The sequence below is a fragment of the Conger conger genome, chromosome 9, assembly GCF_963514075.1.
Source record: "Conger conger chromosome 9, fConCon1.1, whole genome shotgun sequence".
Lineage (NCBI taxonomy): Eukaryota > Metazoa > Chordata > Actinopteri > Anguilliformes > Congridae > Conger > Conger conger.
Window position 1 is genome coordinate 17,339,505 of NC_083768.1, and position 144,179 is coordinate 17,483,683.

Here is a 144,179-nt window from a genome sequence, read left to right on the forward strand (position 1 = left end):
ATTTTTACCTATGGCCTTGACTGTACACTCCCTTAGTTGGAAATGTTGTACACTGCTGTACGTTGGAGCCCTAGCAGAAAAATATGCTTACTCAGTTTGCCATTAAAGCTGGTCACGTTTTGTACTGTCTGTACTGTCAAGGCTCTTTCTGAAGGGGTTTTTGCATTTTCTGTGCGGCAAATCGATGACGCCGCAGGAACACTGCGTGCTGACGGGGGAACTGCACGCGCACTGGTCATGCACAATTTGTCCAAGCTACTTTTCGGTAAAGGTACGCCCCGTCCAGGATTAGCTGTACTGTACATTATGGAAAAAGCCTTTGTCCCCGCAAACTTTTTTTTTTAGTTCCTGAGTGTCTGAATTGGTGCTTGTTGTGTTGTGTTGTCTGAGTGTGGCACTCTGGTGGAAAGAGTGGCATCCATCACTGCCATGGAGAGTCTCTCTTGTCCCCCCTCTTCACTGCTATTGTCAACCCTACATTAACACCCCATTGCAACATACAAACTCGAAAATAAAATGTAATACATTTCAATAAAATATCAAATAACTAAGGGTTTATTATGCCGCATAAGACACATGACTCCGTGGATGGCTGGCAGTACAGATTCTGAAAAATTAAAAACGAATTGTTCTGCTTCAAAGTAAAAAAGCTACTGGGAGGATATATGTGACTATCAGCGGTGAAGCGCTGGTTTCTGTGCCCCACTGACACGTGACTTTTCACCCGACTGCGGGTTTGAACAGCAGATCATTAGAAGGGGGAACAACAGAACACGTCATTGTACCTGTGAGGAGGGGTCACAGCACCCGCGCACCGAAGGGACGGCATATTCATCAATAGGATTCTTACCTGCGTTCAACAAAAAAGGGAAACGTTATAATCTTGCTGCTTTCGCTTAATGACGCCCCCCCCCCAGCTTGCACAGAGAGAGAGAGAGAGAGATGTTAGCACATATTCATTAAATCATGTGGCCTCTGTGCTTTCAGACTACTCTTTGAAATGTTCGGTGCAGATTTGTAAAGGTTAATGAGGATGGCACAGAACATTCTGCGGTCCTCAGAAACTTGAAACTGCTCCGAGAGTTCACCTGTCAGGCGGTTGCTGTGAAACTGCCGGATGTGCTCACTGCTTTCTGAAGCAGTGGCTGGAGCGCTTTCTTAGCCAAACGGGAACGGTCTAAATCTGGGGATTCCATCTTCTGAACAGCTGCAGGCTTGGCCCTGTTCTAGTATTCCTCTTTCAGAATGAGATACTTCCTGTGAAGACAATTTACTCAAAAATCTGAGTCTAAACTCGTAGTAGTATCTGTATTATATTCCACCACAAATAACAATGGGTGCATTGGCCTCTTGCTGAGCTTAATTTATTAAAGTACACAAATTAAGTCAATAGCCAGTGTGATTGTCAGGATTAACTCCTGTCCTAATGGAATTGCAAAGCGTAGCCTGGTTTACCTCTTCAACCATGAAGAGGTCCTCTGCTCAGTGTCTGTGGACATTATCTTCCCAGTGGGGAGGGCAGAGGTCATTGAATGAAGGATAAATCCTAGTTGGCTACGACCTCAGAAAGACAAGAGATTTCTCTTGGGTCTGGTCAGAGTGCACGCAGACACCTGGAATTGACTTTGATCTGAAAAGTGAACTCTGAAGCTTGCATTTGACCTCTTCAGAACTCTTCTCTATCTAATGTTAATTAGCCAGCTTGGAAAAGGAGGCACGGCCAGGTCGTGCATAGATTTAAGCCTTTATTTATTTATTTCACAACCTTAGAAAGTTAAAAATAAAAAAAACTATTTAGATTAAGGTGAGAAACAAGAGGATTACTGAAAGATCACATCAGAGAGGAACCTTAGCAAATATCCTCCTGTCATGGAAAGAATAAATAATAAGAAATGTATCTGAAAAAGATTTTCTTTTGTACAGTGGGTTGTGTAAATTATAGAGAATTCTTCCTCTGGTGCCTAAGAGTCCAGGTGAGGCTATTGTGAGTGGCACCTGGGTAATAAAGAGAGACAGTCCAATATGTTCTTTCTAATTGGAAAGCCAGTGCTGCCTGCATGAGGTAGATGAGAACAGATTTCTTGTGGCAGCGTCATGTAAGGAGGATGCGGATTTACATACTAGCCTACTGTCCCTGCTTTATAGCAGCATGCAGCTGCTGAATTACAGAAGGAAGAAACAGCCAGAAGAAACTTCCTACTATCTCTAGTTTACACAGAAGGCTTATACTCTTTCTGACTTTCTGAGAAGAAGCGGTTCTCTTGTCCCTATGGTGCGGAGGAGTAGGAGTGATATCGTAGGGCCAGATTCACAGACACAGATTATGCTTACTGTACTCCTGGACTAAATTGAACTGGACTAAGAATTTAGTCTCTGACTAGGCTTAATCTGCATCTGTGAAACTGGCTCTCCTAGACTAAGTCAGAAAAAGTAGCAGTTCTTCTGTGCCTGACTTATCGAGAAGGAGCACTCAAAGCAGAGGGTCAGGAGAATGTTCTGGATGTTTGCGAGCCTGTATGCGTGTCCCTGGGCATGAGACATATTTCCAACTGTGTGCATGTTTCTGTGCATACACGTAATGTATGTGTAGGTGTTTGGGTAACATGTCCCTCTCAGTACTGCCTGTGGACTTCTCACTGAAGCAGGGGGCTGGTCACACCCCTCCCCTGATCAATGCACACTTTATCCGTGGTGACCTTTAAGATATTGAGCTTTAGTCCCATGAAACATCTCTTCTCTTTATTCTACTGCAACTGCCTCCTCTCCCCCCGTTCCCCACACCCACCCCCCAAAACCACCCCCCTCGCACACACCCTCTTCACTCCCACACACCGCACACAGCCCATGCATGTGCACAGAAAGAGAAGTCATTTAAACACATCTGTTCAAATATGCATTTCAGATCAGGCTGTACTTGGTGGCTGTAATGTGTTTCATGGGTATTACGTCCCTAAAATGTGCAGCAGATGGTATTTATTAAGGGAAATGGAGTTCTGAGCTTGTGAGATTTTTGGCTTGAATATTCAGTAGTTTTTTTTTTTCTCCTAAAATGTTATTTCTAATTGCAGGACTGCAGGCAATTTAGACATTTTAAAATAAATAACTTGTATTATGTTTATAGTTTAGTATTTAGTGGTGCACTGCAGTTCAGAATGAATTTCAGATTTCATCAAATGAGTTATCTGTGGCACATGTGGATACGGAGCGAGGCTTTTTGATTTGGCACCTGTTGAACAGTTTCTCGCTGTTTTCTGTTAAATCCCACCATTCTAGCTGTTTTTTTAGTGCCTTTGTGAATGCATTACCTTAGATCACGCGTTCTCGGAACCCCTTCCCCTCCTCCTCCGCAGAAACGCTTTGCGACAATAATAGTAAATAAAACATGTATTTTCATATGCGTTGCGTTTAAGAACACGTTAGCGATGGAGACCTCTCGGCGTACGAGACGGCGGCGCTTGAAGTGCGCTGCCGGCGACTGAGGCCTGCGGGAGGCGATCCGCTCTCGTGATGTGATGTTTGGGGAGGAGCGTGTAATTACAGGCCTTGAGACGGGGATTGGTGCAGCGGACCTGGCACTCTCTCTCTCTCCTCCTGGGGATTAGCTCCGAAGGCCCTTGAGTGCCTCTATCAGAGCAGGAAGTCAGAGAGGCGGCGTGCTCATTGGCACCTTATTACCGTCTGAAAGCATCGCGCCTCAGTGTATCTGTTACTATAGTGACAGGATCCCTGAGAGAAGTGTGTAAAAATAAGTTGTTGCCATTTTATGACTGGAGAAGACATTTTATGTGTGTTTTTTGGGGGGAGGGGGCGGGGATTTTTACTGTTAACCGTTCGAGCCCCAAGGATATTTTGATGGATTTTTTTATTCTTTTTTTTTTCATACATGTAACTATAATCCATTTTCTAAATGCTCATATATTGTTTGCTTTAAAGAAAAAAAAGAAAAAAGAAAAAAAGAAAAGCAGAACCCATATGTTATTATCAATAAAAGACAATGTACCCGCTAGTTTTTACAGTGAGTAAAATAAAATGAAAATGAAACAATATAGAGCTATGCTTATTCACACAACAGTAGTGCTCATAAAATACAAAATAATGTCATGTCATGAGAGCATATTGTTTTGAGAATAATTGGGAAGGTCTGAAATGTGTACTGTCCATGTATGGTCAGTTACCTTTTAGTCCATCTGCTACGTGCAATTACATTTTGTCCACATTTTCTATCGTACATTGGATTATTTACTCTGTGTCTGTTTGTGTGTTTGCGCAAGATTACATTCCTGTTCACAATAAAATAAAAATATGTAGTCTCATGTGGCGGGGAAATGTATGTGAGCTATTATATTCTCCATGCTTAATACTGCCGTTTGCTCGCACACATAGACTAATATAGGATTAATTGTTTAATTCACTGATTTATTCATTCAATCTGTCCATTTCCATTCATGTAATTAAATTTATCCTTACTTTACAATGATTCTCTTAAAATGAGATTATGACAGTATGAAAATGTTGAAAAATAAAGGTTGCGGGGACATGCTGACTAGTTTATGTCAGCTCCATATACTAATTGCAAGTATTGTACTCTCCCTCACGATCCAGATATATCTATTTTTCTGAACTCTTTAATGTCTCATACCTGTTCATTACCCCTGGTCTCCAGCGGTGGTCTGAAGTCCTACTCTAAGGACCCTGCAGCACATTTCCACCGGAGATGCTGTGAGTTTATGGCAGTTGTGACAGATTGCCTCTTTCCCTCCTGTATCTTCTTCCTCTTATCACACCACACTTCCCAGCATGCATCAGGGGGTTTACTTCTTCATCATATCTCTCATTATTCTGTGCCTGGGTTTTATACTGTACATCTGTTGTGCAAATACTCACCTCCGGCAGCTGTTCTAAGCAAGGTGAATATTGCATGGTTCCCCAGGCACCGTGGCAAACAAAGCAATGAAGTCTTCCAGCCCAGACAACACTGAAGCTGCCTGCTTCTTTCACACACACCTAAACCTCACTGCTGCACTCAGCAGTGTGAACATGGTACTGTTCCTATGTAAAATATTCAGTACCTGATGATTCCTGCATTCCTCGAGCACAGGGAGATATTCGATCTGAATGCTAGTTACACTGCGTGCAAAAAGTAATTTGCTCGAATTACTAAAACACTACGACAACAAAACACTAGAACTTTGTATCTCAACATATGAGCTGCATCTGTAGAATTTAAATGTTACATTTCAAAGTGTGTGTGTGCGTGTGTGTCTTTGTGCGTGTGTGTGTGTGTGTGTGTGTGCGTGTGTGTTTTTAAGGGAGTTTACTGAAATTAAGAGGATGTTTTAATGCAAGGGCAGCCCATGTGCTCGAGATATCAGTCATAACTCCTACCACTCACTCAGAACTGTCAGGTTTTCTCACTGGGTAAGTCTGTAACACCGGCTGATGTATGTTCTACAGGACTCATTAGCTCTATGCCTTCGCAGAAGAGCCATGGATTACTGCCAGGCATGCTGGCACAGTCTCAGCTGTCCGGCAGCCTGCATATGTGATTGTGAGTGTGTTTGGGTGTGTGGGTTCAGGTTTATGATAAATCTTTTAGAATCGATGAATTTATATATTGTTCATTTATGTATTTATTATTATTTATATACACTGACCGAGCACTTTACTTGGAACATTTTCATTACACTTACTTATTCATGTGATTATCTAATCAGCCAATTGTGTGGCAGCAGTGCAATGGATACAATCATGTAGATACGGGTCAGGAGCTTCAGTTAATGTTCACATCAACCATCAAAATGGGGAAAAATGTGATCTAATTTACTTTGACCATGGAATCCAGTGAGCAGCAGTTCTGCAGACAGAAACGGCTTGAGAGACGTCAGAGGAGACTAGCCAGACTGGTAAAAGCTGACAGGAAGGTGACAGTAACGCAAATAACCACACATTACAACAGTGGTATGCAGAACAGCCTCTCTAAACACACAATGCATCATAACACCAAGTGGATAGGCCACAGCAGTCAAAGTCTAAAAAATAAGTCTAATAAATACCTTAGAAAGTGCACACTGAGTGCATCTATTATTAATATTATGCAGTATCAGTTTTAGATTGTACTTAAGTACTACTGTGCAGTACTCAAGTATTATTTTTGCTCTAATTTCTGATATTTCATGTATAATTCTTTGGGAAATAATGACCCTTCTGATCGTTACTCATTACTTTGATTGTGAACTTGAAGTGGAAGCACGCCTGATTTTTAAACGAAACCTTATCACTTATCGCTGTCAAACTGCCGCTATCTCACAAAGCCTGCAATGTCAGCAATGCTTTTGTTTAAGAGGCTAATTTTAGTGAGCGCATATTTCTCCCAGCTGGAGCTCATCAGGGTTTTAAATGGAGCTGGCCCTCTCAGGTCACCCAGGCAACCGTAAGGCAGCAGGAGATACACTGTGCTGTTTCAGTGACACCCATAATCATATACAAGTCTATAAGATGACCTGATTCTACCACATTCTGACCTGTTCCTTCACAGAACATTCCTACACAGGGCATCTGCTGGATTAACCCCATCCTGTGTTTATCTTTGGCATTGTCCCCTTGAACCACCTTGGAGGCACCTGGGCGATCTGTTCTCCGATCTACGCTCCCTGTGCGGTGAGACGCTTTCGGGGAGGGCGGGAGAGGGTTGACGAGGCCCGGGCCTTGGCGACATTTCGCATTCCTAGGGCACACAGCACGGAACAGCACAAAGGTTACCTCCTGCAGGAAAAGGAGAACCGGGCCTCGCTTATCCGGGGGGCTGACGCAGGGGCCCTCCGCTACCGCCATTCCTGCGCCTGGGCAGATTCGTTGCACGCACGGTGAAAAAAACCAAGGAGAGGCTGACTGTGACAGACGCAGAAGGAGCGCGTTTCCACACAGGCGGAGATCTGACCCGCTCACAACGGGGTCCCCGCAGGCTCCTGAAAACCACTCCTCACCCGGACTGCACCTCTCTTCGTCCAATTATCCTCTTTTTATTCTGTCCTTCTGTTTGTTTCGGCTGGCAGTCGGAGTCCTGATTCGGTGCAAAAGTCATTCCGTCTCCCGAGAAGCGGTCTCTCTGACATGTACATTGTCAGCCGTGAGCTAATTATGCTTCTTTGTGTCCGTGGTGTGCTGATCTCGTTACGCATTTGATATCTTTGTAGTTTGGGAGGCTCTTCTATTCAAGCCTGTATGCCACAAATTCTCTCATAGTTCATCAAAAAAACACACAACTCTTTGATACAATACAATACAATTAATTGCAAGTATGATAAATTAACAAGTAAGACTACAGCATGCAGGCTTGTTTGGTGTTAGTAAGTGGTGTTAACACCTTGTGAAAATTTAACTGTCATAATATTTACATAGTTACATAGTTACATAGTTGCCTGTATAAAAATGCCTTGTCCAATCATATTTGCTGGATGGATCATTCAGTGCAGAATCAGTTTGGTAGAGCACACTAGCCATAAGCCAGGAGGAGAAAGGAATAGCTATCGTATGATGAGGTTGTGAATACCCCAGTGACTAAAACCCTCCCTCCTTTTGTGATGTGATTGCGCATCAGTCAGCACCACACAGTGGCTCCATCAGAATTCCTTTCTCCAGCATAAGTTATCCAGTAGCTTAGTTTCTGCATTCATGAAATCAGATCCATGTTTCTCAATAATCAACTAAGTCATAACCATTCCCTTAAAACCGATCCATAATTAAATTTTATGTATACTGCATATTTTCTTTGCTTCAACATACATGCGTTTTGTTTGAAATGACTGTGATAGATAGATTTCTTGTCTTTGAACATTCTCTCCCAATCCAGCACCTGCGAAGCATTTATACGATCCGGGTCTTAAAAGTCCTGGCGTTGTTGATGCAAGCATTTTCCAAACGGAACAGCACTGAGGGTTGAGAGAGAGAGAGAGCGAGAGAGATCAGGAGCAGGGGGTTTTGAGTGCGGCATCCCTTGAAATTGCTTCCAAACTCCCTTGTACTGTATGAAATCTGCTCGCCAGCTTCTCTTAAATGCCCAAGTCTCTCGGGGGCCGCGAGCGATATTGCGCAGCGAAATCCAATATTTACACTAAAGCTGGCCCACTTTCATCTGTCTTTACCATTTGTGTTTCCCCCCACAAGAAAGGCCGGGCTTTGGCGCATGGGCGGGGTGCTGCTCCGCCGACAGCTCGTCTCTGAAGGAGGGAGCCATGCCCAAACCCTAAACTCCGTAATTGTGCTGGTCCACAAGGAAACCAGATGCACGCGACCTTGTAGAGCAGGCTGTATACCAGAAAGGCTCCTGGTTTGTGAGATGAATCGGCAACACTTTACAATAAGGTTACATGCATTGGCATGAAACTAATGTAGTTGTTAACTATCTAACTACTGAAACTTTTAGCTGTTTAGCTTTGTTTATGTATTTGTACGTCATTAATACATGCTAACAACTACAGTACTTCAGGCCAATTCATATTGGAATGAGAAATCCAGTTAACGTAACTGTTAATTATACGTTTATCCTATAGTTCGCTAATGTGTAAATATTCATGTAACTAATACATTAGTTAGCTGTTAAAAAATACATTAACTAATGAAAAGTTAATTACATGTTTAATTAATGCATTTGTAAATCATTAATTCATGTTAACAACTACATTAGTTAACGCCAATTCATGTGACCTTATTGTAAAGTGGTACCGATAAATCCTTCTTCGCTCCTGCTATAAGCTAGTCACGTAATAAGATAATTTTTAGTTTTTTGTTAGTTATCATGATTTAAACGGTTCCATAACTCCCTATGGTGCAACAAGGAATTGAAATGGTTGCAGTTGAACAGAATATGTCAGAAAGGTCAAAGTCTGGAAACTCAGAAAATCATATGCCTCTTGTAAATAAAGAATGCCTTCCCTGTTCAGTTTGTTTTCAGTTGGTAAAGATATGCAGGAATGCGATTGAAGCAGTGCTAATTATGCATACAATGTTTTAACATGGAGGTGGCAAAGCCTTGTATATTTATAGTCAAATCATATTTGCTTGTTCAGATGTGATAACCATAATATGAGCTTAGTTGCAAGGTTATCTATCTATAGTATTATATTAAATTCAAATCTTCTGAAGAAATGATTTGATAAGGCATAAGAGAGAGCCCCTCAGTGTCCGACTTACTGTAAAAGTAGGTAAAAACATGTTGTTTATGTGACATACGCCTTCTCCTTTTCTTATTTTGAACTATTAGAACAAGTTTCCTTCAAAGCCTACCTATTTTTGTGTGGTTAGTATATTGTGGCTGTATTGCAATGTGTATGTACAATACAGTGTATCTAAATGGATAATTACAGCGTTCACACATTTTATTTGTGTGTCTAATTTATTTGACCCTGTACAGTACAGAGGTCATGCATTCGTTTGGTTTGTTTACTGAGTGCTATGTTTTAGCTGTATACCTTCCATGGAATGTAAATGATAGCAAATTATTACCAAGCAAACACCCCATTGATTATTTCAAATCAGATCTTTGCTTAATTTAGCACTGGTGTCAAAGAATAAATATTCACAGAGCGTACAGTACCTCCTTATGGAAACAAAAATAATGCAAAATAATGGTCAATAAAAACAAGAAATGGAACAGACAAAACAGAACAGTGAAATGGAGACAAACAGAACAATCACATAGGGTCAACTGCAGTGTGCTTAGCTGGCGTTTCAACCTCAGGTTTAAACCCCTAGACCGCAGAACTGCATTACAACTGGAACAGCTATCCAAATCTGTGAAATAAGGATTAGTTGTTCCGGTTGTAATGCAGTTCTGTTACATGGGGGTTTAAACCTGAGGGTTAAACTCCAGCTAAGCATACTGCCATTGACCCATATAGTATTTTAAATGTTCACATTTTTTAACAATATAATGATGATGCATTTTGGGATTTTATTGGACAATATACAGTACTGTAGGGCCAGGTTCACAGATTAAGCTTTAGTTAATTCTAAATTAAGAATCATTCAAATTTGAATTAGTCTTGGACTAGACTTAATCTGTATCAGTGAAACTGGCCCTTGGAGTTTGTAAAACTATCATTGAAAATGTTCACCACTATAACTAATAAAATAAATGTAATACCCAAGAGCATACTGATTACTAAAACAACTTTGTTCATCTGTATGGTCTGTATCTGTATTCTTGAGGTCAATTGTTTCATAAACAGAAAGCGACTGGTTCTCCAAATTGGTACATTCATTCAGTTGAAACAAGATCATACATCTGGAAAATTCTTTGTATAATAAGCATAATATTAATTCTGACAAATTCATGTGTTGTCTAAACATAACAGGCATGACGGTAATTACTGTGTGTGTTGTTTACAGACATATGTGTTGTGTGCAAATTGTGTAGCTTATGAATTTATGAATTGTCTTGCTCAAGGCAATTGAGTTAAGGAGAAGAATAATTAGAAAATAATCTACTTTTTTCTCTCTTCTTTGCCAGGTCATAGGCATAGGTGTTCAGCATAGGCATGATGTTGGGTTGTTACCTGGTGGTTTTGGACTGATAAATGCATGGACAATCAATAAAACCATGTCTCTGCAGGCCTTTAATTCAATCAGTACTAAGGCTAATAATCAATCGCTACTAAGGAGACTAATCAGGTTCTGCAGTATGCACCACAGTGTCAAAACAACACAAAGCAAGGTAAAGAAAAAAGAAAAAAGAAAAAGAAACTTCAAATTATAGCACAGACCCAATGCAATATGTTTTTTTTTTGCACTGTACACAGTGATAATGAAAAAATGCAGTATGTGCTCTTTGACTACATCTGGAAACTTCTTCTTCTGGTTCTGTTGGTTTAGGGCTTGTTGTAATGACCACCTTAGAGTATTGTATTTGTTTGTGAGTGTGTGATTGTGTTCATATATGTGTGTACAAGTCTGCATGCATGCAGAATACATGGACAGGAGTGCATTCTTTGTGTGAGGGTAAGAGCCTGTCTTAGTGGATACTCAACGCATTTCGACATTTCTGTCGAGTATCATATGACATAGACCAGGATAACATGTGATGGACCCACAGTCCTTGCTTGATATAATAACAGCTTTCTGTCAATAACAGCTTATTTTCCCAATGTTTTATGTTCTCTCTCTTTCTTTGATCCTTTTTGATGGTCAAAGAAATACATAAATCAAGTAATAATACTTTACTTACAGATGCCATAAGGCACTCATCCAATTTGTTGGCACTCTGTAATAGAAACTGTCGTGCTGGATAAATATGACTGAAGCTGGCATGCTAGCAACACCACAGCTGACCTGCGTGTGATTTCTGGTTTCTAGAGAGAATGGGGCCGCCTCTTGCCACCTCTCTGCGGTGCGAGGGCAACTCAAGAAAAAAACGAAAAAAGCAGAATCTAAAGGCGAGCAGGACTTTTGTGGGTTTTGGTTGTGCTCATTGCATCTGCCCACTGCTCCTGGCCATCTGCAGTGCAGATGTTAATAAATTACCCAAATTGGGTTTCCCAATAGACAGAGAAAAGGGGATTTAAGGCAGAGCAGGGAGGTTTGGCAACCGAGCAGGCCAACTTGTGACTGTTTATGTGCATCAGGTCTTGCTAAATGGAAATATTTCAGTGGTGTTTGTGCAGCAATTACCGCCATTCAGGCTACACCGTAGGATAGACATAAGGGAAGCTTTATTCAGGCAGGGTCCAAGTCACAGGAGGCAGTGACTGCTAACTGATAGTTCAGTAGGACTCTCCCTCTCTCTCTCTCTGTCCCTCCCTCTCTCTATCCCCTTCTCACCCTCTCTCTCCCTTTCTCTCTCCATCCCCCTCTCCATTGTGGGCAAAGAAACCACATAAATAAATGCAGCTTTGTTATAAAAGATTTGGGGAGCTTTAGAATCTATGGGTCTCGGTATTAAGCCTTCAAGCCAAGATCTGACAGATCTTTGAACTCATCCCATGCAGGCTTTTAAGGTTGTGCATGTAATGCAGTGGAAAAGGAGACACGCAGCAGGGAGACGATTATTCCAATGTCGTTTTATTCGGGAGGAGTTTTTACTGTTTCTGGCCAAAAGGGAAACGCTCCAAAAATAATCCAGAGCAGGAGAGGTGGAAAGTGGTGGAATATAAAACATAACAGTGAAATAAACAGATGGTACACAAATAGAGGTGTGCCCTTATGAGGTGCGTTTGTACATCTCTCCAACATTTCTGTTGAACCACAGCATCACAGATTAATCCCAATGCCCCAATTAGATTTTGGTTGCTAATAAAAAGTTTAAGAATTGATCGTTTTTAGACATTAATTACATGTGCTCTTTTGCAGCTTAATTAACAGTGAAACAAATGAATCTGAGATCATATGCTAAATATACTGTAGGTTATTCTCTGTGTGCGAGTCAGTTGTATCCTTGACAGCTGAGGAGAAAAACTTGATTTGTTTGTAAGATTTTGCCTGTATTGTGCCATACAAAGAACAGATCAATTCAGTGTTGGTTAGTACTCAGCAGGTCTTTCCCATAGGAAAAGGAAAATGAAAAAGGAGTCAATTTCACTGGATTTCTTTTACTTACATCAGGTGTCATTCATATCAGGTGCATGTGTCTAAATTTTTACACTTGTATTGCGGGATATTTATGACACTGCTAAAACATTACAAGATACAAAACATTCTTTCCCCAGCAACAGAAAGCAAAAAACATACAGTACACTGTTTCACTGCTCCAGTTATGTCAAAAATTGTCCCCAGAATATGGCCTCATACAACTTCAGTGCTTTTTAGGAATTAATGCCTTCAAAGATGCTGCACTGCTATATATTGGACTGTACTACAGTTTGAGCAATGAATACACATTTCTACATTGAAACTTGAATATAAGTTACCAGGACCTGGAATTAATTTATTTAATCTCAGAAGTCAAGGGGTCCTTTTACAGTAGTTTAGTGTTTCATTTGGCACTCCCCCCTCAGGAGATCTGCCAAATGAGCATATATTTCATGTTGTTCCTATAGTAACTACTTGTCGTTCGCACAACTGCCACCACGTGGCAAATATGAGCATTCTAATCCATAGCCATCTGAAATGCTTCCAACAGTACGGGGGCAGCAGCGCCAATCTTGCTACAAATGACAAATGACTGCTCAGCCTGTTGGAAAGAAAGAGAATAGTCAACCAGGAATTTCATTATTTGCTCTACTTAAATTGCGATAACAATGATTATGAATCAAGAGGCATGACAACTAATATTTCCTGAGTGAAGGCTAAAAAATACAAATGATATCTCCAAACCGGAGTTAAGTATTCCTCTGTATATGACAGAGTGCAACATGGCTGCCCCCTCCTGTTGGAACCTCACAAGTATTTTTTCCCAGCCGACGGAATTCTTGCCACAGAGGCAAAATTTAAAATGAAGCAAAAAACCACTGTATATTCTTTGAAACAATATTATTTGTCTGCTAATATTAAACAATAATATAATCTACTACAACTGGAAAGTGTGTGTGTGTGTGTGTGTGTGTGCGTGTGTGTGTACGTGTGTGTGTGTGTTTGTGTGTGCATGCATGTGAGAGATTGAAAAAGGTGGTAAATTCACCATCCTGTAAAAGAGATGTGAGAGAAGAAGTGAGTAATTAGCAATTTCTCATCGCAATACCTGTTGACACCTGCTGTATTATTTTAGTGAATAAAAAAAACAACAACATGCAGAACATAACATCAGACACGGTACACTGCCAGTGTGGGGCTCACAATTGAGATGTGATGGGAATAGTCTAATAAAGATCAGTAGGAGTATCCTCTTTTTATCACCTCATGATGTCCAGATCATGTGGCTGAATCAGTCCAGGCATTGACAAGTAATTTAAATTTTTATGTAAAACAGCTGCCACACAGATGTGATGCCATTACTGCATTTCAGAGACTGGGCACAACTGGAACAATGACATTGATTAATGAAACTCCCATTACTCAAGGAAGATAAAAAGGAGGTAAAAAACGCTTAGTGAAATGTCAATTTCAAGTGAAATAAGCAATAAATAAGCAATAAATGAAGGAAATCACAAAGACAACAACAGCAACGAAACACTCACATAGTATTACAGCAGAAATAAGAGGTCATATCTTAGTGGCATAATGGTAATAAGAAAATATTTCAAAACAGATGTACAAACAAAAATGTGCAGTGTTTTGCATACTGTATGTGCAATGGATTGGCCGTGTTAAGGGATGTCAACACTGCCATGTGTGGGTGCAATCACCCCTTTTGTTGTTTTTGTGCCAGCTTTCATACTCCCAACTACGTTGATCCCCTTGGCTTCCTGCTATGATTATGCCAGGAAAGTAAATACCTGTTAATCTTTCCCTTCTAACTACAAGTGATGAGCACCCCACTCAAATTTCACTGTTCAAGAAGAAATTGAAAAGGCGTTTTCTCTGCTTTCTTTCTTCAATGGGCACCTTGGATCCAGTGACTGCCTTGCATTTGGGGGACAATATTTGATAATTAAGCAAACGCTCACATTTCCATGGCAAAAAGCCTTAGGTTTCTGTGTGAGTGCATTTCCTCTTTTGTTTCAGCTTTTCCACATCTTGACTGTAAAACCACTGCACACTTGTTTGTATGGGTATGCACATACTACTATAAGAAATAAAGAATATCAATGTATAGGAAAGAGCTGAAGGGAAATGGTGTCTCCAATGCTAATGTTTAGCTGACTTCACCTATTCAATTCCTCCATTCTCTGCAAACTGTGTGTGAAAATCCCAAGAGATACTCAAAACACCCTGTCTGGCACCAACAACCATTCCACAGCCAAAGTCACTTAGATCACATTTCTTCCACATTCTGACATTTGGTCTGAAAAACAGCTGAACCTCTTGATGGGGTCTGCATGCTTTTATGCATTTAGTTGCTGCCATCTGATTGGCTGATTTAATATTTGCATAAACAAGCTGGTGTACAGGTAGGGCCAGCAAATCTAAAAAAAATAACAACAATACAATGGCACCTCCGTACCAACAAAGTCAAGGGTGGCAGGAAGACAACCCTTACTGAGCACAATAAACTAAACCAAGCATTTGGAGTTTGCCAAACATCATTGCAATTATGACTGGAAGAGTGCTCTATGGTCAGATGAGACCATCTGGATCGTCCAGAAAATTGTAAATCAACAGTATGCCTGCATGCAACTTACCAGATGCCGGCTGGAAAATATGGCCCTTGGGGTCACTAAGTCTAAAAAAGAAAACATAAAATGGCACCTCCAAACTCCTTGGAAGGGTGGAGAAGCTCCGCAGTTAGGACAAGCGAGAGCCATTCACATGGCTGGCAGGATGAGCAAGTCGGCCTGTAGCAGCAGACGGAGTGGTCAAGCTGGTGCATAGAATTATGTCCTGTATGTAGGGAGGGGCCATCTTGTTGGCTGCAGCATAGGCCAGAGTCAGCTCTTTGAATCTGATCCTAGCAGCAACCTGGTAGCCAGTGGAGCGACTTTAGCATTCACGGTTGGGGCTCAATGAGTGCAATGTCTTTTTATGGATTTCTTATTAATACAATGGGGCACTGTACTAATTAATTACTAATTAACCAATTGACAATGACATGTACTATCCTCCAAAGCTCATGCTGCTAGCTGCCAGTTCACCCCACACCACAGTCCACTAGCTAAGCTACATACAGTCATTGTGTAGGAGGGATATTCTTCATGGGAAGTAGTGCTGGCAGTCTAAAGCCACCCAGTCTGTGATCAGTCAGAGAAAACCCTTCAGGCTGGAGTCACACTTCCCCAAGTGATCCCGCAACCAATCACATGCCTCCCTGACAGTGAGGGTCTGTGCCACACATCGGAGTGTATCACACATTGGAATAATGTTTTAGCAGGAGAAGCCACAGCGCCAGCCTAAATGTTTGATAGAAGATGCCAAAAGCTACAAAAAAGGCCTCGGTTTTCACATTTATGCATCGCTAAGCAACAGTATGTACATTTCTGTCACTTTTAGTGTCGTAATAAACATTTATGTCTACGCTACTTTATGTCTACAGATGCCGTTTTATGCCGGCATCACGCACTTGTGCCAAAAGCACAATTAAACGAACATGTCATGTGTACAATCTACGCCGAGCCATATGTGTGCTGTGTACACTCGTTCCGTAACGATTGCGTTAGACCCCGGCGTATCGCCGTCCCATATGCGGAGTGCCTTTATTTCGGACCCTGCGGGCTATTGTTTCATCATCATCATTCAGGTGCTATGTCCCCAGGACACAGTCTTCCACCACCCTCACCTTCTGTGTCATTCTCTCCACTAAATAATGCAGCAGCCAATATAGCAGGCTGGTTACTGCTCAATGGCTCTCCGGAGAGTGCTGGGCCCTCTCTCTCTGGGTCCCCGTCGGTGCCTGGGAAGGGACCCGGCTGTTTGGTTCCTGTTCTGTTCTCTCTTCGTAGGGGACATCGTGTACCCTGCTCCTTCTCCTGCTCGGAGCCATGGCATGGCTCTCATGGTTAGCCCGCTGCCAGTCAGCACCCATGGGACCTGAATCTACAACGGCCCCATCTGTCAGTCATTAAAGGTCGCATGCTGGGGGAGAGGATGACATCAGACGCCATAACCTTCCTGTCAGCTGCTCACGTGCACCAGCCCTCTGATTGGGAGGGGTCTCGGTGTGAGACCCACTGATTGGCCATCGGTCTCATTAGCCTCTCGTGACAAGGTACTGGTCACAGGGCTGGACAAACTGACTACGGACAGATTGACATCAACATCAACTGCCGGCTGCCTTGTGACTATCGGTGAGGAACTAATACTTCCATGCTATTTTTAAGTAGCAGGAGATCACCATACAGCTGTTCCAAGTAGCATGGATGTTGTGAAGCATAAATTGCGAATTGTGACGTTGTTTGGATATGACTGCGGAACATGTGTGTGTGTGTGTGTGTGTGTGTGTGTGTTTATGTGTGTGTGTTTTGCAGCAGATGGGCAAATTGCAAGGTGCAATCGCTCATCATCGCCACAGTGACAGACACATGTGGTGTGGGGATATCGAGAATTGCGTCTCTCTTCACAGGATGAACCCCTCGTGTTGATGACTTTGTCCCTCATACGCACACCAGCAGTCACACGCGCGTGCCTGAACGCTGTGCGCTCGACTCATTCCGCGTCTTACTCAGCTCTGTTTTCAAGGTAACACTATGTCAGCCTTACAATGTGTTGCACTTGGCAGCAAAGCTGGAATATGCAAATGAGACCCCTGAAAAGACTTGCTCTAGAATTTCTCTTCTCACAGGAAGACAGCAATGGCAAATTACCATTGGTTGAGTCAACTAACTCCTGTCATTATGTACTATACAGCGAGACAGATATTCTTTTTCCTCCAAAAGGAAATATTATGTATCATATATTATACATTTGAAACAAAACAATGATTTGCCGTTTACTCTTTTGTACTTACTTACTGCGCTTCTGCGGTCAATTCAGACAAATGAATACTGGAAGTGAGTCCTGTACTTGTGCGAGTGATTTAGCGGCGTGGAGCTTCCTGAATCCAGAGCAGACAGTCACGGTACAACTATAACAGCCAACTAATGGCGGTAACCTCCACAGGCACCCGCCCAGCACGACTGCCTCCCTCACCCCTGCCAGCCCGGAGACCCCCCCTCCCTCCCTCCCTCCCTCCCTCCTTCCTTCCCCAGCCCTGCCATTTATTATGCAAATGAAGTGCGGAAAAAGGTGAAATTGCCCTTCTCCAATCACACGAACCGACCCGTCGCCGTTGCGGGGGTGAGAGGCGGGGAGGCGGGCTCAATCAGCGAGCTCTGCCTGGAGACGGCGCCCCGCAGAGAGAATAAATACAGCCAGGGCCCCCGCACACGGGCCCCCATTGTTTCTGCGCTTCTAATCAGAGGGGCCTAGCTCCTTCTCGGGGGCCCTAAGATGGCTGCCTCCCCCCCCCACCCCTCTTCAGTGCCCTGTGTGGAGATATCACAGGCGCAAACCCGTGCGTGTCATGGCGGCCAAGCACAGTGCCAGGGAACCCGCGCCTATGGGGAGGTGTGGCGGAGGTGTGTAAAGTGCCACCAAGACAAGCTCTCGTTCGCGTGCTCATTGTTATTGATGCGTGGGCCTGGCGGCTGTCTGCTGATGATAGCGCGGTACGGAGAGCGCTACGTGAGCGAGCGAGCAGGGTTTCTTAGTTGTGTTTCGGGGACCATGTCTGCTTTTATTTGACAAATGTGCCCTGCTGATGTTGCAAGTGACACCGAAAATAAATCAGCACGCAGCCCTTGCCAGCTGTACCGTATGGCTCTCACGTTGCTCAAATAATATACATTTATTCACCATCCCGTACACTCCACGTTGTACGCCACTGATCAAATGCTGTGGTATTACCTTTTTCAAGGAGGCATAATTCTCAGTAGGTCTCCTTGCAATGAGACACACGTATGATATGGCGAAACCAACCCATTTCTTATTGAAATTTACATTTAATAATCCCTTTGATTGCCCACAGATCTGAATAATTTTGATAATGTCCCCTTTCTCTTTAGTCTCCCAGTGGCCCCCTGTTACCGTGGTAATTACATAAACTAGCATGGGCTGTGCATGGCCATTAGTGCCCACATACCTCCTAATGCGAGCCTACAGGAACTCTGACTATAAATAAGAACTGAGCCGGCTGCTCACTGGAGCAGCATGATTGCTTATACCTCTCAGGCGCATTCACAGAGAAAAACATCACATTTCTAACATTATATTACTCTCTCACCGTTTATTGTCAATCTAATGTCACCAATTATGCATGTTTAAAATATCTAGAATCAATGTGGAAATGATTAAAGAACAATTGTGAATGTGCTACTTTGTAAGCCATATAAATTAGCTTCATTATCAGTAAAAAGAATTATAAGGAATTTGGGTGTGATTTCCCCCAGACATTCTTAGCATCACATACTTTTGTTGGAACACCCTGCTAGGCTTCAACTTCAAGGCTTCAAGGCTGCTATTTTTTTAAATTACTGGAAGCAGATTTCGTACAGTGTAAGGGTACACGTGAGACTGATTTCTACAAAGAATGAACTTCATCAGTGAGCTGTGACTTGAATATTATAAACCACAAGAATAAAAAAATTTTCTTTTGCAGGTGATACTTTTCTGTCTTTTCTTCCTAATCTGGACTTGTTAATTGAACTTCACGAGTCAACAGTCTGTCAACTACACCCACACGTAAGGGTCACCGCAGCTAATGCAAGCCCACCTGCAGGATTGTTACTTTTTTACACATTACAGTCCCCAGCATAGGAGAGTTAGCACCATCGCTAACTGGTGACAAGTTTGTAGATGCCTGTGAGGAGCAAGTGCATCTGTGATGACCCGAGGGCTTGTTAACTTCATCCTTACTCTACTCCTGGAAGGAGAAAAGCTCATTGAATACTCATAATAATGAGCACCATAGAGTCAAAGTTATGGTAATGTGAAGTCATGGTGATGGTGGAGATCGCTGTCCCTGATACTTGTGAGATCCATACTTTACTCACAGAAAAGGCAAGTAAAGGCTCATGTCAAAGTAAATGTCATTACGCTGTATTATTTCCGCGGAAGACGGCGCGACATGGAGCGGCTTTCATCGGCTTGCTTTATGTGTTTTCTGATAAATTCACCATTTATATTTACTGAAGCAATTCAGGTTAAGCGCTTCACTCAAGGGCACATCGGTGTCCTATCGAAATTCGAAGTTCACGCAACCAATACTTCACACCGCCGCTCTGGTATTATGTCTGTGATAAAAAAAAAAGATACTGTAGTCCGTTACTTTGTCCCCAGCAGCTCCGGAGTTTATCGGAGGTGGTCTTTTGATATGTAGCCGTGCCAGTGATCTGATAGTCTGGCCGCGTAGCTAATCAAGCAGCGAACAGGAAGCAGCTGAGTGGTGCTAAACCCCAGAAGAGACACTGAGTCTGGAGGCCTTCTATTGATTACCTGGTAGGCAGCAGAGATTCACATACAGGCTCGAGCGTTAGCCGGCTCAGTGGTGCATGTCCTCACCAGATTGTGCAATTCATATTCCTTCTGGTCGCCTGTACTCTTTTTTTTCCAGCCCATTTGAATTAGCCGCAGCTTTCAGTCTGGGAAATGTTTTCCGCGAGAGGTTTCGCGTACTTGCGTGTCCAGTACACGACGGTGACAGTGATTTAGATGACCGCGCTTCATTGGTCACGTTTTTTTTTTTTGTCACAATATTCTGTTACCGGGTAGCTATGGAGTTATGGGAATGACGGGGCTGCATGTTGCCAACATGTTTTGGAGGCTCTGAATCATTTTGCATTCATGCCCCACACGCTTCATCCATCCGGATGCCTCAGCTTTCATACGGAACTCCCTTCCCAACTGTCTCTGTCTGCAGAGACAACCATGGCTGGCTGTGACCATAGCACGTTCCAGCTCAGTACATTTGCTCAGTACATTTGCCGTGCTATGACTTACAGATTCAGAATTCAGGCTTTCCAGTACAACCCTTTTTCTGACATTAATGCATTCCTTGTCTTTGTCCATTATTATGACTCCATGTGCATGCGAGTGTGTGTGTTTTCAAAAAATACTTGATGCTAGCAGTCTTAAAAGCACTAAATAGTTTAAACAGTAGAAATACCCTATACTCTATATTTTGATTGTACTGCTGCTGGCAGTCGTTTAGCAGGTGCCCAGTTGTATAAAGGCTTAATAATAATTAACAGTGCTCACTGTTACTCAGCGAAATATCAATGTTGGTCCATGAATAAATAAACACATAAGTAAATTCATTACTAAATATTTTCCCATTTCCAGGTTGACATTGAAGGAGAAATAGGCGATGAGTGTTCAGCGCAGCACTCGGCCATCTTGCCGGTTCTTTCTTCCTCAGCTGCGGCACGGTGCACGGAAAGAGAGAGAGGGGGATTTTTTGGGCTCGCTGCTGCACCCCTGGCAACCAGCTGTCCCTCCGCCCGCCCCAGCCACGCTAGTCCTGTTTCAAGCACCCGCGCCGAGCGGTGCGTCGCAGATGGCCGGCGTAGAGCCACACCAAAACACACAAAGAAGAGCTGGCACACACCGAGGGGGGTCACTGTCTGAAGAACTGCCAGCTTCAAACTGCGTGTTATTTCTTTGGGACGAATGCGAGGAAACCACGGCAACGAAGAGGTCTCACCAGGAAATTTGTAATTCATAGTAAGTGACATCGTTTTTACCCGGCAGATTATCTGCAGATGCATGAAGGCACACAATGAAAGCTTCCCTGCTCTGCAAACTGTGTGACCAACCGGACATGCATAAATATTTACACTTCTCTCTGAACACAAGAAATGGAAGAAAGCAAGCAAATCCAATTTTGAATCTCACTACACACCTTAGCCCTCATTGCCAGCCACAGAAATGCGTGCACGCACACACTTACTCACACCCTCACACTAACACACACGTGCACACACACACACGCACGCTCACATACACACAAACGCATACTACACCTACCCGCTATAGCCATTACTGTAGCTGGAAGAGCAATATCCTTTTAAGCTCTAATTATTTTCCCCAATTGTTTACACTTTGGGGATCAGTCAAGTTTATTGCAGTAACACAACCACTGGTTGTAGAATGAATTGCACAAACATTTAGTTTTCTCCTCTTTTTGTCGCAGGTATTCTGGAGCTTAAATTAGCATTCCTGGCACTGCTGTTACCCCCTCATGCTGCTACTTTATATTTGAACCCTCTGTCTCTCCTTCTCTCGCTCTCTCTCACTCTCCCCTTCTCACTCTGTCTGTCTGACAGCCATGCTGAATGTTGTGCAGATAGAGACATTATTCATTCACATATCCCTACATAAAAATACTACACGGCTCCAGTAGTTATTTGATCCTCTGTATGAACATTTTTAATCCTTTTGACAATATGAAAGAATGCCCTTTTCAAAGCTTCTGTTTCTTCTCTCCTCTTTTTTTTAATTCTTCAGTGGCTGTTATTGATTTAGTGTTTGGTTCGACATGTAGCTATGTCTGAAATCTCGAATCCCTTCCCAGCAGCCTGAGTTCTTTGACACAGCTATCTGACAGAGAACGATAAACCTTGATGTTGCTTCAAGCTGTGACATTAGAACATTTATGTTAAGAGGACTGTAAACAACTCCATCTTACAAATCTGCTAATGATGAATATACAACCGAACATGTCTTTTTTCTTGAAAAAAACTGCATTCCTGGAAGCCATAATCCAGACATTTTTTCTAAAAACATATATTTTTTTAATGATTACTTCTCTTGAGCCAAAGGCCATGCAAGCACTGTGCAATACTATACCTCGTGCGGAGAGAATGTCTGAACACCTACGGTATACCTGTATAGTCTGAAATGCAAATGAAAATAACAGAGAGAGAAAAGAAAACAGATTTATGAAAAAGGCTGAGGTGTTTCGACTTTTCTAACAAGGTCTCCATGCCAAATGCAGCAGAAATAACTCATCTTCACAATTACATAAAGACATGTCCACTGCAGTTACAAATAAATTGCTCTCTCAGCAATGCTAATGTCGTGTGTGCTGAATGAAGTAATTGCACTTCCCCACAATACACAGAGTGGAATAATTACAATTATTCTGGAAAGAGGAGGCCTTTTTCCATTATGGATTTTGAAATGTTAATGTTTCTTTTTTTTTTGGCTCTTAATTTCAGCAATCAGTAGTTTGTGCCTGCACTGTCTAATCAAAAGGGACACTGGCTGGCAAGAGGAGCCCTTGTTCATTGTTTGCTATGACAGTCTGGTGGTTTTAAATCTTATAGCACCATCACAGTAAAAGCAAAGAGGAGAAACAAAATATGTAATTACCTCAAATTGAGCCTCTCTGCAATATGTAACTACCTCACATGCGGAGGACCGTTTGCATTAGCCGGGTCTGAGCGTGCCCGTTTCCCCTCCACTGACACTTCCTGTGCGGACGGAGAGGGGGTGACGTAATGTACACAGATGCATATTAAGCAGAGGGTCCCCAGGACTCTGATTAATGTGATTTATCCTTGACCAGATGGTGTAGAACAAGACCCATCCATCAAAATGAAAAGACCAATGAGCAATCCTCATGATGGTCCGTGTGGAACCAGAGGGGCACAGCCAGCGACTCCAGGTGCACGGTACTACAGGAGCCCCCCGACAGGCAAGCCAATGGCTGCCCTGGATTCTCCAGGTGGCACTGCATGTGTTGCCCGGACGACACGCGCACAATTGCCTTTATGTCGCTCCTGGATAAAATACACAGTTGCGTTTTTTATCGACATCCATGCCTGTGCCAGTGTGCTATTTGCTGTTTCCCCGGTTGGAGGTTGCAGTGAAATTCGGCCCTACTCATGAACAAAGCGTGAGCAGGCATTGTGTGAGCACCTCTTGGGCTCCCAGCCTATAAAAGAATGCATGTTGCGATCGCTCCAGGATTTGAAAGAATAGAATTGGGCCTATGCCCACAGCCCATTATCTTTATTGTGGCTCCTCATACGGTCATTTGTGAAGGCACCACGGGTTGTTACGTGAGAAAACTAAAATTCACTGATTTGCACAGTCACGTGTACATTCTGACTGTACTGCAGCAAGACCTGAACGACGGTATGTAGTGTAACACTAGAGAAATTGTGAAAACTATATAGTGATAATTTCTGTTCAAGTATTGGTAAATCATTCATTTTGTTATTCACTTCTTCAAGCTGTCGGTGCTCCTGTATTTTTGCTGTAAGGTGTTACCCTTTTTCAAAGAGTATTGCATATCATTCAGAGGGTATTGCATATTGTGGCTGTGTCACTACTTACTCTGGAGGGAAAGATATTGCCTTTTTGAAATTTTTGCATTGGTTATGTTGCTCCTGTGACAAAAAGGTAGTTTTATCAGTAGTCATTAGTCATTTTTAAATATTAGTATGAATATTAAGTAATTCTCCTATTGAAAAGACTACAAGCAATTACCTGGTGTTTGTATGCAGTAAAAGCTTCTTACCTCTACTGTATATAATTTAAGTGCTACATTTGTCCCTGAATGCTAAGCCTGTTTTGTACGATATAGTGTTTTTCTCACTTCTTATTAGAGAGGACTTTTATTTTTGTACAACATAAACCAAACTGGTGGAAAGTCAAGATAAGATATAGGAATAAACTGTCTTTTCTGCAATGACTTTAAACTCAAGCTCAGGGAGAACTTTTTTTTACTGTTGTTCTGGTGACTGTTTGTCCTGTTCAGCAACAACTGTCTTCAGCTGTTGGAAATGCATGGCAAAGAGTGCCCAGAAACACTCGAACGCAGGCGCTGTGGCAACCTTTCAGAGACCTTGTGACAAAACATTTGTGGCTGGCTGCTGCCAGACTCTCTCTACGCTTGGGTTCAGAACAGACGGGTAACAAGCTCTGCTAGTCATTTGAAGTTGCTCATTTATTATGAAGCCTCTGGAATTCAATGACTCGACAAAGGGAGAGAGATCTGACACGGCCGGATACACAGCTGTTCATTACGGAAGACTTCTCCCCATAATCTTGGCAACTCAAAGATAATGTATTCTAATGAACAAAATGAAGAAAAGCAGTTTCAGAATTATATGGATGAAAATTCACGTTTGTGCCAGGGAAAGTCTTGGCTGAGGTAGTCTTGTTATAAAACGTCTAAATGTTTTTTATCCATTTATCATTCTTCAGTCAGCACTCCAATGCATGAGCTTTCGTTGAGTATACAAATCTAATTTCAACAGTTCTTTCCAGGCCCTCTGTAATGATTTATATCTGCCTCAGCGGTTCATGTGGGTTTCCTTCTCTCACACTTAATCCTATTTGCAGCTGTGGTGAAAATATTCCCATAGCAAACTATAGGATCCCAGAAAGTTTTGCTTCACAGTACATTTAGTTAATGAACTTCATAGTTAATTAATGAATTTCATAATTACTAAAAGTACTGTATTCCATAAACTATTACCAGAGACCAAAGAAGTTGGGATTGGTTACGTAAGGAGACTCAAGTTCCACAATGTAATTTGTTCCAAAAAAGTTGCTATTCAGCACAAACTGAGAGGCCTGTTAGGCTTTTCTTTGAAGTAGGCTAATGGAATAAGAAGGCAAGTTTTTCTCTAATGTGAGGAGAATACAAAAATGGTGGAAGCGCATGCATGATGAATCAGTATGGTCTTTGCGTCTATAGGTGACAGCAGCTCTTGTGATGACACAACTGAACAGCAGAGGCTGGGTATTTTATGAGTGTACTGCAGTTGCTTTCATCTTTGAGGTGTCCTTAGTTTTCCTTTCCTTGAGAATTTTGAAGTGCCTGATTTGCATACCTTTCCTACGTGCATTAAAGCAAGCAAGGTATAAAGAGTACAGCCTCAGAAACTACAGTTGAGGCACACATTATTCTTGGAGCATAAATTAGTATGTTTGGGGAGGACAAAGTCTCCCTTTTTGGATGTAAATGACCATGTTTGAGGTGTAAATAATTTCTTTTGGTTTGTTCCATTCCTCCAGATGAAATGGTTTTCCACTCTTAAAGGAGTTTCATGGTGGTTGAATGTGACACTTGCCAGTTGTCTTCAGGCAACAATAAAACCATTTTTTTTTACTATAAAAGTTCACCCAAACTATCCGGGCGTGGTAATGAGAACTGTCAATTAACTATGCTGTGCCCCCACTTTCCTGTAGGCCAGCGGTGTAAACTGTGGGTCATGAGTCATAGGGGAGGAATAAGGGGAGTGGTTATCCTTGTGTGACATACTACTAGGAGAACATTCTCAACCGGTTGAAAATATGATGATAAATTTAAAACGCATACTACTCCAAAACTAAAGAATGGGCATATTTAATACTTTCATCGTGTTTCTTCAATGCCCTCTTGTGCAAATTACATATAAAAAGCAAGAAAGTGTGACCAAGCGCCATGTTACTCCTTTAAAGACCAGGGGTGTGCCTGCCTTTCTGAGGGGAGCGGACAGTGGCCACCTGCTCAGTCTGTCTCCATCTGGTGAGTGTGCTGCCCTGGAGATCCCCAATGGGGAGGTGGGTAGTGCGATGTAATTGTGTGCACATCTGTAGGAGGGCAAGCAGGGTGGAACTGAAGTAGGCCTCCCTCTGTCAAACACATCAAACCAAGACCTGATCCTGATGGGTCCGAAGCCTCACTCTTTGGACCACCAGAGACATCCATGGCTGTGTTAGAACTGCGGTGATACTGGTGGCAGTAAGCATGCAGATAGATTACATATAAGCAAATTAAGTTAAACAATTCATCATTTTGAATTCAACTTTGCTTGAAAACATTTTTTTGAAGGGACAACGCACAATAATCAACATTTGTACAGATGAATGTACTCTATATGAAAGTGCCAGGCAAGGAAGATTTATTCACAATTTAGGGAGCCACAGCTCTGAATCCAGCCCAGCCAACAATGAATTATTGCCGTTTATCTGGCTAGACAAGGTAGACAGTCCAAGGAACCAAGCAACCAAAGGCTACTAAATGTACTAGCATTGAGAACATTCTCGTTTAACAATCTGGAGAAAAGGGTACATTTACTTCTACCCTTGACAATAGAGGTGGTGTTTGTAAATAATAATCGTTAAGTCCACTCAGTAGGTATAATCTGAGAAAGGATATTGTTACAGTGCAATGAGGCCAGCTGTGAAACATGGACCTCCACTTTATCTGATGTAGCCTAGAAAATATCAACTCTCAACTGAAGAGCTTCACCAACTGTTACTTAACTGGAAATAAAAATATTCCAAATGTCCGTCACCAAAAGGAAATAGTGACCAAGGGGAATGGCATGCCCATGCCAGACTCAAATAAACACCTGACATTTATATACATGTCTTTTAGTTGCTCATGGAATCCCCTTTTTATGTTTGTGGATGGGCAAGGGTTGCCACTTTTCATGAATGTGACATTCTATAATGGATACTCATATCTGGCCCTCCTATCCAAATCCAGCCCTGATTTTATTTTCTCCCAGGTAATTCACTGAACCAGTAGTGCTACTAATTGGCCAGGTAAAGGGAGGGTGTAAAACTATCATTTCTCAGTTCCTGAGGATAGTGATTTGAGAAATGGGGCTATAGACCGTGAAAACACTTGATTCATCTTGCCTTTGTGCCAACCAAGAAGACCAGAAGGCAGGGTTTACACTTGTTGAAAGTGTTTCATAGCATCCATTACGCAAGACAAGCTCTGTGAAGGGTTGGAAAGCACTGTATGTGAATCCAAAACGATTACGTGTTTGACCCAGGTCTAATCCAAACTATGTGCCAGATTGAGGTAAAAAGCTCACTTTCATCTGTAATGACAAACAGGCATAATTAAGTTGCACGTATGAGCGCAGTATCACAACAGCAGCACAGCACGCAACAGAGGAGCACGCAGCCCAAGAGACTGGAGCCCAGTCCATTCCTGGAACGCAATGGCCTACAGCGGACATGATCTGGTCTGACGCAGGTTGTCGGACACCACACTGCACCACAGTGCTGTGGCTGAAACTATTTCAGTATGCTGAGGGAGGTACACTCTGTCTGTATCCCTTTATTCCCGCTCATAGTTCTGGGCCAACTGCGATTAGCAGGGCTCAGATGCAGCGCCTGCCAAATTCAGTACACTGTGAAATCTGTTTCTACTTTTTCTGAAGAAAAAAAAAACATTGATAATATTTGATTTAACACATTGCTTTCTGTACTGAATTCATATTCGCAGGCTTAGCCCCCTCCAAAGATGATGTGCAGTACAGTATGTGCAGTTCCCATGGACACGTCTCCAAAAACACTCCCTTTATCTTTCCGGTGGCGTAGCGAATCGGTGACTACCCAGGCCAGTGATGCCGTGACAGGGGGTGTGGCAGCGGTGAAACTCATACAATATAAGTCTGCTGAGTCGCCTTTGAAGTCCCAGGGTGCACTGGGGTTATTGGCAGTGGAAGTATGAAGGTTTAGTTGGTCTGTTCAAAGCTCCCACTTGACAGAGGCTCCAACCGCATGGACGTGACACAGTCTGACGCGATCTATCATGTGACTTCTGGAACCACACCCCTTTCATTCTCTCTCCCTCTCTCTGTCTCTCCCCCTTCTCCTATGAACTGAAATGAATTAATGTATTGTACCAGATGAAGAGTAATGCTTAAAAGTATTGAAGAAATGTTCAACCTTTGCACCTGGTAAAATGCTGTACGCAATTAACATAGGCTGAGAAAAGCCAAAAACCTGTTTTATTTTAATTCATCGGTGGTTATTTTCCATCAAGTATTTGTGTCCACATTTTTCCTTTCACCTCTTCTGACCTTCATACATTTTAAATCAATTACACCCATTTGAAACTCATTAAATTATGAAGTATCAAGTGTTGGAATACATTTTTCTCAAAAGAATGACCTCATTCATATTGAACATAAAAGAGCCTGACCTCACCCACTGGACTTTCTGGCAACATCCACACCAAGTTCAGCTTTGTCTAGTCGGTCTGATATGATAATGGTAGACTGCTATTACAGTATACTGTATGACCTGCCTATATCGGTCCTTAGGAATGGATCAGATGCAAGAAATATGTCTGAAACCACAAGTGCTTGGCTTGAAGTTCAGTGGTGCAGCATTTGCGACCAGGCCCTCCTACTATGAAGGGACGTGCTTTCTGCACTGAATTGCCTGTACAAACCCTTTGTCATGAATATGAGATGGACCAAGAGAGGTCAGGTCATGGATCTCTGCCTCTCACTGTTGCATTGTTCATTTCTGCCACAGGGTTCAGTGTTATGGAAACAGAGACAAGAGAGAATTTAGATAAAATAAAAACCCCTATGAGTTTATTACTTAGGTACGTTAGGTCTGCTAAAAGTCTACTAAAATGTAAGGACTGGCATGTATTACAGCACTTGACTACGAGAACAAAGAGTGGGCAGCACTGCAAGAGTACAGTAAGCCCTGCAAGAGTACAGTACAGTACAGTATGTACATGAAAAATATACCTTGTGGGTTTTAGTTTTTTCCACATACTGTGTGAGGTTGCCATGGACACAATGGATAGATAGAGGCTTCCTTATTTGGGGATTCTGCAGATGCTTCCAGAAAATAAACAAAATGCAGAGGTAACTGCACATCTTTCTACTGTGGGTATAATTACAGTTCTGTTTCAGCCTAAACCAGCAACCAGCAGTTGTGAAAATACGTTTATAACGATCTGTTCTTAAGGGCAGGCATAATGTAAATTGGTTGATATTTTTTTTGGTGGTGGGTGAGAGAGATGATCTTACATTGGCTCACTGCGGCAATATGTCTCCCCTTCTCAGAGGAGATAGGGTGTCTGAACGGCTATGTTTCCTTCACTAGAACCCAATGGAGATGCTGTGGCAGGACCTAAAACAAGCAAGTTCATGCTCAGAAATCTTCAATTTATTTCTGCTACCAGTTATATAAAGTACTTTTCTGACAGGGGTGATAGTGGTGTTTGATAATGAAATTGTAATTTTTTAAAATGTGTCCTGTGTTTACACAGGTTCTCTTTGCCTAATATTATATTTTGTCTAAAGATATGGAACCATTCCCAAGCCAAGGAGAAAAGAAAAAGTCAAAAGGTACGATTGAAAAGTTCCTCACCCCTGGCTAACGGTAACGTTAACTTTTATGTCCTTTGCTGTGGAAAGGCAATCCACGAGAGAACGAAGCCTCTCTGACTGCTATAAATGTGAATTCCTGCGTTTCTATTTCCAAAGCACGATTGGGCTAGAATTGCATTGTGATGATCCAATGAATTATCATGTTTGTGTAGGCAGCTAGAACAGTTTTTACAGTCATTAAATCAGGTAGTCAATGCACTTTCTCTTTTAGAATACATGGGTGAGTGCCCTAGCCTTTCTCTCAATGTTTTTTTCTTTTCTCTGAAGAAGTGGTCCCTGGATAAACTTCGGCTGATATCTCTATACGTCCTGACGGAATGGGAAAAGTAATTTCTCAGGCCTATTCTAGTCTGGCTTATGTTAGCAGAACACTCCTGTTAACAGTCACAACTGACAACTGTCAGGTTATTTCCAGTTACTTTACAAAACATTTGTTTTACAAAATATGAAATAGTTAAAAATGTGTGTAATTTTTTACTTTAAAAAATGTTATTCTCTAATAGGCTATACCAAAACAATGTTATGTGGTGGTAGGCTATTTTGTCAGACAGTTACACTGTTTACAGTGGGCCAAGATATGTTCATGTGCAGGTGCATTTGGTGGGGATGGCTTGGAAAATAATGTTTGCCTAGTGTCACCTGACCATTTAACCTGGCCGTATCCACAAGTCACTTGTTCAGGAGGAAGCTGCCTCATCTGAATTACCTGAAGGTTATGGGAAGATATAAAAAAACAAAATGTAAATACATCCTCAAGCCATGAGCATGGTTACCCAAATTTTATATGTTTGCTCATTCTATGTTTAAAAATGCAACCCTGACAACCTGTTAATACATTTTATTGAAGGGGCTTTTAAAAATGCTATTCAAACAAATTGCTTAAGCTTTGGTAACAGCATTGAGCAAAATCCAGTCATCGTCAGCAAAGAAACTGATTGGGATATTATTACCTGAGAAGGGTAAACACATTTTTTTGAATGGCTAAATACATAAAAATGCAAAAAAATAATAATAACATTTAATATTTAACAAGAGTTACAAGGACAAAATGGCACCCTAATCACCAAAATGCATATATTATATATCAACTGCAATTGTCTTCTCATAACGCAAAATCTGGATCTCAAAAAGGCCTTGCTTTGAAAATCAGATAACAACATTGCTAAATATTAACACTGAAACAGGAAATTAGATTTTTTTTCTTCTTTTCTGGGGTAAACTGTTCATTGTGATTCAAAATGGTAAATGCTCATGTGTATTCACTCTTCCCCTCTACTATGCTTTTGTGTCGTTGCAAAGAATAGGGACTTCTCATACAGAAAAGCTTAAAAGAGGCTGCCCCTGTGAATTGTGTGGTTTAAAAAGCATCGAATTCAAGATGCTGTATTGCGGTCAACTCAAAATTACTTAAACTCATCCTTCAAGCACCCTAACATTTTGCACTGTACCTCGAACACAGTTAGGAATACTGAATTATTGTTTATAAACATGTGACAATCCTCTTCTCATGCAAAATGAATGTGTCACATACATATGTTATCTATACTCTTTCAACTCCCATGATTATGATTATCCTTTTGTGACACAAAAAATATAATTCGTAGAACATGTGACAATGGATTCAGTAAGTTCCCCTCAAGTCACCCCATCTTCAGTTTAAATCTGACTCAGGTTTTAATCCCCCTGCACCAATCTACTTCAAAGGAGGGATTTAGGAGAGAGCGCAGTCACCAATGACTTCATCTGCATCACAAGATGCTTTGGCTTCCAAATGCTGCAGACATGCACTGGATCCCTGCTGCCCACCTCAGATGCCTTTTTTATTCTTTGCACATGTTTTGGAGGCCTGTATTTGTGTGTGTGTGAATGTGTATGTGTGTGTGTGTACATGTGCGTGTGTGTGTATGTATGTGTATGGGTGCGTGTATGCCTGTACCCCAATATGTGTGTCTGTGCATGCGTGTGTATTCCAAGTGGCTTCCAAGTGCTGCAGACATGCACTGGATCCCTGCTGCCCACTTCAGATGCCTTTTTTATTCTTTGCACATGTTTTGGAGGCCTGTGTTTGTGTGTGTGTGTGTGTACATGTGTGTGTGTATGTATGTGTATGGGTGCGTGTATGCCTGTACCCCGATATGTGTGTCTGTGCATGTGTGTGTATTATTTATGCCTGTGTGTGCCTGTGTGTATGTGCACCTTCATGTGTGCGTGTGTGTGTGTGTGTGTGTGCACCGGTGTACATGTGTGTGTGTATCTATGTGTATTGGTGTGTGCATGCGTGTAGCCCAATATGTGTGTGTGTGTGCATGCGTGTTTATTATGTATGCATGTGTGTGCCTGTATGTGCATGTGCGCCCCCATGAGTGTGTGTGTGTGTTTGTGTGTGTGCATCCACATGTGAGTGTGTGTGCGCGTATGTGTATGTAAGCAGCAGGTAATCTCCCCTGCACTTCAGGCAGGATGTGACAGTGTGTCAGAGTGTCTCTTTCTGCTGTCAGTGTGGGGGCCTTTAGGGATTGGTCAGGGCAGATTTTAGGTGATAGGTGACCTGTGTTCAGGTGAGGGGGAGGTGCTGAGATTCATCCACAATCTGTCACTCTCAGGCTGAAACTTAATTTACCTGACATGAGAAAGGTACTAAGGTGTGTAAAATAATACAATACCCCAGAGTATCACTTGCACTAGAAATGCCGATTTCATTTCAATTCATGTTATTTTATTTTGTTATCTACAACCAGCTTTCTCTCCCGGTAAATTATGTGAATTAATCTTAAATAAAGATGTTTTTAATGATGTTTTCAGGAGTGTGGGTTGAAATGTGCGTTTTGCTATTTATGGATTTGACTGATTTGATGCTTCCCTTATTGATGAACTTAGGCACTTGTAAGTGGCTTTGGATTAAAAGCGTCTGCTAAATTAGTAAAATGTAAAATAGTACACGATGTAAAAAAAAACAAAAAAAAACCTTTACGTGCTTGTGCCGTCTGCTTTGTGAATTGAGCAGTCCCCATCCATGCATGAGTAACCGCCCTCACATTCACACCTTATCCCACAATGTCACCGGGACTGACGGACTGAGGAACGATGTCCTCCACAAAACCCGCTACCGCAAGGGAAATGCTCGTGTGACAACCAGGGCCCCTCAAAGTCAAACTGGAAAGAGAAAAAAGAGGAAAAATCTCACTTGTGCTGAACTCATTTCATGTGAGAACACTGAATAGGATGTGCAGGGCTGCAGACTCGCTGTCCTTGGAACTGTATTTCAGTCAGATAAATGTTTTTTTTTTACTGTGATTGTAGTATTTGTGAGGTTAAGATGAGAGAGGGGGTAATTTCTGCACAAATGCGATGCTTCAAGGGTTGGAATGGAAAGCAAAGATCCTTTTTAGCATTTGTCAGTATTTTTGAAAAGCCCCTATGAAACAATGGCAATGTCCTGTGACCTTCAAACGATAAAAGGGCTGGGGGGAAAAGAAAACAAAGTCTTCCATTCAAATCCTCTGCCACAAGTGTACATCTTCTTTTCTGTGTTGTGTTTTCATTTTTCAATGTGGTTTGTATAGATTAGTCTATTAGGATGTTTTCTTGAAGTGTACTTAATTGCGAGCTTTGCAGCTCATAAATAGCTGTAATTAAATGGGATTTGGGTTACCGTGCCTGAGTCTCCTTGCCCTGTAATCAAGGGAGCCTGAAAGGCTTTCGTGAATGGCGAAGCGATGCATGATGGCTTATCGAGAAAAAAAAAAGCACACAAAGCCTATCTCCACGAAAATTATTGTGCAGGTCTCCGAACAAAAGGCATTACATTTTGATATTAAACAATGAGCCATGAAGAATGTCTCAGGCTTTTTGAGATTTAGTTGGCTGGGGCGAGCCGAGGGATTCTTGAAAGTGCATGAAACAAACATGTCTGGCCCCGGCTGTGGAGGAGTGTGTTGCAGATGCAGAAGGTGCACAATCAAAAGGAGTTCAATCAGCAGAGATAAGCCGTGACAGCGGCCTCCAGGAGAGCAGCTTGACCCAGAGGTACGCGTCGCCCCTCCCCATCCGCTCGCCTCTACCCTTTCATCCCCTCTCTTCAAACGGAAATTGTTTTATTTAAAAGTAGAGACACGGAACATGAAACCATTTATTTTCAACAACATCTTTTCGGAGTTGCACTTTTTGTGTTTGTAAGGCATATAGGCTATGCTTAGTAGAAGCCAGGACTTTTCTTTATTCTCTTCTTCCTCTATTCTATATTATCACATAATGACACTTGACATTGGACAACAATATTTCCCGGCAATCTCTGCATTTCAGAAAATAATTCAAGTCCCACCAGACCACAAATTTTTTAAGCAATATGTTTTCTGTAGCATGGACATAAAGGCTCAGTCTTACATTATCACTGACTATTGTACAAGGATAATAGCCATAGTCAAGATGAGTTTGCTTATTGAACAACATATAAAACATACAGCACTAAGAGAATAAGCATATATATTTTTCAATGTTGAGCGAGTGTCTTGAATGGAAAGGCCTGTGTATGAGTCTTTTTTGTGTAGGGAAGAGGGTCACAGCTCCTCCCAGACCACGAGCCCAGTGCAGCTGCACGTCCTATAGCTTCACCACTGGACTCATTTCACAACATCCTGACATCCATAGCAATTTACGACTCAAGATTCAAATTTGGATGCTAGCATTATAGCTACCCGTTATCAATTAAGTCAAATTAAAATGATACTGTTTGGCCACAAGCCAGTCCTGGGTGTTATAAAAGTATAATTGTAAGTTGTTGCTTATTACAAAATGTCAGCTAAAGAGGTCTGTTACTGCTACCAAATGTTATCTTAATTGTTAAAAATCTCTATCTTGGTATCATATTGAGATTGTGATAATAGTGCAAAATATCATGATGGGCATTTCAGGCCATGTTGCTCACCCCTACCGCATGCACTTACACATTTAGCTTTCACTTCAAACATGTTCTAATCAAATTCCAACAGTGCAGATAAAAAAACCAGCCAAATCAGTATATAACTGACTTTGACTTGATGTAATGATGAAATGACTTGTCATGGCTTTGTACTCGCCAGTAGGCAACTGTGGTCTGAGCATGATTAAAATTTGAAGTGTATAAAACATGATACTGTACCTTCATTAGGCTTTTAAATGGTTGCTTATTTTTATTTTCTAGTATTCATGCTTTTGTTCTTCATTTCATAGATGTAGACCAGAGGATGTAGAAGCAAGGTAGCCACATTGATTAAAGTGTAATACTGTAAGGAGAGTGAATTGTTGGGTGAATCTATTTTGGAGACAGACAGGATAACATTTCCAGAATGTACCATCATTATTTATAAATAGCACAAATTTCTTTCAAATCTTTTCTTCTTCTGCATATTAGAACATTACAGATGCCATCCCAAGGGATCGTCCTTTTTTCTCATTTTGTTCATGTTCTGGTCCTCCGTGGTGTGCCCGTCTCCCGGGTGTTCAGAACTGCTCAAACGGCGGGATCTTTGTTATCGGGGAGATGAGCGGCAGTGTTCTGATGAAGTTTCCTCCCAGCCCCTCTCTCTCTCCCTCTCTCTCTATCTCTTGCTCTCTATCTCTATCCCTCTCTCTCTCTTTCTCTCTCTCTATCTCTCTATCTCTATCCCTCTCTCTCTCTACCCCCTCTCTCTATCCCTCTCTCCCTCTTTCTCTCTCCCCCTTTCTCTATCTCTCTCCCCCTTTCTCTATCTCTCTCTCCCTCTTTCTCTCTCTCACCCTCTCCGGCACTCCAGGGCTGTCTGCAAATTAGCGGCAGAGCACACCTCCTCTGTCACCTCTGGGGAGAGGAGCCGCACTTGGCCCCAGGGCCCACACCTCAGCATCGGCGATGGGAAATTACTGCCAGCAGACACAGACAAAGAGCGCAGAGGCGGACCGCCGCGCCGCTTTTCTGCAGCGCCGCCGCCCGTGAATTTCGGCAGCTAATGCGGCTAATTGCGCGCGCGTCGGGGGAGAGGAGAGGGGCTTAAACGACAGAGCGGGCTGCCTTTGTCGCGCTCTGTAAAGCCACACAAGGTAAAAAGGCTTAAAAGCCACTCTTAGGCAACAAAACCTGACGTGTATTGTGGGTGAATGGTGCCATGAATGCTTTTATCCATACAGGGTGCTTCACTTGTCCCCCCCCCCCACTTATTTCTGTTTTCATAACCAAGGAACCTACGAAAATTTCTTCCCGATCACAACAGAAGCTCACACTGTTCTCTTTGTGTAATGCACCTAGTGTACGGTTTTATTTTTCTTTGTTTCTGTCTTTTGCATCATTTATTGCCAAGCCAAAAATCCCTGTGAAATGGTCGTGATCAGAGCATGGTTTCAGCGAATGAGAACCATCTCAAGAAATGTAATCAAAACGCATTTGCGCAATTGTTATCTTCAGAGCTGTATCTCTCCATGGTGCAAACTACAGAAAGGGAATCAAAGCTGAGCAGATTCTCCCAAAGTTAGCTCCTCTCCAGTGTCAACAAACAGGCATTAAAAAAAACATGTAAAGAGAGGAGGAATGAAAGCCATCGTTTGCAACGAGCTGTGCAGTGCGCTCTTTGGAAGCCTTGAGATTAATGGAGGAACTGCCAGAGACCTTGGCCAAACACTTTGGTCAGCTAAATCCCCACCACTGCACTTATACTACCTCTGATTTAGCTCTGCTGCCAGCGCAGTTATGTCCTATGTAAATTAACGTATAGCTGCAGACATTAGAAACGAGACCACAGAATAAACAGTGCAGCTGAGAATGCTGGGATACACTGAGGAGGGCTGCAGGCTGCTTAACTCAGAGAACAGTGAAGAAGTGGTCTGAGAGGTCTCCTCCTGGTGGGGTCTACGATGGAGACCTCAGTAGATAATGCAGGCCAGGGTCAGAGGGTCCTGTTTGTCTTCATCCTGCTCCCGGATGGGGCCTCCACCCCTTTAGGCTGTGATAGCATTCGATGTTTCCATTCCCTGTTGCTTTATTTTGCGCTGATAGGCGATGCCTACATCTCCACACCAGAGGGGGAGGGGGATGGAAACATACATGGCCTGATCCACTGAAGGCCAGAAGGGAATGGGGGTTGGTAAAGTGAGGCTGAATAACGATGAAAAGCATTCGCAACACATGTATTAATTTGGCAGATAATCTTATCCATAACATCTGACCAGCACAGAGCATACAAAGAGGTTGGATGAATATAGATATAAGAACTGACTGCATCTACAGTACAATAAAGTAGTATTGTAAAAAAAATTAAGAATAAACTGTAGTGAACATTGACTATATGGATACAGTACGTGCCACATTCTTGCTGTATTCCCAGGGCTGCGTACCTGAAACATTACGTTTCTGAACCATTCATAGAACATCTGAACACGTCCATGCATGACTTGTATATCCTTTTTATAACCTCCGTTTTCAGACAGGAAGGAGAAAATGACTCCCTCTTTCAATCCCACTGAAGGATCAAAGCGAAGAAAAAAAGAGAGACTTTCACTGTCGGGGGAAGAAAGAGGAAACGAGGCTGAAAAAAGTCTGGTGGCGGTTTTTTTAAGGGCCTTTGTTAAATGGAAGTCATCTGCTGATGAGCTGGAAAGGGCTGGATTCCGCGCATGTCTGGGTCAGACTCAGCACTGCCCTCAGCCTGACAGCCAAGCTATGAGTCATCCCGCGGAGTGTGAGAACAGTGAGTCTGGAGAGACAGCTGGGGGCAGAGGCTGTGCGGGGCCAGCCCTGTGCGGGGCCACAACAGGCCGCCCAGGAACCCGGAGCTGGGGACGCCAGCCTGGAAACGGCTGGGAGTGGGAAGAGGAAAGGAGAGGATAACGGAAGACAGGGAGAGTCAAAAAGAGACACTCTCCCAGCTTGGCACCGTGAGCCCCGGCGCACAGGCCCATTGTTCACAGTTTTGCCTGAGAGAGGTGAATTTAACGGCGGAGCGATTGCTCCAGCGTCGCCTTTCCCACCCTGTAGCCATGTTTGGTCCGGGGTCCAACTCGCTCCCCATGGGGTTGCATCGCCCGAGAGGCAATTCCGCTCGCGAAATTGCTCAAAGCACGAAAACGTGAAGCGAGAAAATGCATTTTTTTCTCATCTCTCTGTGACGATTCTCAGACAGGAGTGTGGATGTCGAGAGGAATATTCAGCAGGGGTTGTTCGCGCGGGAGTGGCGAGCTGTGAAAGCGTAGCCGCCGCACCGCTGAAGTGGAGAGAATCGTAAACGTCACCATAGGCCCCCTTGTCAGACGCCTCTCAGCATTGGGACTATATTGTCGAATGGCAGTGACATGGAAAATCCTCTCATCAACAAGCAGACAGCGTCAGGGGCTGGATGTGCTTTTCAATGAACGGGTCGCTTTCTCCACTCATTGCCGGTTCGCGTATCCCAGAATGCACCACGCAGGGCACAGTCCTTGACTCGATTCTGAACGCCACTTACTGGCTAACATGGAGATTTAATTACCAGTTGTAAATCATATCCCAGTGTGGTGCAGATTATATACCAGAGGAGACAAAAAACACATGATTTTCTTTCTACACAGGCTTTTGCACCTTTTACTTTGCAGTCTACTTTCAGTGGCTGTGAATTTGACTGTGTTAACAGATAATTAGAAATTCTCAAAACAGACTTAGTCATGTGTGATTATATTTAATGAGGAAGGGAAAATGTGGTTTTACGATTTCACAAGCCTGCAATACTGTATGTCCATTTTGGCAGGCTTTGAACAATTCCCCTTGTGCTCTGAATCTGTGTTATTCATTCACGCCAAACACGATGCATTCAAACAAGTACAGCAAATGTAAACATTTCAATGTAGTAAACAGCTAATATTTTATTGCAAATGCATACAATTTCACCAGTGCTCTTTTTGATAATTATTGTGTTAGAAAGGTTTATTCAATTTATGAATAAAGGATAACAAACTGAGGGGAAAAAAGACAACCTTACCTTGAAATAGCTGTTGTAAACATGAAATAGATGGTGTAAACTCTGCTGGGCAAAAAAAAATAAAAAGAGAGCGAGAGAGAGGATCAAACAGCAAATTATAACCTTTGGAAAGAGGTCCTCCGGCATATTCTTCTTGGCACATCAATAACTAATAAAAAAATGAAAGGCTTGTCCACTGGGGGGAGGATTCTTGACCCCATAGTGTTATCTGGCTCAGGCTACACCCGTCCTGTCTCTATGACAGCATCTACGGAGAAAAAGAGGAAGCTCCTCACCCCCTCCCTCTACCTCCAGGCCCCAGGAGGCTCACTGCTCTGTTTGCCCGATAGGCCCTCGGGGTTCTGGCAAGTTCTCCTGCTGTCTGCAGATTAGAGCACTTTTTAGCAAACATTTGAAAAGATGGTTACCAGTTTGAGCCTATTATTAAAGAATGCTGGCCTATGGTACAGTACCGACAAGACTGGCTCTCCTTAGACTTGATAAGACTCCATCTGTTTTAATGGAATTATTCCGGCCTGAGGTGGTTTTAGCATAGAATGTGCATCAGGCAGCAAAATGTCAGTTTCATATTCGCCAATTATAGGAGGATTGGGGGATTAATTTAACGAGTTTAGACACCAGTCTTATCGTTGCCACTCTAATCTTCTTACCTCAGTCACAGCAGCTGACTTGGGTATTAGGAAGAGAGAAGGAGAGAGAAAGGGAAAAAAGAGGGAGAGGGAGGAAGAAAATTGATCAATCCTTGCTCGGAATGGCATCATCTACCGATAATGCGAAGGGATCAGCAGCCCCCCTCATATTGTGCTCACAGTGTGATGTTTAAGAGCTGGGCTTGGGTTCCTTCGGAGAATTTTAACAAGGCTAGAATGACAAACAAAATATATGCCCTTTCTCCCTGATGAATTTCCAACTACTCTTTCATTCCGCATACAGGGCTACGAGGCAGTAAATCCTTTTATCAGTATTGTTTCCACTGCGCTGCGCCCGTCTCTCCTTTCCCTTCCCAGATGTTTTTCCTCGTCTCTCTTGATGTGTCCCACACGCAGTTTGATTTGATCAGCGGCGAGCTGCGGGAGATGGGGAGTGATGGGGTCAGTTCATATGTGGGACAGAGCTGTCACGAGCTCGCAGGGCCAGGCCGCAGACGTGTGCCGCCGGCCACCCGGCACTCCCGCTACCCCGCTCCCGACCGCCCCTCCCCCCCCCACCTCACACTCCCTGTCCCCTCTCCCCAGACATTCATGCGAAAGTGCAGCGGTCAGCCCTTTGCGCTGAAGCTCCTCCGGGGATCCCTCGTGGCCAGTCGTGTGTGTTTTTTACGCCCGTCGTGAAACAGCCAGAGTGCCGCGTGGAGGACGTCTGAAGCCGTGCCAACGAGTCCCTGAGGAAGTTTCGCGGGTGTTCGGCTCCGCTCTCGCCTTTACGTGAGCATTGTCTTCCCTTGCTGTTGCGTGATGTGTTTATCAAAGGGGTTACATTTTAATAGAATGCGTTAAATCACTTGATATCTTCTGGGGTTTGATGAGCAGAAGCAAAAGGCAGCTGGGATACTACAAAAGCTGACGAGGCTGAATAAGTTAACTTGCCCCTAAAATTTTAAAATAAATAGTAGCTAGTCAATGACCCATTTGACAAGTATGTATAGAGAATGGACACTAGACTCCATCCAGACAGGTCATTTGGAATGCCATATTAACATAAAACATTTTGATTTGTCTACATTTATAAATTATTGATACGATGTAGTTTACTGGTGCATGTACACTCTCTGTCACCAGTTCATATTTGAAGTTCAAAAATTATCCCCTCTTTAACCCTATCCACTTTGCCCCTTTGTGGTTGACGTCCCAAATTATGGTTGTGTTCATATTTATAGAATACAAAAAATTGTGACAAAATAACTTGCTGGCGATGCCAGATCCGCTAGTGAAAACAGCATTTTAGATGCTTATCAGCCTCTTATTTGAAAAACTCCAGCCTCCCCCTCGCCATGCTCACAGTTTACAAGCCTCACCTCAACAAGAAAATACATATTCTAACAATCCTTGAGACCATTTTTCTATGTAAAAAAATCATGTTCCAATATAAGGACAAAAATATAATAATATAAATATAAAAAGCATAATTTTTTTCTTACCTCTCTATTATTGCATGTCCAGTCAACATCTCTGGTTTGGTAGAAGTCTGTTTAGCTAATTATTCGATATAGACATATTTATGGAACCAATTGTCCCACCTGGTTGTGAAGCTACAACTGTATTCTGACATTGAAGTTTATTTAATAATCCGTTAAGCCATTTTAGAAAAAACTATATATTTGCTGGGACTATACCTAAGCGGATGGCTTCCTGAACTACTTTTTATTGTCACATAGCTAATTTCAGTACTAAACTAATGTAAAACATGGTAAGCTTCTACAGGGTTTCCTACCCTTTCCAACAACATATAATGTGTCATATTCAGGTGATGGACAGTTTACGAATATCACTGCATCTGCATAGCAGAATGAATATACAGACATGCGTAATTACAGAATTTGGACTTGCTGTAGATAAACCTGTAAATTAAACTGGCTAACGGGGGTCTGGTTAACCTAATTTTGAAATAAAGTACCATTTTATATGTGATTCAGGTTGGTTAGAAAAGCATTAGTGTTAGTAATCCTTTTTGGAGAGCTTTTTGGACACTTTGGGCATACTTCATGAAAACATACTGAAGTATGCCCAAATAGTGAATAATTTAAGTAATCAAAAAGCATATAGGTTTGCTGTGCAAGATAAATCCAGTGGCAATCTGCACACAATCTACACAGCACTTTTTTAGGAATTTATTAGACTTCTTTTTTAGACTTATTATGTCTTCTGCTGCTGTAGCCTATCCACTTACAGGTTTGGCGCATTGTGTGTTCTGAGCATTACTGTCACCTACCTGTCAGCTTCGACCAGTCTGGCCCTTCTCCTCTGGCATCTTTCATTAACAACACATTTCCGTCTGCTGCTCATTGTGGGTTTTTTGGGGGTTTTTTTCGCACCATTCTCAGCAAATTTCGAGACTGTTGTGCGTGGAATACCAGGAGATCAGCAGTTTCTCAGCATTTTGTCTGAAAAACAGCTGAACCTATTGACCACGTCTGCATGCTTATATGCATTTAGTTGAAGCCACATGATTGGCTGATTAAATATTTCCATTAACAAGCTGGTGTACAGGGCTACCTAATAACGAGTGTATAATGCAGTAAGCAGTGAGCAGTCCTCACATTTCTTGAATATAGCTTGAATATTTTCATATATGTCTTAGTGGTCTGGCTGGCAGTGTCATATGTCATGATACTTCAGGAGAAAAACCCTGCACTCATATTTAGCAGTTAATAGAGTGTATTAACACTACTGTTTCTAAGTCTCATGTGAGTGAGCTGTTTAATGTTTGTGGGGGAAAAAAACATAATCAAACCCTAGTTTACTGATTTGTGGTCATTGTCCAGGGCATCATCTGTGCTTGCATAATACATCACACATTTCACACTTGTATGAAATCCTTGTGCTAGCGACACCTGCTAACAGCAGCAGAGATTAGGCACATAGCGGGTCTCACTGGAAGTGATCCGCCCTCTGACAGCTGTTGACTTTGACTGAATGAGAAGGCTGGATCTCCAATGACCTTGAGAAGCTGGAAGTGTTAACTGGCCTTTCTGTGCTCTGACCAGCTTCCACATTTACACTAGCTTGTATGGAAAGAATATGCCTCTCCGGGTCAGTTCACTCAAGGCAATGCCAAAGGAATGATGCAAAACATCAGTGATAGTGAACAAAATGAGAAGAAAATGGACTTCTAATAAACTGTAGTTTATTATTTATCTGAAGAAGCTTTTTCTGAAAAATACAAGATGACAAGTAATAGGCTCTAAACATAATTTCTTCTGAAAATATGTTTATCCTGGAATGTATTCTTAATATACCACACAAGTATATTTAATAAAAGCCACCACTTGGCTTCAGCATGCAACCTACTTTTGATTTCCACCCCCCACCCGGAGCAACCATGCTCTTAAGTTGTCAGCCCGATGCCAAGATCTACACTTTAACTGCAGTGGCTTGGCTATTTCATGTGATTCTGGCAACACTGTTATCACTGCTACACTTGTCAGAAATGCTTTTACCTTCCAGCCAATTTGACTTGACTTCCTGGTGCATATAGCAAAAAATATAGAACAAGGTGCATACATCCATGTGAAAACTTTCACAGGCTACCCAGGAGATAAATTGTTTTTCGCAATTCATAGTTTATTAAATATTTGACAGGTAATCTAACCTTTGTGAAAATGCTACAGCAACCAGCTGTATAATTCTATCCTATATAATTCTGTTCTATTGATGGCGGTTAATGTATTTATACCGATAGTTTATGTGATGAAGGTCTAAGGTGAGTTCCCAGTGTCTTTGGAGCAACAGAGTGAAAGCAGTTATATTGCTACACAAATGGATATCACATGCTACACTTGCACTTTGCACATTTAATTCTGAGGATAAGTCCATTTTCACAGAGTTTGAGTTTGGCATAGTTACTGTATGGTGTATACAAGCTTTAAAATGTAAAATCAGGTTATGAGTTTGAGTGGAGTGCCAAAGCTGGTTACGCTTGCATAACTGCTGGCTGTCTTTTTCAGAATCACCCCCCGCATGTTGAGGCCTTGGATAAATCTCACAGGTTTCTTACATATCACATGGCTTACCAGTGTATATATTTCATATGACAGCCCTTCAGCTTTTCTGCAAAAGCTCTTGTGTGCTCAGCCACAAAGCAGCTGTAGCTTCTACAGCAATGGACACCCCTCTTTGTTCATGTCATCTACTCTTGTATTTTTAAACGAGGTTTCAGAAATTCTGTGGTGAATGCCATGTCTGTCACTGGCACTTATTCCAAATATCTGCTCATGGCTTCTTTGCTTTAAAACATTTCAATAGTCTCCAACCAAGTTGCAAAGAAATACCTGATAGTCATGAAGCTTGATATTAGAAAATTCCATGAATTCAGTTTGCTGAGCCAGACCTAGGCATTACGATTCCGTTCTCAGCACAGGCATGAATTAATGTATCCCAAGGTATAATGTATTTCTGTCACTTGTGTAACAATTTTTATATTAAACAAGGACTGTGATTATTGATTTGCACTGATTTTAAATGATTCACAGATTATCAGTTTTACATTTATGCATACAGTATGCTGTTTCTAAGTGTATGTATTGGTGTCTCGATAATTCCTTTGACGTAATTCAGGAAACTGCAAGCAGCAGACTGTGGGCCCTTCTAATAATGCTCCATATATGTTTCCGAATGCCAAATGAAATGTGTAATAATGGTGACTGATTGTTGTTTCAGTTTTGTTCTCCTGCTAAGGTGGTGATAGTCTGTAATGGTAGCTGTTCACAGAGCAGCTTGCTTACTCATACTAACACAGACCAGAACAGCACAGACTGTACAATCACTGAGGATACAGCCACCGTTTGCCTCATGAGTCATCGCAGTGCCATTTACTGTTAGAAGGGTATGTTCTAGACAGAAAAGCTGGTACAGTGTGAGTGGGCATTAATTTATTTAATTGTGTAGCTTTTTAAAATAATTTTCTATCCTGATGAACTTAAATAAACTCTTTCCCCAAGTCAAATTATCTGAACAGTACAAACTGTATCTTCATATCTGCTTTCATAAGTTATGTAAAAAGTATGCCTCATTCCAATTCCTTTGGTATTTGAAGCAGACTGTGAGCACCATAATGTTTGTGACAAAGACATATTTCTTCTTGATTTGGCCTTGGAATTAAACCATTCACTTGTGGTTAAAGTGAATTTTATTTATTTAAGTTATTTTTACGATTGGTTTCATCATGTAGAAATCAATATAATTTTTATACACCCCCCTATTTCAGGCCACTACAAGGTATAAGTATTAATGTTATCTAAATGGAAGTAGTCATTTTTAGTTCTTTGTTGCAGGAAATAGGCTGTCATACCTGTTTACCTGTTACCTATTTATCTCCAATGATATTCCATAACCACTCATTATTATATTGTGGTGGTTATCTGTATATGTAATAATGTGCATTCAGCTTTATGAAACACATAATTTGCACAGTGAAAAAAAAAGGTGAAATTTCATGAGATAATGTGCCAGTTTCCATGTTCAGAAGTTAGTTTATACTCCTTCAGAAGACTCCTTTAAATACTGTTTGAGTGGGTATTTATTTATAAAAAATTATTTATGTTGCTGCTAAAAATTCTATTCTGTCGATTTTGATGTCTTATCCCTAATATATCCTCAAAGTTACGAAGTACAAGAATGAAACAGTTTCAGATTTTTCCCCCATCCAAATTAGGCCCTATGTTCCCTCAGCCCCAAGTGTCAATATATTTTATCACAGTTTTTGTCATCATGAATTAGTTTTTATTTAGTTCTCTCATTTTCGTCAGTTAAAAAAATGTAGCTGGCGAAACTATGCTGAAAATTATCAACAAAATTCATTATTGTCAACTAAATTAACACTGCTGAACACGGTCTTTATGTTGGGTCAATTTGAAAAAATAGTGATTATCTATTTTCACATCAACTGTATTAATCAATGAGGGGAAACAAGGTGGGTAAATTCTGCACTCGACAGAGTTTACCCACCTCTCTCTCACCACTACATGCCTGGGTGGAGGTACTGATCTGAGGGAACATAGGGCTGAGGGAACATAGGCACGCTCCCGATTTGAAAGAGCACAGACACAAATATAATTTCCTCCAATGTACACAATGTCAGCGGCCATGTCCTGTCATACCACAGCTCACAAGTCAGACTTATACTGATATGAGTTGATGGCAGACATTTGATGTGAACTTGCAGGCAACGGATCAAGCAGCGGAATCACAGGTGTGTGATGAGGCTCTTTCAGTCCAGTTGACAGTTGCCAACTACATGGTCTGGATTCAGTAGTAGACTGTGGAGCTCATATGCACTAGAACAGTGGCTTAACCAGATAAGCTACACAATAACCCCCGACTAGCTCACTATTAGCTATTTGACCCACATCTTTTAGGTAGCTTGTTGTCTCCAGATAAATCCAACCACGTTCACGTGTCTATGGTCTGGTGAATATCTGTTGTCTCTTCTTGGGGATATAAAAACAAAAGATACACTAAAGATACACTAAAATACAGATTTCTGTTGTTTAGCATGGATTATCTCAATTTCAAGGAGCAACCCAGGACTACTTTGTATTTGAATATATTTCAATGCTTTCAAATTCCCCAGATGTCATCAAGTGTCCCAAATTCTCTCCAAATAAAATAAATCTGCATATCTATTTGTCCAGACACATCAATGATCAGAAAAGCTTATTTTCCTATTTAAACAGATTACAAAATAGAAAGAAAATTCATCTTCACGTGTGTTTTATTCACATATGCATTTGAGAGTATGTTTTTTCTAAAGCATGCCCAAAGCTCTCTTAAAATAATTACCCACCCAAAATGCTTTCTAACCAAGCTGCATCACAAGGCATTTATGCAATACAAAGAAGAAGTTCAAGACGACATTCCCTTAGGTATAGTCCCGGGATTTATTGCCCTGCTTTGCAAATAAGAGGCTGATAAGCATCTAAACTGCTTTTCTCTCTAGCGGAGAGTCTTTTTTAACAATCTAGCATCGTGGCTTTGCACTTTTATTACGGCACAGTTTTTTGTATTCTAATGTATGAATGCAACAATAATTTGAGACGTCAATGACGGGGGTGAAGTGGATAGGGTTAATGTGTTTTTCATTCACATACATGCATTTTCAAAGCCATAAGCACTGAAATAAATTTGGAATGGTCCTGTTTGTATCACTAACAACAGTAAATATGTCATTTACTGTACGTACATCAGTGGCTACAAACAACTCATGCACCCCTAACTCATTTACCCATTAGAATGAGGCACAATAACTCATCTGGATTCCTCTGCACTCTTCTGTGCTTCTAAATAATTGGGCAGCACAGTTAATCTTTTTTGAACTGGAGTTGCAATGCTATATATATAATTTCACTCACTGTGTGGTGGTTGGGGGGCGTATGGTACTGGAGATAAATTCTCCATGACCAAAGTAAATGAACCACTATCACACATTTCCAAAGCAGCAGGCACAACAATGATGCCATTTATACACAATGCCCAGTGCTTTGGGGAGTTTTTGGGTCAATAAACAGTGAGGAGTCCCAACTGAAACACAGAAATTAATTTTGGAAACACAGAAATTGCCAAATAGCAATATGGTGGCTGATTACATGACCAGTGTTGGCTAGAGGGAAGACTTGCATTTTAATTTTATTTTTAACAATCTCCCTATTGTATTCTTTCTTTCTCTCTCTCTCTCGCTCTCCCTCACACACACATCAATAATGAAACACATTTAGCACCAACGAAAAGTGGAATAAATTAACAATAATATTGTATTATTCTAAAAAACCAACATGCAACTTTAAAACAGGTTCCACAATTATTATTATTATTATATACATTCCTCCATGCAGAACCTTTCAGAATCATTGACAAGACTCAGCTTCCTAGCAGGGGCAACCAGATTTTCTGCCAAGACTTCCTGGTACTTTGTTGAATTTACTGTGTCATTGATCTTAAATGGTGCCCCTGGACCACTGGCAGCAAAACATCACCAAAACAATCACCCACCAACATTCAATTTTGGTCTCATCTGACCATAGCACTCATCTTCCAGTCATAATTCCAGTGAGGTTTAGCAACTTAAGATGCTTGGTTTTGTTTATTTTGCTCAGTAAGGGCTGTCTTTGTGCTACCCATCCAAAGAGTTTGCTGGTATGGAGGTGCCATTGTATGTTTTTTTTAGACTAGGACATAAAGCCATTTAGACTTTGGGAGGATTTGCAGGATTTGCAGCTATAAGTAGACCATAATTTAACAAATGAAAAATATTCACATCGGTTGAACAGTATACGCTCACCAAGCACTTTATTAGGTATTTATGACTTATTTTTTAGAGTTCTACTGCTATAGCCTATCCACTTAGAGTTATGAGTTATATATGCTCTTCTGAATAGCGCTGTTGTAATGTATGGTTATTTGCATTACTGTCACCTTCCTGTCAGCTTTGACCAGTCTGCCCATTCTCCTCTGACACCTCTCATTAACAAGGCATTGTTATGTCATCATTCTGTCTGCAGAACTGTTTTTGCACCACTCTAGAGACTAGTGTGAGTGAGAATCCCATGAAATCACCAGTTTCTGAGATATTTAAACCACCCTTTCTGCGACCAAAAATCATTCCATGGTCACTTAGATAAAAGATTTTCCCCATTCTGATGGTTGACGTGAACATTAACCGAAGCTCCTGACCCGTACATGATTGTATGCATTGCACTGCTGCCACACAATTGGCTGATTAGATAATCGCATGAATAAGTAGGTGTAATAAAGTAAAAATGTTCCTAATAACATGCTTGGTGAGTGTACATACACAATTTTAGAATCATTTAATTACCTTGTTTCAATACTTAGTTTTTGCTATTTCTGCATTTTAGCAGTCTTCAATATGATAATATTGTGCAGGGGAATAAGAACAATAGGTTGACTTATTTTTCTCAACAATAAAGACAAACCATGATGTGGGTGGGATAGAAACTTCACCTATGGCAAACCTATGGCATCTTAATAACAAATGCATCATACTGAATAACTGAAGCCAGTCCTGCCCAGGGCACTCTCCCAGTTCTAAATACAGAAACAAACACAAAGCATTTGGAATTTTGAATCTCTAACCACCCCTAGCATCCAGTGGAGAAAAGGTGTATCCTTCGCCACAAGTTCATACAAATGTCGTTGGTTTGAACATTATATCCCACTGTAGTGCTCTTTAACAACTCACATTGTCAGGTACTATTTTAACCAGTCATATACTTTAACTGGAGAATGTTCATGGTAATGGTTGCTGAATCAAATAGGTATTTAATGGCTATTGAGCTAGTAACAGAAGACTGAGTTAAGCATATGATAAAATGCTACTGCCTGCAGAAGTACTTTTCCTTTGTTTGACTTTCTAAGCTTATAACAGTGGTACCGCCTTCAAGACCATGCCTTCCTTCTCTATACGAGTTATTTGGTAATGGGTGTTTAATGATTCTTTTAAGCAGTTTCTAACAGGGATTAATGCCACTGGAGCCAACAGGATGATTCTGAATTCAAATTAGATGAGAAATTAGACTCCATATATGCAAATAGCAATCAGAAGCTGTTACTCTCAAGATCATATTTAGCACCTTAAGTTCCATTACAGATTTGTTAGCATAATAGAACTCCCTCTTTTCATCAAAGAACACATGCCAAATCATGCTGCACAACAAAACGAGATAAACAGCAAACATTGCGGCAGGGTGACGTGGGCAGGACCTGAGCCGTTGTGGCTGTGCGCTCAGATTCAATCGGAGAGGTTCTGATTTCGCGAGATGGAGTGCACTGGACAGGGTCTGCGGACAGTAATGCAGGGTGGCATTCGGGATAACAGCCTGACCATCACCTCCTTGGCTTTCTCCCAACCCTCACTTCTTTTCTGGAGATTTGTTTTGCTGCAGGAAACTCTACCTGACTCCCTCTTGTCGCACTGCTTTACGCTGAAGCGGGTCGTGGGCTCACAGCGACCATGCCCCGCCACAGGGCGAAATTACATCAACTCTCCACTAATCACAAATTACTGGCCCACTGCTGACGGGCCGCTAGCCCATCCCCCCAGGCGGGAAAGTGCCAGTAGACAGTTCAAAATAGGCTTTGTTAATGCAGCAGGGCTAGCTCGGCTAGTTTGCTAGTAAGCAAGGAAGTGCAGGAAAAGCGAAGGCTCAAAGCAGGTTACCGTGACAATGCTCCCTGATGACATAACCCTCAAATTCAAAAGAGCTAAAATGAATGTGTGGTGACAATTTCTGGGAGAAAGGTGCACTTACTCATATGAGCATACAGTATAACAATTCTCAGCAATCACCAGATCTTTCAGGAACATTTTTTTTTTTTGCACTTGTCTCGAGTGGAGAAAGGCCTGAGATCAACAGTCTCTGAGAAACACAAGGTACTTTCTCTCCCCAGCTCATCAAGCTCCAGATATACTGAATGCATAGAGGTGCTTCCTTATCCACACTTTCAACTGTGTGTGAAAATCACTATTTCAACAATACAAAACAACTAATTTCCATAAACAGCTTTACCATATCATGAATAATTAAATAAAACTTGATAAAGTGCACTATTAACATGGTTTGCTATATGAACACACCATCACACAGCAGTTGACAACAGCATACTGAAAGGCTTCTGTCTATGCTAAATAATCGCAAGCCATACATTTTACTTTATCATGACATCTTTTTATCCAAGTTTTATTCTACAATCTTACTTCATGACTCTTTAATACAAGCCCTTTCCATTTTAGCACAGATTTTTGTTCCAGGGCTAGTTCCAGTGTTTGGTTTTGTTCATTTAGTGTACTTCATCTCATGAATGTTTAATGTGTGAATGTGTTTTTGTTTGTTTATATTGTATATATATTCTTCTTTTTCTGTTTCTTTCTGTTTAGTTTCTACTTTACTTCATTACATTAGTTTACCAGGAAACGGGTGTTGGAAATTAGCCTTTGGCTACAAACATTTATTGCAGAGCATCTTATGCTTGTACTGTATTTAACATTTTAACAATACTTTTGCCATGCTCCTAAAAATGAACAAACACAAAATAAAATAAATATAGATACATACGGAATTGTCTTTATATAAGGCATTGTGTTACATCTTTTGTTTTCTGGTGAACATTTACAAGAATATCAGTTCTGTTTTATTCTTCATAACTTTGATTGTGTTCAGATATTTGCATTCAGTGTCTAGAATTACTGCATCATGCAATCAAAAGGGGCCACAGGTAATCAGAACACACCAGTCAGATTGATGGAGCAATCAAAAGGCACAAAGCACCTCATTACCATTTGACACACTGTTGCTAACAAGCAATCATGAATACATATGGGTTAATGAAGTTATGCATTTTAAAGGTTTGGCTTAGAACAGTGCTAGTTGTCACAAAGTTATCCAAAATTATGCACAGTATGTTCAGTTATTCAGCCACTTCATTAGGTACACCTATCTAGGGTAGGAACCACTTTTGCTGCCAGAACAGTCTGACATCTTCACTTGGATTCAGCAACGGATTTTTGTCTGTGTTGACTCAATAGCATCGCACAGTTTATCCTGATTTCTTGGCCACTCATTCATGTAATGAACTTTTGGTTTCACCTCATCCCAAAAGGGCTTAACTGGATTGAGATCCTGGGACAGTACGGGCCATTGGAGTAAACATTCTCAACAGTTCCCATAGATGATTTGCTGATCACGTTCTGTTCTTAGCTGTCAGGAGTGGAGCCTGAAACTGAAACTGAAGCCGGGCAAGTCATCAGGTCGAGACAATATCCACCCAGAGTTTGTCATACACCAAAGTGAAAGAACATCTTTCTGGCTATGCTCGTTCTTCTCATCATGCTTCCGGAGGTCCAAGCTCCCAAAGACCTGGCGCCGTGCTTCTGTCATAGCCTTGCCAAAGCCGAACAAACCCGCCGAAGACCTGAAGTCCTACAGGCCCATCTCTCTGCTCTGTGTCCCACATAAGATCCTGGAGAGGCTGATTCACAGCCGCATCGAGCCAGTGGTGGACCCACAACTCCCACCGGAACAAGCCGGCTTCCGCCGAGGCAGGTCAACAGTGGATCAGGTAACACTACTCACTCAGGACATCGAGGACAGCTTTCAGGATAACGAAAAAGCTGGAGTAGTATTCCTGGACCTGACAGCCGCCTATGACACCGTGTGGCACCGTGGACTACATCTGAAACTGTAGAGGACAATCCCGGACCGGCACATGGTGAGGTTCATTATGGAGATGCTATCGAACCGTAGCTTCATCCTACAGACCAGCGATGGCCAGACCAGCAGGCTCAGAAAGTTGAAGAACGGTGTCCCGCAAGGCTCCGTCCTCTCACCAATGTTGTTCAACATATACATTCACGGCCTGCCAGATACAACATCTACCAAGTATGGCTATGCGGACGACTTGGCCATCATGCTTCGACGCCCAACATGGAAGGCGATGGAAGATGGCCTCAACCGAGACATGGGCATCCTGGCAGACTACCTCCAGAAGTGGCACCTTCAGCTCAGCATGGGCAAGACAGTGTCTGCAGCTTACCACCTTAGCAATCGGGAAGCAAGAAGGGAACTGGATGTGCATGTTGGCAACAACCGCCTGGAGTTCCAGCAAGCCCCCAAGTACCTCGGCGTATGCTTGGACCGGACACTGTCCTACAAGCAACACCTGGATGAAGTGAAGGCCAAGACAACAGCAAGGGTCTCGCTCATCCACCGCCTGGCGGGTTCGACTTGGGGAGCTTCCCCCCAGACCCTACGCATATCCACACAAGCCCTGGTCTTACCCGTAGCAGAATACTGTGCCCCAGCCTGGAGCAGAAGTCCACATGTGAACAAGGTAGATACGGTCATCAACAGCGCCCTCCGTATAGTTACTGGTCGTCTGAAACCCACCCCTGTGTCCTACCTGCCAGTCCTAGCTGGAATCGCCCCAGCCAGTCTCCGACGGGATGCGGCTACCCTCGCCCTGGCAAGAAAAGCCCAGAAGCACGACTGGCACATCCTACACAAAGCCACAACAACACCGGCACCACCATGCAGGCTTAAGTCTCGCCATCCCTACAACAAGGCAGCACAAGAGATGCTACAGTCTATCCCTGAGGACTTGTCCAGAGACGCCTGGCTGGCAGCATCCTGGAAACAGACGTGGGAGACGGCTGGGTCCTCCCGCATTCAACGATACATCCGGGACCCAGGAGGCGGTGTAAAAGGAGAAGACATGCCACGCCATCTATGGACCTCACTGAACCGTCTGCGCTCTGGCGTCGGACGATTCAAGTCATCTCTGAAGAAGTGGGGCCTATCGGACAGTGCGGCATGCGAGTGTGGCGAGCCTGAACAGACTGCCGAGCACATAATCACCGGCTGCCCCCTATACAGCCCACCCTCAGAAGCTGGCCTTTTCGACTTAGGACCAGAGACGAGGGCGTGGCTGCATGACACTGAGTTGGCCATCTGACGATATACGAAAGAAGAAGAAGGAGTGGAGCCTGGCATGGTCTTCTGCTGCTGAAGCCCATCTGCTACAAGGTTTGTTGCATTGTGCATTAGCGATGCCCTTTGGTACACCACTGTTGTAAACTTTTTATTTGCACATTTCTGGCATTTCTGTTTTCATTTTCTGTAAACTTTAGGACTGAGACACTATCAACAACTGTTTATGTATATTATACATTCAGTGACCACTCCATTAGGTAGACCCGTAATGCAAAAATTTTTATCAGCCAATCATGTGCCAGGAAATAAATGCATACAAACATGCAGTAGTGGTCAAGAGGTTCAGCTGTTTTCCAGACCAAATGTCAGAATGGGGAAGAAATGTGATCTTTGACCATGGAATTATTGTTGGTGCCAGGTTTGAGAAACTCAGAAACTGCTGATCTCCTGGGATTTTCATGCACAACAGTCACTAGAGTTTGTAGAGAATGGTGCAGAAAAACAACAAAAAGCAGCAGTTCTGCAGGCAAAACACACAACGCATAAAACTTCTAAGTGGATAGGCAACAGCAGCTGAAGACTTAATAAGTCTAAAAAATAACTATAATAAATACCTAATATAGTGCTCACTGGGTGTATATAATCAGTTTAGTAAGCACGTGTATTTGTATGTGGCTAGCTCTCATTTTAATGAAGTGTCTCATTCCCAAGTTCCCATGTTGCAAGTTGTTTATGTTATTAGTTGAACAAATCAATGTATCCTCTTAAGTAATCATAATCTCCTCTCTTCCTCATAGTGATTTTTCTAGTTTTTTTTTCCGCAATAAAGCGGCTCCACAATGAAGTCATTTTAATGGATTTTTCACTGTGACAATTTCATGAAGTTCTTCATACAGTATTTCATTTGATGTTAGGCAGCTAAACGTACAAAGGTTCAGAAGTGGATGGCATGCTTATAATTTGGCAGGTTTCATCATTGTGTAGACAGCTGCATGCTACATGAAGTGTCATGGCATTCATCTTTAATGATAATACTCTGACTTCTTCTTGCCCATCCCCTCATTTGCATCCCTGCATGTGGGGACTCTTACCAGCGATTGTAAATAATTAAAGCGGTTGTATTTCGACAGCCTGGGGGCACCCAACAGGAGGGGCTGGGGGGATAGGGGGGTGAGGGGGGGGGCTGTAAAGTGGGAACACACCAGACACAGGTGCACAATATCACGGATGAAAAAAAAAAAGAATAAAAAAACAGAAAAAAACAAGAACTCTTCATCAAACCGACCCACCCCCTTGGCTCGTGTGTAAGAGAAAGGAAGGCAAAAAAAAGTAAAAAATAAATAAACAACCACAAAGTGCATTAGCAAGCTGGCAGGGTCCGAGGCTGGGCCCACACTCTGGCCTGCCAAGCGCTATTTACAGGATGGACGTGATAATTGTGATCCAGCTTGTCTTTAATGAGATGCGCTGCCCAGCGGTGAGTGACCCAAGCACTCCTCCTCTTTTGTTATGCTAATTAGCCGCCATTAAAGGCTGGCTGTGCGTCTGCTCCGTCAAATCTCGGCCCGCTTTCCCCCTCTCGGATTGCGGCGTAGATGGAGAACAGGGCGTGGTGACCACCATAACGGGGTGCACGGGGTCTCTCGTCTTGCCCTGTTCCTGCCCTGTGAACTTTAAAACTCCCTTCGGGGAATACCGGAGCCAGAAACAAACCGCCAGAGCTATTCACACACAAACGCATTCTGGAAAGTGATGCAGGGCTGCTTTTTATAATTGCGGTGGGTTGCTTAAGCGAGACTCACAATGTTCTGCCAAAGTCAACTTGACCCAGTGCGTTGTGGAGCCAGTCAACCAGTGGAAGAGGAGAGGCCTGGCTTTAACCCATTGAATAAATCTCTAGAAAACACTGGCTTGTGTAATGAGAAATGGCTGCTGTTGATTTGTTTTATTTTTCATGAGGCTCACATGTTATCTCAATTTTCTGTCATTCAAACGAGCTGCCTGTTTTCTATTCCACCTGGGATATTCATATAGAAATTATTATTTCATTTATGTATTGAAAAACTGATCAAACACGCATGTGAAAAAGCTATTACCCCCTTAAACCTAATAACATCTTTAACCTTCAGCAGCAATAGTCACAAACAAAGTTAGTAAATCAGTCTTTCACATTATTGTGTAGGAATTTTATCCTTTGAATAATTGTTATCCCTCTCATATTTGCAGAACTGCTTTAATTCAGACAAGCTGACAGAACTGCTTATTTCAGGGCCTTCTACAGCATCTCTATTGGGTTCAAATAAGGACTTGTTTACTTGTAAGTCAAAGTAAAGAAAAAAATCTTGATTTATGCTTTACTGTAAAGCATAACTTTGAATAGAGGGAAACACAGTACTAACATTTTAAGTAATTTTGCTGTCACTTTCCATATTTTTCATTAGGACACCTTCGTGGTTTAAAAAAATGTTTATAAATGTGTTATTCTAGCAAGCAAATGTTGTTTCTTGCCCATTAAATGCATGATGTCAGAAGATTGTCATTTGTGCAACACAATCTCTACCGTATTCTTAATGATGCTTTGATTTGTAAATAACTACTTGAAACAGTCTCAGTACTAATATGTGTTTTCCCTTTTGTTGGAATTAGATCCCTCTAATTGGTTTAAAAATTACACCACGGTAATTGCAATGTGTATCATAATTTTCATTTAATCTGAGCATCTGTTAATTGTAAGGTGTTGCTGTAGTCTAATTTAAATTGTCTTGGTGGCTTGGTGATAATAGTCAGACAATAGTAGTCAGACAGCCTGTTCAAACTTTAGATGATGTGTTTAATGAAACTCACTTGAAAAACAAACACTCTGTTAGATTGTAATCAACCGTGTTAGAAAGCAGCTTGCAAACTATCCAGCAAACACAAAATGTTCTCAGTAAGCTGAAAGTTTTGCCAGTGTTATAATATCGGCAGTACATGGCAGCTACACTGTGAGAATGTTTTGTTAGCTGGGGAGAATCCTGGAGATTGTGCCAGTATGAGTGCATTGACAGACCCGGCGCTTATCTCTGGGGAAACACACCCCTAGCTTCAACCAAATGCAATTAGCATGCAATTCAATCAAGCCAGATGTTGATTGAAGTTTTTTTTTTTCAGATACAATAAAACAAACTTTCTTTTAATATATATATATATATATACATTTGTCCCTTTTTCTCCCAATTTTGTAGCCAATATTACCCTATCTATTCTACGAGCCCGTCCCTCAGTGGTCTGGGGAGACAACCTCTCGTGTAGTCGCAGAGCCCGTGACCATGATTCTGAGCCTACTGGGGCGCTGTTGTATATGGCGATCCTACTAACCCCTGACGAGTCCCTCCCTCGGAACGGCAAGCCAATTATGCTCCGCGTGGGCTGGCCAAACTCAGCTTTGGCAGGACCAGGACGCGAACCCCGGTCCTTGGTGTGCAACTGTAATGAACGAAAGAGCATTACTTTAGCCGTGCTCCACCGTGCGCACCCAATAAAACAAACTTTAAGGGTGATTAAAAATGAAAAGCCGGGTGTCTCAGTGGCGCAGCCTGTAGAGCACTGACCGCATGCTCATTGCGAGCCGCGACGTCGGCGGTTCGAATCCGACCGTCCGACATTTGTTGCATGTCTTCCCCTCTCTCTCGCTCCCATTCTTCCTGTCTCTCTATACTATATACTGTCCAATAAAGCTGAAAAAGGCCTAAAAAAATAAATAAATAAATGAAAAGCTGAAGCAACAGAAACAGGTGTGGTCTGAGAAGTGTAGTGCCTGGATACATGCGTCACCAGTGAACAGCATCTGTTTGGCTGTTTTGAGCTTTAGATTCCGCAGAGTTTTAATAACACTAAAAAACTATATATAATCAAAGAAAAAATATACAAACTGCCACATACAGTGGTGTGAAAAAGTGTTTGCATGTTTGTCACAAATGTTTCAGATCATCAAACAAATTTAAATATTAGTCAAAGACAACACAAGTAAACACAAAATGCAGTTTTTAAATGAAGGTTTTTATTGTTAAGGGCGAAAAAAAATCCAAACCTACCTGGCCCTGTGTGAAAAAGTGATTGCCCCCTAAACCTAATAACTGATTGGGCCACCCTTAGCAGCAACAACTGCAATCAAGCGTTTGCAATAACTTGCAATGAATCTCTCACAGTGCTGTGGAGGAATTTTGGCCCACTCATCTTTGCAGAATTGTTGTAATTCAGCCACATTGGATGGTTTTCGAGCATGAACCGCCTTTTTAAGGTCATGCCACAGCATCTCAATAGGATTCAGGTCAGGACTTTGACTAGGTCACTCCAAAGTCTTCATTTTGTTTTTCTTCAGCCATTGAGAGGTGGACTTGCTGGTGTGTTTTGGATCATTGTCCTGCTGCAGAACCCAAGTTCGTTTCAGCTTGAGGTCACAAACAGATGGCCGGACATTCTCCTTCAGGATTTTTTGGTAGACAGCAGAATTCATGGTTCCATTTATCACAGCAAGTCTTCCAGGTCCTGAAGCAGCAAAACAGCCCCAGACCATCACACTACCACCACCATATTTTACTGTTGGTATGACGTTCTTTTTCTGAAATGCGGTGTTACTTTTACGCCAGATGTAATGGGACACACACCTTCCAAAAAGTTCAACTTTTGTCTCGTCAGACCACAGCGTATTTTCCCAAAAGTCTTGGGGAACATCAAGATGTTTTCTGGCAAAATTGAGACGAGCCTTAATGTTCTTTTTGCTCAGCAGTGGTTTTCGTCTTGGAACTCTGCCATGCAGGCCATTTTTGCCCAGTCTCTTTCTTATGGTGGAGTCATGAACACTGACCTTAACTGAGGCAAGTGAGGCCTGCAGTTCTTTGGATGTTGTTGTGGGGTCTTGTGACCTCTTGGATGAGTCGTCGCTGCGCTCTTGGGGTAATTTTGGTCGGCCGGCCACTCCTGGGAAGGTTCACCACTGTTCCATGTTTTTGCCATTTGTGTATAATGGCTCTCACTGTGGTTCGCTGGAGTCCCAAAGCTTTAGAAATGGCTTTATAACCTTTTCCAGACTGATAGATCTCAATTACTTTCTTTCTCATTTGTTCCTGAATTTCTTTAGATCTCGGCATGATGTCTAGCTTTTGAGGATCATTTGGTCTACTTCACTTTGTCAGGCAGGTCCTATTTAAGTGATTTCTTGATTGAGAACAGGCCTGGGTGTGGCTAGAGAAATTGAACCACAGTTAAGTTATGTTTTATCAGGGGGGGCAATCACTTTTTCACACAGGGCCATGTAGGTTTGGATTTGTTTTCTCCCTTAATAATAAAAACCTTCATTTAAAAACTGCATTTTGTGTTTACTTGTGTTGTCTTTGACTAATATTTAAATTTGTTTGATGATCTGAAACAATTAAGTGTGACAAACATGCAAAAAAAAAAAAAGAAATCAGAAATCACTTTTTCACACCACTGTGCACCATGTGCACCATGCTGATTGTAAATTATGAAAATTAAAAGTAAGTAAAAGTATGTTTCCAAATTCTTTATATGATTTATAAAATATCATACATCTCTCCAGTTCAACCTCATGTGCATGGGACAATCTGTGAATAAAAAATAACTTCCTGGAATTAAATAAAACCTGTACAAACCTGTACTCATGTACTAGTAATGAATGTAATGAAAATGCATTCAAGTCAAATTAGCACTCCTGAAAAAACACATTCACAATGTGTTCCTGAAGAAGGATAAAATGCTGCATTGATAATGTTCAAGAAATTTCGAAATTCAGACCATGAATTCAGTTCTGTGAGTTTGAGAAGAATCCAGACTTTACACTGTCAGTCTAGCCAGTGTCAACTTCCGAAGCTCACCCCTGTGTGTGCCTTATCTGTGCCATGCGTCTGTCTGACATTATTCCAATAAAAATGAATGACTGTCCCCATGCAACACCATCACTTAGATTAGATTACAGTATTGTCCTTGAGTATGCATTTCTCCTCAGCTTGCACAGAGCAGTAAGGCAGTAAAAGTTAAGACTACACAGGTCATAACGGCAGGGTCAGATTAAAAGTATGTTTTCCCCTAATGTTACAACAACATTAGCGAGCATTTACATTTGAAAACAGTTGTTCATTCACAATCGAATTGGAAATTACATTTGATTGTGAAACTCCAACAGAAGTAGCAGAACAAGCAGCACTATTCAAAACTGGAAGAAATTTCTGCTCAAACCTTTGCTCCCATACAATCTTTAAGCCATAAAGTCTGCAGATTACATATGGAAATATTCAGTGCTGGGAGTCCCATGATTTTCAACTAAGACTCAATGTTTTTATTTAAATCTAACGCGGAACCTCTTCTGAATCTGAACATCACTGAAAACGATTTTGCTTAGTTTGTATTTTCCTTTGCTAAAACATCAGCAAGAACTGATTTCAGCTTGATTTTCATGTCATATCTTATTGGTGTCGCTTTCTCTTTTCCTCTCTATCTAAATCATTGTTCTGCAACACGGACTGCATGTCTATGTACTTACGTCTGCATACATTAGTGCATTTAACATGTTTGAGTGTGACTTATCTTCAACAGTAGCTGGTTAACAGGGTAAAATGCATCTTGGTTGAAAATTGGTGCTGACCTTCTGCCTGCAAGATCTAAAGAATCTTCCACTAATCTTTCACTGTCTGAAGGGCAGAGTATGAGTTTATCAGAAAAGAGGTTAATATTATATTAGCCCAAAGACACATCAAAATCTTCCTTCAGTTGTGCATTGGAATGAGAAGGGGTGGGGTTCACTGCTTGTCATAATTAATCACTCTTAAGGCTAGTTAGACTGAGCAGTTAAAAACATAGACATGGCGTCTGAAATTTATAAAATGTAAGGCAATTATGGTAGATGTTATGGAGAGAGACACATTTATCTTTTAAAGTGTATTAACAATTAACATCTCAGAGACATACAGTATTCTGCCATTTGATAGATGTCATAAGAAGCTCTTAAGATCATAAGATGTCATAAGAATTGTGTTCAGAAAACCGCATTAAGTACATATGGATTACTTTCTCAGACACTGATAAGCCTCCCGGACAAGGAGTGGCATTTAATTTATTTATATTTATTTTTTAAAGTTTATTATGTTCTTTACCCAGGGAGTCCCTTTGATGCCTCTTTTACAAGAGAGTGCTGATCACAAGTTCAAAGAACAAGAATAATGAACAATTAACATTTTTATTTGTTATTTTGGTTATTTATGACTCTTATCCAAAGATTATTACAAATGTACCATGGTATTAGAGATCTGTTCACTGAAGGTATGGCAACAGTCTCCAACCTTGGATTAAAACCTGCTTCCTTCATCACTTCTCTATATCAGCTCCAGTGTTTTCTTCAAGTTGAATGGCAGATGAACTCAAAAATATATTTCATGAGATTTCCTGAACATCTCTTTATTTAGAGAATATGTCATGCCAGGTCAGTGTCATTAGTAAAATAAAGACAAGTAAACAATTAGCTAGAAACCTGTTTTATCATCTGAAGATATCTCCTTTTAAGATAAATATTCCACCCTGTAGCCTGTTTGCTGATAAAGCAAGAGCTTTTGAGGTCTTTTTTTTCATGTTCTGTGCCAGTAATCATTTTGCAGTGTTGCAGTGTTGAAGCATGCCCAAGAACATACAAAATTTCATTTTGAACATCACACCAGCAGAATGCTTATGCTATTCCGTTGAGATAATATATTCCTATTCCAGCAGAAAGTTGAACAATGGACAATTCAAAGGGAAGAGTCATTTTTCATGGGCTCAACATTGCAGATCCTCCACTGGGCATCATAATACAAACAGTGGAGGATGGACTGTAGTGTGTGGCTGGTAAATATTTAAATTGAGCCTCCAAGTTCCATTGAAATACTACATGCTGTAACGCTATAAAACTGAACTCCAGAAACAATACTGTCAAAGATCCTCAGCATGCTGAAATGTCAGTCACCTGCAGAGGGAGTTCATGCAAAAGGTGAGTTAAGAGCATATATTTTCACCCAGTCTCTATCTCCATGCAGAAAGGCAATGTGCACTTGAGGTGTTTAACACCTCTTGAGAAACAGGTTGTTGTTTTGCTTTTGGGTGCGATTAGAGGTGCAGTTTTCCACTAACCTGAAGGCTGTCATTGGCATTGCCGCTGACTTGGTTGCCACACACTGTCTGCAGTAAACAGGATGTACATGTTGTAATTAGTGTTTATGATGCATATACTGTCTTCTATGTCACACATACAGTAAAGGGCCTGTGGGCTGTTTTCGCAGAGCAGCTGAAGGTTGTGGCAGGTGGGCTTTGAGGGAGGGAGCGTGATGCTGAGGCTCTGAACCACATGACTCCTCTTTGCTTACACACCACTTCCTTTTTTATCTTTCTGAACAGAGGAGGGTTTAAAAAAAGCATCCCATTTCACCAAGGAGAACGCCTTGGCAGTGCACATTAAGTTGGTAGCCATTTCAATAGGCCAGATGCTACCTTCCCCGGAAAGCAATTTGGATTCACAGAGCTTTTTTTCTCTTCATCTGAGGATGAGTTCTTCGCTTTCAATTAGGAGTGCTGCACTGAAGCCCTTGTTAAAAATGTACACAGGCATTGAAGGCCTCTGCTGCAAGCTCAGAATGCCGTTTCAGGCTCCTCCTGTACTCTTTGTCAGGCCCCCATCATTCCCCATCTAGGACTTGAGAGCAATTTCAAAGAACCTGACACAGAAGAGACTTTATTTGACCCAGGCTACAGCCAGAGACCTCAGGCACTAACAACAAGATTAATATGCGAATTGTCCACACAACAGAAAGAAAACAGTTGGACTACCTACATGCCCATATTTATATGCACATTATAAGGACACAGTGGCAGATGGATTCTATGTGAAATACAATTTAGAATGGTAAGTTTTCGCAGCTGTGTCTAGGTAAAAATGGTCAACATTTTGCATGGCTTGTCTGTGTGCAACATATAATTTTTTCTTCAAGTTTTAAAATAACAACTTGAAAAAACTAATACACTTGTGCAATTAATTTTTTTTTTAACTATTTTTTAAATAAGAAGAGTACATGACACAATTTTAGAGACTGCATGAGTTTTGTTGAGTCTATGTGACAGCTGTTTTTCTGTTTTCTGGACTTGGTAAAGTTAGCTAGCTAGCTATGACTGTATGGATTTAACTATGGCCAGTAAACATTTAATATACAGCTTTAGAACAAACTGGCATGTAGGGTTGCCAGATGCCCAGTTTTAGACTAGAATATCAGGTTTTCACATTTTTCCAGTTTGGGGTCCCAACCAGACAATATAAGTGATATAATATAATATCAAAACGTGTTTCACGACAATGTATTGCTCGCAAATAAAACTGCAACCAGTACTGACCTCTTTCCTCCAAAATACGACATTTCTGCTTATAGTGCTGAAAGCGGGGCAGGTTCCAGAAAGAAGACTTTTTTGATATGAACTAGGCCTGTGTGGTTTTGATCACCGCCTTGCCAAATCTGCAAAGAAGTTGGTAAGTACTGCAGGATGTAGCAAGGTTTTGTTTGAAGTTATTATTGGCAGTGATGTAAACTCCGTGTTTGGTTATATGCTGTCTGTCTCTCTTGCTCACGCAATTCTTCCTCTGTAAATTCCGGTTCAAAACTGTAAGATTGTATTTCTTCGTCAAAATTGAAAAGTTTGTCCTCAAACTCAGCAAAGTCAGAGCTGGCCGTTATATCGTTCAGGCTAGCCAAGGTAGGTTCTGTGATATTTGTATGCTAACGTTACCATATTGTGATCACCTCGATCGGTGGCCGTCAATCTGCATAAATAGGTCCAATACATAAAAACGACATACAAATGATTTATTAAAAATATTATTAACAGTATAAATTCACAAAATGTCCTGAAAATTGACATTTTGGGGATGCACAATGTGATTTATAGCCGGCTAGCTTTTTTCTGATCACGTAACAATTGACCCTGTGTCACAACTGACCCTGATCTCCCCTATATAGAGAAATATCTGGAAAACCTGGGCAATGATCTACCTTCATTGACTGTCTGGCTGTATTCGATCTAGTTTACGGCAATTATCACATTCACATTTAAGCCACAATGACTGCATAGTTTTCCAGGCTTTTGGTGTTGATGGTCAAAGATGCAGATATAAATAATGGTGTTATGCCTGGAAAAGGTGTAGTTTGTCCTCGGAAGCCCAATGTGTAATAAACACTTTACTGCACATTCCTGTGCTTTAAATCCAATATAAATCCATTACAGCACTGTTTAATCCAATTCAGTGTTTACTTTGAGTTGAATCCATTTCACCAAAGAATGTTACATCGTGGATAGCCTGGGTGAGTCAGTAATCTCACAGAGCAGCCAGGAATGTTTGAGACAGGCAGACTATCAGTGTCCTGGGAATACCCCAGCAAGCAACGGGCCAGGAATGCAAAGACAAGCCTCTCATCTGTGGGCATCAAGCTGCGCTGCAGAATCTGTGGCCTTCAGTAAATATCACTGTGAGTCACGCCTGGAGGACTCTTTAAAATGCTTATTAGCAGGAAGCTCGTTCTCTGGCAGTCTTCACTTTTATGAAATAATCTAACTGCTCAACCCATTTTAATGTAGTTCCAAATGTCAGGAATCATATAGTAATATCTTCCAAAAAATGCAGTGTTGTCTGCGAAGTTAGCCTTCACTTAGCATTGCCTTGGCATCGATGATTTTGTGAAAGTCTTTCTGTTACCTGTGGTTCCAAGTTCTGTTTTCAAGGGGACAACAGTGTTAAGACTTATTTTCTGGCTCAAAAAATCTAATTTCAACGTGTGCAAAATTTGGTTGTGTAATGAATGGTAAAATTTGAAATTTCATATTTAAATATGATTTATTATATGTTGTCAATTTTATCCTCGCCAATGAACTGTAAATTAAGCTGGCTGGCAGTGTTTGTTTTTTCCCCCAAGAAATTATACTCTTTACTATTGACCCCTGCTGACTTAAGAGGTGCACCCTGTGGAGCAAGTGGAAATTGATGTTTTTCATAATTCACATTCCATTTTTTTTCTCAGCACCATTCTCCTTAATGTTATATATTCAGCCAGCTTATCAGTAGCTATATCAGATACTATACAGTACTCATTGTATTTGTGGGATTTTTCATTATACATATATTACATGACATTATAGACATTATATGATATTAGTTCCAGATTATTTAAATGATAGCAGGCCGAAAACCCAATTTATATGTATTGCTATGGGATAGCCAATTTTGCATGTCCTGTCTATTTGTCAAATACTTTTATCCAATAAAAATGACAAAAATAAACTCAACATACTCTTGTACACAAATTTGCAAAGTTTAGTGTGGTTTAAATGGCTGCTTACTTCTAAAAACACAATATTCTGCAGATAGTATTATATGTGAATTCATTCAGGATCCCTGTATCTGTTCCTGCTAATGTCTCATAATTTGAGTCATGCTTTCTTTGGTATATGCTATGTACCAACAGTACAGCACATAGAGTATCAGCTGGTGATAGCATAAAGCTTACTGTGAACCTGTCATAGACCTTCTATTTTGGGTGATCATTCTTTGCATTTTAATGTCTCCATTGCACTTTATTTTAATCCATGTACTGTTTACTACATGGCCAGAATAAGCCAAAGTAAACCAAAGCCAAAATAATGTAAAGATGTATTGCCAATATTAGAAATGAGTATGGTGGTATATTGTATTGTGTACATCATGCATCATGTTTTTCACATCACTGTTGAATGGGCACTCTTAGGGAAAACAACAGGTTGACTAAACCTTTGATCACATTAGACTGCCAAGTGATTCAGAGAAGGTGAAACAGTGCACTGTCAGACAAGTATGATGTTAACAAGGATCATCATTGTCGGTTTTAACTGATTTCCCCTGAACAAATCACAGATTTTTTTAAAAGGACAGGATTCCTTAATATTTTGTAATAGAATGACTTTGTTCTTATTATGGAAATGTTAGGCCTATTTCTTGTATATGCCATTGTGCGAATGTCATTAAATGTGCAGTTGAAATAGCAGGCACAGCATATCCAATCTCCTGGAATGCGCACAATCATTCACAAAGCCTATGGTTAAAGGAAAGAACAATGTTTAAAATTAAAATAAGAGATTTATCATTATCATTTAGAATTAATGTGCATTATTATATCCCAATTTCCTTTTTTCTTTTTTTTGTCACATTTTTCATCGGTTTTTTAATTTATTTAAAAAAAATAAAACCCAAGATTTCCCAGATTTTGAAATGATGAGCCTAAGAAGTGATGAACAAAGTAAATCATAACCTTTTACCAGAGGAGGTCAGGGAGAAGGGGAGGGGAACACTTAAAAAAACATTGCATCATCTGGAGACCTCTCTGTTTTGTGAGGCAAAGAACATGGCGGCGAGCAGCCAGGGTCTTTTTAATGTCTCGCTGAAGCTGGGCTGTAAAACCTGATGGAGTGTGAAATTAAAATGTGTATCACATTTCTAAGCATCATTTGATGTCCTCTCCTCCAGTGCAAATGGTCCAAGGTGCTCTCCTGACGAAGTGAGAAAACAAATCTGGATCTCAGTTCTCAGATTAACACACAAAGGATAAAACCCAGATTGATCCGGCGGATTAAATTTTAAGATTAAGGATTACATTTTCTTAAAATATAATGCATAGAAGAATAGGTATGGAGTATGGGAAACTGTTTACCATTGTTTTTCATATCTTGTCATATTTGCTGCAATATATTAAAGTATAGCATAATATAATCAAATATAACATTGACCCTTTATTTGTAGCTAGAGGTGACTGACACATTTGGGGCACTGGTCAATGTGGGAAGTTTTTTGGCCCTAAAGTGACCTGTGTAATTTTAGCAAAGATAAATTCAAGATAGGAGAACGGTAGATAAGTATGTGCCAGTGTGATTTCAGTCAAATCTGAATCCTCATACTGTAAAAAAGAAATAATAATAATCATAGAATGCTAGAAAAAGTTATAGGTTGACTCTCGCCATTGTCTCTCAACTTGACGAATAAATGAGTGTTAATGCCAGTAAAGCAGACCATCATGAGGCAGCAAAAACTGGAGAGTTCTGGAACAAAGTCTTATGGACAGATGACACCCCCTCCCGCCCCCTTTGACTCTCATTCTGAGGAAGATGTCTTTCATGTCATTTGGCACCATAGAGTGGTCACTGTCTGGACTAGCTTGCCAGATCATGTAGTGGAGGCAGAAACTCCACTCAACTACATAGTTTCCAAGACCAGGCTTGATACGGTGCTAGATACTATCTAGTCTTTAGGTAAACTAAGCACTAAGTACACTTTAGTGGTATGAAAATGGTGAGCATTGTTGGGCTGAATGGTCTGTCCTCAGCGTTATGTTGTGTTATGTTATGTTATGTTATGTTATGTTATGTTATGTTATGTTATGTTAAAAGCAATAGCTAAGCAGATTCTCGGTCCTGCCAAAAGCCAAGTTTGGCCGGCTCACGTGGAGCAGCAATAATTGGCTCGCTGCTCCAGAGGGAGGGACTTGGCAGGGTTAGTAGATCGCCGCACAATAACAAGCACCTCGGGCACCTTGGAATCACGGTTACAGCTTGGGAGGCGAGACGGCTTGAAGAAGGCGTGTCGCTCTCCCGTTGGCCGCTGAGGGACGGGGTGTGGGCGGTGTATCTAATACTAGCTCTAATTGAATCAGACGGGGTCCAATTGGCTACCAAATTGGGAGAAAAAGGGAAAAAATCGGATAAAATGTATTTTTTAAAAAAAGCAATAGCTAAGCAGTGCTATATAATAGGGTAATATCTTGGTCTACTTTCCTGATGGAATAAACAAGTTCAAAGCTGAATCCTTGTGTTGGCTGGCTGTTTCAGGATATCTGTTCATGGTACAGAAACACTGCAAAGATGGATCACTTGCCCACGGCCTTACAATAGGTAGTGGATTAAAATAACCCATAATGCACTAGTTTTGAACCCTGGGGTTATGTAACCTCACCAGAAAACAGATGTGAAGTACAGTATATTAATCTTGATGTGATACTGTACATAGGTGACATTCAAACCATCATTGAAATGTTGAAATTTAAACTTTTCAGTAGAACCTGAGTTCAATAAATCACACATTGCTCCTATTTCTCTCCAGTCCCCAGAATGCTATGCACCCTCAAGCCATTTCTGCCTGTTATCACCAGGTTAGTGCATTGCTAAAACTGCAATTAACTGAAATTCAACAGAACAAGATACAGTACAAGCTACAATAGAAGTCTATCTATCTTAGCTGAGTATTTAGAGCCTGGATTTATTGCATGTAAGACCATTTACATTTACGTACTTAAAAGTCAGTAGGTTCTATTCTATTATCATTTTCCTTAAATTTTACTTTCAAATACTGTGGAAGCAATTGTTACCTGTGAATCTTAACTGCCAAACAAATAAAAACATTTTTTTGTCCCCATCAGGACAATTCTGCTGCTGTGCTGTGTCTTCAGAATATCCCAAAAGAAGGAACATTTCAGCCTGGTGATTAATTTGTTTTTAAATGTGTGATATATGAGGTAAAAATGATCATAAAAATGAAACGCTGTATGTCAGCCCAGAGCCTCTCACTGTAACGGACATATCCAGTGGTACTCCCGGTAAGCCATGTAGTTATTCATTGTCCTTGCTTTCTATTCAGGGCTACTTCATTTTCTCTGCTTAGCAGTCAAGGCTTTTTTCCTCTATTATAAAATATTGGATTAAATTCAAGCAGTGCCCCCCAATTGAAAAGAACAGGACACTCTTTGGGGAGAGAGGCTGATGCACTTCTTTTCAAGATCATCCCATTTTTCTTCCTTCTTTCTCTCTTTAGCCGTGGCCTCGTCAGCAACGCTAATAGAAAGTACCTTTTTCATATTGTGTTAAAACGAAGAACTCATTAGAGTGCAGTCAGCGTGGGTCTCGACTGGAGCTCTGGGAAAGCAGTACAAAGATCCTATACGCGTGCTAACAAAGGTAAACACCCAGCTGCCTACCCCCCAATCGAAAAAACATGCTGTAATCTCGGCTCTGCGCCTGTATATTGCCCTCTGCTATTCATCCCAATATCTCTGTTTATTCCTTTCAGCTTCCAGCTAAGATAATACGCACATTTCATGTCAATAGCAGGTGAGAAAAACATTGAATTCAAATGATAAATAAAAGGCTTTAATGCAATTTACCTCCACCAGCTTGTATGCTGTATTTTCTATTCATTATAGTGATGTACAAAGGTAACTTCTTCACAAAATTTAGAAATGTTGCTGGTAGGATTACCCTTACCCCCTGTTCTACTCCTGGAACTCGAAAGCTATCTTTTTATCTGAGATATTACATTCCAAGTCTGTGGGGTTTTTTTATATCACATATCACAAAAGTTGAAGACACTTCCTCTGCTTCAGAGGTTTTTAAAATTCACCCTTCACTTCACCTTAATTACAGCTGCTGTTGAGTCATACTTTTCAATTCACTGAATCTTTCATTGCTGTCTGCCTGACAACACAAGAACACATTAGATGTACCCCCTCTGGGAATAGGAAAAGGGAAAAAAGTTATATCAACGTATGACAGCATCATATATTGCATGACAGCCTTAATGTGTTCTGCACATGACACGCCATCATACAGCATTGTGCCGGGATGCTTGTGCTTGGAGATGTGGGACCTTTCTTGTGTATAACCTCATCTCTGTTGAACCGTTCCTCCTAATTGCATGCTAAAAATGCTTGAGGAGTTCCTTGTGATGGCCTGTGATTGTTTCATGATGCTCGGAAGAGAGAGAAAAGCAAGGCATAAGTTAGAACCCAAGAAACATAACAGAATATTTTTGTGGTATCTTTGTCAGCAACGTGAGCTGCACTCGTAATGGAGAAAGCAACAATACCTCAGTTTGAAAAATCATCACATCTTCAGGATTTCCACTTCCTACTGAAGCACATACATTTTGTGCCATACCATATAAAGTGACCACTACTGCTAATGTAGGGGAGAATGTAATTGAACTGAACCATCAATAAACAGTAACCTACACGTTTGGGCGCAAAGAGTACAAGGCTAGTACTGAAAAAATCATTATAGCCTCATGCAAAGAGAACATGCCTGGAGTCTGTGACCCCTTCTGGTGCTGAAGGGTGAGCATCGCCAAATTTGTTTTGTCTGTAGCCGTGTCTGGGCTTGGGCAGTTACTGAGATCAGGTTAGACAGCAGCAAATAGCTATGTTTACTATCACACTATCAAATCCCCGGTTTACGTGACAAGGCCTAAGGAAACAGGCAGTGTATTAAGAAAGTTAAAGTGAATTCATCTTAGATAAACTCCTTAGTATTGTGTAATCAATTACGGATTAAGAAATTGAAACTAAATTCACCCTACATTACCTTGGCTTAAAGAAGTCACCTATGACCTGAAAGATATGGGGCTTGCTGTTCTTCACAAAAAGCAATCTGGAGACCATTGCCTTAGTGGGCAGCTTGTGCAAAAGTAAAAAATGGTCTCACTCCTTTTTCATTTAGTTTTCCATAATGGAAGATGTGCTGTAACTAGTGAGACGTCCACACCATACATAATTCAAGCCATTGAACAAGTCCAGAATTTTAAACCTCTACCTCTAAACCTCTGCTTGTAGCAGGGACTGTGTAGAAAGACCGGGGATGCAACCATAGACTGTGGAAGAAATATGGACCAAGTGTCTGTGATTTCACTCACTGACTTTACATGGGCTTATGAAACTTAGTTTTCAGTTTTGTGCAGTTTTCGGGGGCCATTTTGTACAAATTAAAGCCATATTGTCCTACAGCAATAGACATTAAACAAAGATAAACATATATTGGGTCTACTAGGATATTCTTATTGGCTTTTTATTTTGATCATATCTTTGCCATTGACTTGGGTGGCTGAGACACAAATGCGGCTGAGCAACATGTCTGAACAAGACCAGGAACTGAGCTTCAAAAACAATGCCTGGTTTTGGCTGCTTAAATGCAACACAGGGATGCAAGCTCAACTCTCAGAAGAGTGCAGCTACACCCTTGTCCGGTGTTAATTTAACTCAACTCTTACCGAGTATGGTCTAGTAGGGACCATATGTACTCTGCAAGAGTCGATTTGAAACTGTGTTGTGGTTTCAATGGATCGTATGTAAAATTCACCATAGGTAAGGGCCCCTGCAAAGAAAATGTAAACTGTAAAACTGTATTGGAACAATGCCTTGCAGTACAATGGCTTGGTAATACTGAGGCACACAATAGCCATTGTGTTATCTGTTTTTTTCCCATCATTTTATTCCCTACATATACTGATAAGAAAAGGAACTATGATCCCTATCTGTAATGGAGGGCTGTTGCCTGAAATACATTCATTTACAGTATCATTGTTAAACTTGTACATACTCTGTTCCATTGGCTTTTGAATGCTGTATATTTGCAACTTCAAACCAAGGAAAAGCATTTGGGCACTATGTATGTGTATGAAAAGCTCTTTCCCAGAGATGAATTATTTCCCGCGGTAGCACCGTAGGTGCTGCTTAAATGCTTAAATGTGACCTTGCGGACTGATTCCACCATTGACACTCTGCTTCTTTCTCACACATTCCAAGCACAGAGGCTGTGCAGAGATTCCTTTGATATGAGTGATCAAGACAAGTGATCCCATACAGACAGTTTTCCCCAACACGTCAAGCAGGGAGAAACAGGCTATCTCACTTATGCCAGACACTGATGGGAGGAGGGTGTAAGAGACTGGGGGGGTTTGTAGGATAAAAGGCAGACGAATGAAAGGGTAGTCTTGGATAGGAAGGAGATTGAAACTGAAAAAAAGTTAAAAAAGAAGAGGTATGATGATGGAGATCTGGAAAGAGAATGGCAAAATGCTTGAAAGTCTGTCATATCTGGAGATGTATTATGAAAAGAGGGTTTGCTTGGATTGCACATTTGAGGTTCTCAAGTAGAAAATCCTCATAGGAAATCGGAGAGGACCTATCCAGATAGCGTATGCAGTTGGTCAACAGCGATTGTGATAATCTCCGGGTGCAAGGCTTGGAATCGTTAACTTTTAAAGGTAAGGTTTAAAGCCATGGGAGCCATTTCAGCTTTGCCCTTTACTGAAAGTACAACTGCACTGACCGAATAAATGTAAAAATGTTTGGCTCCAGAGCAGATGCTGATTAACACTTTATATCCGGCATTGTCATGTGACTGCTGAAAGGAAATGTACCATCATTGCACCCTTAAAATATTGCCCTCGTAAAATGGTCCCTTGCGTTGATCTTTCATGGTTAACACTGGAGGAAGCCTGTGTGAAGGCATTATTGGGCCTCCTGCTGTTCCCTGTCCCAGTGACAGGCCTCACTCTTTTACTGGGCCCATTATGAAGGTTGTTGATATGTGCTGACACATTGGGATGCACACATTATGTTGGTTTTATAGACTGCTATATAATCTCTGGCCATTCCTAACTTTAAAGGTTGCGCATAATGTACGTGTCAGCGAAGCGATGATGGATGAGCCCTTGCCCTTTAGGCCTTCTTAGGCGCATTGAGGACAACAAGAAACAACTATGCGTGTTTCTTGTATTTTCTACGACAGTATCTAAAAATAAATCACACGCAAATGTCAATCAAACACACCCGGCAAGGTTAAAAGGCACAGTGTCACCCCTACAGAAAGCTTTCCTCCCTGACAACCAAAAATCCTGGAGGAAATTGACCTAATCCTACAGAAAATTGATCTAATCCGCTAATAGATTAGCCTTTCCTATAGGGCATTTTTACACAGCAAGAAGGACTTGTAATTTAATGGAAGACAGTATGAGCTGCCCGCTTTTGCATTCCAATTAGAATCTCAATTTCACTTTCTTCTAGTCTCCCCACTGGCTGACACTGCCACAGCAGGTGGCCCTCTCAATCTCTTGATTGGACATGGTTTTGTAGCGCATTAGCACTGGTGGGTGGTTGATCCTGTTCACAAAAAAGCTTTGAGCTTGATGCTTTTTTTTCTTCTATTTCTTCTTTCCTCCAAATCACCCAGTACTGAATACCATGGGCACATGGTCATTTGGGCCGGCTCTAGCCACCCTAATGCAGTAATTATCCACTGACATTTCTTATCATGCTGATCTAATCAAGTAATCAAGGGCCTCGATGAAGGGAAGTCATGGTTTATAGAAAAAGCCTAGAAAACACCCAAAGAAATCAACAGCGTTTTGATGTCTGCTGTTCTCGTTTTGTAATTTACTACCACTGATCACTTTTATTTATCTTCAGTGTTCTCTACAGAAGTGTGTTAAAATAGACACAGTGGGTCAGTGTGAAGTGTCTTGTCTCATAACCAATTTGTGGCCATCCTATACAATTCCAAGCTTATTTCCCCAAGACCTCAATTCACTGCAGTAATGTGTGGAATGCAACTCTCAATGCAATACATAATAATAATTGCATTTGGCAGACGCTCTTATCCAGAGCGACGTACAGTTGATTAGACAAAGCAGGAGACAATCCTCCCCTGGAGCAATGCAGGGTTAAGGGCCTTGCTCAAGGGCCCAATGGCTGTGCGGATCTTATTGTGGCTACACCGGGATTAGAACCAGTGACCTTGCATGTCCCAGTCATTTACCTTGCTTAGACAGCAATGGAGAAAGCTGTCTAGCCTTTTAACCTTACTAGGCCAGTGGATTGTGACCATGCTAATTTTTTGTATACTAGCTTATCAGAAGTAAGACTTCAAAAGGCTAGGGGTATAATGAGTTTTGGAGTGTAGGGAGACATGGGGACGACATGGCTCAGGCTGTAAGAGCAGTCGTCTGGCAGTCGGAGGGTTGCCGGTTTGATCCCCTGCCCACCTAACCCCCAAATGCTCCTGACGAGCTAGTCAGTGCCTTGCATGGCAGCCAATCGGCGTCGGTGTGTGAGTGTGTGTATGAATGGGTGAATGAGAAGCATCAATTGTACAGTGCTTTGGATAAAGGCGCTATATAAATGCCAACCGTTTACCATTTAGGTAAAGCAGATGTATTGGGAATGATACTTCCGGTATAATGCTCCCTATTAAATAGAGCAGCAAAAGGTAAATATGTAGCATTAAAGTCTGTATTTCATGGTTTAAATATATAGCTATATACCGAACATGATGGGCTTTCAGTTTGTCATGTTCTGCGGTTTTTGACTGCAGAGATAGGCTACAACTCAGCTTCCCATAATGCTTTCCCTTTCATAAATTTCCACAATTGGACCAACCTATTGCCATCAACAGTGTGTCTGTATTCATGTATGCTGGTTTAGTAAAAAAATCTGACTTAACTGGCGTGATTCTAACTTGATTACAAATAAGATCCATTTGTGTAATCAGTGACCTATCGATGGGAACCTGCAACCGATGTCAAGCACAATTGGGGGTAAAAACCCCATGGGCGAATGTGTTGGTACGTCCCGTGTGACTGGCCATCCCAGGATAGATAACATCATCTTTGTGGTCGCATTTGGAACACAAATCTGTACACTCGTAACTGATTTTCTGGGCTTCTATCAGTCAGGGCCCTTGGAATCATTATTAACCCCCCCCCCCCCCACACACACACACAGGTGCCCCTGTTTGTTACAGACAGTCTCTGGTTAATTTCCAGGAGACACATGACTTAAGAAACCTCGCTTGGATTGTTTTACAAAATGAAATGTACAAAATGTAAAAAATGACTTCACACAAATGTCCCCTGATAACATGTCGTGAACAAGTGCATCTGCTAAGCAAATGAATAACAACTTGTTAATATTTTTAAATGGAAAAAAATGTTAAACTGTGCAAAAATGTAGAGACATGGGCCAATTGAAAAGAAAGTGCTTCTTTGGGTGATAATATGCGTGAGTCAGCTGCAAAACAGACACAGCTGTACTCTGCAGTGATTTGGTGAGAATGTGGCCCTGTAGGAGGCAAAACAGCAGATCAGTGACTTTGGTAAACTGCAACAAAAAGACTTCACTGAAGAGATGGAGATATGATCAAGCAATAGCAAGCAAATGTGAATGAGAGAGAAAGAGAGAGAGATGAAATAGTGATATTCATTCTGTAGGTATGAATTTTCCCCAAATGTATATGAAATGTACATAAATGTGCTTTGTTGTCAAAGTCAAGCTATTTCTCAACTGCTCTTGGATTCTATCCAATTTTATTTCTTTATTTTTTATCCTTACAGTGTTTCAATTTCCAAATAGGAGCCTCATTTTCTGGTCTGCACGCTGAGTGCATTTTTCTTCATCTTGTTCACAGCATAAAGAAAGCGTAATAAGCCAGACTCATACGATGGCTGTTGTCTCCTGGGTAATATTTGTGATATGTTCTGCTTGCGCTCAGTAGATTTGTTGTGGATAGGTGCCTGGAAGGGAAAGCAGTAGTGCATTTTCCATTCCAATCTTCTCATAGTTATGTGTGCTATCTGAGAGCTTGTATACAGAGTGGATAATGTATGTTCCAATTTTATGTTATATTTTGCCAGTGTATGTCTTTCTGTCACCCAATATGAGTATATATGGACTTCTGGGTATATATACCGAAGTGGTTAATTTTGAGGAAATACAATACCTCGGAAGGAGAAACGTATCATTTCTGTAGACAGCTTATTGTCGCCATTCCCAGAAACATAAGAAATGGCAGAAGCAGTCACATTGTCTTGAATCAATTTCATTTTTACCATCCGTATGTGGTTATCATATGAATTTGTGTGAAAATCCATGCTCTATTATCTACAGTGTTATAAAATATATTTTGCAATGTCTTTGTGTTTTCTGGACATGGTTCATGGCTTCTATTCTTCCAGCTGACATAGTGATATGTGTTTCGGCGGTCACACGTGTATGAGAAGGATATTAAATGCTTTGTATTTATTTAATGCAACCGCACATCACACCACATCTTATTCTTATTGCCTGTATTGGGCTTTGTGGTAAATTAATGTCAAGGTGCCTGAAATCATGTAAAAAAAATTTTTTTTTTAAATTGTCAGATTCTAATTCAAGAGACACTACTTATATTGCCATCAGTTAAACTGATGAACGACATTTCAATTAGCATAATTCAATTATTATTTATAATAACTAAATAGATATATTCCAGGAATTAAGGAAATATAGTCTCTTCTCCCACTCTTGAATTATTATTTGTGAAAAATGATGGATGTTACACTTAATTTCTACATCATAGGCAGAATCACAGCTTATTTTAAAGTGCTTGACCTTGTCAAGTTGTGTGTAGGTTTGAAAGTAGATTCTTACTATAGAATCTAACAACTTCAACTTGCTCTGCCAAAGCTTTTTTCTTCTTCTTGCAATTCCGTGCCAGTGTAGCTTATTTCTCTTCACAGTTTGACAAGATCAACAATCACCAAAATGAACTCCTAAAACTCACAGCAGATGGAGGTACCTTTTTGAGAACATCATAGACAGTGCGCATAACACCAGGAAACAGATTTTTAAAAGTGGATAAACATCTGCAAACAGTATGTGGTTGGCTTCTAGATTTCCTCTCCATTAATTCACCCCATATTTAAAAGTAATAAATGAATCAAATAAAATCACATGTACTTTTTGGCATCCATTAACCTCTTTTTAAGTGGACACCTTCACAATTTCAGCTGCAGTAGGTCTGAGGTAGCCAATACACAAGGAGCCTGATTCATCTCCAAGGAGACGGCATGTACACATTATACTGGTGAAGAAGAGGAACAATAATTAGCCAGGTACTTGCTTGAACAAGGAATCATTCCCTCTCAACTAGCGCAACGATTCATCAGACTGTGCATATGTGCAAGGACTCTGTGGGTGTAGGACATAGCGTGTGTTGTATGGTTCACAGACAGCTGATAGAATAAGCTGCAGTTTACATGGCAAGGTGTCTATGCAAAAAACAACTATCAGTGTCATTAGAGAAATATACAGTATCTTCAGTCTTTTTCTCCTTCTGAAAATAAAATGTTCATACAATTATTGCTCACAGTTCCTTGGCTTTGTTAGTAGTATAAAAGTCTCTTTGGCAGGCATTAATCTTACATTTTTCATTGAATTTGTTATCTGGTTTGGACCTTCCATCCTTGCAGATTTCTCACACTGTTTACATTGACATTTTGTCTCTCACACACTGCGATTCTTTAATGAAATATCTTTGACATACCTTTTCTCTCTTCCTGTAATTATGTCTAGTTATGTCAGTTATGTCTGTATTGGTCCAAGCATTAATAGGAAGGAGATATTGTCCCTATTGAAAACATACAGGGCTGCATGTATAACAGTTTCTTGGTACAAAATGTCAGACATTGAGTCGTATGAGTTGTGTATCCTTACAGGACCCGAAATGTTGCAGGGGGTTCTTTGGGTACAGCTTGTGTATAAAACATCTTCGGAATGGAATGTGTGATGAGCTTTACTGGAACGGAGACAAATCCCCATGGATACAGTCTTCATGCTTGCCAGTTGCTCAGCCAGAGAGAGGGGGTGTGTGATATGAGGAATTCCTTGGGGACAAAGCCACCTCTTTTGTAGGACGAAATGGCCAGAATCACTAAGCCATTTTTCGAAGCGAGGTCCCCTGTGGTTGAAGTGAATGCAGCCTTTTCTAGTGAGAGGACTTCTCTCATCTCCGATTCAAACTAAATGCAGGCCTCCAGACAGCGATTCATCTGTCCTCACTGCTGACCGTCGTCCATGTCGTCCAACACTGCCCATGTGGCAAAAAATATTTATGGCAGTTAACGGCTGCTCTTTGCTTCCCAGGATGCCATTGATGGGAGTGAATGGCTGACTTATTGAATGCCTGTGAGTTCCCATCTTTTTCTTAGTTTGCTCAACCCTCACCCAAAATATTTTCTTTAGTGTCATAAGCTACATTTTATAGATCTTCTATTACATTTATTATGTCAAAAATTTTATTTTTTTACATTTTATATTTTCACAGATTTATCCTAAAGGAATGCATTTTGTGAATGGCTTCCGGGTATGTTTCCATTTTTTTAAATTTCAGTATTTAATAGCAGCAAAGGTAGTATTCAAAGTGATAGTAACAACTCTCTTGATCCCAGCTTTATATTTTTTAACACCCAGTGAAATTGTGTGATTGGTTACATCAGTTTAAATAAATAAACTGGTAATATGACAGCCGAGATCGAGGCTTTAGGATGAAGGACAGCGAATTATAACTGCAGGCCCCAGACTGACACAATGTCAATAGTTTTGAATAAGCCTGTTTTTCAACATGTCAGCATGACGGTTCTGAGCGAATTTTTCCGCAGTCCTCTGTGCACGCGTGAATATGGCTTCTTAATTGTCAGAGATTTCACATTACACATTCAGCAAAGGGCGAAGGTACCCTCCAACAGGTTAACACCATTGCCCAAATACATACTGTATCACAATCTCTCGTTTGCTGTCTGTAAACACAACCAAAAGAGAACGGCTGTGTGTAGTACTAACAGGGCGTATGAGATGAATGCTCACTGTTTCCTGTGAAGCTGCACACGTCCATGCTGGGGAGTGTGCGGGGCAGTGGATGGAGGTTGTGGCCGTGACCCGTTCGATTTGTGTGTATCCTGCCGGCTCCACATATCACTGTATGTGCTGAAAGTTTAATGCTTCAAATAACATTGCACTGAGAGCGTCTTTCAGCAGTATTCAGTTAGTTGCGTACCTGGGGCTTGTGTGGTTCAAACTGTGCATATTTCTCTGTTCAGATGTATTTTTTGTGAGGACTTGTGGCAGTGTGCTCTTTTAGACAAAAAAACAACCAATGAAGTAAATGAATGGATTAAATAAGTATGCCCTGTAAATACACTCCAATGTTTTGGCCTACCCGTTACATATTCTCTTTCTTCCTGCTGTGAATTATACTGTATATATACTATATAGCGACCGTATACCTGTACCAACGGAATTGGTACGGTGTCTCTTTGTAAGATGTTAAGATATATTTTAAACAATGATGTTGTTTTTTATGGCCTCTTGAATAAGTCTGAAATAAAGTTTGAATTGAATATTGCCTCGCTGAAAAAAACAGCTGGTAACTGGTTGACTAGTTTAACCAGCTTCATCCTCAACATGGTTTGACCAGCTCCAGATATGTTTTGAAACAGCTGGTAGCTGGTATTTCAAGGTGGTCATAGCTGGATTTTACCCCAGGGGGTACATCTCTTTGAAAGGTTCATAGAGTAAGAATAATTTTATGATGGCAAAATATTTACAATATATCTTTCATACAATGTTTTATAATCTTTTATTTTAAAAATTTCAGTCAAATTTACCTGTTTTTGTTTACTGCAAATCATCCCTCAACTATTCAACTTTCAGAATAATAACACCTTTTGAATGATTATGCCATGTGTATGGTGAAATTAGTGAAATGATTTCTATCTGATTTTGGACGATTTTCATCAGATTTTTTACTCCATATCCAGGAGAGTGTTGGGAACTGGTGATAAAAAAATGTCTCAAAGCAATCTTCAAACATGTCTTATTTAGAATCTGAAAGAATTATAACGATGTCTTACTTGATTCAGGTCATAGACTGCTCCAAAAAATTATAATTTACGACATCTTGAATAAATTATGCAAATGAGCTAATTTACATATTTTGTCTGAATTTATCTCATGATATTTTAAGTATGTACCTCTGAAATTATTTGGAAGACCAAAGAACCAAATTTATATTATAAAAATCTAAGACCTTTGTACAGTACTGTATATTTATTTATTTTTTAGATATCACACTGTCCTTCATTAGTTATCACTTTATGTTCTACTACTGTTGTTTTTTAAATTAGAGAAATATTCAGTGTTATAGTGTGCTAAAATATTGTACAAATAAATTTGTGGTTTTTAAGACTGTCTCCAGCCCCTTCCTTTCCTGATATTTTCTCAACACATAGCCTGTCAAATTCAGATATCTACGGAAATGGCCAAAGAGCAGTCTTCCTTTTCCCAGTGGAACTTACTGCATTCACAGCAAAATGCACGCAACATACAGTTTTATGCTTTGCACGTACAGTCCAAAGCATAAAAAGAGTTAAGCACAGCCTGACACACGCTGTCTTCGGAAAAGAGAGAATCCAGTTCCAGGCAGTTTGTGTACTTGTTTTTAGCACCGTTGTTCGACCACACCCCCTTTCAACTCTGCTCATTTTTCTCTCAACATGACGTGTCACAGACCCACAGTGACTGTTTCCATAACACCATGATGTCATTCCTCAGCTGCTGTATTTTCTGGAGACCCAGAATCACAATTTCTGTAATCTATGTCACTGAATCTTTGAAAGTGTTATGCACGACATTTTTTGGGAATCTCAATAAACACCAAAATCATTGATTGCGTGCAATTTGAAACAAATTCCAATGCCCATGAAATCCTGTGTGAAGAAATTCCAATAAAGCACATTGCATTTGACTTAATCCAGGCCTAAGATATACTAAGATAAGAACAATATCAAGATAAAATTGTGGGAAAACTCATAACTGAAGATTTCATGGACAGTATTTCCCTGAATCATTCTTAATCCATATTATCCATCCTGCAGTGTATCAATTTTGATAAGCCTGCTTTGCAACCCCTCTTGTGTTGTGTGCTAGGATTGTTTTTTGGGGTTTTTTTCAATGCCACACAATGTTGTCTCTGAGGCAAGGACAGCAAGTCTTTACACAGACATGGTGTGTTATGCAAGGCACTGGTGCCACGCCCACCTGCCCCCACAGGTAGCCAGTGGAACAGATAAAGGGGCCCCCCTTCATTCACACCTGCCCCCTGCCTGGAGCTCCCGCGCCCTGACGCAGGGATAATCTCAGTCAGCCCCCGTGCTCCTTTCCCTGCGCTCAGACAGTCTCCCTCCCCAGCCATTTTCTGATCAGGTTAGTCACGGGGTAGGCTGCTCCTGGCTTTCCGTTTGATTTTTTGCCAGAACATTCTCGGAGAGACTTGACGGACGCAGCCGGGCTCCGGCTCATTTCAGTTTGGGATTCAAATCCTCTTTTTATCAGCACACCCCATGGGTATCGGGATGGGGATTTTCAGAGGCTGTGTTTATCAGCGTGGATTGAACCAAACCAACCCCCCCCCCCCCTCCCCCCCCTGCTGTGCATCCAGGACTGCAATCTGCCAGGTCCCCAAGTACAGCAGAATGCAGACTGCACCTGCTGATTCAGACTACATTCAACACCAAGGAGGAGATCTGATTATAACATTATATGGAATGAAATAAACGGTGAAGTATAACATTCCTGGTACAGGCTCATTTGGGATTCTTCAAATACTAAGGCTGCCAATGTGACATCCTAATTGGCAACAGAACTTGAAACCTGAAGACCATAGGTTTGCAAGTTTGATTTAGTTACTAATTATACTATTAAGTATTTAACTTGACCCAAAAAAGGAATAAAACAAAACTCTAATCATATGATCTTGTTTTATATTAAATGCAAGTATTGGGATAGTGACTATTATAATTTTTGTTGTTGTTTTGGCTCTGTTCTCCAGCCCATTGGATTTTAAACTTGACAATGAATATGAGGTTAAAGTGCAGACTGTTAGTTTATCTTGAAGGTATTTACATCGATATTTGGTTAACCATGTAATAATTTTAAGAAACGCAACTGTTCTAATATAGGTGATTATTTATCAATGCACATTTTATTTATCCATTGTGACTGATTCAACATGTAGGTTTAATTCATAATGCTGGTCACTTGTGATTGTGTACGAGGGTCTACTGCACACATCAGCATTGTTTTCACAGCTCATCTAATTAGTAGTGTTGCCAGACTTTAGCAGGATTCTGGGCTTGGCCAGCTCTGACATCCCAGCAGGTACAGCAGTCCAGTAGTGGACCCTGGCTGCACAGAAAGTCCCTTACGGCTTCAGGAGAACAGGAGGAGGAGGTCTGGTGACCTGTCAGTCAGCTGCTCTTCACTCTCATCACAAAGCATCAGAAGGGCAATCTGCTTCTTAGCCGAGCACACCGGCTCAGCTCCTGCATGATGTCATCCACATCAGCCACTGAGATGGCTTCGAAAGGACGATGAAATGACTCAAAATTTCCAGATTTCAAATCCTGGCATTGATCAGACAATTACATAAAAATAATTAAAAGAGTATATTACCCTATTTACTATGATTCTGAAAATCAGCAATAGATAGGCATCTCTGTAAGAGTGCCTTGAGGCTTTGGATTTGGCATGATTAGCTTGAGGACTTATTATTTTTTTGATATCAGAGCATTGTACCCAAAGGGAATTTTACTCCTTAGGCCTACCTCACCTTTTTCATTCCTTGAATAGGTTGTCGATGTACAGTAAGACTGATATGTAAGACTGATGTCAATCCGTTTTGGAGGAGAATATTGTTTGGAGGGGAATATTGGTGGCAAACTCAGTTTTTCTGACCCCATGCAATGACATCACCCCCTTGGAGTCACTATGAAGTTTTTTTGCTGCAATAATATTGTCTCTTCAGCGGGGCTCTGATGTGTGTCAGTAGGTCACAGGCTCGATCCCCACTCGGACCACATTGCATTGAATCTTCATTGTGTGAATACATTTATATGTTAAGCTGTCTATACATGTATAAAGACTAGTGCTGAAAGCTCTGACGCTCAGATAATGGGCACTGAAGTCTTCAGTGTCAGGGATTCGCAGGTTTTCTCTTTCTACTGAACGACAAGCAAGACTCAACCTTTGGGAATCCAATCCTGTGTATGCCACATGAATACATTACACTGTGGAAGCCTTTGGTATCATGTAGGCAGGAAAAGTACCTAAGATCATATTAAGACTGAATTCTTTCACACGATTGCTATTGACTATAAAGCAGTCAATAAACAAACACACGTGCAGCCTAAAGTGGATGCGCATGTACACGTGGCAGTCATGTACTGTAGCGTTCTGTTGCTCATTGCTGCCCTCCTGCTTTCCTCCTTGCCTTTGTGTTTAGTTTTTTTTTGGAATTGGTGGGTGCAGCCTTTCTGTAGATATGAAAGAAAATGATCACCTGGCAGGAGGAACAGTAGCAGAAAAGGCACTATGAAGCTATATATTGGGTTCCGCTCTAATTAAAATACAAAAATATGTCATGGCTGAGCCTTGCCCTCCTGATGCCCCTCGTATTTGATTAGTGACAGAATTAGTATCAGCCTGAAAGTGCCCTTCCCTCCCTCCCACTTCAGCAGCGTGGAGAGAGATAGAGCGAGAGTAAGAGAGAGAGGGGGGAGAGAGAGAGCGAGAGCGAGAGAGGCATTGCATTCCTATTGCATCAGTTCACAATAACAGGACTGGGAGATGTCAGGCTCAGACAGACTAATGGGTTTTGCACGCTGTCATGGAGGACGTAAATGCTTTTTCACGTTGACATTATAAAGCCTTGTCCCTGCCTGGCAACCCCACAGCATTACCATGTTAACAGCACCCCCCATTCAGTCCATGTCAATGTTATTAGAACATTGTTGTGTGTGTGTTTGTATGTGTGTGTGTGTGTGTTTTCACATATTTTTCGGAATTTTCAGGTCTCCAAATAATTCCAATTAACTGAGACTGATGCGCGGAGAGAGGAGAAGAAAGCACCTTTTTCCTCCTTTTTTTCTTTTCCTTCTACAGTATGTAAAGGGAAAAGAGAAATAGCGCAGCTCGCGCTAATATGACTGCTGCACAAAGGAGGTGGAAAGAGCCATAATGCAACTGATAAATACAACTATTACCAAAAAGAACTTGAGAGGAGCAAGGTCGCTCTGTATAAAATCTTTATTCTCTTTTACTACTGAATGGTTTGTCTTTATTTGACAATAATAATAGCTTTACATTTTACTGCAGCTTATCAAAAATTGTGATGGCAGACCCGTGTTCTTTTTTTGTTGCAGTTACTGTGATGAAAATAATTTTATTTTTGGAGAATAGGTTGATATGTGTTTTGAGATTTTTTGCAGAGCATGCTGTCTTACACATTTTCCCGTCTCCCTTGGTGACAGACTATTGTTGCTAGGCATTGCAGCATCCATGGGGTTTCCAAGCAGTGAAGTCAGACGCATATCAGTTTTGGATTATATATTATGATTACTGAAACAGCCCACATTTAAACAATTGACAAAATGTTAATTAACAAATGCTAATATATGACTTTTTAACTTTTTAACAGCCAAGAGCATAAACATGTTATTGAAAAGCACATATATTTTTACACCCCTGAACAATACACTATAGCTATTTCTGCATTCATAAAAATTGAGTTTAAAGCAGGTGTTACAAAATATTAATTAAAACAACTTCTTTCAAAAATAATAAGCTGGTAAACCACTGCTATATGCCTGAGACTACCATATGAAGTGTGAATAAAACAAAAGATAAGGCAGTCTGAGATAAAAGTGCTGTTTGTCTCTGTTTTGGATTTGGTGTGGGTGTCCCTTGAGATAAATTCCTCTGGGTTCAAACAGCATTGGCTTCTGTATCAGACCAAAGGGAAAACCTGATTAGGGAGTGATCAGTTTTCTTTCTCCCAGGACGAAAGTCAGTTTGGGATACAAAATCACCTGAAATACTCTCTTGCTGTTCTGTAGCCTGAAGGTGATGTAGAATCCATCATTTCTACACCTTTGAACATAAGAGGACTGCTTCCAGCAGCTGCACCGAAGCCCATTACTGGCTATACAGACGGGATTCAGTGTCCAAGAGAACTTGGCTATCTTCCTTTGGTTACATATATTCTTTCTTCCAAATGAACATGGAAAACAACGTAATGGACTTTTCTCAGGTGGAATAAAACACATTATTGAAGTTGCAGCTTCAGATCTTGAGAGGGGCTACAGCTGGACAAGTTAGTTGACCTTGTTGGCTTCAGTAAGGATCCCATTTTTTCTCCAGCTCTCTAAACAACTGACATATCTTTTAATGTTAAATATAATAACAGATAATTTTTTTAACTTTATTTTACAAACAACACCACATGTTCAGAATGTTTAACTATTATATTCAACTTGTCTGCTGTGTTCAACTGCAACAACCACCAAACCATTTCTCATCTCCTGCAGAGATAGGCACCTCACCTGGTTTTCCTCATATCTTTCTGACCAGCCCTAGCAGGTGGCGAGGAGGGGATCTGTCTCCTCCCAGTCCCTCTTGCCCCCGGGTCACACAGGGATCAGTTCTTGGCCCGTGTCTCTCCTTGTCTTTCTTTAGACAAAATCACTTGGTCCAATAATATCTGCTCATGGCATTTGCTATTGCTATGTTGATGGTACTAAATGGTAAATGGTAAATGGTTGGAATTTATATAGCGCTGTACAATAGATGCTTCTCATTCACCCATTCACACACACACACACACACACACACACCAACGGCGATTGTCTGCCATGCAAGGCACCAACCAGCTCGTCAGGAGCATTTACGGGTAAGGTGTCTTGCTCAGGGACACTTCGACAGACACAGGGCAGGAATCGAACCAGCAACCCTCCAATTGCCAGATGACTACTCTTACCTCCTGATCTAATATTGTCCTATTTTCACCCCAAATAGATGTGCTAATATCACCCCTCTATTTTGTCTTTCCAACCTGAAATGTCAGGCATCTCGGGAAGCCTCGCTGACCACATACCACCTAAAAGCTCAACCCAGGGGAAGGCAGACAGAACTCCTGATTCCCCCATCCAAAGGATTCTCAGCTCTCCCTCTCAGCTAAGCTATTGCCCTTGGTATGGTCACCTGATGATCTCAGGACACATGGAAGCAACTACCTGGCCCAGCAGGGTCTGCCTTCAAAACATCAGGAGAATTTGTCCTACTGCAATGCCTTTTTTGCTGACTTAGCAATCCCTGCCATCAGGCCATAACATTCTGAACCAGAATGCTGCTGGCCACTTGGTTGGTTACATGTCTAAATTCACACATGGGATGCCAATTTTGAATAGCTATTACAGGCTTCCACTGGCTGCCAATATTCAATTTTTAAATGTTCACATGCTGGTATATTAAGCTGTGAATCGTGCTGCCCCTATCTATCTTCAATCAACGATTACATTCCAACAAGACCTCTCTGTACAGCATGCCTTCACTGTTCTGTCCCATCTATTCACGCTCACGGCTGCTATTCTTGCAGCTCATCTCTGCCTGATTCTCTGATCATGGTATGGTCATCCACTATCTGTCAGGAAGGCAGCTTCACTGGGCCCACAAACCCACCTTTTTAGACCATAACTCAATATGTCTATTGAATAAGAAAATCTTGTATGTCTTGATGGTCTTGAGGCATGGAACTTGACAGTTGAACTTGATTCTAACTTTGCTGAGAAGTAGCTGTAGTGGTGTTTGTTTAGCCTGTGAAATGCATTTGTATGAGGTTCTTTGGCTAAAAGCATCTATCGAATGACTAAAATGTCATTATAAATTGTTTCTTGTTAACCAGCAGGTTACTGTTGGCTAGCTAGCAAAAGAAGCAAGCAAGATTGCTACTACTACTGTTACTGTTATTGCTACTACTACTGTTACTATTCATACTCCTACCTGCCACATGCTTTCTCCCACAAATAATAGCTGTGTTTGAGGTGCAAACCCAGATGGGATGAGGGTTGAAAGTGAAATTTGCGTAACATAAATTCTTCTTTAAAAAAAATACAAAATAATATATATATATATATATATATATATATATATATCGTTGACAACAAGTGAAGAGAGTCATGATGACAGAAACAACCTCAATCCTTCACAGCCTCAACCTCAAGTCCAGATGTCTTCTCCACATCCGCAAACAGACCGTTCAGGTCAGGCAGTAGAGGAAGCAGTCCATGGAAGTGAGACATATTTCAATTCGGTGTGCAGGAAATGTCGATGAGCTGACATGAATCTTAAAGTGCATGACTGTGAAATATACAGTAGATCAATATGAGCCCAGGTGTGAGAAACAAGCCTGTGGGGACTGCTTTTGGTAAAGGTACTGTAACTCTCTTGTAGCTGAAACAGCCAGATCTGTGCCCACCTTCAACTGAAACCAAACTCACAGCAGGATGTTGGAATCGTGACAGGAATGACCGGGATGCCATAATGACTGGTTTTGTGAAGAATGTGCTCCCTGTATTCAGAAACTCTTCTTTGTGTTATATTAACATTAGTCAGCTCTTTACTGTCACTGGACTGAAAAGGGTTGTCTCTTTGATAACCAATGGATATTTTTCATACTTGTCTTACTCAAAAAGATGAAAGTGGCATATCAGTTGTCTGTTGCAACAGCTGGGTAAACCAGTTCACTTCTACTAAATGAAAGCGAGGTAAGCACATCTTTCATCAGCAAAAAATCAGATCACTATTCAGTCTCATTAGTACTCCTCACCTGTGAAAATGTTACCAAGTGTCAACACGTGTGTCAAGTATGATGTGTAAAATTCCCACTATTAATATAAAATCATATTAATAGTAAATATTAATTTAATATTTGTGTATATCAGGTTGGTCCAGGATTGCAAAGTGAAGGTCACAAATGCCATGTCACAGTTTCAGAGAAGGACTGCTGAGCCCAGTACTGGCAGATTACCCGTGCGCCAGTCCAGCCTCCTGTGTGACGAGTCTGAGGAGACTCCAAGGTCATGGAGGAGGTAACTGCCGAGGAACAGAACGTGAAGGACAAGTTGACCTGTCTCACCCCTGTCTCACCCCTGTCTCAGAGCAGCTGGCCCACAGATAGGTGGACAGGCAGACTTTGTTGTCATTAACCATTTGCTATCACTGGGAGGACACCTGTTGTATTTCACTAACAGTCGACAGATATTAAAATTATTATTAAAGGTATACAATGCAGGGTCTTCAAAATATATAAAACAACCATGCTCAGTCCAACATTTTGGCATACTTGCGACTGCTTGACTGGTATGAATGAGCTACTGTTGTTTTTTTGAAAGAGACATGATTCCAGTAGTCTGCAATACAATGTCACAAAACTACTGACAGCTAGCCAGAATAAAATGTATCGATGTTTTGTTAGTGGGTGAGCTTCTTCGTGTTGGTAATATTAAGAATGGGGGAGGAGAGTCATTTTTTGATTGTAAACACTGGAGCAATGCAAGGAAGGAAATCCTTCATAGTATGCCTTTAAATGTGAAATGTTTCCAGTGTCTGTGGCCTAAATTTGAATGACTTTGGTTTTGGATCAATGTATATAGTAATTACCATATGTAATTAGTTTGCTATTTTGCTATTTTTAAAATCTTGTTTAGAATTGTCAAACCACTTTGCATTTTGCACTGACAAACATTTGTACTGACAAACATATCTCTTACGTATGTATGTCCAGCATGAGTCCGATGATCACATTGCTTGCAGCAGCTAGACTTTGGCAGGTACTAATTAGGACAGATATTCAGATGCGAAGTAAGTTGCAGAAAACTGTGAACTCCTAATTTGGATACTATGAGGTTTCTTATAAAATGATGAGACAAAGCTGAGAAATTTGCCCTCTTGTTGATTTGCTTGCTGAAGATAGTTGTTTATTGTCTCAAGATATTCCTGTATTATTGTTCAATTGTAATAGTTCAAACACAAAAGAAGAAAGCTTTGATTGTAATTATTAACGTAATATTGTTCCATATTGAAGAATAAAATCTTGCATTCCTCATTGAATCAAAAGTAGACGTGAAGTTCTGTACACAAAGGCTTTCATATGCATGAGAAAAACATAATTACATAATCCTGATTGAAATGAAAAAAAAGAAAAGAAAAAAGTTTACTAGTTAGAGAGGCAGAATCAGAGTGGTAGAAATTAATGCTGCAATCACTGCTCTGCTGTGTGTGTGTGTGTGTGTGTGTGTGTGTGTATGCCTGCGTTTGTGTGTTTGTCAGTGAGTGTTGTCAACTGTTGTTGTATATCCTTAAACAAGAACTTTTCAAGCATGTCTGTCCAAATGATCTGATTGAGAGTTGTTGTTTTGCATTGAAGGTGGCAACCCTAATAATTACAACAGCTGTCACCGTTGCACCCGGCTTACGCTAATGCCTTCCCTCCCATGGCAACATGATACAACCAGTTGTGCGCTACTGTACATGGCTGCTGGTCACAGCTAAAACACATAGGGATTCAATACCAGACCACAGGGCTTATCTGAAAACAGGATTCAAATGTATAAATACATTTTCCAAAATTAACCCCTTAAGTCTCACCCCTTTTCTTGACACACGCTCAAAAATGACATATCCATAATAAAATGGTTACTGTTCTTGAACCCTTTTCAGGAGAGGCATAATCCTGGTCATTTGGGGTTCGTTTTCCAAGAGATTTATTACTCCAATTATTGCTAAAACAAAGTTACAGAAGCTGAAACGCAGTGACAGTGGAACCGTTTTTTCTCAGTGAAAATATCTTCTGTATTCAACAAGATATAGATTATTGTAGCTGTGACTGGTGCGCTTAGAAACACAATGGAGCCAAGTCACAACACTGGACAAATCCCCTTTAAATTTTGAGGACAATATCATCACAGTTGAGCGTTCTGCATTGTTTTTTTTCTAATCTATGTCTTGGCAAAAAGGACACATGGAAACTAAATTATATTATGGGTCTTATGAAGTGTAAAATACTGCATTTTGCTTACTAAACTATACAACACTTTTTATCCAGAAAAAAGGTGTTTGCACCTGGCAGTCACCCTCCCTTACCTCTCTGTCCCAAACTCCCTCTCCTATCCTCCCTATCCTCAACAGGCTCCGCATGCATATTGAAAATGCTCTAGTTTTGTTACACAGGTGAAAAAATGCTGTGCTGTTTTATGCAAGCCCAACAAAATTTGCTTTTTAGTCGTTAGTTCAATAACATAATCATCAGTTCTTTGATGAGCTGAACTTATACTAAAAAAATTTATACACGGATGGGGGTAACACATTTTCTCTGCAACTACGTTACAAATGCTGGTCAGAGATGGTTGTACTTGGGCTCATCGTGTTTCAGAGAGCCTATATAAAATGTAGTACTTCTATGTACAAGTACTTCTGTCGAAGCATACAATGGCAAAACGGACAACATTGATAATTCCTCCACTTCACTGAATGCAATGTGACACCCTGTTTCTGTGGAATTGCTGAGAGTTTTGTTTATATTTGTTTCTGTTTTGTGCTATAGAATTGCTGAATCTCAATAACCAAATACTATTTACAATTTCTAAAAACTGCAGTAATACCACTGAAAGTTTCAAATGGAGAATGAAAGCCCAGTTCTGTAATTTTTTAAAAGTTATATATGCATATACTTTACATTTTACATTTGTAAGAGAAAGCTGTCTATAAAATAAAATGTTTAAATACATTAATTTTAAATACCATACCGCCCTGGTGATTCAGAAGGTCATCTGAAAAGAAATAGTGATGGAATTCCCCAAGAGGGAACTAGCCTAATTATGAGCACACACATACACCATGACATCTCAGAGTTAGATGATTTATGCAGAATATTTGGTAATGGGCAAATAAACTCATAATGATGTTTTGCAGCTGTCACCATAGCTGTTTATATGGTAACAGTACACCTCTCACCATTTAAAGTCATATTCACAGAACGAATGCTCAACCTTATTCACACAATAAAGACTTTATTTTTTTATAACGGATATTTATGGTGGGGTGCTCCTTAAAATGAGACCACAGGATGAGAATAGGAACTATTCAGGAGGTCCAGGAGATGGACATGCGAGGCATGGAGACTCGCTGATCTGCTGCTTATCTTTGATCACGGATTTGGCCATTGATTCTCTGTGAAATGTTGACATAAAATAAGTCAAATGTATTGCTGACCTTTCAAAATTTCTGAGGGCAAAGGGGAAATATAGCTTGGGAATTACCATGCAAATATTTCCACCTTGACATTTGAGCTCTGCAGTCAGTTTAGCATTCTTATCTGGGGATGGAGAGAAAATGTCATCTTTTTGCATTTACTTGGGGAATATGGTCAAATTAGACTTTAAGGGCGCAGATATTATCTATGTGTATTTCCCTCACTGCAGAGAATCCTTTGTTCTATTCGATTTTGGGTCACTTTTATTGTCCTCCTCAGTGATTTGGGTACCTCTTTCCTGAGAACTTCACCCATGGCAAACTCAGCAAGCCTCTTTGGTCTTACAACAAAATCTACTTCTAATGCTGATGTTTCAAATTCATTTCAAATGTTGTAATCTACATTACATTCAATTTTATATGCTCTAATTTGATAACTTGTGACCAGATGAAGCTATTTTTTTTGGTATTCTTCCTCAATAGATTTCTCATATCAGAGAAATGATGGGTAAGACATGGATATACTATAATATACTCTCAAAGGCTAAAGTGTTTCTCTCAAATATAAAAGTAATGCACAACTGTGGTTGGAGTCAGTCAAACTTAAAGCCACAGTGCAGCAATGAAACAATAATGTTATAGCCTTTAGCCATTATCTTGAAACCTGTCCATATGGCTCAGATGATTTTATAAGCATGTTGTGTATTTGTGCTGAACATTACACAAATTTTATGGTGGATTAGAAATGTATTCCAAGCAAGTGAAAGATTCAACATATTGAAGCTCAGTCAATACAGTTTCTTTTAGAAATGGCTCCAAGGTTAGCTTGTTTTCATATACAAATTACACAAAACTGTGTTTTGGCTTAGTTCCATTTGATACCTTTCCTTGGGGCGTATAGTGGTAGTGCAGTCCTTTGATGAAATTGTTCCACTGACAGTGTCAATGCTTGCAGTTCCTCTTTTTGTTCATTGTGCTTATAAACTGAGCTGCTGTGGTTTACCGTAGTGAACGTTTATATGTGGTCAAACTCATTTTCTGAAAGAGGAAGGAAGGCAGTACATGTGTCCTAACTTAAGACACGTAGGAGTTCATTTACTAAAATAAACTCCTCAGGCTCAAACTGAAACACTGTAAATTGTTAAGAGGGAAAAGCAAACATTTTGCACCAATGCACAGCCAGTTGTAAAAATATTTTCAACACAGAAATACAAGCTTGTGGTCCACTCTGAAGTGCATCCTGCTTACCAAAGTTCGGTAATAACACTCATAATATAAGGTTACATGAAATCGGCGAGAGTGATTATGAGTCAGTTTCTCCAACTAGATGCCGCTCCGTGGAAACGTCACAGATGACTTACATCATTGCGTCTAATTAGCAAAGACTGGGACCCTCCCCTATCCTCACTCGGTAATTGCTTGACAGTAATGTTGTACTGTTGGCAGTGACAGGGTGAGTCAAACAAATTAGCGGAAAGATAAATGCATCAGAAGACTGAAGAAGCCCTGTCAGGTTCACTTTCTCTTCCTAGTGGTCTTGTTCTCCTTGCATGTGCATGAAGCTCAGATTCTGGCTCCCACACTAATGAGTCTTACAGCACTTTAACAAAAATTAGCTCAATTAGTTTAATCAGATTAGTAAATCAGTATGCAAATGAGGGATTATTCAATTAATGGCCGTGCAAACAGTGTCTGCTTACTATGCAATGCCTATGCATTTAAAACAAAAGGCCAATTCTGCATTTTGTCACTTTATGAGATTGTATATCTGACAGACAAAATGACCCAAAGCCCCTCTTAACTGTTCCTGATAAATGTATGCCTGAAATGCCTGTATGCCTGTAATGTATGCAAAAAACACCTGAAATGTATGCATGTCTATTTCTATATGCCGAAACGGATATGAGACATCAATAATTAAATGGAGAAATTGCTATCTGTAATCTATAAAAATGTAAATCCACATATACTAATATACCCTTCACGTGTACTATATGCAGTACATACAAGTATACATACAGTATAAATGGAAAGACTACACTCATACATATTTAGTCTATATAATAATACAACTGTCACTCCACTATCGCCTACACAACGGAAGAAGAACAGTCAGGTCTGAATACATTTCCATTGAACTATATTTAATCCCAGCTCAGGGCTGGAGAGGATGCTTTTGAGGGCCCGTGTTATATTGGAGTCCTCTGTGTGCGGTGGTTGTAAATTGGGAATGAGGTGACGCGGGCTCCAAGGCTTGTGTCAGCTGTGCAGGGATCCTTTAAGTAAAAAGGAACACAAGACACAGCACAGTGTAGCTCTCAATTTATGGGCTAAATAAATCTTTCTTTTTCTGAGCGCAGCCCCTCTACGCCCGTGAAAAGGATAGACAACCTTGTTTCGGCAGCCCGGCGCACCTAAATGAAAGTTGAAGGCGAGGAAATGGCTTTGTGAGAATATATTGAGGCTGAGTAAATCAGGACACCCTGAGATGTGTTTTGTGCTCTTTGACGGGGTTAGCAGAGGGCACTATCTCTATAAAAAATACAATGTGGCTGGCTGGGATTCAAGTCTCACTCTCGTACATTCATTAAACCCAGCTCCTGATGCAGGTGCAGCCAACCAACCCTGGTGAGTGCGAAAGACTTTGCTGGCTTATGTTCGTAATTGCATAATTGGATTGATTAGTACTCTAAACTAATGCATGAGACTCCGAGTCTGAGTGGTGAAATACTGAGAGACATGCTCGCCCCGCGTTAACTCAGGTTAAATCGATCCCGTTGTTCAAATGTATCAAAAGCCAGAACTGTCTCTTCTGCCAGCACAGTCTCTGAGGAATTGTACAGTATGACGATGATAATGGATGCATCTGTGCAACTCTGTATAGAACATTTCATATTGTGCCTGCATCTTTGGTTAGTCTGTGGCTACTAACACTGAGATGAATTCTCCACATGTCACATAAGTGCATTTACTTTCAGTAAGAAACAAAATGGGACATAAAGAGGTTGTCACTATATGTGGTAAAAAGGGTGGCATACCTCTTTTTTCCAAATTTGTCAAAGAGGATCTCATTACTAATGACATGTCATGAGGTAATTGACTTTCTATGGTCAGTTAAGCATTGTGCTCCCTCTGTCAATCAAAACTGACTGAATGCAATTCACTTCAAGCAGAATACCCATCCTACATTCTACCTACATGCTGACTGCTGAATCACATTTGGTGGCAGATGAAAACATCTACTGTATGAGGGGAGGAGGTGAAACCCATCTATGGTATATACATTCCGTAGTCACTTCATTTGACAAAAAATATATGTATACATAAAAAACTTACATATGCTTGCTTAAATTATTAAGAAGGACCATTGCACATCGCCACTGAATGTGCCCTGAAGCCTGCAGTATATAACATCTGTTCTCCAACTTCAAATTAAACTCTTTTCCATTATTTATTCAACATTCTTTCTTATTTTTGCAAAACAAATACATTTGTCTATGCCACACTTGCTTCCATACATTATTTAAAAGATATTTTTTAAATAACACACTGAATTATGCTGAATAGAATCTTGGTATACATGTCTTGTGTATATTCATTTTATCTGTGGGAAATACATCTTATTCCTAACCATGATAGCCAAAGCTCCACAGGCAAATTTGGCTTCTGTGGTATTTTTGACTGCGGTCATGCATGAAGATATCTCCTTTACAGAAAAATGTCATTGACAATTATGTGGACTATTTCTAAATTGCAGAAAAAAACTAAAAAGGGAAAAAACGGAAAACCTTCAAGTACATTTTCACCTGCAATAATGCTCACAATACTTGATCCAGTCTTAGAATAATAACTGCAAATTTAAGAATGAAGAGAGACCATTTTCAGCCCAGGGACACCAAACTACTGTTACAGCCTCATGTCACTCTCCATATTATTGACTCTGAAAACCTCACGCACGTTCTGTCAAAGCAGCGGTCTTCCATCATCCTGACAGAGGTGTCAGCACTTCAGGAGAGTTTCAGAAAAATAAGAAGAAAAACACCTGTCTCATTACGCAGGAGAATAGAGGTCCCGATCATGACCCATTCTGTCATGACCCAGTTCATTGGGCTTGTCCACAGGATCACTCCATGACCTGGAGTTCAATCAACATTTGACGGACACTTAAATACAGGTGTCCATTTCCATCTTCGCGAACACTATTTTGCGAGTCCAGCAATCAAGAAGACTCGCCAAACTGTGAAGGAAAAAAAAATACATTTGCATTTAATTGTACATCAGGGAATGGGGGAGAAGTGACACCATGAAAATAAAATGTGTGACGACCAGATATTGTGTTTTAACATGAGTGACTGCGTTTATTCCCCAACCCTTCAGACCACAGTGCAGTGTTTTATGCCCGCGATTATGATTTTCATCAGACATGTCAACAATGCTCCACAGTTCCATCATCTCACAGAAGGATCTGCTCCAGTCTTAGTTACAGCATGTACTGGTGACAGATGGAGGAACAGGGGGGAACAATTTCTGTTTAAATTTGTAGTAAATCATTTTTTTAAGCGCCATATGTTAACCTGCAGGAACATTTACCATATGGTTATAAATAATGCTAATTGCTGCTTAGTATCTTGTCGGCACTATAGAACATGTTAATACTTTTTTTGGTCACACTTCTAGAGATAGATTTGTCAATTTTGGGTGTATAAAGTATACAGTCCCTTCAACAGTAAGGCCAATTCCTTTGTTTTTGCAATAACCTGAATACATTTGGGGTTGAGATAAAAAGATGAACACGAGAGTTCAGAATTTCAGCTTTTATTTCCCGGTATTTACACCTAGATGTGTTAAACTACTTTGAACATAGTATCAGACTACCCAATTCTCAGAGACTATTTATATTAATGAAAGTAAATAACACTTAATATTTGATGGCATATCCCTTGCTTGCAATAGCTGCATCAAGCCTGCGACCCATTGATATCACCAAACTCTACTTCATTGCAAATTGTAATCTCGCCTTCTGATTCTTACTACTGATGAGTGGTTTGCATCTTGTGGTATAGCCACTATATTGCTGCTCTCTAAGTCTTATTTTAATGGTTCACCCCTGCCATGTGGATTGTTTGTGATGTAACTGTCTGTTTTTGGGTTTTTCTTCATAGCTCTTACAATGTTTCTGTCATCAACTGCTGTTCAATGTCTGTTGTTCAGTGCGGCAGCAGTTTCTTTCTTTTTCAGTACATTCCAAGTTGTTGTACAAGTTATCCCCAATGCTTGTGCAAAGGCTCTGATCCATTTTCCTTCTTCCAAGCTTCAAAATGGCTTGCTTTTCTCCCAAAGATAAGCTCATTACATTACATTAATGTACTGTAAATGCAGAATGCAACACATGCCTAAATCTAACTACAGTGTGCTGCTGGAAATGAAGACATTAAATATTTCTGTGATTATCTCTTTTTTTTAATCTGGAAATGTTAGAGGTTCACTTGGCTCAACAAAAAAAAAGAACAGTGCTTGAAAGTAGTTTGTGCCACTTCGCTGATCAAAGGCGTGAGTAAATGAGTGCTTGCGTGTGCGTGCCGTTTCCTGGTAGAGAGAGCCCCTGAGGCGTCTGATGCAGCTTCCAGTTTGGTTAAAGTGATCACATGAACTTCATACGTGCTGCACATATGTGCCCGTCTCTGTGACCCCTTGCCCCTTCTGTGACCCTGTTGTGTGCGGTATCATAACTTTCAGCGCATCAGCATTGCTGGGTGACAAAGTGCCGTAATGCATTAGTTCCTTAATGTGCGTTAGGACTCTGCAGTGTGCTGTCAGATCTGGGGCTTGCATGCCGTTGCTGTTCCATTGGAGTGTTTGCCATAAAAAAGCTTGTGAACTTTCAGAATCCTTATGTAATGAGTGTGCACAAAACTCTTGTCAAATATTTATACTTCTAGTATTTATACATTAGCCAGCATCTCTTTCACAGTGAGGGATTGTGTTCTTGAATTGCCATAGAGTTGAAAAATGCTCACACACAAATTTACACATCAAGGTTAAAATCAACCAGACTAAACCATACGAAATGCAACTTTACCTGCGCATGCAGAGCTGAAAATTCATGTATAAAATATATAGAAAAAAGCTCATATGAAACTGGACAATACATATAAATCTGCTGCCATCCCTTGTGATTGCAAAGCCAGCAAAAAATAAATGTATATTGATGCAAGCAAGATGGTAACACTTGAGCAACTTTGATAATGTTATTGGAGTTACTGTTTCAGTTCTCCGACCTCTCATTAACATGGCATTTTTGCCCACAGAACTGCCTCTCACTGGATATTTTTTGCACCATTCTCTGAACTCTAGGGTTTGATGTGCATGAAAGCCCCCGGAGATCAGCAGTTTCTGAGATACTCAAACCACCCAGTCTGGCACTTACAATCATCCCACGGTCAAAGTCACTTATATCATAATGTCGTCCTCATTCTGATGCTTGGTGAACAACAACTGAACCTCTTGACCATGCCTGTTGCTGCAACATTCTTGGCTTATAATCTGCATTAACAAGCTGGTGTACCTAATAAACTGAGTGTATTTATCTCACACGTCTTGCTCCTCTCCTGTGTATGTGTGGTGAACAGCTACAGTTACCGGCTGTACATAGGAGGAGTATGCATGTTTAAACTGCAGTGTTCTGCTTCCTGCACAAGGTGCAGCTGGCACAGCGATTGCTTATTCCAGGGGCACAAATGTTGATTGTACATTAGAGAGAAAACATTTTCTGGGGAAAAAAAAGCAATTAACGGTAGGGCTGTGGTAGCTATCTCTGCCACACTGGTTAGCTTCTTTCAATCATGTCCTTGTTATGATGTAACAATTTCCCATTACCAGAGCTAGGGGCTATTGAGACACATTTTATTTTATTTGTAAAATAGCTTTTTCAAAGCTTTAAACTGAAAAGCCACTGTTCATTTCCTGATGTGACCCTTGCCCTGCTGACAGCTCTAGCTGTCTTCAGTAAACTCATTAGGTATAACTGTAGCATTTCTGACAGACGCCTCCGTACACCAATATACAGTGGACACAAGACAGATACAGACCAGTAACAGGAAAATTGGCTTACAGTTAGATTTCAACCAATTAAACACACATTAAAGGCATACTATGCAGGATTTCTACCTTGGAAATATTGTAAAATTACCATGCTAGCCATATCGATGACACACTGGCAAGCATCCGTGCTCTTCTGGCTGCACTTCTTCTTCTAAAATGTGTTTGGGATGTTTCTGGATGTGGGGTGGGATCAAATTTCAGCTAGCTATTGCAATGGTGGAGGTGAAGAAGCATAGTGAAACAAAGCAACTAGCCAACAGGGCTCATTAAAAAAACCAGAGTAAACCTTGGAATTGCTTTTCCTTGGTGGAAAATCTATGGAAAAATTGAGATATGGAAATAGAAACGGTATACAATTGTAACACGACCACAGCAAGGCTAAAAATCCTGCAAGACAGGGTGGTTTGAGTCTCTCAAAAACTGCTCATCCCCTGGGATTTTCATGCAGTCTCAAGAGTTTGCAGAGAATGGTATGAAAAACAAAAACATCCAGTGAGCAGCAGTTCTGTGTTAATGAGAGAGGTCAGTGGAGAAGGGACAGACTGGTCAAGGCTGACAGGAAGGGGACAGTCATGCAAATAACCACCCATTACAACAGTGATATGCAGAAGAGCATCTCTGAGCACACATTGCGCCAAACCTCTTAAGTGGATAAGCTACAGCAGCAGAAGACCAAGAAGTCTAAAAAAGAATCTAATAAATACCTAATAAAGTGCTCACTGAGTGTATATACCATTGCTGTTCCTGGCTTCCCACTTCAGTAACTTGTTTACATTCTTTATATGCTCTGAATGTAAGCTCTTTTACAGTTAGACGTCATAAGCTTAATCAGCAGCAGCAAGTATATAGCATTTGTAACAGGTTACAAATTACGGATTACTAAAAACACCCTAGCGAATAGGCTAGCGAATAGGCTATGTTAAGGTGCATTCCGGTATCTGGTTTGCTGACGCGCGTATTAATCAGTTCTGGGGGCCTATAAATAGCCTACAACAACTAGGTACAAGGAAATGCCTTACCTATTGGGGTTCTTGTTCTTCCCTGCTTGTGTGCAGGTTCCTGACTGGCTTCAAGGTATGTTGCAGTTTGCAACGTAATGTTCCATGTAAGCCTGATAAGAACTTTTATTGTAGATCGCCATAGACGAGGTGATGGAGCTTGAGACTCTGCACATGCATAGCCTATTGAGGTATTTATTTTAATCTATCCTGTTAACGGTATGAGTAGGAAAGCATTTAGCTTCCGAGGTAATGTTGTAGTTAAAATGCGCTACATTATTGTTTGCCAGAACGCCACACTGCATATGCACTGCCATTATAGGACATTGCTAGCTGCTGTTTTGCCGACATTAGTAGTTTGCGTTTATCGCGTAGTCTCATTTAAGAGCTAAGGAACGCGGATAGCGGGGCTCCAGTTATATTAATACGCCGGTAACTGGCTACGTGGAGCGTTTGTGTTTTTAAACTGTTGTACCCGCCTTTTCCCTGGGATTCCATATTGATTTCTACTATAGACAAGTTTCCGGAGCATTTCCGGTGTATTTCCGCATTCGGGCCTCGGTGGGTATTGCACTTCCGGTTGAAGTGTAGTGTAGTGTAGTTACCGAGAGAAAGTTGTTGTTACCCCCGTGTTTTCATTTTTGTATAACGTTTGTATAACTAACTATAACTATACAGTACACACTTGGGAGGATAATATGTCTAAATGGCCCAACATCACATACAGCAAGATTTGTTCCTACTTCGTGGACTCAATGGCGGTAGACGGCAACCCTATGGAAAATATAAAAAGCTCAGCCTACCAATATCTCCACAGCAGAAAGTTGGTTGTGTACTAACATACAAACACGACAGCTTTGTGTATTTGAATACAAATGTCGAACCCAGCCAGTGTCTCAACAATTCCTGGCACAATGCGTGGGTGGTGGTAACGGAGGCAGGAGACGTGGAGACTGCGGGCTGCAGTTGTGTAGCTGGACCAGGGCGATCATGTAGCCACGCAGCTGCGATCCTGTGGAAGGTAGTTAGCTATGTCTTATTTATTTATTTTTACAACTTCTGTAGCTAACAATCAAATTATCTACCGTTAGGCTATACTGTTATTGATTAGTATAAGTGTGGGTGACAGGGGGATTATTAGCCCCGAAGAAGGCACAGACAGCTGTGGTCGGACACTGATGGGAGATTTTATTTAAGTACAAGAGTCTTTAAACGTATATATATAAAAAAATATATAATACAATTTGTTTATCATTAATCCTTTAAGAATGTTGTCATGCATCTGAATGTTTTCAGGCTGGGTGCTGGTATGTGGAGAGGCACAGTGATGTGGGCAGGAACAAGGCTCACACCTCATGTGGCACTCGTATCAGTCTACCCCTCAGGTTAACTAGGCCTGCGCAGATTGTTAAGATTTTGTCCAACCTCGGTGTCATGGAGATGGGGACAGTTTGGGATAAAATCTTGAAAACCTTCAGCCTTCGGATTGCCCGTTCTACATGAATGCGCACATTGGCCACTCGTCTGGTGCGTGTCACCTCCTCATTGGTCAACTGACCACACTTGTGGGTGAATGCAGGGATGTTCAACCTGACCTTTCTTTCATGTAACAGGTCTCGAATAGTGAATCCCTGGTCCGCCATTACCTCATCACCAACCCTCAGGTAGTCCAGGAACCCACTATCCATAGTGATGTACTTGTCGCTGCTTCTGCCTACATATGCATCAGAAATAAACATGATCAGCCCATTGGGAGCCACAGCGACTAGATATTTAGCAGTGTTGGTTCCTTTGTAGTGGCTGAAAGTGGCACTCCTGGAGTCAAGGTTTTTGGCCCTCTGAATACCACTTTCTGCACAATCAATAATACAGGTGGTTTGAGGATAGTTCTTTTTGAATGACAATGGCATGGTAGCACAGATGGTTTCTTTTGGAAGCCAGGGGATCAGGATTTTAAACTGTTCACCCATCACATCTATCCAGGGAGCAATCACCTTGCTTGCCATGCTCGTAGACACGTTGAAGCGCAGAGCGATATCTCCTAATACAAGGTTTAGTTTTAGCTTCATTAAGGTCATCATGATTTGGTCGACAACAGGAAGGGTAAATGACGACTGACTGAACGGCACCAACGCAGTCACCAAAGTAAAAAACTGGACCAGATGCACTCCTGTGAACTGCAGTGAGTTACCATCATCAAGGAGCATGGTGCTAGTCACAGTAGGACCCATTTCTGCTTCGCATTGTGTGGCTTTATCTGCCATGACTGACTGTGTTGACACGTAGTTATGGTCAACATGTGTAGGGTCCTCCCACTGGGTCTGAGCATCTTTCATGTTTGGCTCGCTGCAACTCGTCTGACCCTTTTGAGGCGCAGGTTCACTGGAGCACGTTTCCGTAATACCTAAAAAACAAGGCACTAAATATAAATATATTCAGGGATGGAGCGTTAGAACTACTTGAACGACATCCGATTGTATCGTTAGCCAGCTGGGCTAACGATAGTAGCTAGTAGTAACGATAGTAGAGACAACATCTCTGTTGAAGCTACTGTCTAGGTAACCAGCATTAAACCAGGCAACGTTACAAAACTAACATGACTAACATGACTTAACCACCAAACTAGCCAGCTAGCTCAACACAAAACTAACATGACAAAACTAACATGACTTAACCACAAATCTAGCCAGCTAGCTCAACACAAAAATAACATGACTAACATGACTTAACCACAAATCTAGCCAGCTAGCTCAATTTAATTTACCCTCTGATTCAAGCTCAATCTGGCAGCCGGTGGTTCGCTCCAGTTTGCGTCTCTTTCTCTGGGGAGGGCGGTCGTATCCCAACCACAGTTCAGGGAATGGGTTTTCTTTGGTTGGCTTTTTATCAACGAAGTGATGGGAACAAACAAAGACGCTTTTTGGTGGTTTCTTCAAATCCAAAGCCTTCAACCACATCCGTGATTCGAAGTCTACTGTTGGTTTTTTGTGGAAGGAAAACAATGGAGGACAGGGACACTGCCGTTTTGTGGCTGGTGTATGAACAACACATTCTCTATCCAACCACTCATTCAGGCTTGCCCGTCTATTTGTACATCCACGCACCGCACAATGTGTCCCCGAACCTTTTTTTGATCTAATGTCCATTTTTAACGTTAATGAAGACATCACCGATCTCAGCAGCTGTTTACCTCTCTGACGCCGGCTACGAATGGATGTTGACCGGAAGTTAAATACCCACCTCCCACACAAAAAACAAACATGGCAGCGCCCTAGGTTTGGGCGCGTAAACTCGTCTATTGATTGTTCTTTTCACTGTGTGTGTGTGTGTGTGTGTGTGTGGTAGAATATTTGATTCACCGTGTCCGTATCTCCCCGATTTACAGTGTGTGTGTCTGCTGGCACCTTTCGGTTCCACTTCCGGTAAGCCCTCCACCCTCCACAGACCCGTACCCGCATGCACCCAGTAGCGCCCCTAGCGGCGGAGAAGACCTACCGGCTAATTTGATAAGTTTGGGGATCCTGTGGGTTTTCTACTGTGTTTCTTTGAATTGTAACGAATAAACTGATTTTATTATTGAATTCACGTCTCTGCTTGTTCATTTACTTGAACATACCTAGGTGGGGATTGATCACCAATCCTCGACCATTTCCTTTGGGCGTAATTCCCAAGGTGGCATAATCGAGTGGTGTTATGCCAGGTCACACATTCATGTGATTATACGTACGGTATGTTGATTCTGTGATACTGCTGCTTTTTTCAGTGAAACATCGGGTGAGATGCCATCTCCTCTGCCAATTCAGGAGAGCACAGACAAGCCTGTTCCCGTGAAGCTTTGCAGTTCATTAGTTATAATCAAAGAGTGATGTGGAGGAGGACACTTATTGTACATATAAATATTTGATATAACTATTTAAGTGTAAAATACTGAATAAAGTGCTCTGTGTGTACACATACACCAACAGTGTCTTAACAGTAAGTTAGCTAACAATGTATTACGTTATCTCATTGAGTCTAGCATTATCTTCATCTGGCTTGCCATCATACTAGTTTGTACAACATGATGCAACAAGATCACATAACCCTGTGATCAGTGAATTCCTTATTTCATCTGAAAGAGAATTCATGTTGAGAGTGCAATGTTTGTGACAAAGCTGTATTTGAAATTATCCTGAATTTAAGTCATACTAGTATAGCAAGGTTAGCTTGGCTAGTTCGCTAGTAAGCAGGTTGCTGTGACAATACTCCCTGGTGACCTAACCCTCAAATTCAAAAGATTGTTGTTTCCCTTGGCTTCGGGCAGTTTTGCCTTTAGCTGACTCGTAACACATTTGTCCAACAAATCTTTGGACGAGTGAGGGTTTAAATCCCACCTCGGACTCAGGAAAAAATCTCTCATTGCACTAGCATTGTGTAGCGAAGCTTTCTTGCTCCATGCTGCAGCTTTGCACAAGATTCACAGATGCCTGTGAGCCAGGGTATTCAGTGAGCTGAACTCTGTAGCTGCTCTGGCTCCCCACCCCATATTCCTGCATGTCTAAAATGATAACCGATATCTGAAATTCATTTTCGTGCCTTATAGAATTATCATCAATCTTGTAGAATGTCACACGTGGTTTTACTAGCCCGTTTGCTGACATTAATGCGTAGAATAATGGACCTTCATCTGCAGGGTCCCCTGTAATTGCTCTGCCTCACTCACCGCACATGGCATTTGCACATACAAGTGTCACGTTTGGTCTTTATTGACATCTCCTTTGGAGAGCCCGGTCTGAGGTGCTTTCATTAATATCTGTCAGCCGCGCACACGGCTACGACGTCGCCCCGCCCGGCTGCGGCTAACGAAGGAAATCGCCTGTCACCTCGGACCTTAACAGCCGTACTGACACTTTAAATGGCCCTATTTGTTGTGTGAAGATATTGGATCTGTGGTCCTAGGGTAGGTCTTTGCATTTCCTCACAGTGTGGAGTCTTTTATGATTGCACTTCCTCCCGGTAATAAGGCTTTTCTGGTCCCAATCCGTGGCCCTAAAGGCAGATTGCTAAGGCGGTCAACGGCAAACTGCCGGATGCCACCCTTGGGGATGTCACATTACTGGCCTCAATGCAAGCGGAATGCACCAAATGTCTGGTACGAAGTGAGACATCTGGCCAAGGGGTCAATTTTATAAAATCATGTCTTCATGTTGATTAAGTAAATAAGTGACTGTAAAGAAGATTACTATGCAGAAGGAAACCTAAAATTGCACAGTCACCCTGACTTCCTTGAGCCAATTTACTATGGCACTCGCATGCCCCAAGCATTTAGGGTCTGTTGACTGTATTACCGTCTATGTAAAATATAGGTCTTACTCCAGTTATTTAAATGAATTAACAGGCTTAAACAGCACTGTTAAATAGAATATCTAGATAAAATCAAGCTGATGGTTGTCGTGATGATCAAATGCTGTCGGTTGAAGACACCACGCTTTGGACAGAAAATAATAGATGTTTAATCAGGTGCTTTCTGAAATGGTGCACTTATACATTGCTTTTAATTGGCATGAAAATGATGAATACAGGCATAGGTTTTTGTTTTCATTGCTGACTGGAGGTGAATGATGTCCTCATTCGGGTAAATCACAATCTGCTCAGATTACAGCATATACAGTATACTTCCAAACATCCCAGACGTTTGAAATCACACAGACGGAGATTGAACATTTATTTAACACCTCCACACAGTAGTAACAGGGAATTTGTTCCCAACACGCTTAAACCAATTTTGTTAATTACTGTACATGAACATGTTTTATTATTCTGTCTAAAAGCTGGGATTGTGTCCTAATTCGAAAACAAGAAATTCAGTTCTGGTACATATCCAAATAGATGTTCCAGAAATGATAGTACACAAGTTTTCAATTTAACAAGTGTTCATTTTTTTCATACAAATCATGATTGCCAATGAGGTACCGTATACAAAGATGTATGTTTTGGTGACTGCACATGCAACATTGTCCAACATTGACTGCTATACCAACAGAACATGGTTCCTTTAAAGGGAAATTGAACTGTCCCTCAGACTACCCATGGTGAAATTTTGATAGGCACATGAGAGGCACAACAGATAGTATATTCACCCTCAAATGTACTTTTTCAATGCTGGCTTACTCACACCTTTCATAAAATGTGCTGTATTGCGTCTAAACATTCAATAAAAAAAACCGTGCTAACTTAATGAAATATTTTTGCATGCATTTCAAAATGTTACTGCTTGAGAAATTGTTTGTGCCAAATATTCAAGAATTCAACAGTTTCTGTACACCATCACCATTCAATCGGGATAATTAGTCCCCTATTAATCAGTCCCCTATGTTTTTTTTCTATTGTCAGCATCGAACTGGATCTTGTTTGTTCACTAGGTTTTGGCTTGTCATGTAAATGGAGCCCTACATTGTCACAGGGGTCATCTCCACAGCGAGTGTTGTCATCCACGCTTCTACATAAGCCCTGCGGTGATTGAAATAGAAATGATCTGTTTGGTCCAGCAGGACGGTGAGCTGCAGTTGATGGATGAACAACCTCCACTTGTACAAGTGTGCGCGTCTGTGTGAGACAGGATATGTACATGCAGTTTGAAATGTGTGAAAAGTCGGGTCTGGCGAAGGTTCATTTCAATCCAGTGGAGACTCCATTGACCTTTTCAACACAAATTATTCTGGAAGAAGTGAAACGTGGTGTTTGGGATGCTGGTGGGCCCTTGCCTCAGCCCACTGCTGGGGGTAACCAAGTGATCGAGTCAGGTGGTCTCATTAAATTAACACCAGCTAATGAACAAGGCAGTGTGGTTTGATCTTCTCAGCAGTGCTCCTGAGATCTGAACAAGCATCCCACCATCCTCCCATGCCCGATTGATCAAATGCTGTGTCTGGGTCAAGATGCTTGCACTGGGGAAAAACTAGAATAACAGCTCCATATGAACATAGCTCCATGTGAAAGCATGCTGAGGTTGTCAAGAGGTTCAGCTGTTTTTCAGACCAAATGTCAGAACGGGGAAGAAATATGATCAAAGTGACTTTTACCATGGTATGATTGTTGGTGCCAGACAGGGTGGTTTGATTATCCCAGAAACTGCTGATCTCCTGGGATTTTCACACATAACAGTCTTGAGAATACTCACAGTTCTGTGGGCAGAAATGCATTGTTAATGAGAGACATCAGAGGAGAATGGCCAGACTGGTCAAAGCTGAGAGGAAGGTGACAGTAACGCAAATAACCACAAATTACAACAGTGGGTATGCAGAAGAGCATCTCTGAACACACAACATGTCAAACCTCTTAAGTGGATAGGCTACAGCAACAGAAGACCAATAAGTCTCATAACTACCTAGTAAAGTGCTCACTGAGTGTACATGCATAAGTAAGATCCAGAGCTAGTTAAAATCCTGACTTAAATTAAGCATGATATGTTTATTTTCTTTCATATTCTTGCAATTGTAAAATGTTAAGACAGATTTATGGTTCCTGAATTTATACTATGATCGATCAAGGTTTTAGGGAAAGTGGCCCTGCCAGACTTCCACACTGTCTCAACAAACACAGGGTAAAATGAGCTGACACATACTTCAATTAAAAAGAAAAGGCGATGTGACTTAGGTGATCTGATTACAGTTGCTGATTGGACGTCTCCTGTGGCATTTCCCTCGATGGGAGGTCACACAGGCATCTGCTATGTGCAAAAATAATATTCTGGCTCATAGAGGGAAGTTATCAAATAATGTCCTTTATGAAAAGCAGTGACAGGTGATTTGAACAGACATGGAATAAGACTGTGAGGAATAAGGGTAATACGTTGAATACACTGTGAACAAGTCAATTCAATTGACAGCCTTCCATTCTAGTTTCAGTCCCATAAACACCCATGAATTTGCTTGAGCAGATGATGCAATATTCAATTAAATATTACAATTTGCTATAAAGCTTGGTGAGTGTTGTGGGCATTTCAATGACAACTTTTAGGGAGCTCAGTTTGCCTACTTTGCATTTGTCTGCCGAGGAATGCAAAAAAAGTACTGAAGCAATCCTGGTTATTACCTGTTACTCTCTCTCACGTTCATTGTCACAATGTCTCACAATGGCGTAATTAGTCAATAATGCCACAATCTCAATGCAGTGGCCATTTTGGCTGGACTATTTTTTTTAAATAAATAAAACATCTGCCCATTACAATTTAAGCACCATCAGTGCTGTTAGCCTATTAGTTGTTATCGTAGAACCTAATTGTGATTGAGTAGCACTAACCTGATTTACAAACATAAAACAAGTTACATATATGCGTCTCTGCCATTTGCTGTGTATCTTCCTCTGGGGGTAAACAAGAAATGATTAACACCAAGGGCTTGGTCTGGCAGGCCGTAAATTGTTTTAATGTGTTATTTGTTCATAAACACATTGATGTTTAATGCCGGTGAGCTGTGGCCCAATGGACATGCTCCATTAAACGTTTACAGCCCCGGACAACAAATCTGTCTGTATATGTGTGCCAGCAGCATGTCAATTCATTATATAGAGAGATTATGAGAGAGAGAGAAAGAGAGAGAGAGAGAGAGAGAGATGGAGAGAGAGAGAGAAGAGCGAGAGAAAGGCCTATTACCTTCCTCCTGTAAGCCTCCAGAGATAGAAGATTGAAATCAGCTCATAAATAAATAACCTGTAATCTACCTGTTGGCAATATATTGCAATGTATTTGCACAGACCATTTTTTGATTTGGCTCTGTACTCCACACTTTTAGATTTGTGATCAAACAATTCGCGTTTTTATTAAAGAGCATGTTCTCAACTTTAATGTAAGGTTATGTAGAAATTACAATGCTTTTTATACATAGCCCCCTATTTCATGGCCGAAAAATCTTTCGGACATATTAATGTTATGGAAATAAAAGTAGTCACGTTTCATTCTTCGTCACATATCCTTTGCATTCAATGACTGCTTGGTGATGCTCTGCCTGGCCTGTACTGCAGCCGCTCTTAGCTCCTGCTCATTCTGGGGGCTAGTTGTCTTCAGCACATGAAACATATGTTCAACCACAACCGGAACCTTTGCTGCTTTAGCCATATGCTTGGGATCATTGTCTTGTTGTAGATGGGGTGCTGTCCAATGAGCTTGGAGGCATTTACTTGAACTTGAGCTGATAAGATGCTTCCGTACACTTCACAATTCATTCTGCTGCTGTAAACAGTTACATTACATTACATTACATTAATGCCATTTGGCAGACGCTCTTATCCAGAGTGACGTACAGTTGATTAGCAGGAGACAATCCTCCCCTGGGTCTAGGGCCTTGCTCAAGGGCCCTACGGCTGTGCGGATCTTATTGTGGCTACACCAGTTCCTTTGGGCTTCCACACTTTGCGCTTTCCTTGATATGTGAATAAGTGAATCTTGGGTGCATCTGTCCACATAACTCTGCAGGCACGTTTCAGTGCTTCTTAGGAAATTGTAACTTGGCCATCCAGTCCTTGCAACTAACTAGTGGATTGCATCTTGCAGTGTAGCCTCTGTAATGTAGTTCCGTTTGTGAAGTCTTCTGTGGACAGACTGACACATCCACGCCTGCCTCCTGAAGTGTTTATGATCAGTCAGACAGGTGTTTGTGATTTGTTTTTCATTATGGTGAGAATACTTCAGCCAACTGAAGAGGACTTCCTTGGCCTACCAGGCCATTTACGATTACTGAGACCAGTACTCTCCTTCTTCTTGTACAGGTTTCGCCATTTTATTAAGTAGACCTGTACACCAGCTTGTTAATACAAATATCTAATCAGCCAAACCTGTGGCAGCAACTCAATCCATGAATGCTGAATGCATGCAGACATAGTTCAGACGAGAGGTTCAGTACAGACCAAACTGGGTTGAGTATCTCAGAAACTGTTGATTTCCTGGGATATTCACGCTCCACAGTCTCGAGGATTTATAGTGAATTGTGTGAAAAACAGAAAACATCCAGTGAGCAGCAGATTTGTGAGTGAAAATGCCTTGTTAATGAGAGAAGTCAGAGGAGAATGACAGGATTGGTTAAAGCTGACAGGAAGGCGACAGTAACAAGCAGTATTGTGAAATAAGAATTGTCCATAGTTTCAGTTGTCCGTTAATTCAACAGATTAGTTATGGATTGGGGCTTCTTCACAGGTAAGGTGTACACATCAAATAAATACATTATGTATAGCCTGGTAATAATCAGCTTTTAATAAATGTCAATGTATTCAACTCACACCTTCAAAGGGACACGACTTGATAACCTTTGAAGGGCATTGAGGTTTGTGGTGATGATGTCAAAAGGAGAATTGATATGAGAATCCATAGATTTTGGGGGGAGGTTGCAAGAAAATGTTCTGTTGCTACTAACAGAATAAGCCACTGCTCTCAACAAATCAAAACCTCGTATTTGCTTGCAATTAGTTGTTATTTTCCGTGCTTATAGCTGTCCCTCCGATATTGACCATGCAGTTGACAAACCGAACTAAGCATTCCGTGGGATGTGTTTCTTACACTATTGTTTAAATAGCATTGTTGACACCCCAATGGAAAGTGGTTAAATAAGCAACAACATGCTGTACAGTATGAAGAGAGGATGGGTGTGTACAGATTTAATCAGATGATATACATACAGTGGGCACCAGAATTATTGGAACCTTTGAAATACTGTAAACAAGAAAATAACTTAATTTTCTGGTTTTATGTCAAAAGTTGCTGGTACATTGCTGAATTAATTATGCCTTTGACCTTAAATTGTGCCACTGGCAGCAAATACCACTGGCAGCAAGTACCACTGGAAGGTACTAGTTGCTTCTCCTTGGATGCATTCCTCTTTTGCCGGCAAACATGTCAATGGTGTGTATGGCCAAAACATTCAATTTTGGTATCATCTCACCATATCACTCTCTACCAGTCATAATTTCAATGACTCCACATGCTAGGTTCTGTTTGTGTTCAGTAAGGGCTGTCTTCGTGTCACCCTTCCAAACAGTTTGTTGGCATGGAGGTGCCATTTTATGGTTCTTTTTGAGGCTTCATGACCCGAAGATGCAATCAATCTCTGCAATTCTTAAACTGTCATACTTGGGTTCTGTATGGCCTCCATCACCATCGTGGGGACAATGTGCACAGTTTTCAACCATTCCATATGCTATATCTTTTTTATTATAGTTTTTTTGTGTGTTTTTTTGTTTTTGTTTAGGCATATCTTGACAGCCTTGTCTGTCATCGTACGGTGAAACTGCAAAATATTCAATACAATAGGTAACAAAACCTTTCATGAAAAATTGGAAATTATGTGGCTAATGACCCCACATTTTAGTAAAGAAACTGAGTCCTCAGTCTTTTGAGATCCAAGAAACTGAACAACTATTTTAAAAGACATGAACAATGTTTATAATTTTACATTGATATCCACACACGCCAACGTTTGTAGTACTTGTATTTGTCGCACTGATTACTCTGTTTACTTGAGCAATGTATGAACACTGATTGTTCAGATGCATGCTTTAATTGTATAGTTTTTCTTGCCAGCATTCTAGACATAATTTGTTCACATAATAATCAGTTGTGAAATGGCCATTCCCACCATTATGTGAAGATTTTCCATTTTTATAGACCATTCATTCCTACGGTTCTTGGCTATTGGATAGTGTGGGAGCTATGAAAGGATGTTACTAGCATGTAAATCATTTAAATGTGCCCAACGAGCCATTCCTATGATGTCCCATATGATATATAATAACTGCATTAAAGCTGAATATCATACACCTTTAAAAGCAGGGCCTAGCATGGAAAAATGCATATTTTTGCATGGGCAATATCTGTTTAATGACACTACACAGTAGTATTGTTCCATAAACATATCAAAGATAACATAATGGTTTTATTATGTTATATTATGCATTAATGGCCTTTTTATATGAGTTAGGATTGTGGGTAAGAGTTGTTTGGGGCAGAGACACCATAGAGCTTGATCAGTTATATGACCATGCAGCAGGTCTTAGTGACTTTTAAAATATGAGAGAGAGAGAGAGAGAGAGGCAGAGAGATGTTAAAAATAGGAGTGGGCAGGAAACTGGGCCCTGAAGGACGATGTGAGAACCATGTCTGCACTGCATAGAGAAGCTCTCACTCCAACACAGTGCAAATCAGCATCCGAAGACAAATAGTCTATCTCATAAATTAACCACCGCCTTCAGTTTGTAACGGTCTGTTGCACCACAGCAGAATCGCTTCCTCTTCACATGACAAGCAGATATTAAAAATAAACACAGACAGAGGGGGAAGAATCCCCTGAGAAGAGCAGAGAACATTAAAATGGTGGAAGAAGTTGCTTTATAAATATAATATTAATAGGATGAACCCTTTTAAGGTAATGCAAAAAATAGACCTGTCGAGTTTTGGTAGTCAATTTTAAGTGGTTCTGACCTGTCCTAGCAAGTTTTTGATGGTCTAAAGTTCCAAAATGCATTACATGCGGATTATATCTCCCTCGATCGTTGCCCTTGACTTGTGGAACTCTGTGAACACATAACCATTTTACAACACTGATAAACCTTAATTCATTTTGGTCGAAATGATCAAACCACCAACTGTCAGGTGGTGAATTCGGAGGCCACTCAGAAAACAGTAGTGGAAAAATTAATTCATGGTCACCTCCTGTACCTAACTGTCACAGCATTTATAATTTGTCAGCTATGACTACTTTGCTGAGAAGTATAGTGTAGCCACAGCAATGTATTTGTGTTTATCTGTTATGAGCTGTTTCTAGACAATAAAGGAGTCAAAAGTACTCAGTAGAGATGGCTAATTGTAGAAGTTTCTGTATAACTTCTAATTTATTCTCCTGTTTCGTTGTGTGCCCTTTAATTACTCATACAAAATCAACACAGACACATTTGGCACAGTTATGATTTTCTTTTCTCTGTGATCCATGCCTGTCTTTCAATTTAGGTTGTTGTGAATATTAGTTCCACTAAGGATCAGATGACATTGCATCCAAAATAATGTTAATTAAAAAATGGTCATAAAAAATAGGGTCATAATTTCTAGAGTATGGGGAGGGGTGAAAGGACTTTTCTTTGATGGATGGCACAGAGCAAACTTCACAGAGAAGAGAAGGACACTTGAATCTTTTTTAACATTTTTAATCAGATGTACATAAGAAGACAGAAGAGGCTCACAGTTTCAGGACTCGGGAGAAATGATTTATGAGCGGATGCTGGTTGTTTGTTTACAAGCCTCTTTCCCTCAGAAACATAAAGAGCAGTTCTGTCTCCTAAATTATCGCATCTTATTTATTCACAGACCACCTTATCTAGGCCAACAAACAATGCTTACATAACCATCTATTTGCACTGACATTTTCTTTTCTTTTTTTTAGAGGAGCAGCTGAGGTAAAGTGACATGTTCAACAATAGAACAGCATTTTTCTAGAGATATAAGAACACTTTTAATCCATCTAAGCATTTAATCCATCTAAGCCATGTTGAAAGTCATGTGGGCAAAATTAGAAGCTGTCTTATTAATATGTTGGATGTGTATCTGTAGGACAGGCTGAGTGCAGTTTCAAAAGTCACAGTAATAGATGAGGAACTATGGGGATGTATTAATATTCCTGTGGTTTATTGTTGAAAAATAAATATGTGTAGAAGTTAATAATCCTGTGGATAAATGTTGGATATGTGCAAGCAATATACAGCATATGTTTAAAAATGAATGAAAAAAGCTAATAAATAAAAATAAAAAACTAGCCAGTTGAATTAGCTCAAATAAGCTAGCTAACATGCAAATATATACTGACACCTGATTTTTAATTCGCTGCAAAAAATGAGGCCTTTCAGTTCGGCCGATCAAAGAATGCGATGTACCACTTTTTTTTAATTCCCAGAAGTGCGCATATGATTAGCATTTTATACAAACAGCCTATTAAAATAGTTATTGATTGAAGCACTGACGTGTTTGTTGCTTTCTACAATACTTTCCCATAGTTCTGCCCATGTTTCGGGGCTCCAGCTGCAGTGGCACAGTCAGAGATGCAGGCCTAATTTGTAATATTGGGCATGCTGAGTGGTGCGCACATACTGTGGGGAACGGCTGGATCTGGAGGTGCAGTTGCATAGCAACTGGAGGGCAGTGATAATCAAAAGAAACATGCACATTTTGGTTTGAGAACCGGATGTCTAGAGAGCAGACCATTTTGGAGCATTGCCAGGAATTCTATATATTATTTATTATTGTTTTTGTATTATTTTTTCTTTTGGAGACGAGAGACAAAGCTGTTTTGCCTGTGTGCACAAAGACCATTGTTAGGCACATGCTCATCTGAAGATTTAGATTCTCATAATCTCAAAAAGTAGATTAATATCAGAATTCAAAATGAATGGGTTATTATTACCAAGGAATATGGGCAGATCTTTCCTGCATGTAATCAACCTTAAAGGATTTCATGCCCATTTGAGACATGGCAGTCACATGTTATTAAACAGATCACAATACAATAGAAATTAGCATTTGAAATACCAGTCGTGTTTACATAAGGTAATAATAATACATTTGCGGCAACAGAATCAAGTACTCTGTCCAGATAAGCATTTCTTCTGAAATTAAAAGAGTACAATTTTTCTACTGAATCTATTAACATTTTATGAGAGAAATCAGACAGAAGCAATCTCCTCTGCATAAAAGATAGCTGGGTTTAATAACATTGCGTGACAGGAAGTCCCTCTTGCCCTCTGAAAATGAACAGAGCAGTCTGGGAGGTGTATGAGTCTAATGTAATGGTACTCTATGGAGACTCCTGATCTGCTCTTCCCCCTCGCACCACCTTTCCGGGGTCAAGATTCTCCCATAAATAATATAAAAACAACAGTAATAAACCACAGATGGTATAATGCATTTTGAATATTGTGATTATCATCTGCCTCAAAAATTCTACAATATTGAGGATGATTTTATGAATTCATCAGAAATGGAAGGAATATAATATAATAGTGACATAGCAGGTCACGTGTGACACTGTGGTAAAATTGCAATTTAAAAAAACTGGGCCTTTGGCATATAGAACAGTTCAAATGGGTTCTATTCTACCATATGTTGTTTGGTTATTCATAACCTTCTCAAAAATCCTTGTGGGCTATATCACTTTGGGTGCTAAAAAAATTCCTTGCGGTGAGTAGTTATTTTTTAATCCATGGTTCTTTGTTGTCATAATGCCAGAGATATACTTTTTATTTATTTTGAAAGTCTTTCTTAACTTATTTAATAAAATGGTGGATGAACAATAATTTGACAGTGAGTACCATTGAAAAGATTATTAATTTATATTAGGTTCTCCTTATATTTGCTTTTCTGTTTTAATACAGGTTACATTTCAACATCATTAGTTGAAATTAGTTTAAGTTTGAACACAAACAAATCTAATGTTACACATTGGTATACATTTTATCAGCTGATTATTAGTAACCAAATTTCCTTTCCTATGTGGACACCAAGCAGATGTATCTCATCAAATTAAACATTTTATTCATACTGTTTTGAGCCATGCAAACAAAGTAAATCCTTAAATGTACTGTAAGGCCCATTCAGTAATTTAGCCTGGACTAAGATGAACAATGCGATACTGTATATAAAGTATGTGGGTTGAGTGATACCCCTACACAGATCCATGTTTAACTGTGGCCTCCTATTGGACTAACATAGTCAACGCTATATCACCATCTCATAAACATTGAATTCATCACTGAAGTCAATAAATGGGACATTCAGTGGCCTTCAGAATTATTGGCACCCTTAATTGAAATGGAGAAATAAGGCTGCATATAATAAACCACATGGATAATGTTATTTCAATACATTTAATCTCATGTTTTTTATTCAGTATTTTTTTCTGAAAACAACAGGTTCCAAAGGTAACACGCATGCATCTCTTTGCGACCATCAGCATGGAAAAAGCCAATTAGCAGTCAATTCAGAAGACACAGATGGTAATTGACCATCACAAGTTGGGTAATGGGAACAAAAAAAAACGGTTAAAAATAAGGGCAATGTAAGGGCAATAATAAAAAGGCATAAAACATATGGAATAGTTGTAAACTTGCCAGAAAGTGGATGCAAGTGCATATTGTCCCCATGGACGGTAAGAAAGATGGTAAGTGTAAGTAACAGAAGAACAGCCGAGATTGGTTGTATCTTGGGGTCACCAAGTCAAAGAAAACCCCCAAAAAACATGGCACCTCCATACAAGCAAACTCTTTGGAAGGGTGGCACAAAAACAAAATCAAAATCTTTATTTTGCCAAACCTCATTGCATTTATGACTGGAAGAGAGTGTTATGGTCAGATAAGACAAAAAAAAAACACATTACTTTACACATGTTGGAAAAGCTAATGTCAATAACTATTATTTGTTAGTTTACAGCAGTTTTTGTGTATATTGATCAAGGGTGCCAATAATTCTGGAGCCCACTGTATACATTTTCTCCTTTATTAGGAGCGGTTTCCCATAAGATGCACTTTACCTGAGAAAATCCTGTCAGAGAATTTGTGTTTTGGAGGAAGATCAAAATGTAACTGACATCCTGGGATGAGAAACAAGGAAGCCAGAATCATTAGACAGCACCCATTCCAAATTTCAATGCATTTCCAGCATTGAAATTTCCGTAGTCTCTGCTTTTCTTTCTGGGGCTTTCCTGCTTTCCCCTGATTAGGCACTGCTTCTGTCACCTGGTGGAATGACATGGGGGGGACATTCAGATCTGCCCTGTTTTTCAACGGCCCTGAAAGGCATTTCAGAGAGCGTCCACGCTTGATAGGTACGTGATAATTTATGAGGTCATTAAATTGCGATTGCATCCTGGTTGTCTGCCAGCAGTCTGCTAGTCATCCGTCAATCCGTTCCCCTGTTTGCTGATCTCATGATGAAGCCTTATACCGATGACTCTCTCAGGCACGTGTGATGAGCCAGACAGGGCGCTCTGTCAGTGGGGATACATATTTAATGATCTTCCCTGATGTATCGCCATGAGAGGACTGTCTAATTGACAGTTTATTGCGCAAGCCGGTGCGAAGGATATTGGTCTCCTTACCTCCCTTGTGTTTCTCAGTCCACCTAACTACAGAGGCTCTCGTAATGAAAATGTCAATATATTATAAAATCCAAAATATGTGATGCAAGTGTCTACAGTAACATGTATTACCACCAGATGCTGAAAAGACAAGCAAGTCAATTTTCAGGTCTTGTTTTACTTAAGACACATAAGTTACAGTATTTTGATGTCCAAACTCATCCAAAGCACACAGCACATATACTGTATATGTTTTTGTATTTTATTCATACTTCTGAACTAAATCATCAGATTGGAACATCCAAGGCTGGTTTCTCATCCTGGTGGTCAAAAATAACCTTACTCACAACCAAGGCTACTCAGGTGATTGTTCAATAATGGACACACTAAGGTAAGCAGTGTACAGCTGACAAACCAGTCGCTGACATGGCTGAAAAGGGCCAATTTCAGTCTAATGCCCCAGTGGTACTTTCTCATCACTCAATACATGATGGATGAAAAAAATCATGTAGTTTTTTAGATTTAGCCTGTCATGTGGTGTGTTTTAGATTTAATTTTCAGATGGAATAATATGAATTGGTTTTTAAACATTACATAAGTTATCAATAACAAGAAATGCATTTCATTAAATAAAGGATTTACATATGAATGCACACAAGTATGTAATAGTGGTAAAAATAGCACATGAACAGACAACGTGTGTCCCACAGGGTGAGCCTTGAAAGCTGGATCCCCTCTAGGGACTAGTGCCAGTTCCCACAACGTTCCCGTCTTCTGTATAACAATCTACCCCGGCTACACGGTGAGTCTACGTTAGGCTATTAAGTAGCCAACTTTACCATTTGAAATTAGACAGCAATGTGGTGATCATCAGAACAAGTATTCCATACAACACTGCATTTTTTTTTTATGAACAAAACTGAACACATTACATAGTAAACAAACAAGTGTTTATCTGAAAAATAGAGTTGATCAACTACTTTACTAATTAGTTAGGCTACCCTTCAACTGAATTGAGCAGGCAAGGTGCTGTGATTTTTTATTCACAATAGAACCCTCTCGGTAAGCCATTTCATCATATCGGCTGTGACTCTTGCAGCAAGCTAGCTAGCAGATCACAGTTGCAGTCCTGGTGGTCCAATCCCAGTAATTTATGGTGACTAGTCAACAGTATATTGATTTCTCCTATGTACCGTGCATGCAGACCTATATTGGATTTGTGTACGTAATTACATGATTCTTGAAAAAATATATACCTTGGATTGGTGTAAACCGCAAGCTAGCTGGCATTTTGACCCATCCGTTGGCTAACCAGTGTGTTGCTTGCCAACTGTATTGCATTGCTTTTTTCAACTTCTACAGTAGCCACGAGTACTTAATGCAATCTTTACGAGTTTCAGGTAGAATGGAATGTCATGTATGTAGCCTATGTTTCTGAAACTAGTCTAAATGCAAGGATCTGCAGCTTTGAATAAATCAATAAAGCCACAACAAAGTAAGATCGGACATGTAGTCTGTAATAAGAATGGTATTCCTTAATAGGAAGCACACGCTGATGTTAGGCTAGGCTGTATCTAACTAATAAACGTCTATTTTCTCCTAAACCCTTGGAACCTCTGTGTCTAATTTAGTAACGATATCCATGAAATGGCATTAAGACAACACAACATGTAACAACATGGTCATTATGTAAGGTAATAATGTTAACATCATCTGTTAACATTAATTTACTTAAATCAACTAATTTGGTGGAAATATATGAGCTGACATGCTTCAAGCCACATTGTTAATTTGATACGAATGTGCTAATAAGATAAGTATCAAAATACTGTTGATGTGCCTTTGAAGAGAACATCACATACAGTCAAAAACACTGCAACTCTACAGGTGCTGCTGCAATGTTGAGACTCTCCACGATCCGAGGCATCAGTCTACAGGAGAAAAGGTTTAGAGAAGTCAGGGCTAATCAAGAGAGGACCGCCACAGAAGCATGCTTTAATACTCAGAAACACCACCTGGCACTGCTCCGTCCCCTGGACCGGATCTGAGGCTGAGGACCTTTCGAGTGAGGTCAGGCAAGGGACTAGCGAGATGAGAAAAATCTGGGATAAACCGGTGATAGCTAATTTGTTAGCCCCAGGAATGACCTCACTTGTTTTTTTGACTTGGGTTGGGGACACGCCAAAATGTCTGCAGTTTTTGACCAGAGAACTGACTCATCCCCGCCCCAAGAGGAACCCCAGATATCGTACTTCCTTCCATCCAACTGCGCATTTCCCTGGGTTTGCAGTGAGCCCCGTCCATTGCATAGTCTTCAGGACAGCTTGCAGATGCTGTATATGCCTCTGCCAGTTGTTTCTGTGGATAATAATGTCATTCAGATCGGCAGCGGCATATGCGGCATTTAAGAGCCTGTCCATCAGATGATGAAAGGTGGCTGGAGAGCCATGCAAACCAAACGGGAGAGTGGAGAAAGGACCCTGGAGACAAGGGAATTTGCCAGTAGCTCTTCAATCCAGTGTCGAAAATTAGCAGTGCCCAACCGATCCAGCAGCTCGCCCACTCGAGGCATAGGATAGACATCAAATTTTGATCATCGGTAATCGGTAATCCACACAAACCCATCAGGCTTCGGGACAAGCATTGCACCAATTTGGAAACTGGTGACCGGAGTAATACCAAGACTTAGTTTTCCGGTTTGAATGTTTGCAATTGAGCTACCCTGTCATAGTTTTGCTTGCAGGTCCAACACGTATTGAATGGAGACTTCTCCCAAGTTTCCTTTAATAGGTCTCGAATGCCACGGGGCCTTCACCCGTAGAATATTTCAATGGGGGAAAACCCAGGTGAGACTTGGGGAACCTCTCTTACCAGCCCGTGGCTTTAACGGAGGTATACACTGGTCCGAATTGACCTGACGTCTAGTTCTTTCAGTGTCTGTGATATAAATGAGGTGCGTTAATCTGTGAGAATCTCTTTTAAGATTACCGCACAGGAGAAAAAATTAAACAGTGCCTCTGCAATAGTCTTAGCAGATATATTGCGAAGGGGGACCGCCTCTGGATATCGGGTGGCGTAATGGTCAGACAAGGTCCATGCATTTACATTTACATTTACATTTTACATTTTAGTCATTTGGCAGACGCTTTTAATCCAAAGCGATTTACAAGTGCATAGGTTCTACCATAAGTCAAAGCATCACATCCAGAAACTAGCAAAATACACATGAAATGCTGTTCTAAACATAGTTGTCATCATAAGTGCATATTTTTATTTTTATTTTTTTTGGGGGGGGGGGGGGGGTTTAGACAAGGATAGGGATATCAGAAAGGAGGGGAAGGGGAAATCAGGAGGGAGGACTAAGGTAGAGTTTGAAAAGGTGGGTTTTGAGTCTGCGTCGAAATAGGGGGAGGGTTTCTGCTGTTCGGACAGTGGTAGGCAAGTCATTCCACCACTGAGGAACCAGAACGGAAAACAGGCGTGAACGTGCAGCTCGACCGCCAGGTGCACGTAGAGAGGGAACCGTAAGGCGACCAGAGCTGGCAGACCGGAGTGGTCTAGCAGGGGAGTAGGGAGTGATCAGGGATTGTATGTAAGGTGGAGCAGTCCCCTTAGCAGCCTGAAATGCCAACACTAGGGCCTTGAAACGGATGCGTGCGGCAATAGGAAGCCAGTGGAGGCCAATGAGAAGCGGTTTCTTTCGAAGGGTACCTCCGTTAAAGGCAATGGTTGCAAAGGTGCTTTTGGATAAACGGTCACAGGATTTACTTTTTGACACCCGGGGCATGCCATACACCACTGATGCCTCTAACAGCGATGGATTAGAGTGCTCACACATGCCACCTGGTGGTGGTTATGCAAACAATAAGTAGTAGGGGTGCCGAATGAAACACGAGACCAGTGAATCAATTCATGTTACCACAGAAGTTGTTAATACTATCAGATATATAGTATTAGTGTTAGGATAGTGATTGGATGATTCACAGAAGTTGCCTATTCCAAGTTGCTGCCGATCAAGTAGTTGCTAGTAATGTTGCTGGCAACTGTTGCCCAAAACGTTGCCTCATGTAGCAAGACCTTCACGCTATGCCCAATTTATGCCACACCATTGTGGGAGATTAACATGCACATCTACCCATTCTGGCAGCTGCATTAAACTTCATTTCTTATCAATCTTATCTTTTGCTATTTATTATTTAGCTTATTGTTATACCTGGATTTCCCTTATTCGCAAAAACGCAAGGGTACTTGCAGGCTAACGTTAAGCACTTCCAACACAATTGCCGATCTGTTGTATTGTTAACTGTGCATTTGACAAATACACTTTGATTCGATTACATCACTCTGCCAACCACAGTTGATAGCCTAGATATGTTATCTGATGTTATTAACATGCACAATATCCTATTGCTTACCTTCCAACAAATGTATTTGTGTCTGTGTATGGTATTGACATTAAGCGAGTATCAAGTGCCAAGTTTTATCCACAACAGATATTTTTCCAAGTTTGTCTTTGGCTTAGGCAATGGAATAAAAATAACAAGCCCTGACAAACTGGTTAATGTGTGTCTGCTCAGCAAGCCTGCTTAGTCCCTACTAACAGCGTTTTACCACCTACAGCTTTGTAAATTGTAGCTATTTTCTTCCGCTATCAGCTACAATGTTACAGACAGCGTTGGAGGTAGATGTCAGAGGAAGCTGTAATTTAGTATTTGGCATTGACTTACGAGGAATGTTCAGATGGAAATGATTAAAATATATCTGAAAGGTCATCAAGCAAACAAATGCATTTTCCAAAATTATTTGGAAATATTTAGTATGTTGCTTGCTTGTTGCTTTTTGTGCACCCGTGCCCTTTCAGTCTTTTAATTTTCCCTGATGCACGACGGCCCTGTAAAATAAAAAAATCCACTGAACATATACACAGCAACCAAGAAAATGAAGCTCTGCTATAATATAAAGTGGTATGAAGAACATGTCGCAATGCGAGATGTCATGACTCTCTACTAAAAACATCCATCATTTGAATGGTGCAAAACCACTACTTCAGTCAAGTGGTCAAAATCTTGCTATTACTGCCTTCCAATTAGACTTTGGAAATAAATTAAGGTAAATGCAAGGTAAACTGTTTTCACAAGTACGTTATTATTACTGGTAATACATTTTGCGGTTTCCCTTATTCAAGGTGACTGGCACTGAATGCATTTTAAACATGTTTTACTTATTTATTCAGCGGTTACAGTAGTTAATAAAGGATTTCACATTACGTACCTTGTTCAAGTATCACAACTGACAAAACTGCAAAAGTTTAAATAATAATTATGATAATCCCTACTGACAATAATATGCCTGTATGTTCTAAAAAGTTTTGCAAGATCTTGCAATAGTATTTTTTGCTCACCCTTGTCCATGTAATGTCACATTCAGGGAAAGAAATAAACAAACAAACCAAAAAAACATACTGGCAGCACACCAATGTATGAAGTATGTGTATGAAGCAATCTTTTTATATGTGACCTAATCACATGTCTTAACAATCTACTCTGTATTTCTTACATGGCTTCATTAAACATGTTGCTTAGTAACTGGCGGTGAGATTGTTCCACATAATGTCAACTTTGGGAAATCTGTGTGCAGGTTTCTGTGAAAGTGTGTGTGTGTGTGTGTGTGTGTGTGTGTGTGTGTGTGTGTGTTTGTGTGGCAGTGGTCCAGGATAAAAGATGGCACAGTTTTGTTTTAGACAGAAACAGAATAGAACTGGGTTTCATGGTCCCTAAAGGAATCATGCTTGTAAACAGGTCTCGGTCTAGGTGTCAGCCCCTTTCAGTAAGACTGAGGAAATGGAAATGTGTGGTGGGGAGTACAAAACCTCCACAGGGGCTACATGAGAATGTAATCCATAGTATTATTTTTCTCCATCTCTCAGGATTTTTTCCCCAGGTGGATACAGAATATCAGAAAGAGATGTTGGAACAGGATTGCATAGAATGTTTTCCCTTTCAGTCTTAGTATTTTGCTTTGAGTAGAGATCATCTTTAAAATTTGTGGACTTTGGCGGGTTTTTCATTTTATGAATATCACATTTTCACTTTTATAATTAAAATGGCAGTGTTTCAACAGATGTATCTTACACTATCAAACATATTGTTATGTATTATGTCAGGGGTTCAAAGGCGCATGGTATTGGTACCTTTAGGTTCAAAGGCGCATTGGTATTGGTAATGGTGAGATCAATATTCACAGATTTTATTGTGTGACCTGCAGTGCTCGCTGTGTGTACTTGTCCGGTTGACAGATTACCTCATCCTGTGGTTGGGATACCTTACATTTTGCATGTGACCCATTTATACAGCTTGATATTTACTGAAGCAATTCAGGACTGGTACCTTGCTCAAGGGTACAATACTGCAGCTGCTTTTCTGGTTACTGGTTCGGGTCACTGACCACTGCCACCCACCTCTGAGCAAAAAGCACTCCTGTACACAATGACTCCCCCAGACTGACATAAATTATACTTTTAAAACCTGTTTTCACTACTAATTCAAGAGACATGGAGTTCCATTTCCTCAGTCGACACTAATTGCAACTAATTGCTGTTTTCTACTTATTGACCGTGATAGTCTTGCTTGAAGCTGGGTAGGTCAGTAGGTCTTTGTTCTGCTGAATTCTAATTGTCTATTTACTTTAAAAGCTCTCAATTCGCAACTTATTCACCTAGCAAACAGTAGACCAATTATCAATAAAACATAAATATCTGTTGCATTTAGGCATCAAAGACAAAAGACTGAGAGGATGAGGCTCCAAGTGTATCAAAATGTTTGAAGGATGAAGAATGTTATCATTGTATATTGTCAAGTGGATGAGAATAATGATTGAGATGGCTGACTAGAGGATGGCTCTCTCTCTCTCAATCAGTGCATGCATGGGGGAGTGTTGATGTGATGTAATGTTTTGGCTTTATAGCTTCAGAAGTGAAGCTTTTTTTTTCACTTGTTGAAGTCAAAAAAAGCTGTGCAATAGAAATTAGTTAAGGGGTCCACCAGACATTATACTTATTTCTTAATTTATCTTTTTATTTTTCTTAATCTTTATATTAGTGTAAATATGAATAGCTACAGGAAGAATCAATCACTGTGGGGTTACTATGTGTCTCGTTGCTTTTATAATCAGCAGGGACCATTCCTCATCTGTCTCACTGGCAAAATTCAGTTAATCAGAATCCTTCTGCAAGGTTTTACAGAATATGGCATGGATACATTGTGGACCGTTCTTTTCCAGCTTCTCTCACCTGAGTTTTCCGAAGATGAAAAAAAGGAGTTTCAGCAGTGCCTGTTTGAACAGACGAGTGCGCTGAGCATGATAAAAGTAGCCAGCGAGAGTGGCGGTCACCTTGAGGAGTCGGGAGCGACGTCAGAGCTCAGAGAGTCACTTTTTACTGACACTGTTGTGGGAACAAAAGGCAGACGTCCAATTAAAACTGAAACACTCCAAGGGCGAATGACATGCTGCACAATTCCTGCTGGACTGTTCCCTCCCTGCCTGATGTGGCTTGGTTTAAAACTCTGCAACTCCATTAAAGCGCCTTAAAGTTATTTTTCCCCCCTTTTATAACAGTGTATTAGAGTGAAAGAGGTCACAGAGAGTTCAGATGTAAATGTAGCTTTGGAGAACTTTTCTCTTTGTTTCCCCCCCGGTAGAGTTAAAAAGCAGCAGTTCTTTGAAATGCTTATGCTCCTCCAGGACAGCACAGAGTTGTGTTAGGGCTGAGTTAATATTGCACAAGCGTACGCATCCACAAAGCTGGGAACTGTAAACCTCTACCCTCTGTACACATAGAGGACAGCTGTGTGTGTGTCAAAGCAAAGCGGTGCCTCCTAAGAAATGCACTGCAAGGTTAGCGAATGTGGTGCAATGAGCAGGCGACCATTACATTATTCATTGGCTCAGAAGGTGCCCTTATTCCTGACAATTTATGGCGCTTAAATTATTATATCTTGTGGCTTGTAACCCGCTCGTCTGAACTTTTACTGTACCTTGCTTAAGGATATGGCAGCAGCAGCCTCCCACCTGAATTTAAGCTCTCACCATAAGTCCTTAGGCCCAGAGGTAATATCTTCATACACCACTCCACATGGGTCCACAGAGGTCATCATTGTGGAAAAACAGTTGCAGTGTTGTCACATTCCTGGAGCCAGTGCATTTGATTTGAGTAGGGGAGAGCGGGGTAAGTTGTCACATTGTTCATTTCTCCAAAACAAGAGGCACTACCTCAATAACTGAATAGCCATTTTGTGTGACGTTATGTGCTGAGTTTCACTTACATGTGGTCAAAATCAAACTAATCCGAGGTAAGGATAGTTTTCTTATTTTTCCCCTTCAAAAGTAAAGAAAATGCCTGACTGAAAAAAAAAAAAGTATTTCCATTCTTATAAACCAGCATTCAGATTTGTTAAAAAAAAACTACCAGGGTGAACCATTTTCATGGATTATCAATATGTGGAATGTGTTGTGCAAGTTAGCCAGCCATGCAACTCCAACAGAAGCCCCCAATGATATCACCCCTCTCGACAACACCAGTACACCATGGAAGCCTCTGTCTGAAGTTCTTTCAGCAGGCCTTCAGGGCTCAGGTAGTGATGACAACAGTTTTATAATAAGCCCATCTGGGACAAAAGGGCTGTGACGCTACCAGGACACTTGATGCGTGATAAGCGTAAACTGAGAAGTGTGAAAGAATCTAGACCAGTTTTCTCTCTATCTCACTCACTCACACACACACACACACACACACACACACACACACACACACTCTCCCTTCCCTGAGGAGTCAACCTGTTGTTGTATTCTGCAAGATAATTTTGTGCAGCCCATCAGCAGCACAGGCGCCTGTCGTGTTTATCATTTGGCAGCCACTGAAGTGAGAGGGAAGTGTGATTCATACAGAGAGAGAGATTACAGAACTATGTTGTGCAACTTCAGTTCTGGAGTGAGAGAGCAGCTTTGATGCCTGCACTGTTTGAGAACTAATTCTGTTGTCACCATTTCCAACGGTGGAATATTTGTATTTACTGTATATAAAGACATTTACCATAATTGGTCATTCCGAAACTCACAAATGCAGTGGCCTGGTAAGACAGAAAATAATCCATCTACACACTAGGTTCAGAAATGTTCCCAACAGGTACCCCCAGCACTATAGTGACAAAATATATAATGAGTGTTGAACAAAATCCATTTTTTACGCCTCTTGAGAATTGGCTTCTGTATTAGCTGTTGCTATGGGCTCTGTTCCATTTGGGGCAGTGAGCCAACACAATCATTAAACAAGTTCTGCATTTTAAATAGGATCAGCGGATGTTTTTTTTCTCTCCTTTTGGTGAGCACATGTATATGCATATATAAACACCCACCACACACAGCAGTATCACTCCTGTGCAGATAGAGACTGTCTGGAACGATCACAATCAGATTTAATTTCATCCTGTCATTTACATATACATAACAGAAGAGTTCAGTGCACACAGTCAGGCTTTTTATACCCATTTCTTTCCATAAAATCGAGTGGTACAGGCTTGGGTGGGGACATCGATATCCTGTGAAGATAAAATGTGACAGTTTTCATGCCATTTTCTCACACTGGATAGTTTGTGCTACGCAGAGAATATTGATTTATAAAAAAGAACATTTGATTTTAAGATTAAAAAGAGTGAGTATATTCTATGAAAATACCATATTTACATGCTGGCTGCTTACATGGTGACATAGAAGCCTTCACACTATGATTAAGTGTTTTGGAAACTACATGTTATTGCCACTTGCCTGGAACTCATTTTCTTTTTGCTATTGAAGGATGTGGCCTAGTAAATAAGCTCTCCTTGTAAAGGTTTGTGTGTACAGTGTAAGGTTGCAGTCTTATGAATGGATTTGAATGAGAAGTAAAACTACACAAGGAACTGAGAAATACGTGGTTTAAGGTCCTGCAACGTATAGTACATTACTAGAAAAGGCAAAAAAGAGAATATTTTGAATAAAGACATGCTTTGTGTCATTGTTATTTCATTTCAGGTGAAACTGAAGCAAATTAACTTCACTACGATTTGAAATGAATCACCCAGGGGAAATAAGTAGGAGATTAGCTGCCGTAGAAATAGTCCTTCATCTCACGCGCAAGATGTAAATATGTCATGTTATTAGAAGTAAGAAATAGGATGTACAGTGTGACTCCTTGGAGCAACATATCATGCTGCATATACATAGCGGGAGAGGATGATAAAGGCAAGACAAGATTATGAATTAGCAGTGAGATAATTCATCAAAACTTGGGACATTTTGATATGAAAATTATTAGATCAAAAGGCTGGGAAAAAAAAAAACAGTTTTAACTAAATGTATAGCTGAATATGAATAAAGCATACACTGAACAGTGACTTTCATGGTTACGTTTTTTGAAATATTTCTGTTTTCATGACACCAAATGATATTATATCTTCTTCAGTTTCAGTACTGATACCATTTTGATACCTTTATTATCGTAGCTAAAATAGAAGTGTTCTATTTTAAAGGTACAATAAGTAAAGTACTGTGCAAAAGTCTTAAGCACCTGTATAACATTCTGTACAGATAAGATTCTTTCAAAAATAATTCAATTAAAGGTCCTAAATAAACATACTATACATTTTACATTACATTTAAGTAATTTGGCAGAATAGTTAAAAACTGAATCAAATCAATATTTATTGTGACCACCCTTCGGCGTTAAAACTGCATAACTTCTTTGAGATACAGAACTGCAGAACAGCGTGGGCTAAGACTACCGGCAGGGAGGTTGTTCCAAACATGTTGGAGAACGTGCCACAGTTCTTCTGCAGACTTTGGTTGGCTCCTTCCTTCTGATCTCAGACAGCCTTGATCAAGTTTTTATGTAAACAGTCGTAAATTGTTTACAGTATTATGTTACTTTTTAAAATTAAATACAATAATGTCTCTGTAAAATTCAATCTGTTGGAAAATGAATATTTGGAAATCTCAAATGTGTTCTTTTATACTAGCACACACAAAAAAATAAACATATATATAAATAATAAAGTCTAGGGTGCCTAAGACTTTTGCAATGTACTGTAATTTCAGACGTCTAACAGTCAAGAGGGGAATTGCAGCAACAAACAACAACACTGTTTATCCCTCCCCCTTCTCTGTGAACACGCTGATGTTGAAACCCCCCCTACACCATTGGCTGTGCCAATTAGAACCAATTTTCAACCAATGAGCTTGACTTGTTGTATAGCTATACAATGTTATGGTACAGTGTCGGTCCATAAACTGTATATTTTGAAACCCGAATTTAAGGACTATAAACACAGGCAGAAGTAAACATGTCTTTTTCACTGATAGGAAGGGATTTACCATGGTAACAATGTTTTAACCAAAAATCGTACCTATTATATATTTATACCTTTAAGTTCCAGGCACAAAAATGAAAACAAAATAAATAAATCTATTAAACATATTTTTAAAGAATTGGCTTATTAATAATTTAACATTATTCATAATTAGCCAATTTTTGTGCAATTGTTTAGCATTATTTATTTTACCTTTACAGATGAAAACTGAAATGTTAATGTAGACCGTGCTTATATATGACTTTTATAGAAGAATAGAAGCCATTAGCACAGGAGTGATCAATGTCGCCCGATGGCCTGCATTTTCTTCTGCTACCGGCCAGTATAGGCATGATCAATTATATGATTGAAGCAATGGAAAAAGGAAAAAGTGAATGAATGAATATCGCAATCCTGATATTTGGCACTCATTGCCAGCAATATTCAATGGATTGATATTTGTCATGGCAGGACAACTGTTTGCATGGTTTTCGGGGGTTGGATTGCTCCTACTGTACATTTGAAGTCATTTCAGAATAATTGAGAACAGCGGGATTTTACAAACAAGGCTTTGGAGGAATGCCACTGCAACTCTTTTTGAAATGTATTCAAGAAGAGACAAAGTAGCTGTTGTATACGAGAATGGAAGATCTGACAGAACTCTATGTTCCTGCAGCATATGGGGAAGATTGTTTAGCTTGGCTCCTCTTATTCAAGTTGAAGTGGCTATCTCAGGCTGATTGAAATGGGTTTAGTTTCAGTAAATATTAGGCAACAAAATAGTTGTCCAAGTTAAACAATATAGAACCATGGCAAAATGTATATAGATAAAGGCCTTAGTGTAAGATCACCTGTAAATAGAAAACAATTAATGTGAGAATATTTTTATTAAACTGAACATAAATATGAAATAGTCTGGTGATCCAAAACATAAAACAAACAGAATATTTGGCTTTTGCCCCACAAGCTTTGTGTGACCTGAGCAACAAATATAACCAATTAGATTAAAAGATAGAGATAGCAGAGTGAACTCTCATATGTTACCACTGATTCTAGTTCTGGAGACCATGAATTTTGAGTGCATCTGAGTCAATGATTGGTCCAGCTTCACCCATAATATGATTCATGGATTAATAAACCATCACTAACCAAAGGCAATTCTATATGGATAGTTGGCTGGTTTTCAGCAAACACACATATTTCTTAATCTTACTCACAGATAGCATCCCTCATTCAGGGAATGCTGACTGTACAATCAGATCCAGAGTGTGGGGGCTGGGTACCTGGGCAGAGAATAGAGGGATGTAGGTAGGAAGAGAGGATATTGAGGGAGGTTGATGGCAATGGGGAGAATTTTTTTAAAAATTTGTGTACTACTGGTGTATTAAAGAAGAAGCGATTCAGAGTGAGTTTGTAATTTGTCCTTGGGTTGTGAAAGCGGTACTTGGGTTTTAGGCACAAGAGATCGAACCAAATCTAACAATACAGTGCTAACAACATTCACAGGCCAGTGTGTAAGGAAGTGGGGATTAACTTAAACTGAAACACCAGTGAGCAAGAACCAAAGTAAAAATTCCACACATACCCATAATATACAAAATGTTGCAATAAAACTAAAAATGCTCATGAGTTGTAGAAATTTCATCAGGTGGGAGAGAATAAATGGTTGCACCACCTTCAACTGCAATGATTGTAACCAAACCCTTCTTAATTTGATATATTTCTCTCTTGAGACTCTTTCATGTCTGCTTGGAAGAATTTGAGCTCACTCTTCTTTGCAGAACTGAAAACATTCAGACAAATTAGCAGTTTTTCAAACATGAACTGCTCATTTCAGGTTCTGCCACAGCACCTCTACTGGGTTCAACTATAGACTGACTAGGCCACGCCAAAGCTGTTTCTTAGGCTCTGGGACTCCAGTGAAACACCGTGAGAGCTATTATCTCCAAAAGGACAACACTTGGAACAGTGCTGAATCTTCCCAGTACCGCCATCCTGCCAAAATTTCTCCAAGGGCACAGCAACGACTCCTCCAGGATGTCCCAGAAGAACATCCAAAGAACTGCAGGCCTCTCTCGCCTCAGTGAGTATTCATGACTGCACAATAAGAAAGAGACTGGGCAAAAATAGAATTCTGGGGAGACTAGCAAGGTGGAAACCACTGCTAACCATGGACAGATGAGTCAAAAGTGGACAAGATGGGTCCCATTATATCTGACATAATGCAAATACAGCATTTTACAGTAAGAACATCATACCAAGCGTCACACATGGTGGTCGTAGCTTGATGGTTTGGAGATGCTTTGCTGCCTTGGGGGCTGTATGACTTGTGATTATTGAATGAATTGATTGTGATTATTGACCATGAATTCTGTTCTGTACCAGAAAATTGGAAAGGAAATGTCCGGTCATTTGTCTGTGAGCTGATGCTGAAGCATAATTTGGTTATGCAGCAAGACAATGAACACAGCCCAAATTCCAAATCTGAAACATTAAAAAAATATGTGTGTGGTCTGCAAAGTAGATTGGGCTTAAATTCCTCCAGAGTGATGTGAAAACTGATATCAAAGTATAGGAAGTGTCTGGTTGCAACCAGTTATTAAGTTGAAGAGGGCAATTACTTTTTCACTGGGGTGATTTGGGTGTTTCATTAAGTTTTTTCATGAAATAAATGAAAAGGTTCCCCTGTACCTTTTGTCTAAAGATCTGAAAATGTTCAGTGTGACAAATATGCAATAATAGAGGAAATCAGGAGGGCAGGAAAAACGTTTTCACCGCACTGTAAATGAGCACAAGTTCTAGGCAAACACAATAAACTAACACAATGGACTAAAGCAAAAGACAAAAGAAAACAAGACCCCAGTGACAGCTTTGAAGCCAGTCGCTGGTCCCAGCTGGCAAATTTTTCAGGTGGCTGTGCGGTGTCTTCAATGCTCCGACAAACAAACTCCAAAACTGACTCACTGTCTCCCCATGTGCTTCTGCTCCTGGCCCCGGACTGTGGAGAGGAGCACACTTTTAAACGCCCCGCCCTGATGAGCTAACACACCCCAGGTGCGTGTGATTTCCCACAGTAGGCGCGGCTGAGACAAATCCACCGGACCAAATGCCACATTTATTTATTCATTTATTTTTTCATTTATTGCTTGATTTCTACTTTTTTGAGAAAATCATAGTGCTTTGGTTGGTTTTCCCCAGTGTCTCACTCCTGACCCACAAGGCTGGAAGCACACACCTGCTACTCAACTGCAGTCATTTCATTGTAACCTCCCTGCTTCCTGCATGGTGATATTTCACTCCGGTGCTGACCGGGCGTTCTGTAATGCTGTGACGTGTCTTCTTATCTCCCTTCAGAGAGACGCTAAAGAAGAATCCAGTGTAAAACAACATTTATTTTTATTATTTATACTTGATTTTAACACACCTCTTCTCATCATGAATTCTGCCAAGAGATCTGTTATTTCTTTCCTTTTTTTTCTTTTTTTTCATTTGACTTCCTGTTGATGCTTTTATTCACATTATACATTCTGTGTATTCTCTAGTTTAAGATGTATTTTTCCATCATATTTGGATATTTTGCAGTCCACACCTTTTGATGTAAAGTAAGTTTTAGAAATGCACTCTATAAATAGAATGTATCCCCTTATTTTTTCTAAACACGCAGACATGTATGCGTGCGCATACCCAGACACACACATATGCAAACCAGTAGGGATGGCAGCAATATCACATTTTATAATCAATTCTCATTGGGTAGGATGTGAAATACACTTCGCAGGTAGGGAGACTGTGGCCTGGGTTATGATCAGTATTTATTTATGCATCCTGCGTTTGAAATAGAACCCAAAGATCTGATTCTCTGTGTGGGGGATGTGGCGTCTGAATTCAGGTCTCGGTGCCCTGATCTATTGCTTGCCGCACACTCACTCCTCCAGTTTGTCATCTTCCTGCCATCGCCTCCCCCCTCCCTCCACAATCTCACAGATAAAGAGTTTTTCAAAAGGCGTTTCTTCACAACTGTCACTGTGCCTAGAGCCAGCACCTCGCAGAGACGCATGGCAACACAAGCGCGTTTGGCGTGCTCCGCAATAATATAGAGACAATGCCGCAGGTGAGAAAGCAAGCAGCCATACTTAATGTAGCTATCATAAAACTCCCCATCCCCGTCCCCCTATTCCTGCCTTCCCCACCAACCGAACTCCGCTTCCCCTCCACGCACACAAAATATTTTTTGCGGAGAACTTCGGTGACGCAGCACAGCCTTGCGCTTCTCTGCAGGTGGGAGAACGGTGTTGAACTCTTGGGCTGGGGAGGGGAGAACGGGCTCCCCAGAGTGCCAGAGGAGGGAGACGGTAATCCAGCTGCACCCGCCCTGCGTCGCCTGCGTCGCCTCGGTCCAGCTCCTTCAGCCCCGGAGCCCTGCACCCACATCTTCTGCCTTCTTCATATACGCATACAGACAAAATAAAATAAACACATCTCCTTTTCCTCCAAATTGTTCCCACTAGTGCAGAATAATAATAAAAATGATTATTCTGTTGATTTGAGACTTCGTTCAAGTTCCCATCGCGTGTCCTTAAAGGCACCCTGCTCGACCGGCCGAGATTGGCAGGCACTGCAATGACATGACTGCCGCATCGCACCTGATTCACAGGCCAGCCCACCCCCCCACCCCCCCCACGAAAGAGAAAGAGAAAAGGGGAGGGGTGTTCACCAGACGCACGGTACCCAGTTCGCGCTTCTCCGTGTAGCAGCCCCAGAAACAGGAGAGAAGCGGTGCTCTTACCATAATCCAGGAGGAAGACGAGACGTGCATGCTTTGTGCTGCTCCCTTTGTTGTGTGCGGTTTCCAGCCCTCGGCTGCACAGCTTCCAGCAGACGCCGCCTGCTAAGCCCTGCTGATAGAGAGAGCGCAACACACTTTCCCCCAGTGCACAGAGATAAGAACAGTGTCGCAGACAGGCTAATCCACAATGAAAATGCAATATAGCCGGCATGATTGATAACTGCTGTACGGTACGATGGGGAGTTGGAAGGCAGGGAGGGGCGGGAGGCAAATAAGGCAACTGGAGATCTGGAGGCTAAAGGCGATTAGCGAGCCACAAAGGCAAATTACTGTGCCCCGTTGCAGACGGACGAGAGCCTGCAGTCCTGAGGACTCTCCGCAGGATGGCTGCTGGTGAACGAGTGGGGGGCTCTGCCAGTCGACTGCTCTCTCCACTTCCAGACGCGACTGCGACTGATGTAGGTCAGCCAGTCTGGGTGCGCAGTCTGCGCTATTGCGCCTCCACTGGGAGCCATGTTGGCTCTACGGAAGCACCCAGGCTGCCTCTGACCCAGGGAAGGCAGAGATGGGTGACGGTGCCAGGCAGGAGGGAGAGCTGGGGCAGGCCACAGTCGCCTCGCGCCTGCAGGAAGGAGAGACCTGTCTGGCTGTGAGCAGACAGGTGCTGCACGGTTTCGAGCCTCGCCGCGCAGAATAAGCCCCGAAACACGGGCGAAGTAGTTTCCTCGTAAGTCCGAACGGACATTCGGAACGCCCTGCCAGACCACGCACCGCATTCGTGTTATTCCAAAGAGTAAATCCAAGTTTTTTTGTTCTCTTGTTTTGTCAGCGTGGAGTAATTCCACACAGGAGTAATTTCCGTCATTGGCGAGCAGCTCAGACGGAATACATATTCAAGGTAAAAAAGCGAGACACTTTATTCCGATAGCAGACTCCCCAAAAAAATGTTAGCGCAGCTCTGTGTCTTCCTCTCCCCACGTCTGTCTTGCTGCAATGCGACTGGAAAGCGGTAGCAGGCAGAACTCTGCCAGTTGCAAACTGTGGAAGGCTGCAGCTCGGTGACACAGCAGTCTGCCGAAGCACAGTGTTATCACTCACTGTCCTCAGCCGGCTGGAGAAGAGACGCTCTTCCGGGGAAAACTTCACGTTCCGGCCAGAGGAAAAGCCCTGCACGACCACTTCACTGACCACTGAGCGCCGGCGTCGATTTATCGTCTGAAACAGAGGGGAGAGACAGAGAGAGAAGACCCAGAAGTCTTTCTGTCTGGCTCTCCCTCTCCCTTTCTCTCTCACCCTGTCTCTCCATCCTCTCACTTGCTTTGTCTCTTTCCCTGCCTCTCTCTCTCTCTCTCCCCCTCTCCTCGCTCTCACTTTCTCTCTCTGTCTCTCTCCTTTGCTTTTCTTCTCTGTTCTGTTCTCTCCTTCCCCCACTCTCTCTCTCTCTTGATCTTTCTCTCTCTCGGCGTATCTCTTCCCTGTTCTCTCTCTCTTCCGCTCCCTCTTTCTCTCCAAATGTGTACCAGTCTGGAACATTGTGTCTCACAAGTGAGGACTGGTTGTATTCTTCCTCGGTAGGGTCGTTCCAGGTCGAGCAACTTGCGCAGTTATCTTCCAATTGCTGCTTACCCGTAAGTCATCCTGCACACTCAAACCTGAATCGCGTTCCGTTTTTCCGCACTCCACTTCTCCTTCTCACACTTGCAATAATTGCAGGGCTCCTCTCCAAGAGGACATCTGTCTCACCTTCTTACAGGGAGACTCATTTCATCGGTGATGCTCGCACATAGGTGCAGAACGTATAGATACTATTTTAAGCAAAACAAAAACGGCTTGACCCAGGAACAGTGCGGCTTGCGGCTTGACTCTCCCACCAATGGCATATTAACCCGAGCAAACTGAACTATCTACCATAAGTCACTACATCCTTGAGCTCAGCATTATTGTGAAACTCAAAATGCTAAATGCTAAATTACCATTTTGTAGGATTAGCGAGTAGGATTTCCACATTTTCACACCATTGCTCAAACCAAGGAGAGGTTCTGGGAGGGGGTTGGAGAGATCCAGTCAAGGCAATGCAAGGGCCCCAGAGGCATATTATTGCACCCCGCTGCAGATGGACAGGAGCCTGCTGTCCTGAGGACTCTCCGCAGGACGGCTGCTGGTGAGCGAGTGGGGGGGCTCTGCCAGTCGGCTGCTCTCTCCACTTCCAGACGTGACTGCGACTGATGTAGGTCAGCCAGTCTGGGTGCGCAGTCTGCGCTACTGGGAGCCATGTTGGCTCTATGGAAGCACCCAGGCTGCCTCTGACCCAGGGAAGGCAGAGATGGGTGACGGTACCAGGTGGGAGTGAGAGCTGGGGCCAGGTCACGGTCACCTAGCACCTGCAGGAAGGAGAGACCTGTCTGGGAACAGACCTCTCTGTTCTCAGAGTCAAAATAGTGACAGAGGATCCACAAAGGAGCCACAGCGGCTGATAATAGCACTCTGGAGAAAAGCCTGCTTGTGCACCTTCGCCATTAAGATGAATTTTGACCTACACTAAAAATAGGCTTTCACATCACCACCCATAAGGGTCAACTGTGTGTGTGTGTGTATATATACATATAAATCCTTTTATCATAATGCTAACATTAGCATCATTTTTGCATAGCGTAGGCTAATCAAAGCCAAAAAGATGCTGAAATGTATGTAGGCATAGGGGTGTTTGTGTGTGCGCATGCACGTGTATGTGTTAATGGTTTGCACAGTCACTAATGATTGTGACTACAAAACAAGTGGGCCAATGGGGAACTCATTTGAAATGGCCTGTTTTTATGCCCTCCCAGAGAAGAGAGCTCTCTGAGTGATAAGCAATTACTCAGCGCCAAGGTCGGCTCTGAGCACACCCATGCGTCCCGATTAGGAGCAGGCGTTAATGTGCCATATGTCTCTATAATTGACCTGGAAAGCTTGTCTCACCTTGCCAACACCACCTGCTTTATAGTGCGGTGATCCCTCCAGAAGCACCATCTGAGTTATGTATTGTCCTGCAGAGATGGAGAGAGGATATTATTTCCAATACGGTCCAATTGTTTCAAGACCGATACACTTTGTTTTATCAGATCGGTTTCCATTTGCTGACCTCTAAAATGCATAAGATTAATAATGAGTCATATATTTATTTCAGTTGTGAGAAATGGCCTCAAGGCCGTAATTCTGGTAATTTTGGTGAAATTGGCATACCTTTACAGACCTTTGCAACTCTTACAAGATGGACTCCGTGAAGAATGGGTTTGGGTAATATTTCCTTATTTTTGAAACCTGTAATCTATATCAGCAGAATTCATATGACCCATGTCTGCAGCACACAAGTGTTTTCCGCCACATATTTCTACTTTCTTATCGTATCTTTACTTAGCTTAGTTTAGCTTTTCCGGTCACACTTTACAATAAGGTTCATGAATTGTGTTGCTATATTGTATTTGTTGACATAAATTAATGACGGACATATACATTAATTAATTATTTGTACACAACTATCTAGCGTATTTGTAGCATGATATTTGTACGTTAGGAAACCAGGATGAGTTTATGAGGATGAACTTATAATTAGTTAACCGTTAACAAATACATGAGTTCATACCAATTCAAGGAACACAACAGGTGTCTTTCAGACTAATTACAGCATGTTCTTTTACATTGTAACACTTTCCCACAGTAGTAATGACTTAGGTCATGTTGGCAAATCACATTTAAGGATGAAATGCTGAGAATTTGCCTGAGACAGAGTGTGTTGTAAATGATGCTTTGTGTAATTAACCTTATTTTAAAAAGTTCAATAAGCTTGAAAGTGGAAGGAAGTTTTTCCTCCACCCACACTCCCTCTGGCACTTTACATAGACATCTGAGAAAAATCACACAAAAGACGATACGATCCTCTTACACTCACTCGACTTGCAGCGCTGCCATACAAGTGCAGTATAGACATTATCTTGTCTCAAGGCTCTTTCACACCTGCCTGGTTTAGTCCGTTTGAATTGAACCCTGGAGCGTTTCCCCCCCGGTGCGGTTCTTTTGGGCAGGTGTGAATACAGCAATCGAACTCTGGTGAGGACCAACAAAAACCGTACCGAGACCCTGTTGAGATCATTTGTGGATCCGACCTAGATCCAACCCATTTACAGGAAGCATTGTGCAATTTGGATTAAGCTGGCTGTCCTAGTGAGTTGTGCTGTGCATTAAGGTATAAGGAAAAGTTTCGTTTTTCCGGTTTGTCCCACTCAACGCTACAAATTTCTATCCAATAAATGAATGACCTAAATGAACGAGAAATCGTGGTTTGCTTAAGAAAAGGCAGTGTGAAACTTAAACGTACCATACAAAAAATGCGACATTGTATTTGGTTCAGAACAAATTGAGCAAACTATAGGCATGAAAGTGCCATTAGATTGTTTTGTGCACTATTTTGTGGGATGTTCTGCCATTATTTTGGATAATGCTACTGTATGAAGGTAAAGATCTTGGGACACATTACAGTTTACAAATTTCAAGCCTAATTTGGCAACAATTTGAGATTGGACGGAGTCTGCAGTAGTTCAGGGTAGTCACGTTGTACCAGAGGTGGATACAGTCTCCCTCCTCGGGGATTTATACCCCACCTACCCAACCCCATAAAATATTGCAGCGATTTCGGTGAATGATAAGCCAGGTGGATTGCATTTTCAAGCCATTGCACTCATTTATTAAAGCCAAAAAGAAGAATCACATTCAAGAACAGGAAATGAAACTGGTCACACGCTATTTGCACACTCCTTGCCTCCCTCAAATGCAGCCCACAATATACTGTCCAACGCATAACATGGCAAGGAACCTAACTGGATAGTTCATAGCCCAGTTCTGTCTTAGCCAGATCAACACAAGGAAGTTAGTAATGATAAATGATCATCAAGCTATATACAATAAGTGGTGACTAGTTAACCAGCCAGAATTACAATATAGGCCTAATGGAAAAAATAATTCAGCACTACGTGACTGTAGAGCCTAAGCTTTTAAAATAGGCAATGCAATATGTGAAAAATACATTATTCCTGTTGTTTTATTCACCTACCACTCTGAAGAAGGTTAGGTAGGTGGGTTATGTTTTCTGCCAATTAAAGAAAATATATTATAGCTACAGTGGAGCAGGTGCTATCATTACCTTCAAATTACTGATTATTCTTAAACCAATGAGACAAACAAGCACTTTTTAGCAGTAGGCATGATGAAGGTTTTACATGATCAAATTAACATTGTACTGAGTACTCATTCTTGCTGAACACGCCATTTAACTTGATAGATTGAATATTCTTTGAAAGTTATTTTCAGACAAAGTTGATAAGAACAGAGATAATGAACTATGCATGCACCATTATAAATGTCCAGTGCAGTGCCATATTTCATTTCATCGAGAGCCAGCTATATAGAGCCAAAAAGGAGTTATTTCTTATTGTTCAAGAGGCTATATTGAATATGAATGCACAGACATTAAAAGGAAGGAAGGAGGATTCTGAGAGAGGATGTACAGCATTTCTTTATCAGTGCAATACATTATACTGTATTCAAGGTGCATCATTGTGATTCTTGTGGGATTGAAAGACTCAAATCACTCTGATATGATCCGAGTAGATTTTACCGGGATCATATCGGGTCTAGTCCTAATAATCCAGAGGTTTGTGCTTGTCAGACTCAAATCACAACAGAAATTCCCTATAGCCAATGAAAAGTTAATTCATGACAGGAAATTAGGAAAATACAGGTGAACACAAAATTCACCATACGCTGAGCCAAATAAACATGGTTTTCTGGAATAAGCGACTTGTGCATTTTTGTGGCAGACTCATTAATGTCTGTATAATGTCAACTACGAAAGCTTTTTTTATTTTTTTATTTCTTTGCAAATTACAACATAAACCACAATTGTTGCAAGGCTTCATGTTTGCTTCGGTTTCACAATATCATGGAATATCATGAGCGCAGGTGTACCATGCAAAAATACGTTCCTCAAAAGACAGCCGTCCTGATATGTGTGAGTGAGACGTCAGAAAATCAGCAAATGTCAAATGTCAGTTGTTAGAAGTGTGTTGCAGCAGTAGAGGACAGAACTCAAAATAACTTTAATGTAAATGTTAATGTAATTTTAGAGATTCCAGAGCTCAAGGTCACTCAACAGAGGCAGGTTCCTGACGTATAACCCAGTCCCCCAAGAGGTGTGGTCTGTTTCTAAGATGGGATTGAGGAAAGGTAATTGATGGTCATTTAGAAGAGCAAAATGGCGTAGTCCTTGCCGTGTGGCAGGGAAAGGCCTAAACCTGTTTTTATAATTTCTGTTCCGTTTTACTGACCTGCCTTCTGGGCCCTGTGTCAGGTGTATTGATTGGACCTGTACACCTGCTCCAGTCTGAGGGCCTTATCTCAGACTCGTGCTCTGTGACTGCAGATTGGATGTAAACACAAGCATCTGCTTGGCTGTGACTGAAGTAGTAATGATGAGGTTTGTAGAAATGAAGCAGGGTAGGAGGCAGACTTACATGGGTGGTGGTTCCTACTTTCACTACGAAGTGCTTTGGACCATGAAAATCACAACATCTATCTAGCAATCTATTATTGTTGATTTTTTTTTCCTCCTAGAAACAATTGTTAGCTTTGCTGCTATAATCCCAAGATTTTTTGGATAGTTTGTTAGTGTGCTGTTCACTTGACACATTATTTTTCACAGAATTTATTTTAATAGTTTTTTTTAATAGTGTCATTTAATACTTGAACCATTTTAGAAAGATTTGTTCCCTGTCTTACTGGGATAACTCTTTCATTACTTATATGAGAATAAATCATACTGATTTTATGGTCAACCCAATAACATTCCAAGGAAAAAAAATGCTCAGTGGTGTTTTCCCAGACTACCATGTGCCCTCTATTTTCCAAGGCCATTTGCTTAGTTAAGTACACATTACCTAACTCCTGTAAAATCTGGATGCTGTGCATGCAATAGAGACTGCTCAGTTCAGACCCTGCTGAATGTTTTTGTAGGGTTGAGGGAGTACCAGTTGGGTTCAGTTATAAGTTTGAATTTCTGGAGTCTCTCCAGGTCAGTTTTACAATTAAGCTGGAAATTAGCCATCTCACAACCCCAGACAAGAGGTCCATTGTACATGGCCATTACTGCCTGAGAGCCAGTGAAATTAGCAGTTTAATGAAGGGTGCAAGTTCAGTGGGTGGAGGGGGGGGGGGGCTGCTTTATTGATTAACTTTCATATACGGTGGCTAGTTTGATTCACAGAGTCTCTTTCTGGCTCTCCCTTTTAACGTATCTGTTTTCACAGTGTTCCACAAGCGGTGTGATAGTAAGATTTATAGTCATCTTTCGCAATAGTCTCAAAACAAAGCTCTCACAGAGCCCTGTTGTGCCTTTAGGGACACTCCGGTGCACTGATAACGTGTGCATGGACGAAGCCTGCCATAAAGTGGCTGAGAGTTTGCTAACACTAACTGTATCTAATTCAAGCTGTCCCAAATAACTGCAAGCTTCCAAGAAGTGTGGATTGATTCTACCCAGTGTTTTCTTTTTTATGGGCCAAATTAATTCTCCATTTCCAACTTGCTTGAGAGCAAATATGACTGCTTGATTTTGTACAGTAGTGTTATTGTAATGTACTGTGCATGCAAATCTGGAATACTAGAGGGTCATTTTGGTGGAGGCGTGTCATCATCGTCTTTTAAGCTCATGAAAGATTTCCAGTACATTATATTATGGTAATCAGCAGTAATACCTAAATAGTGGTGTCTGCATTCAACATCATGTTTACAATAACATTATTGTCAGCATACACACTGGTCTAGATTCAGTACAGTCAAACACTTCATTTTTGTCACAGCTTCCATGAGTTCTCATGTGTACGTTGTTCAACATATAATTGTGCCTTCCACTTTTAAATAGTTACTGACTTTTGGTCTAATTTGCACATGGTTAAACTTTAATACAGAAACTAGATAATTATTTGTTGTAAAACCATCTGCATACTGTTTTTGAGACGACAGTTGGTCCATGCCTGGTAACCCCCATCCAAGTTTGGTGTTCACGGTTTGAATATCACAGTAAGTGGTGGTAAATGATTAAGCCTTTTTTACCGCATTTCCTTGTTGGCTTGTGTTGTCTGATTTAACTGACCTTTCTCCTATTAGCTTCATTTTTAACCAATGCCTGTTTCACTTTCTGTCTACAGTACGTGGCATTCAACAATTAATATTACAGCTACACACAACCTTAGTCCTGGGAGGCTGAATCTTGCGGGTTTTACATCCAGCTAATCTTGATAGAGCCTATTTATACCCCTCCCCTTAGAAGATGGACTAGAAGTACCCGGCCAATTCAAATAGCTATTTCCATGCTCGGAGGAAATAAAAACATTCCTGTCAAGTTTTGCTTGAGACTGACTGCTTTAATAGCAAACGATTCAATACATAGCCCCTTGACACTGGGTGTAGCTTGGAGTACATATATGAGCAAGAATGTGGTTTGAAATCATCATAATGTGTGCTGACAGATTATATCTGCTTTGGTCACACCGCAGAATCATGCAAATCTCTGGGTTGAAACCTTGGTCCCTTTGATACTCTTCTCTTGTCAGGCTTTAAACAGCACATGCAGAACACTAATCAGTATAAATGTGCGGCATGGGGAATCTGTGAGTGATTGACAGCCCACCACCATAGCAGCTAGGTGTTTTCGCTGGTAGGTCCCTCAAGAACACATCAATCTGGAATAACAGTATTTGAGAATCATATTTGAAGTTTTCAATCAAGAAAAGTAACTATTGAGGTTTGACATGGTCACATTGTTTCCATTTTGTTTATTTGTTTTCTTAGGTAATGTTTATTTTCTTAGGCTATACAGCCACATTTCACATGCCTTCTGTATGATGTGTAACAGCAATACAATTTTTATAGAATTTTCAAGACTTAATTTACTTAGCAGATACTCCTATCCAGTATTACATAGCTTCCATCATATACAGTAGACATACTGAACATATAACTGATTTAAATATACTTATACCAGATTTACTAGAGATTTCCAATGCAAAAGCAATTGCAGCAAGATGGGAAAGTCTACGTTGTATTTGCCAAATGCTTGCAATGGGTCAACATTAGGATGCATTTTGCGGAGATTATATCACTCGCAACTTTCCTTTCAGTGCATAGTATAACTTGTTCATGCATATGTATACCTGGAGTGAACACAAAAACAGGGTGGATATTACGTCAATTAAGTATTATGTCTAATTGCGACTCACCTCAGCATGAACTCCTGAATGCAGGCAGTAATTTGTGCTGATATAGCCTATAGCCTGTAGCTCATACACAGGTTGTTGGCTGTACACACATCCCCCACAGTCAAATCAGTTTCCCTTGCGGGCTGCATGGGGCTGAGATGAACAAATGCATCTTCTGATGCATAACACCCTGGAAAGGAGATGGGATTTAATATATGGTTCAAATATATATTAAATCCCATATAGCAATATATGTTGTTATATACTAATCACTATTAAATTAAATTATGTTTGCTTTGTTGAAAGGACGCAGCACTTGAAGGTATCAGCATCACAGGTTAATTAATGTCTATTCCTTCCACCTCCACAGCTTGTTAATTTTACAGAGATGTAGTTCTATTGGTGTTGGCATTCTTTCCTTTGTTGGACCACTACCTGTGTCTTCTGCTTTTCTTTGTGTATGCCACCTAGCATCACAGCAGCTTTTCTCTACATCCTCTACTGTTATTAATTAATTACTGTTCAGACCTTAATTAATTAATTAATTGTGTATGTGATGTCAAGCCAAATTGTTATCCTCTTCATTGGTGTGCTATTAATTCCTGTGCTGTAATTGTGAAGCTGTACCTTGTTGACCATCATCTATGACACCCCCGGGGCGGACAGAAGAGATTGACTCAGGAAGGTTCAGTGAACGTGGGTTTTCACCGCCGTTTTATTCAGTCTCCGGGGGAAAGGGGAGAGAGAGAGAGCGAATGCGAACTATATAAATAAACAAAAAGGTCTTCATCCGTCACCCTCCTGGGATCGGGATCGAAACGACAAACTAAAATAATAGCGAAACAAAACCAAACTGTAACTTTTGCTCTGTAGCTTCCGCTCTGCTGTTCGTCAGATCTGTGGCTTTCCACCCCGAACAGAACAGAACAGCTCTCTCTCGTCTGTCGTAAAGAGAGCACATTTAACAGCCTGGACTAATTCATTATGTAGCCTGGATGTGTGTCTACTTAACCAGTAGGCGTGGTCCTCGAATTGCCCTGCCTCCGTCCTGCAAACCAGGCCTCACCTAACACACCTATATTTCCTGATCTGTACATATAGGTTTTATTTTTCACATGGTTCCCTCATTACTTGTGCTGGTTGCTCTGCATTCATTTCATAGTGCCTTGTAATCTGGAGGTGTCTGCATCCCTGCAAAATTGCAATTGAGAGCATTGAATTTATTTTCTTGTATAAAATGAACCAGTCTTGGTAAATTGGTTGTTAATGTATCAGTATCTGCGACCATAACAGAACCACAATATATAGCAATTTTGTTTGCACTGTGACTGTTTCCTTAGTAAATCTAACGTTTTTCAGGTAAAGTACCTAACTATTATAACTGTAAGCAACTGGGAAATTGCACTTGTTTTTCTCACCATTTATTAACCACTTCACCACACCTATAAGAGAAGCTCAAATGCCATTGCAGCAAAATGTAACGACAACCCCTTTACGCGTGAAGGGCTGTTCTAAACAAAAAGACAGTCATCATGAGTGCAGTTTTCTTTACATATCTGCCTAATTACAGCGATATAATCATGATTACTAGGAGTTAAATATTTATAAACAGTCTGCGTGTATGACAGCAACACAAGTTGGTTCAAGACATTCTTCAAGACAGCTTATGGCATTAACTCATACTTATACCTTTCAGACCTTCTAATGAATGCGTGAAAGCATAAACGTTCAGGTATGTATTAAGCTTCAAAGCTAAAATCCTGGAAAATAGGCCAAACAATTAATTAATGCATGTGTTTGCTTGCAATGCCCCATTATTTTACTATCATTGGAATAAATAAATAAATACAATTATAATACATAGGTAACACACGCATCATCAGTACTTTTAAGATGTCATTGATTTTCAATTAAATTATGCATTCTATGGAATGTATTCCATGATGTTGGCTACACACCTTTGATTGGAAAAAGTGATTCCTATGAAAAAGGAATTCTCTATCACAGAGCTATTCTTGTTTTGAGTACTTCACAGCTTTTGGGAAAAAATAAAATCAAACTTTGAATGAGCAGCTGTTCAAAATGACCATGCGGAATGTAAAATAAATCTAACCAGCAAAAGAGCAACAATGGGGCATTGGTTTAAGTGTTCGGTGATCAATGATTGACAAAGTCACGCTGTGCAGCTGTTCCACTGATAAGATTAGTCATGTCCAGCACACCTGTTTAAACATTTACAAGTAATATATAATAATCAAAGCATTCAATAACACAGGGAAAGTGCTACTTCTTGTCAGAACACAAGGTAGATTTATTGGAAAGTATTTATTTATTTATTTGTTTATTAAAGAATAGCAAAGCACAGGAGCAGGCCAATGGAAATTAAAATCCACTTTCTTCAAGGTCTGCTTGAAAAATGATTGCCATTATTGAGCCCTGTCACATAAATCATCATTAAAATCAATAAAAAAAAGTACGACCAGTTAACTCATACCATGTTGTCATCACATATTGCAGCACTACGACTAGGAGCCATTACTAATTGGCTCAAGTATCATATGATTTTGCTCATGGCCTAAATTGGCTCTGGATTTAAAGGAAACCATATACTGTGGCCTTTAAGGACCCTTTTTGTCACCCTTGGTCTCCAGTGTATATCTCACTGTGTCTCACTTGGAAGTCTCTGACTTTACTAGAAAATGAAATTTCACACTAAAATAGCACTATTTACATTATAAAAAGGGGAACTGTGAATCAGGACAGAGTATGAAGAAATTCCAACTGATATGTCTTTTAAATGAAGAAGTGCCCCAGGACGCTTTGGCTAGAAGTCAGAATCACTGATATAGATGTCCAATTTATCACCAAGGTATTAGTTTATCAAGGGATTGATAATACTATTGTGCATAGTAAAGGTTGAACATCAAAACCACATGAATATAAAATGAATGGGAGCCTATCAGCTTTAACTTATCCATCACTGGCTTAGTTGTCCCTATTCGCCCCATCTGTTCAGATATTCCCTCTTACAGAAACTATTTAAAATGCCTCTTTACTCAAGATGGGTTTATTGGAAAACATAGCCTTCATATTTACGTTTATGGTTGCCTTCAATAGTTTGACTTTCAAAAAGGTATTGAGTGTATTGCTGATTTGGAAGAGAAAAGGGAAAAATCTATTTATTCTACAGTTTCATAATTATTCTGAATTATTTTGATATTTGTACAGCTTAATAATGACTCAGTGGGCTATGAGAATGTCCTGTAGAATTCCTGGCACAGCAATGAAAGTTCTTCCGCAAATACCCACAACAATCAAATATGCATGTATCGCCACTCAGGATACAAATGGGGTGAATATGAGACTGGAATCAAAAGCATACAGTTGCTAGTCTGATCCAGAGGAAATGTATCTGTAAATGTATAAAGCAGCATGAACAGACTCAGGAGGAAGTAGCCTGTAAGCATTTATGACCCTACTTGATGACCACACCTACCACACTTACTTGTTGTACTGTAAAAAAACAATACAAAAAAAATGGCATTTGGCAGACACTCTTATCCAGAGTGACATACAGTTGATTAGACTAAGCAGGAGACAATCCTCCCCTGGAGCAATACAGGGTTAAGGGCCTTGCTCAAGGGCCCAACGGCTCTGCGGATCTTATTGAGAAACATTATTTATCATTTTATTTTATATTTCTGGCATTTCTCCCATTTATTTGTGTTTTGTTTGTCACATTTTGTCAACAGAATAATTTATCTATATTCAGGTGTTAATTACATAAATCAGAAATCAGCTACATGAGTTACACCAAGAAGCATACATTGCATTCTGGGAATTGCAGTTCAGCATAGAAGAAAATATAATCATCTTTCGGATTGCGAATGTACAGCTGTATGTACAAGTGAAACAACATATTTCTCACAGTGCATCCCATGTCTAGGATAGAAAGTGAATGTCACATGTAAACGTG

General features: G+C 40.8%; 1 protein-coding gene across 1 annotated transcript; it reads right to left on the bottom strand.

The window, feature by feature from the left end:
- Positions 1–99,017: 99,017 nt before the first annotated feature.
- LOC133137570 (uncharacterized) lies at positions 99,018–100,007 on the bottom strand. The gene has a single exon (XM_061255902.1). The coding sequence runs from the start codon at positions 100,005–100,007 to the stop codon at positions 99,018–99,020; it is 990 nt and encodes a 329-aa protein (XP_061111886.1).
- Positions 100,008–144,179: the final 44,172 nt, after the last annotated feature.

Coding starts and splice junctions, on each gene's coding strand:
- LOC133137570 (XM_061255902.1), bottom strand. CDS start 100,007: ATGAAAGATGCTCAGACCCAGTGGGAGGACCCTACACATGTTGACCAT.